This window comes from Musa acuminata, chromosome BXJ3-8 (genome assembly GCF_036884655.1).
Source record: "Musa acuminata AAA Group cultivar baxijiao chromosome BXJ3-8, Cavendish_Baxijiao_AAA, whole genome shotgun sequence".
Taxonomy (NCBI): domain Eukaryota; kingdom Viridiplantae; phylum Streptophyta; class Magnoliopsida; order Zingiberales; family Musaceae; genus Musa; species Musa acuminata.
The window spans coordinates 7,783,946-7,896,540 of record NC_088356.1 but is presented as its reverse complement, the minus strand read 5'-3'; the positions used below and the strand labels follow the sequence as shown (position 1 = coordinate 7,896,540).

The window sequence follows — 112,595 nt, the reverse complement described above, 5'->3', positions numbered from 1 at the left end:
GAATTCACAGCCTCTAAAGTTATGATTTGATAGATGAACAATTAACTGAGGAGACAATGGGAGCTTCTCAAATAATGATTTTTAATCACAATACACTACCAAAGTTGGACACTTCTCCCCTGCAGATCATAATGATTTGATGATGCCTGTTGTTGTTGCATTGTTGTCTTACTCCTGCGTGAGTTCCTTCTCCAATCCTGCATCTGTCCTAACAAAGACCAAGCAAGATAAGAAGACAATAATGCCGATAAACTGCCACATTACAGGATAGGGATTTGGTCAAAATATCTTAATATAATCTAAGACTTGAAAAACCAATGACACCGACCAAGCAACCTTTCAGTTTAAGCATCAACACACCACAGCGTGCAATTATCTTTAAACAGTACGTATAAGGAATGCTGTTAAGTTATTGAAATCTAGAATGAAGCAGGAAAGGCCTGACTACTCCCCACAAGACAACATATCATAGAAATTTACTGCTGGGCACATTGTACACGTGGACCCGCATCTTCATCTTCATCGTAGGCTTCCTGCTGCCGCTGCTGGCGCTGTCGCCTCATCTCCTCTTCAATATTAACATCATACATGGTGGTCTCTTCACACTCATCTGGTTCCATATTTGAAATGTGGTTGCTTGGCCTCGGTGGCAGAATCTTCTCCAGCGCACGGCATTGATCAGGAGAGAACACACCTGTGTCAGGAAATTCAACATTGAACTGGACATAAAGGCGGCCCTTCATGAATGGCCTCCCATGATGAGGCATTCCTTCATCATCGATTGCTTTATATTGACCTGATCGAAGAGAATAGTGACATTTAATGCCAAAAAAACCAAGGCAATAGATTATCTCAAGTCACCAGAAGAAAGAATTGGTGATAGAAATATACTCGGGTGACATGAATATAAGATGCTTACCAGGTTTAACAACTTCGCCTGGATTTGACTTAATAAGCAACTGTCTGCCATCAAGATGTGTCAGAACAAACTGAAAACCACAAAGTGCCTCTGTCAGACAGAGAGTATGATCAATATAGAGGTCATCATCCTTCCTTCTGAACTTTGGGTGCTCCTTAAGTTGTACGACGAAAATTATATCTCCTGTCACCGTATCCGGCTGCAAAACAAGGCATTGCAAGCAGCAGGATACATATTAGGGGAGAGAAGTAACAAGAGATTCAGAGAACATCTGACCCAAAGACAACAAGCACAAATGCAAAATAAAATAGAAGAATGTATAACTAATTGAAACAGTAACAAAAATGCTGTTTATCATATAATATCAGAATATGTTGTATTCATAGTTAGCCTTGTAATTTCTAGCAAAACACATACATGCTGAAAGGTAAACACATACAAACGTAGAATCTTCTGAGGAAAAAAAAAATTTAAATTGACAAGAAGTTTAAAGCTAAACAAGATAAACTATGAGACACATGATCCTTTCTTACAGCTTCATCAGCTTCTCCTTGGAATACAATCCTCTGACCATGTTGCATTCCTTTCTCAACATGCACCTCCAAGACCTTCTTTTCCTGTACAACTTTGTTCCCCTTACATTGTGGACACTTGTCCTTGTCACTGATGACCTCACCTGCAAAACAATTTATTCAGAATAACATTCTAAAGCAAATGCTTATGTTACATGAAACAAGCAGGTGAAGAAAAAAAATTGACAGCACCTGAGCCTCTGCATTCAGGACAAACATGCTGCATCTGCTGGATCATGCCTAGTCCAATTTGTCTAGTAACAGTCCTCATTCCTGTCCCTTGACATCCATAACATCTCCCTGATGCTCCACTCTTCGAACCTTTTCTGAAATGATCAACAAACAAACAAAACACAGAAAATAGATTCCTGAATGACAGATGCGAAAACACTTCTTATTGTTGTAGGTACAAATGGCACCATAATTATCATAAAAATGGAATAAACTGAATTGATAAAATTGTGAATACTTGATTGGTACTTCTTCCTAGAAACTCTAGGACATGCCAGCGTCTATGCTAAGATGTGTAAATAATATGAGCATCAGTGCTTCCACCAAGAAGAATGAAACAAGCAAGATAAAAGAGTGGCTCACACCAAACTAAAATTGTACACACTCCACTAGTATGAAACAGATTAATACTACCTAACAGTTGACACCCATCTTTGCTCTATCCAATTGGATAATTATTAATTTCGTAAACATGATATCACAACGTTCTTGGATGAAACGTGGCTAATATCACCCCAGTACAATCTTTTTTAGCAACTCAGTCTGGGTCAAACCAGGGCCTGTCCAATGTGTACCATGTTTGCATGATGTTCAGAACATGGCATTAAATCAATATGACACTAGTGCTAGTTGACCTGTGGTTTTAAGGGATAAAGCCACAAATAATTTTATCCCAATCCAGATCAGCTTATTTGATCTGGGATGGCAAAAGCCAATATGAAATGCCTCAAAAAGATCAGGATCACTATTCTAGGCCTCCAAATTATTGGGCTTGTAGTCCATAAGGTTGCCTCTTGACAAGTGGTCTTAAAGTAGACCTTATACTAAGCTGTGTAGCAGGACCAAAATGGAAAGAGCTACACCTGGTTCAGGATGTTGGCACATTATAGTCTGAAGCCACTGGTGAGCTGCATTGTGGGCCTCAGATGCAACATACTAAGGCATGATTCAGGGCTATGCAAGGTGCCTGAGACCTTAACAAGAATAACAAGACTTTAAGTGGAGAAGATTATTACACCCTAGTATTTCCACATCAGAAGTGGGAGGATGTTGTTGTTTATGGGGTTAGATGATTCTAAAGCATTTTTAGTCCCAATGATTCTAATGGGTTGTTGGTCTATCAGGCCGATCATGACAGATAAGGCTGAAATCCAAACCTCAATGAGCTTCCGCCTAAGAAAAACTTAAGCATGCCTTTAATAGCATTAGATCCTATTAAAATTTATTAACAATTTCAGAGAATAGGTAACAATGTACAATTTAAAAGCTAGTATATAGGTAAAGTGAAAGTGAATGTACTTAAGCATGCCCAAATTAGATTGAATTAGCAAAACAACTCAAGAGTTAGTATAAAGGTAAAGTGGAAATACATCAGTCAAATCTATAGCATTTAATACCAATAACAAGCTCATGGTGAGTTAAGAAATAGCACATATTCTTCCAATTAAGCTAATGAGCATCATGGATGGAATTTCCAAACAAAACAAAACAAAAGTGTAGGATCTTAAGACGCATACCCTTTGCACTTTTGGCATAATGCACTTCTTGATAGTGAAAGTTTTTTTGATGTCCCATTATACACGTCTTCCAATGACACCTTCAGACTGTGAACTACATCTTCACCTTGTTTCTGCCTGCGGCCTCTCGAACTGCCACCTTTAGACCAAACAAATTCAATTGATAGATACTCAATAGAAATCACAAAGCAAACCAAAAGGAATAGCAAGAGAGATCTCCCTCACCACCAAAACTACCACCACCGAAGGTGCTACCACCAAAGAACTGCTCAAATATGTCAAATGGACTGTGAAACCCGCTGCCGCCACCACTGCCTCCTCCCATTCCCTCTTTAAGTGCATCTTCCCCATATTTATCATAAATTTCTCGCTTTTCAGGATCACTAAGAACTTCATATGCTTGAGCCAACTCCTTAAACTGCTCCAATGAATTAATCAACGGATACTAACCATTAACAGAACAGGAAAGGCAAACAAAAGGCAAAAGTAGATTAAAAGGTCTCACTTTCTCAGGATCTCCACCCTTATCCGGGTGATTCTTTATGGCGGCCTTCCTATAAGCCTTCTTAAGCTCATCCTGGTTCGCACTGTTGGGAACGCCAAGAACCTCGTAGTACTTGGTGTTATCGCTCTTCTTAGGTGCACGCCCAAACATGATAACCGATTTCTCAGGTCCCGAACTCCCCTACCTTTCCCTACGAAAACACGACCATAGTACGAATCAAGCAAATGATACAACAAAAAGCAACCAAGAACTGATATTTCCCCCAAGATCACCACAAAGAACCCAAAATACCGACATTAAACGAAAGAAATTAGAAGGGGAACAGGAAATCGAAGGCGAGATCACTTGTTATCGAGATAGGAACGGAACCCTAACCTGATGCAGAGGGGGGAACTGGTCGGAGGCGGTGGAGGATGAGCCGAGGCGGTGAAGCACCGAAGCGAAATCGAGGAGGAGAGGGAGACTCCGAGCTTTCCCAGCCCTTCAATGTAGTTCGCAGGGTTGGTCAGCAGTTAGGGAGATCTGTACCGCCGATGACGCTGATCCTACGGTCGATGGCTCACGTGGGAGGACTAGGGCATGACGCCGGCTCGGCGGGGGCCACGTCGCTTGTAACGAGACGCACGCCGGTTCCGCGTGAGCTTGTGTCGACGTGGCCCGACAATATATATATATATATATATGCAAATCTATCCCAAAATATATCGAATAGACGAAGATACTAATGTCAACGGTGACATGAGATTCTTGGAAACAAATGAAAATACTCTTGTACACTTTCTATTCTGAAAGAGGAATGAATAGGGTGGTCAAAAGCAAATAAGCATTGGTCGAGAACAAAACAAATAGCCACTTCCCATCAACAATATTGTGGATTTGGAGATTTAAGTGCACATAGTCAATAGAGATTCATTTGAGTTCTTGCTAACGAAGAGGTTTTAATCAGGTCTCTTAGGGGAACTCTACACATCACCGTATCACTTGTGCTGTAGTTTGTTGTTTGTTTCACTCAGATGTTAAGAATAAGTAACTCTTAAACGTTCCTTCAAGTAATCGCCGCTTCGAATGGGAGGAAACCTGCAAGAAAATCGAGTTCATGACCCAAATCAAACAGGGGTGATAAGAGAATCTAAAATACGAAACACAATAACAGTTATAAGTTGTTTTGGGAGAACATTTGCGGAATACATTTGATGCGCCTTTTAGTATATTAATAATAATGGAAATTTACAGAAATCCTATGAATACATACTAGGATTTTATAATATGGATCACCTTATATAGCTTTTAATCTGCCTTGACAAATATTAAACAGCAGCAGCTGTTGCATATGCTTGTTCCTCATCAAACAAATAAAATAATTCTACAGTTTTAAGACTATACTAGACTCTCATCAATGTGGACCGACAACTAGAATGCCATCTCAAGATGACAGCTTGTATTTACCTCCAGAAGAACCATTGAGAACAATTGGTATATAAGTATGCTCAATAGAATGTAGTTATGGAATATGCGTCCATCTATGAGAGAGAGAGTGAGAGAGAGAGAGAGTAATGAGGGTCTTAAAAACGGTACCTTGGTGGATGAGAGTCACTGCAGCAACTTTCTAAGCATTCAACCAGGCAATCAGGATTTGGATCAAGAAAGAATGCTACCTGACAAAGTCATTATGCGTTTGTCAGCATTACTTATAGCAATCTTCGGTTAAAAAACCTCAACAGAATCACTTCTGGCAATTGTATGTCTTTCACAAGACAAAAACAAAAACAGGAAACCACAGAGTAACAACTGAAACGTTAAAATCAAGTGCATCAAAATTTTGCTTTTTCAGGTCTACATAAATATATAAAAGATTAGATGAGATAATTACAGAATAGCGATCTTTTCCAATTGCCAGGACTCTATGCAATGTGGATCTGCAAATTATGGTTAAGAGATATGTACTCTTAGATTACTACATCAGAAAATACATGAAAAACAAACTAAACTAAACTTCTAATGTGTTGGAAAGTTCAATCAAATTAATTTAAACAGTATATAAGATTGAAAATTTACCGAAACAAACAGTTCGTCCACCTCTCCAATAAATCTCCAACATTAACAATGAAAGCTCTGCAAAAGTATACCCAGCTAGATTTCAGAACATAAGGCATCTTCTATCTGTGATTCAAATTTTCAAATATTCCAACGGAAAGGACATATTCATGCCAGATTATTATCTTAGACTGGTTTATAAAAAAACTGAGCAAGTCGGCCTTTTTCTCAATTGATATTCACGAGTACAGAACCTCATAAAAGAAAAAAAAAAACAATAAGTGGAAAAACAGGTATGGCTGATGATTTACACTTGCAAACTGTAGAAAAATATGCAACCGTCAGAACAATGACTGCAGATCAGTAAGTGTTAGGTTTAGAAACACAAGTCAACTGGGAAATGTACAATATAATCCCTGGTTTCAAGCTCAGAGTACAGGCATGCATTGGATAAGGAGCAACTGCCAAAGTTGAATACCATAAGCAAAATATAATAGCATGTTAAGTCAGATAAATGAGTGAATTGTGGGAAATGTGAAACATATAAGCTGAAAAAAAAATGATAAGATGGTGTTAAAAGGGAAACATAAATTCTCCATTTTAAAAGCTCTTCATGAGAGAATCATCTCACAAATCTCCTTGCAATTTACAAGGCACTTTTTCTATATAGTTTCCACAATAATATGTAACCTCCTGCACTAGAGAAATTTTAGTATGCTCGTGCAAAAGAAATTTAGCTAATTCTGCACAAACATATATAATACATATGGATCCATAATGGATACTGGTGATAATAAACGATTGTGTTCAGATTGCAACCAATCATGGATCACATAAAATATGAAATCCAATAGCAAGTCCATCCATTAGCATTTACAATTATTTACAGAAAAAGTGAGACTTCTTGTTTATACTTACCCATTAACGTGATGTACATTTTCCCATAGTTGTGGATTGGTATCTTTTTCCCTGCAAATCTAAATAGTTCCAACGTGGTATCCATAAATACCTTGGAAAGCTGGAGAAACATACATATTATTTACTCTCTGAAAAAAAAAATACATGTTCAGTAGACATGCCTGAAGACCAGGGACTCCATCAGTCACAAGAAGTGTGATAATTCCATAGTCTGAATGTGCCGATGCTCCATATTTACCATTATCACAAGCAGACAACTCACCTAAATATTGTAAAAGATTAGTTTCATAGTAAGTTTGATCTGTATTACATAATATGACCTTTTAAAGAATATTACATAATAAGACAACTCAACAAAACAAAGTAGATCTTTTAAAGAATCGACACATAATGATAATAATAATCCATAATTGTTGCTGCCCCTCTTGGAAACCAAACTATAAACTAAATCAAACAAAAAACTAATAATAATCAACGCATTGCTGCTGCCCCTCTTGTAAATCAAACTAAAAAACTAACAATAATCCACGCATTGTTGCTGTCCCTCTTGTACACCAGTGCTATTTTTGCCATGTTGCCTTGCCATGACAATTCGATGTTTGCTTGACCCACTCTGATGCTACTTTGTCACGTCCTTAGCTGGGATTGCCTAAGGCGTGTAACACCCAATCGATATTCTTATGCGAGTCAAATCTAGACCTTAACCTCGTGCAGTCCACAAAGGAACTGCACAGAGAAGAAGGCACAAAAAGGACAAGATAAATGGGATCACAAGTAACACAAAGCAATCGATTTTTAGTAGGCACAAAAAGCTCTCGAAAATGGGTTGAACGATCGTACACAAAGGAGGTTTCGAAGGCAAGTGCAAGCCCAATGTTCACTTAGCAATTTCATCGAACGGAAATCAGACACACTGAAGGCGTTGCACCACCTCTTAGACATAAAACTAAGGCCCCGTCCAACCTTGTGCCACCTAGGGAGTTTCAGGATGCTGTGACAGATGACGTTTCGCTCCACAAGACCGTTAGCCAAAAATCAGCCCATGGCACACGAGGACGGGGCTATTTTGACTATTTTCACCTCCGCACAGCTTTGCATAGCAAGAAACATTTTTGAGTTTTACAAGACAAACAAAAAACAAAAACACTGACAACAATTTAAAATGGGGTTGATGGTAGAACTTTTTGCCTCGTACATGCTGCTTACGAGAAAATTATAACACCCTCGATTAGTCTCATATCGAAAATGGACAATGAGTATACTACTATCAACTTCAGCTTAAGTATTTTGGCCAATGGCTTGGGCCAAATGAAGTTGATAGGATAATTAGCTTATCAGACCCGGGTCGTGACATTTGGTATCAGAGCTGACCTAGTATTTGGGTATGGTAAAGGGGTTCGAGTAGGAAAGGGCTACCCGTAGATGGAGTCAAAGGACTCGTCACGACGTGGAGCCACCACTAGGCTACGCCTCACATGCATCATGCTAGGGTTTGATCTAGGCTATGTTGGGCCTTGACGAGGATGTCAAGCCTGAGTGGAGGAGATTGTAACACCCCGATTAGTCCTAGGTCTGATGAGTGGACTACTATCAACTTCAGCTTAAGCATTTTGGTCAGTGGTTTGAGCCAGATGAAGTTGTTAAGCCAGTTAGCCCATCAGGCTCGGGTCGTGACATTTGGTATTAAAGTCGACCTAGTATTTGGGCATGGTGAGGGGGGTCGAGTAGGAAAGGGCTACCTGTGGATGGAGTAAGAGGTCTTGTTATGATATGGAGCCAATATTGGGCTGTAACTCACATGCACCATGCTAGGATTTGATCTGGGTTATGCTGAGCCTTGACGAGGACATCAAGCTCTTGAGCGAGGGTGATTGTAATACCCCGATTAGTCCCAAGTCTAATGAGTGTATTACTATCAACTTCAACTTAAGTATTTTGGCTAGTGGTTTGGGCCAAACGAAGTTGATAGGCCAGTTAGCCTATCAAACCCCGGTCATGACAAAAACACTAAAAAACAACGGAGAACAAGAACCGAAAAGCATCATGGACAAGCATCAAACACCTTGATTGCATTGCTGCTTCATGACACAATGAAAGCACAAAACCTCAACAACATCAAAGTCCCAACATTTATATTTATTTAAATACTTCGTTTGGGATTACAAGTTAATTACAGTTAATATTACAAACTTTCCTATAAAATGTGATAGTATAGATACAGATATGCTAGACAAGAATACCGTTAAGTGGCCTCACATAAGCATGAATGCAAGTCAAGTAATAAAGAAGCAATAATTAGGGACAGGACTAGAGAGTAGTGTTGGCATAAGATAATAAAGTAAATTTGATAATAATACCTGGATAATGCAAAAGGCGAACAGAAGCCATTGGAAAATCCCATGCCCCTATTCTCTCGAAGAAATTATCATCTAGGTTCAAAGACAAAGCTATCAAAGATGCTAACCTTTTTGCAACAGACCTGAATTTAATAAAGCTCATCAGAATCTCAGTAAATATATCATATGTTCGGCCTCAAGACTTGCAAGCCAATTAGATTTGTGCTATTTAAAGCAAATTAAATAAAAATTAAAGCAAAGAAAGTACTGAATTCCTGTTATGATCTCTTTATTTGTGCTATTTAATCATGATGTTTACTTGATTTGAACTTTACTCTCATCAAAATAGCAATTATTATCTTAATCACAGAGGAATAACCAGAACAATCATGTGGCAGAGGAAGGGGGGACTAACATGAGGTAGTTGCTCCATTTAGACTCCTGTCCCCTATTTCTGACCCTCTAATTTTACATTCTAAAAACACTCATTTGTTTTGCTCTTCCTTACATTCTATACTCTCCCTCTACCAACTCTGTCCCACCATTATTATTAGTGATTGAATGAATTCAAAGGACAAGCAAGAAGGCAACCAGGATCATGTGGTCCAGAGACAAACAAGATACTCTTTTCTTCTCATTCATGGGCTAAGACATAGTAACTGGTGGCTGTTTTGTTTGTTCTTTGTGCTTCCTTTTTGCATTTATTTTTCACTTTCCAAACTCTTCCATTTGAAATGAACTGTGAGACTTTGTTCACTTTCGACTCAAAATAATGTATTCATTGTTGTTATATTTCATTATGTAAACATGTAGAACTAAAAAATGTAGTTATAAAATAACATTTTCTTGTTATGTTATTTAAAAATGACAAGTACCTTCATCCTATTACCTCATTTTAGCAAAATCATTACTGATACGGTTTGTTACAATTAAGAGGCAATTAAGTAAAACTAGGAAGCTGCCTAGAACCCATGCAAGCCCATAGGCAATCACCTAAACCCTGCAAAGCACTGGACATCTAGGTGGTGGAGATAGCTAAATTACCTAAGTGAATTGTGTAGGCATCTAGCGACTGCCTCTGACAACACATAAGATTTCAACTAATCACAATGTAGCTAATGAAGATCTTCCTGATCTAGTACCAAATACCCAAGGTAAAATTCATGGTCTCTAAAATTTTCAATTTCAGTGCCACGTATAATAATTGATACATTTCAAGGAGATCATATGCAATTGTTCCAATTCTAAATTGTAAACATGATGTAGAACATTAATCAAGATCTTCAGCACTTTGAATATCGTACTTATTATCATTCAAATCAATAATTTAACATAACCAATAATCACACAAACACAAGTATCAATTCAACAAGGATTAAAATATTAGTCCGATACCAATTTTGGTCACTATAAGAATGGTGTGGAACCAGAATACCAGGAATTATAATTAAGATACATAGATGAAGAAATTAACAATGTAAATACAAGCAACACATAAGGGATGTGTTACAACACTTTACAATATGTAACAATGACAACATAATAAGAAGAAACTTACATCACATCTTGATGATATGATTGCATTGTATCTCTCCAAAGTGGTAAACTTTCTGACATGCACATGCCAAAGACAACGTAGGTTTTGTTTGTTAGAGTAAGTATGAAAAGTATGACAAACACACCACCAAAACATGGGCCCATATTGGAAGAAAAACATTATCATCATATGTATACACGATGAAAAAAACCACCAAACTGAAAAAAACCAGAGATAAGTAACTTGAGCTCCTGTCAATCCATAGCTGTTCGACAAAGAAGACCAATTCACCTGTAAGCTAACAGTGAAAAAAAAAGATACCTTCGGAAGGCCACTGATTCAAATCATCTTGTGAATTGCTTCCAATGTAGAAACTCTCCTTCAGGTCCCCTTTTGTCAAAAGAATAAGAAACGAATCCAAATCAATTTTTTTTCAGATAAGAGAAAATATACATGTGGTACATCAAAAAATAGTTAAATAACATGGTGTATGATGCTCAATACACAACAGTCTTAAGCATAGAGTGGATCATGAACTACCCCAAACCAGGTGGCATACAGTAAATGATCAGGATTTATTTAAACATGATAAAGATATCAAGGTTTGTGATCCACAAATCCTTGCAATGATCTCCTCATGACAAACCCTAAAGAATTGGAAGAGGAGAGGAGGGCCAAACATGAGCTTTGGGTCAAGCAGAACAAAACAAAACCAAAGTAAATAAAGCTTTGTCCACTGCCTTTGTGTGACTTCTGTCCCTGACAATATCAATGCCTGGTATAGAGATATATGACAACCAGTATGCTGTCTGGCATCAAGATTGCAATCATCTAATTCTATCTAAGACTAACAGCACATTAGCAACACCAAAACATGAAAGCAAATACTTTCATATTAAACCTCATGCACCTCTTCATCATAAAGTGTAATATCCCTCATTTTTGAAATGTTTATAAAGATTTGTTTGTAATGTAAGGATCATTTTTTAAATGTTTATAAGGATTTGCTTGTGATGTCAGAATCAAATTTGGAATGTTTATAAGAACCTATTTTGAATGGTTTATAAAGACCTATTTGTAAAAATCTGAGGATCTATTTGTAAAATCTGGAAACCTATTTGTAAACCCTGAAGACCTAATCGTAAATATGAATAATACAAGGACTAAACTGCAAAATACACAAAAAGACAAATTCCATTGCCTCTACACCTTTGCCTTCGTTCTTAAGGAACCTGAGAAGACAACATCTGTGGAAAAGAGAGGAAAAAAGGGAGAAGAAGAAGAAGAAGAAGAAGAAGAAGAAGAAGAAGAAGAAGGGGTAGGATTTGGGGCTTAGGGTTTTAGCTCAAATCCTTTCATTTGGGATCTAATCCTTCAAAGGCAAGTATTCTAACCCCATCTTACAATAATCTTGATCTCTGATTTCATCTCAATTCTGAAAAATTCGAAAGATTTTGACTTTGCACATGATATCTCCCTCGTTTAGGAATAAAACTATAAATCTGAAATTTTTCGAGATTTTGACCTTTCTGCTTTATGCTAGCCATAACTTTCGGCAACAAACTCTGATTTGGGTAAACCTAATTCATTCGAAAATAGACTTATTGATATTTCTTTTGATACCAAGATTGACAAATTTGGAGTCTAAATACCTACCTAAACTTTTATTTCAATTGACCCTATGAAATCTGTAAAACAAAGATTGTAAGTTCTGACCATTTAGTACTATTTTACTTCTAACTATCTGTTAAAGAATCCAGTTATGGCAAAACTTACTTCATGAGAAACCAGACTCATTGATATTTCTTTTTATACCTTATATGAAAGATTTGAAGTACAAATGCCTATTGAAACATCTGTTCTAAATTCTAATCAACTCTATAAATTCTGCAAAACAGAGATGACGTTCTCTAACCTTTGGTTGCTAAACTGTTTATAACTCCTTGCTGGAAACTCTAATTCATACAAAACTTAATTTATCTGAAACTAGATTAATATATCTTTCAAATGACACCGTTTGAGCAAATTGGAGCATAATTGGTTATTCAAATAATTCATGAAATGTCTCTCAAATTCTGTAAGAATCAAGCTTTTATCAATTTTGTCTATTCTTGTTTCATGATAATTGAGATCTGTAGGATCATATTTTAGCACAATCTAAATGATAAACATGATTTTGCTCGTAGAAAGAGATTCTGCATTCTACTCACATTAGGAATTGACAAGCAGACTCCAGAAACAGCATAAACAAGCTATGAAACTACCGAAGTTGTATTTATTCTGACCATCAAAGAGAGGTCTCAAGAATTGAACCATTTATGTATATGTGAATAAATAATTAACATTTCAAGCCTAAATTAGAGAAAGAATATCAGCAAATGGAACATGCAGTACTTTAGAATAAAAGACAGGAGAGTGGGTTATCCACTCTAGTGATGCCAGGTCATCTTAATTTATTATTTGTTTAAATAAATTCTAGTAGTTTAGCAGGATGTTGCAAATGTCATAAGTATACAAATGATGACGTCATCTATAATCCTAAATTAGATACCAATATTGTCTAAAGAGAAGGGGAGAAAAACAAATAAAAAATAAAAGGAGGCAAATCTTTTGTATGATTGAAAATTCTAAGGAAAGAGGAAGGGTATGAGGCTTGAATTTGATTAAAGATTTCATCTCTAAAAGGAAGTTTCGTCATTCTATAAAGATAGATGCCTATTGATATAATAAGAGAAAAGATTATTTGCCAAGAAAAATTCCGAAATTTTGTCTTCCCAAAAGAAGAGAAAGATAGGCAATTGATTTTACTTAACGTAATTTTTTTCTTATTGAATAATTTTCCTTTTTTATTCTGCTTGGAATGTCTATAAAACAGGAAAGAGATTATAACTAAGAGATGAATCAGTTGATAAATGTAGGAATAATTCTTTGCTCATATTATGTGTTAGTGATGTGAGACAAAAATATAATTTCATCGTATGCATGAAAAGTGCAGAGGTATAAGATCTTTGGTCTTGGGAGTTACTCCTTGAAACAGAGTAAGTTTGTTAGTTCCCTTTACTTAAATCCATATTAGGAAAAACTTTGTTGCCCATCATGCTTTTGTCCTACATTAGATTAGTAAGCAACTTATCCTACGTTAAGGAGAGGGTGCAAAAGATTTGAGTGTAGTGCAGAAGTGAGTTACGTCAAAGAGAATTGGAAGCCCATCTGATTTTTCATTATAATTTTATTTTCTGATTTAGAGGGTTCTCAGTTCTCATTAAGCAAGCATTGGTGTACTTGTAAATTGGGTACCAAGTACTCATTCCATTTAGAGATCAATTTGAAGTGCCTTAATTCAAGAGTTCAAACAAAAAATGGACAGCACAACACACAAATCTCCAACCAACACGGTTTGCAGACTTTGCTCTATGAGAAGAGAGGTGTTTCCATAACCCAGAATGGTCACTCAAGATGCAAATGAGCAACTTTAGTATGGTATAAAGGCTCACCCTTCAATTTTAATAAGAGTCAACTATGGAATCAAAAAGTGACAGAATGAGACTTCTAATAAAAGGGAAAATAGGCAACATCTTACCTTCGAGAGAGTCCTATTTAGGGCAAAACGCAGTCAACTATACAGTAACTCCTGAATCTTGTAGTAAAAACATGATTAGGTCAAATGTTTCTCAGTTAGAAAGCTTGTTCTGAAGGTGTTACACTGGAAGTTTGTTTTGTCGGAATATCGGATATTCATTCAGGCCTCTTTGCCTTCTTTAAGATCAATGGGAAAGAACCTAAATGATTTAAGTGATTATTGACTTTCTGAAGCATTTATAATTCTACTTCTAGTACATGACCACAAAAAGTCTTTCGATCACAGCAAGTAACACACTATAAACTATCAATAATATCTATCACTGAAAGCAAATCTACTACCTGATTTAAAAAAATCACATATATAAAAACAAGGATTGAAATTTCGTACCATACCGATGTACCAAGCTTTGCTCGGTACGGTACGGTACGACATACTAAGCGGTATGCCAAGGCAAATCGAGCAGTACGCCAAGTCGTATCGAGCGGTACACTAAGAAAAAAAATAAAAATCAATTTTAGGACCGAGCGATACTAAATATAAAAAATATATATATAATATATATATATAAAGATATAAAATATATATTTTTATATAAAAATATAAAAATCAATATATAAAGATATAAAAATATATAAAGAAGATTACCGAGTGGTAGCCTCGTCGTCATCGACTCATCCTTCTTCTCCTCGTCGCCTCATTTGTGGCCTTTGACGTCAAGGAGATGGGGAGAAGAAAGACGACATCGGCGATAGTGGACGAAGGAGACTGTTCGAAGATGAAGAAGGTCGGGGTCTTTGTCACCTTCCTCGTGGTTTCCTCTTCTGCCGCTCTCACCGCCACCTCCTCCTCCAAAGAGGTACGACTCTCCTCGCTGTTACCTCCTAGATCGGGATCGTCAAGGGAGGGCGACGTCGGATCGGGATCGAGAAAGGGCATGGAAGACAAGTTCGCGCTAAGGTTCGACGAGCTTAGGTTCATCGAGACATTGGTGACGACGCATCAGTGACTCCGCGGTCCTCTTTCTCGATGCTTCTCCCTCTTTCTCGTTGCTTGTCCCTCTTCTTCGTCGCCTCGACTTGCCGCAACTAGGCTAATACCGCCCGGTAGCGAGTGTCCTCGTGGCAGTCAGCTGGCGGACCGGTACGTATCGCCCGTACTGGGCGGTACGAAACGGTATTAAAAACCCTAGATCAAAGAACCTTTGAAACGCAAGATGTAGATCCTACCCATGCATTTGCAACGTCACATCTAGATCCTACCCAGATGTGTCTTCCTAGTCAGATTTAGTTTTACATAGAAGTCAAGAAAATTGATGCAATGTCATTTAGAAACCAAGTATTACAAATACAATTACTAGAACATCAAACATAAATTATTTCGTCATTCTAAACAAGATAAGACACCACAGTAAGCCTATAAGCAATATGATATTGCAGCGAATACCAAAGAGACAAACATATAAGCATGAAAAATTGCCTTTAAACTCAGTCGAAGTATCAAGAGTCTCAGCATATAATGGAGTATAGCCTCTATGAGCATCATTGCGCTTCAACTTCATCTTCTCTTCCAGAGGTAGTGAAAAGAACTTCTGACTCTCTTCAAATACCTTTTGGAAAATACCTTTGCCAATCCCATGATTTATTACATAAAAGAATCCATACTCAATACATGCCTGAAAAAATATTAGGCAAAAAATTGTATTTATATCAAAGAAAAAGTAAAAAAAAAATATTCCTTCGAGTTTTTATAAACTCACAATAGCGATTATAAACGATTCACGTTAAATTAACGTAAGAACGATTAAATGAGGTGTAAGGGATAACGAAAGATGGGTTCAATAGCTCACTAAAGATACATATATCAGAAAACGCCCAACGAGATTTAATTGGTCAGAATAAAACCAAAAACAGCGTTAAAGAAACAAAACATGAAGTTTAATTGCTCAACATGGATACACAAACGGGTCTCGCAAAGGATGACGAACACGAAGCGGTGTACAATAGGGGAGTCGTATTTGATAAGGTTTGAATAGTACTAGAGCGAAAGAATGCATCTGTGTCGAAAAGATACAATCTTTTAAGAGTCTTGGAACAACCGGAAGTAGGGTTTCGAAAAGGGGACCTGGCGGATTGATTCAGCGACGGCGGCGCGATCGGGGGAGGAGAGGTCGATCAGAGGAAGGCTGAGGCCGCTCGACATCTTTTAGCGTGGATCCCGATTCAGAGCCGCGCCCGTGTCGATGCCAGTCGATTTGAGGTTGAGGCAATAGAATAAGTTTAAGATCCTGGCTCTGCAAGAACTAAATGAGCACTCCGAGAGTCGCCGACACCATACTGTGAGACGACACGCGTCGTTTTCCGAAATAGTCTAATAGAATTATCAATGTTGCTTCTGTGATCAGTATTCCAGTGGAACGTGCATTATCGTTATAAAAGCGACTTAGGAAGATCGTTGACTTAACGTCACATTGACCGAACGAGAACCAGATAACACTTTTGACTTTTCTGATGATATAATTGACTGTTATGGGCATCCAATTGGGCAATTCTGGCCACCTGGGGATGGTTAAGACGCAGTATCATCCTCTGTGAAATCACGGGTATACAATCTTATCGTCTATTTCCATGACTAGAATGAATCCTAATCTTGCAGATATGTAAATGTAATAATACCTTAAAGATCCATCCTTATTGATCAAAAAGTTCAGATGGTATCCGATTGAAAGATCATGCATTCTCTTAGAAACAAAGAAACCCAATAAAATTCTACCAAATGGAGGGAGAAATTGCTGGAAGACAACAAATGAGAAGAGTGTAAATGGAAGAAAGGCAGAAGAAAATGAACAGGTTCACAAGATCATCCAAAGAATCCTAACAACACTCCTGAGCAACATAGTAAGACCAGAATGTAGTCTAAAGACTAAGCATCGCATCCTACAAGTTTAAGATCGCAGCAAAAAGGACTTGTAATACGAAAGACAACAAGAACAGAAGGCCAGAAACATGATGAGCAATCATCTATTGGAAGGAGTTGATCCTTAATTAGGAAGATGGAGGCAAGAATCCTGTTGTCAATCTACATCATTTACTTTCTACTCTCCAATGAAAAGTATTTATTTTATATGACAGTGCAAAATTCTCAACAATAACACATATATTTAACTTGCTATTAATTAAGGGAAACAATTATGTGCTACCTATAAGAAATTAAGGTTTACCTTTGAACTTGAGGCTTGGAATCATTATCCATCCTCCCTCGAAATGCTCTGGAAGTCTGCCTGTGCTTGGATCCTCTGTTACAAGCAAGAGTGAAAAATCTGTGTTCTCTACGTCTATATGTGTGTGTGCAGGTCAATGTGTGTGCGAGAGTGCACCACATTAAATGCGTCTTGGAACCACAGTAGGACACAGATCATAGCAACAATAAATGAGTGTAGTTTCAGAGGACCTCGTTATGTAGCATGCATCTGATAAAAATTGAGGGTTAATCCGATCCAGCAAAAGAGAAAGAAACAGTCATGCAGAATTTAACTTGTTAGCAACACAGAACTGGGGAACTGCTGAAGCTCTTGTGGGGCAAGTTGCAACACATCTTACCATCCAAAAGCAATAAATCTTATAAACCAGTAGTTCCATAAATCCATTGCATGAGTATCTAAATTTCTTAAGAAGTGAACCAAACAAAGCCATCATCATGTCATGTTATCACTTACCAGTCAACAGGAAATAATCTTGCTCCCATCTCAACGATGTGCAATCCATCCAAACTACAGAAAGCACTGATTACTTCAAAAGAAGAAACATAAAAATGAATTGTATAAGCAGGGATGCGACAAAACTAACTGGTGGAAAGATTTAGCATGTAATGATAATAGAGAACCAAGGTCAGACACAAACTTCTTTATGTCATCAACATAGTTACCATGTATTCAACATAACTCGAATAGGAAAATTAAAATGAAACTTTTGATATTACATGCCACAATCTAAATCAAAGACAAGTTGAAATAAAACTCGAGATATTACATACATGCAAAAAAGTCATTTCCATGCTTCTTGGAGAAAAATGACTAGATTCTGCCAATTGCAAAGAACAAACATTGAATTAAACAATTGTGACTCATTAGATAAAGATGCTCTGCCAACAGTAAGATAAAAAAAAGTTAGCAAGATAACGAGCACAAATGAAGAAAGCAATCCTCTCTGCCTCATGGAGTGAGGTCAACATCAACGGCAAGGCAGAGCAACAAGCAGGGTTCTTTCTCAAAAGCAAAATGAAGAAACCAGCAACAAAAGGTGGCATAAATGATAACATGAAGGGACAATTTGACAACTTAAAAAAAGCTTACAATTACATAAACTAATGTGGAAAACCAGTAGTTCCAGAGATCTACAGGTTCAAAACCTTTCACCATACCAAGAAGCATACAACCTCAGTTTGTACTCTTACTACGCTAAAACAACAAATTCACGAAACATAACACTAAAAGATGCATGGACTAAAGAATCTAGTTCAATCCAACTTACTGTAGAACAACCCTAAAAGAATGTGTTTATTTCTCATATATACTCTTTTGCTGACAGCTAGATGGATTCAGTGCTGATGTTAGATCAATCAGGCGAGCTCAACGAACAACACCAATTAACAAGAAAAATATGATACCGTTTATCCAACAAAAGCAGTAACTTTCAGATGGACGCATGTCACCAAACAACACTAAGAAGCTCAAAATCTCAGAAGACAATAATTCATCAGAGGGAACACAGTACAAGGTTCCCGAGTAGTAAACGGCATAGCACCAGAGAAAGACAGTCTCTTCCCATCACCAAATGCAAGCTCTTTAAGCAGATCAAGCTAGCTGGAGGTAATGATAAAGTAGCTACAAGCAGAGGATTAATTCCTGAGGAGGTGCTCAAATTGGACAAGTAGAACAAAAGTATGATCTTGTATGCCAGCAAATTTGGATAAAATAAGCCAACCACAGACATGTTGGTAATAGAAAATGAAGTGTTTCTTTAGATAACCGACGGGAATATTTGGGAAGTCTTAACAAATTAACAATAAAGAAAGCATAGTTTCAGTTGCCAGCATCAATTAAAATACAAAAGTATAAGATTCATGAAATCTTGGACATTTTACTCCAGGTGGACCACAAAGGCACAAAATCGGAGCAAAGTGATATGTGAGCACCACTTTCAGTTCAGTGTATCACGCTAAGAAGAATTTGTCAAATCTATACAAACAATCAGTTAAAAGGAGAGACCAGCAACCAACAAAACAATTTTCCCTCTTTTAGTAAATCCTATACAGGGACAATATGTCAATTACAAATTTTGGTGAATAAAAGTTGATATGAAGCATTAAAGACCAAGGTTCCCTGATTCATGTGCAAATCTTTCCATCTTAACTAGAATTACAACAGCCAAGACTAGGTCTCGAGATGCTAGTGCTGAAGAATCACTCTGCATCAGTTGGCAGGGTTACAACCTGAAACTTGCGTCCCAAGATACTTTTAACAGTTGAATACAGCAATCTACATCTACAACTGGAAAGAGATGCAAAAAATCAAATTCAGAGGTTTGGAATCACCTTAATGCTTATGAATAAAATTGTACCATTGAGGTGAGATCTTGAACAGTGCTAGCTGGAGAAGCATTCCAACCATTGCTTAGGAGCTGCTGGATGGACACTATAGAGGTTAATCATGAAGCTCTTCTCAGATCTAGCAAGGACAGTAATGGGGGAAAAAAGCTTCTTGAGCAAGCCATGTTCTTTAAGCCATTTTAGCATCTTATATCTTGGCTTGATCCTATTCTCCAGATCAAAAAAAAGAAAAGCCGGATAACTATCAAGGCAGTCCAAGGAACAACCCACGTCATTGCAAAGGAAATTCACCTTCTCATAAAGCATCTCTTTGCTTTGGTTAAGTAATTTAGGAACCATGCTTATCCTCTTACATATCGTGGAGTACTCAAAGCACTCCTGCAATTGGCCACTTGTGCTGTACATCAGTAAAAGGCATCTAACAGTGGCATTATTCTGCCTAAGTCCAATACCTAGCAAGAATTTGAGCTTGTTATCCACAGACTACTCCTTCCTCCCACATTTTACCCTCTCCAAACCTTGTAGAAATTTGCTCTCCAATTCTGTATCAGGTGATGCAGCAGAAACCAAAGAAGATGAAAGGTAATGGTGATTCCCATCCAAAATCCTGCTTAAGAACCACTTGTGCAGGTTCATGGCACGCATGTTTCCTGGCAAATTCCCCAATTTATTTTTGCCCAAGACATATGGATACCTCTGAGACAGCAGAATCACTTCATTTTAGGTAATCCAACACGTTTCAGATACTCTGGCATTGCGATGATAGGGTTTTCCAAATCAAAATCCAAAATATCTGGGCATCCCAGAATAAAGGGCCCAACTTTCTCTGCCTCCATACCTAGCTTGATGAAGAACTTCAACTTCTGTGCGATGGCTTCCTCATCCAGTTCCAAGAAAATCCTTCGGTTCATGCCCATCAGCTCGCCCATTGTCCCCCTGCTGGAACCAAGATCGTAGAACACTCGAATCTTCCTGCAAATCTGAAGGAACACATCAACATTGTCCTCGGGCACGCTTTCGGCCAGACTGAAGTCCACAAAGACCGTTCTCAGATCCTGGAGCAAGCGATCAATTTCCCCGCCGGGCTCAACATCAACAGTCATCGAGGTAGGGAACGCGAGGCAGATGCCGATGACGCAGACCCGGTGGAAGCCGCGGGCCTCAAGGTCGCGCAGCCGGGCGACGAGGCAGCTGGGGACGGATGAGAAGATGGAGGACTTCTCGCGGTAAAGGAGGCCGAGCTTGGTCCAGGGGAAGCCGAAGTGGATGAGGGCGGAAACGGCGGCGAGGAGAGGGGCGTCGTCTGAAAGGAAGATGCTGCGGGAGGAGGAGGAGGCGGCGGCGCAGGAGGAGGCCGGGAGGCCGATGCTCTCGAAGAAGAACTCGAACTCGTTGACGGGGTGGTAGGGGAGGAAACGGGTGAGGGCGCATCTGAGGTCGTCAACGGCGGCGTCCGGGGGTAAGGGGACCTGGGCCACGAACGCGGAGAGGGCGAAGGGGGAGTGGGAGGCGATGTAGTCGAAGTGGAAGAATGGGAGGGCGCGCGTGCCGTGGAGGTAGTCGGTGAGCACGCGCTGCGCCTCCACCAGGGCACGCGCACGGTGGCGGTAGCACACGTTCTTCAGCTTCGGCGGCAGTGTGCACAGGAGCCTCGAGAACAACAGCTGCCAGGGGGAGCCCAGGCGCATCGCTAAGGAAGGAAGGATTAGGATTCAAGGCGAACGGCTTCGGCTTGGCAGAACCATCAGAACGTGTGTGCGCCTGTGAGTGTTCGCGCGTGCGTGGGCACGTGCGTGTAACAACTTGGTTATGAATCAACTAAAATAGCATGAAGATATGATGAAGCCAACACATGGAGCTCTGTCGGAAACGAACTCAATACAGCACTTTGCTAATGTCACGCATTTGTGGTAAGTGAAGAAGTGTCACAAGAACAAGGTTGCTGCTTTTGTGTGAAGCTTACACAGTATTAATGGTGTCAGCTAAGGAGCGAAGAATACAACCCAACCCTGCTTTCTCTGTCAGCTTCTCATGGATCTTGAGGCACTGGTCACAAGTAGGTCGATCTCCAGTTGCTAAGCCTCTATATAAATACCTGCATGTTTTAGTATGTCTGTGAGCAGCCAACAAATTACAAGAGATGGCATCAGAATTTGGTATCAGAAGATGAGCTGCTCTATGTGGAAGATGATAGGACTAGTCGAGTACTATTTGGAAGAACACCAATGTATTGGAGACTCATTGTGAACATCCTCCATGCAGTTTAGATAATGACAATAAGAGCATTTTGGATCATATGCTTAAAAGACTCGTTATGTCTAAGCTACTACCTATCAGATTAAGTTGAGAAAAATAGTAGAATAACCCAATGAATCAGGCTCCCATTAACACAACTGGAGAGGAGGAGACTCTCCATGACTTCAATCTTAGTCACTGTGTCACTGGGACACAAACCATTGAAATGGTCAAAACAAATTACTTCCAAAACTACAGAGGATTGTCACAACCCTTGAATAACACTCATCATGCATGTTTTCTGTGAAGAAACATTTAACTAAGAATATAAATTCATTTGTTGAGAAATATCCGAACATACATTCCTACAAATCAATGTAGAAATAATAAGATCTTAAACTTACTTAAAGCTCATGCTTAACATCATATTAACCAAGCATAAAAATTATATTTATATATAGATCACAACTATCTTGGAATTAAGTAGCATTTTGTCTCTAGAAAAGACTATATGAACCAATTCATCCTTGAAACCAAGATAAAACTCTTAACCAACTTTCTTCCCTTTGTATTAGAGACCTTTGCATAGTTGGGAACATTTTATCACAAATTTGCACCCAAAATCTATTTAACTACTCCAAGACTCCATATTGGGTATTCACTACCTACTCCATGTGTATATCCATACTTTTGCAGCTCTGTTGTAAATTATGACCACGCTAGGTCTCTGGATCATAATATAAGAAAACATGTTTGTGGGGATAGAGCAAAATCTAAAACAACTAGTTTGAGTCTACTTGACCCATAGCTCAATAGTATTCTCATACAGTTACAAATTTTACAGATATTGCAATCCTCACCACAGTTCAAATTGGGCACCCCGACATACTTGATAGCAAGAACACAACATGAGAAATATTCTTACAGGGACTACATTCCGACATAAAACATTTATTAGTCTCTTATATGAGTCAACCTTCATGTGTAGCATCGACATAAAGATAAGCACTGCTCGTGATTATGCTCCAAATCTCTTACGCCAGCATAATATGCATCTTTAACCCACCAAACATCAAGAACCATTTCAAAATGAGCTACAAGCAACCACTATTTGTAATTGGCATTTCATTCAGTGAATATTCAGCCAAAATGTGCCCAGTAGTTCACTTTCACAGAACTCATTGCACCCAGGAGTTTGTCTTTATAACTATATCACAGTAGATTATAAGTCCCTCAATGCAATGTACCCTTAACCATAACACTCGCTAGGATCTAGTCTAGTGGCCAGGATACAGCACTTTTATTAAGAATCACAACCAAAATAATTTAATGCTTCGGTCCTCTATGATGTAAACAAAAGTGTGCATCATAAAGCATCCAGTCACATGTTTATTAAGAAACCATCAGGCTGTAATTAATGTCAAAATTCATCTACAACTTGACCATTTCTTAAATTATGGACATGTTATGAACAAAAGTGTCATTTTCAGAAATTTATGTTGAGAAACAAAAGCTAGAAATTAGTTTTGGCAATCAACCTTCAACATCAAAAGAAACAAATAATGCCAAAATATTTTAAATAAAGGAATTTGCCAATTCATTATAATCAAGGTCCATTAGTCATGCAAAAAATCTTAGAGTAACTATCCCAATCCATTTAAAGGCTAGCATGGATAGGTTTAAGGATATCCTCTTGTCGCATAAAGCCATTGCCTTCCCCATTATCCCGATATCAACTGCTTCAGAAAGTATATTTTCATCCAGTCTAAACTTGGTATAAGCTAACTCTGCAATTAGATCAAGTCAACATTGCGCATCTTTCTATATTCTTGATTTCCAAGTTTCCCACTAGTCATGGTACCTTTAACATTCCAAAGGAAGACAAAGCGAACGCAAAAAAATTGCGGAAATATCAAGCTATATCCGAATAGTTTGAAAAAGATGCTGCTAAAACATCAAATCCATGTGATAATGATAACGAACAACATCGCAGAACAAATCATAAATACAACAGAAACTGGGAAAGAAAAGATTGATTTGTCTTACTTCATGAGAATGTCGTAATACTCGGGATCCAAGGAAGAGAACATCGCATCCACATCCTTGATAGCCATGATCGCCCGATGCACCACTATCCAATTCGCCGACTACAGCCCCAAAAGAGCTATAATTCTTCACCTAAAAATCAAAATTTAAACACTCGAAGCGGCGAGGAATTCGATCCCAACTAACCTTGCACCTCTCATCTTTGGTTTTCAAGAGTGAACCCTCCAACGCCGTCTTCAGAGCCTCCACCGGCTTAGATCTGTCATTAGGGGTTCAGCATTAGGGCCTCCGAGGAAAGACTGGATCTTTGTAGATTCAGCTGGAATCGGGGTTAGGATTCGATTCGAACTCACTGCTTAAGCAAGCTTTCGATCTTGCGGGACTTGTGCTCGATCCGGGTGATGATCGCCTCGAGGTTCTCGTCCTCCAGAAAGCCCACCGTCGCCATTGGTCACCGCCACCGTCCGTCGCCGTCTCCGCCTCGGCCTCCACCGCTAGCTTTATAGCCGACAGAAGGGGGATCAGTTGTCAGGATCGGACCGGTCCGGTATTGGACCGGGCTACCGGTCATCTTGGTATCTCGACCCAGGTCAAGTGGTATAGAATCCTTTCAGTATCGGGTCGGATCCGAATCCGGGTTGGGGTTGAAGTTGGATAGTGGGTTATCATGTCTGATATATGTCCAAATTGAGAAGCCAGATAAAATCATTACTATTAATTAGACAAAATGCAAATGAAAAATGATATTGAATTTAATAATTTTGTAAATAACTTAAATAAAAATAAAAAAAATATTATAAAAATTGTAAAAGTAACTGTAATAATATAATTATATTACAAAATACCAATAAGAAACCAGAAATATAAAAGCAACCATTCTCTGATAATTTTTCACATGTAAAAAAATTATATATAGATATAAAAAAATATTTTGAAGTATGCACTATTTATAAAAAAATTAGTAACATATATAGGTTGAGCAGATTGGATCTTTTGGCTATTGATTGCTTAGATCACTGCAGTCATCTGATTGTTTTACCTTTGCATGCAATTGATCTCAGTACTGGACCAAACCATACACACATTTCCAGAACCAGAACATTCAGTTGACATCAAGGACACCATATAAGTCTATCAAAGAACATGCCAATGAAGTGAAGAAACACATAAAACCAAACATTCAACTGAGATTTAACAACAACAAAAAAGGCGTGTAGATCTCAGTTTTTTCAACAAGTTGAAAGGGCTGTCCACTATTACAAATCATTCCATTTGCAGAAAACTCAACAATACAGAAATGTGTTGTTCCTTGTTGAGTTGGGATGCATCCATCAATAGACTAAAAAATGAGTTTTCATTTGACAAAAACAGTGTAGAGCCATAAACATTCTTAATTCATCATATTTGCATGATTAACTTCTTTAATCCAGAAGATTTCATTTGTCGCCTTACTGTGGAACATTAGGCTCAATTTGTTATCTTCCCAGGGTTAGGCTTGTTCTCCAATGAGGTAAACATGAAGTTGCCAGAGAATATAGCCTCCTTGTCTGAACATCAGAGTTAATTTGCAGGGAGATTAGAAAATAATCATTATCAACAAATATTTGTGATAAAGGCTAAGCTTAAGCAAAGTTATGATGATATGTAGCAGAAGTAATTTAACCTGTCAATAAAAGACAGGTAGATTCCCTGCGAGTATATCGAGCCATGGCCTGAAATCACAAAAATATGGCAAAATTCATTCCAGTGGGAAGTTACTAACATAAATTTATCATAGTTCAGGATGGGAAGCTTTTCCATGTTGCACATGTCATGTTATAGTCAGTTAAAAGTAATAAATAGAGAATATGCCTGGACAGCAGCAGTAGCAGCAGCATCATTTGATAACCCAGAACCATCTTCGGAGAAAATATTCCTGAAACAGTAGTTGCACCAGCTTCATTACCAAATTGCTGGACAAGAAATTGTCAGAGTACTGCATGTATTGAAACTAGCACTGAAAGACCAAACAAGTCTAACAAATTGTGCAGATAAAAAACAATTTACAGTTTCCAAGTGAAATAGTATTATGTGGATCCTTTCGGGTCATTGAGCTCTGTTGAGAACAAGGTTGATAGATAATCCAAGTGACATCACATCCTTTACAGTTTCCAACCAAGTCTTGTTAGTTCTTGCTCTTATCTACAGTATCCATAGTTTGAATCAAGGATTGCGGTTCCACCCGAAATGGTACAAAACAGGCGGTATGTACCGGTTCGGGCATGGGCCGTTATGCAGATCATCCCCGTTTCTAGTGGCCATGTCCAGTTCAATTAAAATAATTAAAAAAATCAAAAATAGCAATGGGCCCCATCCAACTTGGCATTAAAAAAATCCTAAAATAGAAATTAGGGCTCGCGAACACGAGCCCTCTTCTCGTGCATTCAACGCTGCTGTCATCACTATCGCTTCGCCGCCGCATTCCTTCTTCCAAGGTACGCGCTCACCTTTTCACCTCCTCTTCTTCTTTCTTCTTCCTTCTCTACTTCCGCTTCTTCCTCCTTTGCTGCTTGCTCTTCTTCCTTCTTCCTTCTCTCTTCCTTTTCATTTCTCTTCTCCTTTTTCTTCCCCTTCGAAACACTGGTACATATCGGTGTACTGTTACATGGTACATTAGTACTGGCCAGTATATACTAGTCCGATAGATCTCTGAAATGGGTCCGGAATCCAAAATGGTGATCATTGGTTTGAACTCATCTCATTGCACTTCGAACATATTCTAGTTTAAGTACAAGGAATAATAAAATATTTAGGACATTGATTGATGATGTTCCACAATTTTCATTACATGAAATTGTGGAAAGCTCTAATCCAATACCTGTTACTCGTTTTTGCATTGGTTTAATAGTATTCCAACCTCTCAAGATAAATTCTGGAACTAATAGTCATACACATCTCAATCATGACAACCAGCATGTACCATGATAACAGAACATCAGCAGCCATATCCCTATATCAACTTATCTTGTTGATAGTCCTGATGAGTAATTAATTCTCTTTAGATGTGGGCACATACCAACCAACCAACATGTGGGCATGCCAATGCAAGTAAATTCCCTCATGACAAGAAGATTTAGAAATGGGTCAGAGGAACATGTTACCTCCATATTACATTTGCAAGGTCATCATGTTTAGCTTCTGGGGTCATGGCAGTGTCATATGCAACAATATTGCCATAGAATATCTTCTCTAGATCCTTCATCCATTTTGTCAATAACAAGTTAACCTGCAATCCAGCCGCAAGACAAAACAATCCACTGTAAATTGTAATATCAGATGGTTCTTGGAGATACTCAGAAGCATGATCACAGTGACAATCAGAGTCATGTATTTAATTAATATATTTTTCTGTAAAATATAATTTTGTAAAAAAAGTAGATTGTGCTTTTCAGAAATAAGGCAGACAAAAAAAATCATTTAGTTTAGTGAATGGAGATCACACTTGTCTTAGTTATTGCTAACGAAAGTGAGAACTAAAATTTCAGTGGTTACATTCAGTGTTGCAGGAGTTCCAAAGATCAAGGGACAGTACCTCTCTTACAAACTGCCAGCCTTTTCCTTATTAGCAATTACTAGTTTACTACAATGGTTTGGAGCATAGATAACAATTTTGAAGCTAATGAACAACCACAGTAAAAAATATGTTGATGTTTCTTTTATTGATTCAAATTTAACTGGTTTAAGCTTCTTTTCCAAGTCCACACAAATGTAGGTTCTTGTTGAGTTTTACTGAAGCAGTTTGACAATGTTAAGACACTGCATACCTTGGTGCTGACAGAATAATCTAGACATACAAGTTTACATTAAATCAAAATATGCATTTGACAATTCGATACACAACAAAATTATGTCAAAAAGATGTAATGCAATTGATTGAGATACAGAAAATCATAAAGGAAACTACTAACCCCAGCCTTGGACACTCTCAACTCCAAATCATGATTATAAATCTCATACAAGTATTGCCCAAATTCAACTCCTTCCTTTCCATCTTCCTTCAAGCGGCGTAAGAAGAGCCACATATGAAGTACAAGCAACGAAAATGTAGTTTTAAATGTTTTCTCCAACTGAAATACTGCATAAATGGATACAAAATGTTTAATTAGGCCATCAAGTGTTGGTCCAAGAAAAACTACATGAATTTCAAGTAGTGAAAATATAGTTTTAGATGTGTTCTCAAGGCCAAGGACTGATTTTTGTGATACATGAGCCCATTACATAATGTTACCTAAGAAAGACTACCTAGCCAAGTTTTCAGCCAACACATGAAGATGGAAAAGTCATTAAAAAAAAAGCTAGTTCAGAAGTGATAGAAACAAAGGTTAAGCATTAGACAACAATAGGAACTAAATACCATGACATGCCTCTATGACAACATTGCACATAACTCGTAAGATTCGGGAATCACTATTTTGTGAAGTAGAAAATTTGACTGTCCCAAGATTCCAAAAGGAAAAATCAAGTTAGCGAGAGCTAAAGAAAACACTTCTCTTTCTAGTTGTATGTAAAATCATGGCTAGTGTAGCTGATGTTTCAAATCATCAAAGGAAACAAAATGTCAAAAGCTGCACTCGCTTGAAAAAAGTGAAAAAAGTATTTGATCAAACTAACATCAATAGTAGCTCTGCTACACAAGAGATTACATGATATTTTTGCTTGTTTTGTGTAAAGTTCAAATTCTAATTTTTAAATTGAACTTTCAAGTACTTCATTTGAATCGTTAAACTTTATGATCAGTATGAGACCCCACCAGAATCAGATTGATTTTCTCCCACGTACTAACTCTTGTAATATGTATTCGATGTTTGACCCATCTTTACAATGACACGACAAATTGAGTACCCATGTCACCGTAGCACAGCAATGTGAATTAATGTCATCTTGGCCAATAAGAGATGGAGTATGGATATAAGGAAATATGAACAACAGAATCTCTTCTGAAATAACTCTCATGTTAAAGATATATGCATGGGTCAACTCTATATATTAGTACAATATAATAGTACAATACAAATAATTAAAACAAGGAACCAAGTAGCAATAATACAATATGACTAGCAATAATACAATATGACTTGCACAATAACACATAATATAGCACAAATAATGGTATTGAGAATAAAACTAATCTTGCAATCTAGTTTTACTCTAGCAAGCAAGGATTTATTTATTTAAGCTTCTCTAACAATACTGTGCTCAAGCTTTATGCAACTCATAGCAATATGTACAATATATAGAATAACATATTACGTTCTGTATCAATCCTTAGCAATATGTACAATATGTAAAATAACATACTATGTTATGTAATCCAAACATGAAATAATGAAATGTAAAATGATTGCATGTAATAGGAAGAAAAGCATATTAGGCACAGAATGTGTGTGCTCAAAATTTTCAATTTCAAAAATAATAATAATAAAAGGCGTATGTATTTGACCATGTCAGAGTAGTAAAAGCAAAATCAATATGCAAAGAAAGAAAATGAAGAAGGCACACCATCATAAATAGCAGGCTTGTCGACCTGGGAAATGATGCGCCGATAAACTACATTTGCTCCTCTAATGGATTTGCTTTGTTTGCTATAGAACAACAATAACTTCAGGATTAGACGCTTGATGCCCTCATAGTGAGGTTCTTCTATTCTCAGAGGAGAGTTGGGTGGCAAAGCCAATGAGCATGCCTTGGACCAAAACATAACATTTAGTCTAACCTGTCCAAAAATGTTAGCTTTCAGTACCAAAACAAGAAAACTCAGAGGATATTGTTCTTTTGAAATGGAAAAAATAACTCCAAAGTTTATAGCCAAAGAACTAGCGTAATAACAGGAGAAAATCAACTTATGTAACTTTGAAACCTATTTTATGGTACAGTCATACAGGGTCACAAAGAGAAAAGCACATTTGGTGTGAAAATTCATGATTTCAAAATAGATCTTGACACTTAGCAGCAGGATAAGGTTTCAACCTTTATTTTAACATTGAGCTAGGAAAAATTAGTATCAGGATGAGTGTGGTGCTAGCACAACTGCATAACACTACAATTTAGTTTAGCAGCCACAGGTAGTTCTGCAAAGACGTGAAATTTTCGGTAGACATACATGAAATCATGTGACTTGTTATGATATGCAATTCGTGGATCCTGTCATGCAACAACAAAGAGCCAAGAGTCATTATGTTGATTTGCAACTAAATTTGTTCAAACTTTTGGAATAAAAGATGTAGCAGGAGTACAAAGACAGAAACAATGTCTCTCATGACATCACAAGGAAGATATAATACTATAGTTTTCAGTTAAGTGACTTGTTGTGAGACGATGGGCAACTAATCATTTAAGCAATTCTATTCATACAGAACCCATTTAAGAAAAAGTCAGTCCTCTTTATATAATAAATCATCTCATGAGCTTGTCACATGCAAGGACTGTCATGGACACAAATTTTGCATAACTATCCCAACCATAATCTTGGCTGTTCTAAGTGTTCATTATGTCAAACTCAAAACATGATTGTTTAGACATCACCGCTAGCAAGTCAAAATGGTACAATGTTGAGGTGAAATATGACAACTGAGAATGTCTCATATCACTCTTCATTTGTTAATTGCCAAAAAATAGAAAAGAAAATGGAAACTAGATCACATTGAAATAGTACAGTCTTGATACTAACTTCACCAGTATATTCTATCAATTTAGTCTACATTAAAATTGTTTATGAAAACAACACAACTGGAACCACCTATTATCCATATTATTTGGTACAGGTAGGTGTAAGGGTTCACACAATTTGTATCAGCATCATCACTAGAAAGAGGAGATATGTTTCCAATGGTTTAATAATTTCATTAGAAGCACAATTCTTCGAACCACCCTACCAACTAATACTAGATTTGAATGACACATGAAACACGAGATGGTGGATGACTTCCATTTTTCCGCTCAATATATATTTGCAAGAACTCCAATTTATGATAACATTCCGCATAACCATGCCACAGTAACAATTCTTTTATGCTCACTAAGATATGTTGTGAAGCTGCAACAAGACAACATAGGATGGGGACGTTGAGAAACTTAGGATTCATTTGTTTTCTAAGACCTATAGCTTCATTTTCAGGACTAAACAACACTCATGATGATATCTTGTACTCGTCTCCTTGAAAATTGGTGTCTTTCCAGTACCGAAGTCTTCCTACACGAGTACAACATCGAAGAAAACAATCAATATTAGGCGATGGGCTTCATGATTCCATTCGATTACCTCTGGTTTGTTCAGGGGGAGCTTCGAGGGCGAAGACACGGCCGGATTCGAGGGAGCGGTCACGGTGGCGGCGGCAGCGGCGGCGGCGTCTGTACCGACCTTGGAGTAGCTCCGATCGGAGAGGTAAGCGGCACGCGGAGCGGCCACCCTACGCGTTAATTCAGCAGCGGCAGCGAGTTGGGAAGCGGCCCTTCCCCATCTCGCCAACATCGTCGCGAAGATCTAAAACACAGTCACGGAAATGAATGGAAGAAAGGGCACAAAATAAAAAGAAAAGGTTCCAAGGGAGCGGAAACGAATCACACCATCACACATCATGATGAAGGGTGGCGATGCGGTGCACGCGGCGATCGGACGATCCACAATTATTTGAGGGTTCGGAGTTAATGAACATGACGCTCATAAAATCCACAATACTTTTTATCTTTAAAAAACTATCATCAACATGGCTACTATAAACTCATATAATATTTAGGAAATGGGATTCAAATATCATTTAATCATGAGAAAAATAGTTAATCGAGTTGGATTCGAGTACTTAAAATTCAGATACTCAAATAACCAAGCAAATTTAGTTGAATTCTCTACCAACAAAGTCGATGCTTCGAAGACATTACAACCTGCATCAGTATATTCTGAGAATTTGGTAATGCAACTAATAAGTATTATCAGCTTTTTTATTCAGTTCGATATAACACATGAAAATAAATAATATAAAAAAATCTATTTTTTTTTAATGAGAATGTCAAATGGCCATTTAGACAGTAGCTGTTGTCACTAAAACATAGATAATGTAGGAAGATTCAATCAATAAATTTGCATCTGTTTGCCCTTTAAGTAGGGGACAAAAGAATAAGACTTGGATCAGACTGATGAGAACTATTCTTTCATAGGAAGTTTTTGCAAGAACTTCTCTGGGTTCTCCTCCAGGTATGGCACAATATGTTTTCTCATATCACTTTGAGAGATTTTGATATGGTTTCCTTTGACGCTGATATATTTGACTCGTCCCGCATCGTCCAATGTTTTCAGACCGATCCAGTCTTCAGTGTAGAGAGTGGTCTGCAATGTCAATTCTTCATAATAAGCAATGAAATCATCAAAGAAGGAAAAGAATGTAGCTAAATAAAGTTTGGTTTGTTCAAATAGAATTTTGTTATCGGTGACGGTATGTCTAATGATGTACTAATTTTCTGGATCATCTGGTTTTACAGAAAATTGCAGTGTAACTGGCTTTACAAATCTGGATCATCATGATGCACCAAAAATTCAACTCATCAATTTCTAAAAAGTCATCAATTTGCATGGTTAGCTTGAAAACCCAACCGTGCCATACTTTTTATTGACCATGATACTTCATTTTAATGATATGTCTACCCAATGCTTCTGCAGATTACATTTAGATGAACTGTAAAACCTGCTTGATACTATATGATGACTGCAATCCTCTAAATAGAGATTGCAAAAAGATAGAAACTTATGAACTGTGTTCCAAGCATGTGACAGTAGTATTCCACATATTAACCGCCTTCTGCAGAGAAAGCATCAAGAGTTGAATCATCCACAAGTCTGTAGCAGTACTTACACTCTATGCAACAAAAAATAAAGTTAACATGTAAGGAATGTTGACAAGTGCATAGACAATAATTGGGAGTGAATGAAGTCAAAACATGTAGTGTATCATAGAAGATTCGCTTAAATATGGATAGTTTTTATTTCAAACAAAATTAGATGTAGAAACATGATTGATCAAGTGATATTAAAGACATTCAATAGTGATAAAATCTTCACCTGATTTGGAGGCAAAATTGGGTTAAAGTTGTCATCTGGATAGTATCCAAACCAAGATGTCTCCCGAGGAACCAAAACTGTGTCGTGCTCAAACTGTCCAGCGGGTAGGAATCATAAATATAAGAAACTTCTACCCACATTACAGAATGTGATGTTGATACAGGAGATTATAATGTCAAAAGAAATAAGTATTTCATCTGTTATATCCTAAAATGTACTGGTAATTACGATTCTTTATTTACCAATCAAACAAGAAAAAAAAAAAAAGCTTTCCGAACTAACCATGATAAGCACCAAATTCTGTAAGCTACTTAATCTTTCTTTGTAAGTAGCATTTCTTTTGCTAGGATCTTCATTGTTAAGCTTTGGTAAGAACATGCATCCTTCCATATAGCCAGGGATGTCCTAAAAGAATTGAGAGCGAGCATTAGAAGTGAAAAGCATAATCAAGTAAATTGCAACATTTAATATAGAAAATAAAAACAGCAGGATAGAAAATGAACTTGTCACTGCAAACACTAAAAAATATCTGATTGATGTCGTATGTAAATCATCTTTGACTATATCATGTGCATGGTAACAGTATGGTGATACACAATACACAATCAGTCCATAAGAATGATCCTTTCCTAAACTCCATGCTATAGATATCTAGAAATTCATGCCTACTGTGTTCATGTGATAATTTTACAAACTGAAGTTTAATTTTGCAATCTTATTTAATAGTATTAATTTATTAAATGAAAAGAACTTCATGCACAGGGAACAAAAGTTATGCTGGTCTTGTAGAATAGACAATTGAGATGAAACCCAGATCCACCAATAACACAGAGCGTATAACATAGCGATAAGTATATTATTTTCGAAGTTCTTAACTAAAGGGGGAGAAATGTATATTATAAAGTTATTTTTAGGATTTATTTAATAAGTGCATTACTTCTACCGTAGATAGCAACCAGCCAGAACAGTATTCTATTGAGCTATTATTCTATATGCTTATTACCAGATGATGATTTTATCAACGAGTTCAATTATAGAATTGAGATCAGATTGAACAATTATGATTTTATAGTGTTTGCCAAAAGAAGATCACATTTCAATTCACATTCTAGCTAAGAAAATTCTGCCTTTTCAGAGGCTTTGAAATGCTAACTTGCGGGTGGGATTTTGATTATGATTCCCAAGAATTTGAGAAAATACAGTATCTGCAGCACTGTTCACCAGCAGAACATTCTGGATACTGCATATACCACTTTATGATGGAATGTTTCCTTTTACATATCCTTTTAAAAGTGTTTTCCCCAGCCTCAGGCTCCTATCCAAATAGAAAACAATAGTAATCTTACCAAAGGCCTTAAGGTGAGGAGACATTTCCTATGCCCAAACTCCATTAAAGGTTTTAAAGGATTGTCTAGGTAAATCCAAGTCCTAAAGTAGGTGAACAACAAAACATGCTGGACCATATCAGTTGGCAAGCCGCCTTCATTGACTGGACACAAGAGAACCCTTCACATAATACGACATGTCAGCAGGAAAACTCTGATGTTTCAGCAATATAGCGAAGAAGTGATATCATGGTATATACGATGATTACTGATCTTGCTGATCACAGACAACCAGCCTCTTGCAATACAAAATACATTGGTACAGTAGATTAAGTAACAATTATTCTAGAAGCTCTAGGACAAAGAAAAAGCATAGCTACGATGTTTTAAGATTGACTTCCTAAAATAACTAAGCAGTGGGATGTAATTTTCACTAGACGAGCATAGGTGCATTAGTTGGCTAATAAGCCTTTCCTAATAAAATAAGATGTGTGAAATAAAGTAAGGGAATTAGTCAGTTAATGAGTTTGAGTGACAATTGTCTGCTTGCTGCACATTAACTCTCGGAAGTTCCAAGTGATTAGGAGCAATATAACTACATATCAAAAACAACAATAAAAATAGTTTAGATGAGAAGACAAAGTTGACCATTCAAATTCAACTGCAATACTCACATTTGGGATCTTGAGGTAACCGCTAGGAGCCAAGTGGGCCTGTGATGGAACAATCTTAAGTCAGAAGTGCCAAATAGTAGTCATGGTTGGTTTAACACAAACATTTCATTTCAAAGTGCTTAAATAGAAGAATTCCAAAGAAGTTAGATATTTGTTTCATGCTACAGCATACTAATATGTAGTGCAAACAAACCTGCACATAATCTGAATAGATTTGTAATTTGATGAGGTTATCCACAAGTTTGCATAGGATCCCTGACTGCAAGAAAGAAACAACATTGGAAGAATATAGTCATAATTACAAAATGTAACAATTTCTGTGAAACATTTAGTGTTTGGAGATAAACCATTGAGAATCTAACATTCAAGCAGTACACATGAAGAAACCATGATCATACTCTTCTAACTATTCTAAAGTCAGCCAATCATATGAAAATTTTAAATGGATATTCATATACAAGGAACCAAAAGTACAAGTCTAAATCAGGAAAAGTTTATTACAAAACTCATGTAACCACATCATAATAACAGTCTAATATTATTTGACTACATACAGAAAGAAGAAACAATTCAACAGAAAGATGAAAGCCATAATCTATATTACAAAAAGTAATGGCTGACTCCAATGAGATCATAGGCAAAGTTGCCTCTTATTTAATGTGAAAAGCCCCTAAGTGGACATCTTACATAAATAGCCTTAATCGTAGACAAAAAGTAAAGTACGTGGGACAAATATGGAAGAATAAACAAGATAGAGCCACTTCCAGAGCACTTACACCACATAATGGAACAGAGGCGATACCAGCATGAGGGCCCCCTAGTGAGATGAAATTCTTAACCTGTTACAAGAGCCTTAATAGATATAGTCACATAAAGCAAGTGTGATGTGTTCTTAATAACAAATGGCATGGAAAGCATAATAAAATTGTGTAATGAAAATCAATAAAAGCATATAAGTTTAAAAAATCAGTTCTTGCTAGGGATGCTTATGTTCACAATATTAAGTATGTTGAATAAAGATAAAATCAATCAAGAAAATGCTTAAATTAATTGAAGTTATAAGCCCTAGCATGTCTGCAAAGTATATATCACACTAATGCAGTACATTAAAGAACAATGGTCAACCTGCCCTTCTTCAAGAAGTGATACTCCTTACATTCTGTTCTCTATGAGATATTAACCCTGGTGGAAACCATTAACATTGTCATAAGCTCAGTATAAAGTTGCTCATCAGGATTGACTTAAATAACTTCATAGAACATATTTTTAACCTAGAAAGATGTATCATAACAACCAATTTATCAAGTATCTGACTGACCTTTACTTTTAAATGTTTCTAAAGAAAGGCTGTTATATGTAGTTATGTACTATGTAGTGATATGGACAAAAATGGCAATGTGACACGCCATCCCCCTGAGCAACACATTGCCCGAGGCTCGCCATACCCTGCAGCAGCTCGACCTCCCACGCAACCAAAGGTACAGTCCTGCCCTGCAGACAGCTACATCAGGTAACATCAAACCTCCTCTATAAATACCCCCGAGCCCTTGGCAAAGGGGGGATCACACACTCAACAGACGGAGGTTTCTCCTCCTCCTAAACCCCCTCCACATCTTTCTCTAACTTGATCGTCGGAGGGGTCGGGTCGAGCACCCCGGCCCGACCTGTGTGCAGGTGCGAGACGGTGTCGCCTCTTCCTGGCGCTGTGGCGGAGCTTCTTCCCGACCCGACCTCCCGACCCGAACCACCGGGAAGACCCGACCTACCGACCCCCACCGAGCTCGGCTGTCGGGAGACCCCGAGGAGCGCCCCCAGAAAGATCCCCGTCATCCGGACCCGAACAAGCCGCGTCGGCCCCGAGGCCACGGCTAAAAAAGTTACTTACCGTAACATAATGGCGCTAGAAGGAGGGCCCGAAATGACGGTACGTTAGCTTTCTCCTTGGTTGCTCCACTGCAGCCGACCTGCACCAGCAGCAGCAGCGACTTCTGGGGTCGGTCTCGGCTTCTCGGCCCCGCGCGTCTCGGCCACTCGGCCCCACGCGCACGGCCAGCCCGCGCGCCTCGCCCCCTCGGTCCCACGCGCGCGGCCAAACCGCCTCCCATGCGCGCGGCCAGCCCGACCGCGCCGAGCGTCTCGGCCACTCGGCCCCACGCGCGCGGCCAACCCACGCCTCACGCGCGGCCAACCCGCGCGCCTCACGCGCGGCCAAACCGCCCGCGTCCCACGCGCGCGGCCAAACCGCCCGCGCCCCATGCGCGCGGCCAGCCCGACCGCGCCGAGCGTCTCGGCCACTCGGCCCCACGTGCGCGGCCAACCCGCGCGCCTGGGCCCATCGGTCCCACGCGCGCGGCTAACCCGCGCGCCTCACGCGCGGCCAAACCGCCCGCGTCCCACGCGCGCGGCCAAACCGCCTCCCATGCGCGCGGCCAGCCCGACAGCGCCGAGCGTCTCGGCCACTCGGCCCCACGCGCGCCGCCATCCCGCGCGCCTCGGCCCCTCGGTCCCTCGCGCGCGACCAGCCCGCGCGTCTCGGCTCCTCGGCCATGCGCGTGGCTCGGCCACAAGCGCCTCGACCCCTCGGTCCCACGCGCGCGACCAGCCTGCCCGCGCCGAACACCTCGGCCACAGCCTACCCGAGACCACACCTGCGCGGTCACCCCGCCTGCGTTGTGCTCCTCGGCCCTTGGCTTTACGCCACTCGAGACCACGCCTGCGCGGCCTGCCCGCCTGCGTCGTGCTCCTCGGCTCTTCGGCTTTACGCCACCCAGCTCGCCTGCGCAGTGCTCCTCGACCCTCATCGGCTTCATTTCTCCCGAGTACAACTCTGCTGGGCTTCTTGACTGAATTGCGCACCTCGGCCTCGTGCTGCTCGAGACGCGTTCGCGCGACCGACCCGTCTGCGTCATGCCCCTCGGATCCGCAGGAACAACCGACTTGAAGTAAGAAGCCATGCATCGGACTCCCTGCATGCAAAAACCGACGCATAGCTCCTTTCGGGGGGGGGGGGCATATGATATGGACAAAAATGGCAATGTGACACGCCATCCCCCTGAGCAACACATTGCCCGAGGCTCGCCATACCCTGCAGTAGCTCGACCTCCCACGCAACCAAAGGTACAGTCCTGCCCTGCAGACAGCTACATCAGGTAACATCAAACCTCCTCTATAAATACCCCCGAGCCCTTGGCAAAGGGGGGATCACACACTCAACAGACGGAGGTTTCTCCTCCTCCTAAACCCCCTCCACATCTTTCTCTAACTTGATCGTCGGAGGGGTCGGGTCGAGCACCCCGGCCTGACCTGTGTGCAGGTGCGAGACGGTGTCGCCTCTTCCTGGCGCTGTGGCGGAGCTTCTTCCCGACCCGACCTACCGACCCGACCTCCCGACCCGAACCACCGGGAAGACCCGACCTACCGACCCGAACCACCGAGCTCGGCTGCCGGGAGACCCCGAGGAGCGCCCCCAGAAAGATCCCCGTCATCCGGACCCGAACAAGCCGCGTTGGCCCCGAGGCCACGGCTAAAAAAGTTACTTACCGTAGCGCACGGGGCCGAGGGGCCGAGGCAGCGCGCTGCTTGCTGCACATGAGGCCGAGTGGCCGAGGCAGCGAGGCTGCTTGCTGGCTGCGTGTGAGGCCGAGGAGCCGAGGCAGCGAGGCAGCAAGGCAGCGTGCTACTTGCTGCGCATGAGGCTGAGGAGCCGAGGCAGCGTAGTGCTTGCTGCGCAAGGGGCCGAGCGGCCGAGGCAGCGAGGCTGCATGCTGGCTGCGCATGAGGCCGAGTGGCCGAGGCAGCGTGCAGCTTGCCGGCTGCGTATGAGGCCGAGTGGCCGAGGCAGCGAGGCAGCGTGTTGGCTGCGCATGAGGCCGAGTGGCCGAGGCAGCGAGGCTGCTTGCTGGCTGCGTGTGAGGCCGAGGAGCCGAGGCGCTCGGCGCGGTCGGGCTGGCCGCGCGCATGGGAGGCGGTTTGGCCGCGCGCGTGGGACGCGGGCGGTTTGGCCGCGCGCGTGGGACCGAGGGGCCCAGGCGCGCGGGTTGGCCGCGCGCGTGGGACCGAGGGGCCCAGGCGCGCGGGTTGGCCGCGCGCGTGGGACCGAGGGGGCGAGGCGCGCGGGCTGGCCGTGCGCGTGGGGCCGAGTGGCCGAGACGCGCGGGGCCGAGAAGCCGAGACCGACCCCAGAAGTCGCTGCTGCTGCTGGTGCAGGTCGGCTGCAGTGGAGCAACCAAGGAGAAAGCTAACGTACCGTCATTTCGGGCCCTCCTTCTAGCGCCATTATGTTACGGTAAGTAACTTTTTTAGCCGTGGCCTCGGGGCCGACGCGGCTTGTTCGGGTCCGGATGACGGGGATCTTTCTGGGGGCGCTCCTCGGGGTCTCCCGGCAGCCGAGCTCGAGAGGTCGGGTCGATAGGTCGGGTCGGGAAGAAGCTCCGCCACAGCGCCAGGAAGAGGCGACACCGTCTCGCACCTGCACACAGGTCGGGCCGGGGTGCTTGACCCGACCCCTCCGACGATCAAGTTAGAGAAAGATGTGGAGGGGGTTTAGGAGGAGGAGAAACCTCCGTCTGTTGAGTGTGTGATCCCCCCTTTGCCAAGGGCTCGGGGGTATTTATAGAGGAGGTTTGATGTTACCTGATGTAGCTGTCTGCAGGGCAGGACTGTACCTTTGGTTGCGTGGGAGGTCGAGCTGCTGCAGGGTATGGCGAGCCTCGGGCAATGTGTTGCTTAGGGGGATGGCGTGTCACATTGCCATTTTTGTCCATATCATGTAGTATGTACATATGCCACATTAGAAAATGCATCATGACAATTCTTGTATCATGGACCCTCTATAATTCGACTACAATCCATGTCAATGACACTGCAACAGTTATAAGCCTCTATAACTATGTTCGACCATACAGGAAGCTTGAAATTGTCATACAACCTGGAGCATTATAAAATAAAAGTATACATTTCTAAAATACAGAAATATCAACTTCATCTCTGAAACACTGTTTCAAATCCTAAAGACTGTCAAATATGTGAGACCAAATAATGCAGCTTCATGCATCGATGCTTTCATATTAGTGAAGATAAAAATGTTCAGGAAATAGAGAACAAATCCTGGAAGTGGGGAACATATAGAAGTATGATATCTTACCGGAGGTCCACCTTCACAAAACTCCACTACTGCTCGACCAATTAAGTTTCCCTAAAAGAACAGTTCAATAAACTTCTTGATTAGTATTTTAAACAAAAACACATCTTAATTGCCTAACAGAAACAATCTGGATAAAAATGAACAAATATGCAAGAGAAGTTAAAGATTTCAATAAAGTTAACGTCATTGCAGCAACAAAATCTTAGCAGAGAAGTGATTTAACCAAACCCTAATTCCTCTCTAAGTAGAATAAATTGGAATTGTTCACCTATGATTTTCTTCTTGTATTGGCCCACATTAGCATTTCATGCAGGATTTTCTGAACTAGACATTATAAATTTATAATATCAAAAAGAAAAAATGACCCATAAATTTTAAATTTTCAAGATTAAACACAGGTTAAAATTTTTCACTAAATACTAGGTGGCCACAACCACAGTATCTTTAATCTTTAACCATGATTCCAACTTCTAATCTGAATATTGAATCAGTACATTTGTTGCTTCAGAAAGTAAACTTGCACAAAAATTAAAAAAATAGTCCATCAATGGAAATATCAAACAGAGGCCAACAGGCAAATATAGGGGTTCTAATGCTAAGGCATAAAAAACCAACCATACTGATCTCAATGGTCCAAGCCATAATTGGTATGTGGGATGGGCAACATACCAATTATGGTCATAAGAAGTGTAATTGATTGCTTTAGCTACAACATAGGCAACAAATAGGGTCAAAAGAAGTGTAACTAGCTTCATTTAGAAATGGTATGACACCATATATTTACCAATAAATAGGCCTAAATTAACTAAAATATGCAACTATAAGCTATACAACTTGTTTAATAATACAATTCATAATTTTGAACATACAGGTATCTAGAAAATGACTACTAGAACCAAAAAGAACAACAAAAACTTATCATCACCTGAGAAAGACCAACTATGTTGTAACCTGATCTAAGTTCCCCCATCTCTTTGACCTGAAAAAAAAGCATGCAATTTAAAGAGCCCAACGACAAGCACCTTGGCTTTTATGACGAACCAACTTTAGTGAACTTCAACCGAACAAATTAATCACCTTCTCACATACAACATCTGCCTGTAAATTGCAAAAATGTGTTAACTAGAGCTAGAATGTATAATAAGGATCATATTTACGAAGAAAAGAATCGACCTGTTGCTGAAGTGGCATAATCCAAGAGTCCCAGACACCATTTCCAATTTCTCTAAGGAGAACAATGGTAAAACGTCAGACAAAAGAAAAAACGGAATTATTAAACAAAGGAAGGTCTTTATCCAGTTAATTGGAGAATCCTTATCTGTTAAAAATAAGAATTAAAGCTCACCTGTAGCTTGAAACATTTGTCCAAAGGACTCCATTTTTGTATTATATAGATCAAGTGCTACCTTAGAAAACCATTATCTTTAACAAGTAAAAAATGGCAGGATCAGCCTAGGATAGCATTAAGGTGCAGAACAAATAATATCTTCCAATTCTAATCCATTTCCAACAGTAGTCTATTTAAGAACTCATTACACTACCTTTTACAGGTCTAATTTCGTCACATCTGTCTTGATGATGAACAAGACTTCTGCTTCTAGTCCTAATTCTCTTTTTTTTAGTCATCTACTAAAAGTTTGCTGGATGAGATTTCGAACCCTCAACCTATATCTGACATCAAGACTTCTCCCATATTTATCTGCTCAGCTATAAAGTGCAAATGAAAATTTTACATCCAATAACCATATCATAATCAGCCCTGAACCTCCTACAATGTGTTAAATTTCAAGATAAGACTCGAAAACAAAAAAACTTGACATTAAAAGACATGTTTCCGCAAGAAAGTTAAAATTCACAGTTACAACTAAATTTTAGACTGTTAAATTGAGTTTTTGCTATTTGATCCTTTCCCACTGCCGATATGAAAGAAAATTTAAAGCAAATCAATGAATCAGCACGTGGGGAGTAGCAATAGGAAGGAAAACGAAGCTGCTTAAAGCGTAAATTATGGTCATTGCAACCATGCACTCAATGAAGCTCCTGCTGAACTTAAATGAGTGACCAACTTGCACAAGATCCATCAATCCCCATTATCTCAATTCGACCAATTGATGGTAAAGAGAGAGCAATTTGACTCAAATAAGCAAATAGTAAGAGAGGCTTACGTACATGCAGTATCCCTCGGAGCGAGACCAATTGCCCAGAAGTTGCGTAAACTGCGAGACCCCCTTACTGGCACACTCATCCCCAATTCCTAACAAGCACCGAAGCCGATCCACCGATGATGAGATTCAACAAGAAAGAACGGGACGCTCCGGGGTTCAGATGATACGTACCGTGCAAGACGACGAAGGGGATCGAGGACGAAGTAGGAGCGGAGGCGGCGAGGAGGACGACGACAGCGCCCCAGTATAGCAGCACGGAGGCCATCCCTGAGACACTTTCTCTTCGGAAATGAGGGTTGCTTGTTCTCCGTTCCCCCCGAGAAAAGGGGTTTCGGATGGCAAGGAAACGGGCGGTGTCGTCTGACGTCTGAGACTTCGATGGCTTCTTGGTTTCAAAAGGCTCTTTGGTGGTTGGCGTGGACGCCATCCTTCGATTTTGGCCGTTGGATTGGGCGCCGAAGAAGCTGTCGCGGGGAAGCAAACGGCCGCCTCGCGCGAATCTATTTGGTTCACAGGATTTAAAGATGGCAACGTGTTACGACTGTATTAATTCTTACTAACGGGCCTTAAGACTTTAAATGTTGCAAAAAGAGTTTTCTTTTTAATTGACAAAAGATAAAATAAATAAATGTTGTAAATTAATGGGTCCTTTAAGTTTTGGTGATTGATGTTTGATTGTTAATTTGATTGTGTAATAAATAATTGACACAACTCTGATATAAATGTTGTAGATTCTGATTTTCCAATAATAAATGATAAGATACATCACTTGATTGTCAAGATTCTTTGCTGATTACTATAATTGACGCCTACCTTACTCGACATCTTCAAAAGCAGACCGATGTTGTTTTAGGTATGATTACGATTTATTTTTTTGAATCATATGGTTGAATTCATCGAAACATCTTTGTACATTGAAGTTTATATCGGACGATCAAATCGTATCCTCGCTCGGTATGAAATCGCAAACTAATAAATCAAAGTGGATAGTTGATTGGAGAAATTATCGTCGACGTTTAAGTCAATCCGATGTGATCCAACCCCAAAAGCATAGGAGTGTTCAAAGTGGCTTCGAGTTGGTTTTAAAGTGGCTCCGGGATGGCTCTAAAGTGGCCCCGAGGTGGCTCCAAGATGAGTGCGTCGAGCTCATAAAGCGTTGCTTGCATTAAGATTGATGTCGAGAGAAGTTTCTCAATCCAATCACTATGACGTTCAAATATCATCGAGGACTTAGTGATTATTGGGTTTTTCGGGAAGAACCCCCTCGACATAGTGTCGAGAGTCAGCTTTTATACATGGTCCATTGAGAGGATGGCTTTTAAGTGTCTCAATGTCCACCTTTGACGTTTTGTCCATGTGGACGACAATGGAAGACAAGCTCGAACGGTTTCCCTTGGACTATTGTCCATGGGAGCAGACAAGTGAAGGATGACTATGACCTTTCCTTCTATGTCAATCTACAATCATGTGAGTGATGACATATGTGACTTGACACGTAGTCTTTTTGCTTATTATTATTATAATATTCTCTCACTTTATATATATATATATATATATATATATATATATATATATATATATATATATATATATATATATATATATATATATATATATTGTATGTGTGTTCATGGATCTGTGCAATGAGAATCAAATCGTGATGAGATCACGATAATGAGACCGATTCACTCTTAAACATAGACCCTAAATAATCCTGATCATATGTTACTCGAGAGAGATATTGAGATAACCGAACAAACTTGCGTACTGTATACTCGTTCATACGATAGAGATGGCTAGTCTTATAGCTGCTCGTATTGGGATACTAGGAATACAATGCAAGTGCTCATTGAAGAATGAGTTCACTTATTGATCCGCTTGCGGAATGTTGGATGGTTGATTATACCTCATTGTCAAACAACGATTATGTCATCCTAGTAGTGTATTTGGTCCTTAGACTTGAGATACCAAGGATATCATGTATGAGTACTCCACTCTTTGATACCAGACTTATAGGTTTAGAAATTCCAGATCTAATACAATTGATCTCTGGGAATGACAACAAACCTTACGAAGGTTATTGAGTGTCAATAGAGGATCATCCACTCTCGGTATCATGAGAGAAATATTCTGTGTTCTTGCCTAGATAAATCCTTAGCCAAGGTCATTAAGATTAAGAGAGAAAGAGTTCTCCAGGAGAATCCGATTAGAATGAGACTCAAAGAGAAATCATATAGGCTTGACAGTACCATGCCCGATATACGGTCTCTGGGATATTATATGAATGAGAGACTATAATACATGGTAATTAAGAACAAATAGGTTCAAATAATTAGATTCCTCTGTATTATTTGGGGACTACGACGTAGTGGCCTAGTACGTTCGTAATCGATGAGTCAAGTGAATTATTATAGAGATAATAATTCATTAAGCAAGAAGGAGTTTTGACAAGTATAACTCATAGCTAGCTCGATATCGGGCCTAGAGGGTCACACACATGTAGTAGGCATTGCGACGAGTAGAGGCTCAGATATGAGATATCCACCGGAGCCCCTATCTTATTGGATATCCAATAAGCCTCTGAATTATTGGATCCCATAGGTGAGATCCAATAAAAGCTAATAAGAGATTATTAGGTAGAGACTCACTAATCTAATAGGTTTGGATAATTGGATAGAGATCTAGTATCAAATAGGGCAAGATCCAAGTAGAGTTAAGTTAATTGGGGGCCTCTATAAATACGAGGAAACCAAAGACCCATAGGCTGAGGCTTCCTAATTGCCACCTTCTATTCTCCTCTTCCCTTTTCCTCCTCAGATAGTAAATGTAGAGATTTAGGCAATGATTGGAGGAGCATCGTCACAGTCATATTGTGTGGATCACCGCTAGAGATGATGACACTTGAACTCCTTCATTCAATCCTACAGATCTGTAGGAATTTAAGAATATATGATATTCCTAGGTAAAAGCAATATCTCACACGTGGATTTAAGTTTTGCAGGTTTTTACGCACCAATCTCGTACGACGATAAATACCTTTTTGAAAAATTTAAAATTTTTGTTTTATGTTCTTCCGCTGCATATACGATGTCGTCGTTAGATTTCCCAACATCCACGTGACGACAGATGTCGAACGGTGATTGGTTGTCAATATGTTTCTTATCATTTATCCCTCCACCTCTAAAGTGTGCTTCGGGACTCCTATTAGAGGGGTCCGAAGTGCGGTGTTCAATTCACCCAACATCCCTATCGCCAACTTGCTCCTTTGTAGCGTGAAGGAGACACTCGTAGACGCGAGTTAGTTTTTCTTAACCCACATGTCTCAGGCATATGTTGTCTTTCGCCTATGTCGTAGTGAATTTATCTTAGCGTGGGTCGAGTTTTCCGACTCACATACCTCGAGCTTATATAGCCTTGTGCTTCTGCTATAATGGATTTATCTTAATGTGAGTCGAGTTTGTGACTCAGATGTCTCAAAAACATTTTATCCTACGTTACAATCAAAACTTTAATGAGTCAATCAAATAAAACATAAAACTAAGATAGCTCATTTTTTTGTTAGAGGCGAGAAACATATAGATTCTTCGTATTCTCCTAACTAATTCATTCTATTTTTAAAAAATAAAATTATTCTCAAAACTAATTAATAATATCAAAATTTATAAATAATAACAATCAGCACAAACGAGGATATTACTATTAAATATTAATATTATTTTATCTGATTGAATCGAATCAAATAGCTCATAATTGGCTTGCAATCAACACAAAGCACAACATTTGAATCAGATGGGTCGAACATTTTAAGCCAACGTCTAGACCCGCATATTAATATGATAAAAAGGGGATGAGTCCAAGACAAAATAAAAAGTAATCTACCCGTCAATGTTCCATATCCACATAATAATAAAAGATAATCCTCGTTTATTCCCCTCATCCTTGTCCCATTAGAGACGAGGCCACACGAGTATTCATACCCTTACACTTACACCTCCTATCATCACATTCCAAATAGAATAACCATTATTATTAAATTTATTTGCCCATATTTTAAGAAAAATAATCTCCTCTCAAATTGTTGTCCAATTTTTATGAATCACAAAAGAAAACAATCAAAAAATTAACATTGGAACCATCGTTACAGATGCAAAAGATGCAATTTGAATAAAAATCTGATGACTACATGAGATTACTCCCGTCAGTCACGATGCTCGGCAAAGCCTACAAACTACGGCAACAAACTAATAATACAAGGAAGGATAAATCAGTCCCATGCTAAACTATGGATTGTATGTTTGCCTATCCAAAGTGCTGACATGATAATTATATGAAGAGGTTGCAATACATCACTTTGAACCGCAGCAGTAGCCAAAATTGAACATCAGCTTGTAGAAGGCTTCTCGCTTCCGCATCCTTTCCGATTGCAGACATTGCGGAAGGGGTAGTTGAGGTTGTTGCACTTGGGGCAGGTCCAGCTGCCTTCTGGAGCGTCTGGCACATCCTTGTCGACACGATTGGAAGCCTAACAGGACAAAGGATAAAGATATCAAATCAAGTTATTATATTCATGGAGAATAATGAAATATAAATATTTTCAGTTAACAAATGTATTGACTGAGACGGTCTGCAGATCATCAGATTCCTCTCTACCCCACCTACAAACTCTTCATCTGACAAAATCAGGTAAGATAAGAGTTACTCAGAATGTTTATCTTCAAATCCAGGATTGACACTGGTGTCGACTGGCTTAGTTGTCAACTCATCCAGTCTGACTACTAGCCTTCTAGTAAATGACAACTCATGATCCTTCAAGGAATTCAAAATGGTTTAATTTTATGGAGTAATTAAAGGGTATGTGGTGTGACCTTAAGAATTAGGATCAAACTATCTTGTAAAACAAAGAGCCTACCAATCATAATGTATGCAATAGAGACACAAATAGTAGGCAATAGATTTTGAACAATAAAATATGGCAACCTGTAAGATGTATCCACTCATAAATGTACCAATTAAACTAGATTCAAAAAGCATCAATGCCTTATATATATATATATATATATATATATATATATATATATATATATATATATATATATATATATATATATATATATATACACGCGTGTGAATACTTTGTGGTATATGTAAAGTATCACTGTTTAATATAGTATTTAAGTTTTGTGGCATGTATAACCCTCAAGGTACTCGGCCTATGAAAATAACTTCCGAGGTACTCACCAATTTTTTAGCAGTTCAGTGAAAAAACTTAGGAGAGCCTAAATTCGAGATTTTACATTTCATGGCGAAGGAGCTTTGGTGGTCCACCTGTATTGTGTCAGCAGGGATTGACATGTGCCTCAAATAGATGATATGTGATGCTCTGGAGGACAAAGAATTGAGCAACGAGAGCTGAATAATAATTTCAGCAAGCAAACATATAAAGCCTTTTTTTTTCGTAAGGATAAAGAGGACACATATAAAACTAAAGGTGTCATGTTATGTACAACCCCATCCTAACTAGAGTTTGTGTGTTAAAAAAAGAGAAGGGCCTCCAAAATAAAATAACCAAATGCTGGGAATTGCAATGATATCAAAGACAATGAAAAGGATAGTTCAACCATACCTTTGTGACTCACAGACTCCTTTATTTATGGGCTACTGGCAACAAAAAACCTATTACAATAGACAAATATTTTTCTATGACTTTAAAGACCTTCAAATCGGTTGCTATTTTCCTCTACTTGGGTTTGAGCAAATTTACATGGTTTCTGCAATTTCTAATGGTCAGAACCTCACCAGCTCCTTTTGGTGTCATATACAAAGTCAGTTTAGGACTCACAATCATTATAGCATATTTATTATCTTCTACCAATCTTTTTCATCGTTTGAAGACGTATTGACATCTTTAAATGTTTTGTTGCAAAGTCAGTTTAGGACTCACAATCTTTAAATTCTTTTTCATTACAAATGTTTTGTTGCATACCACTTTGGACAAGGGTTTTGTTGGATTGAGTCAGTTGGTTTTCAGGATACAATTGAGGATTTCCAAAATCTCAATATGTAAACATGTTTTCACCTAACATTAAGATCTATGATTTATTTTGTTAATAAATGCATGCATGTGCACGTATCAAATTTTCACAATTCACCAAAAATATATTTTTGGTTTTTGCTCTTCATGAGCTCATCTTCTATATGTTGCATGATTTAAATAATATGACTGAATCTGATGTTTTATGCATACTTTGTCCTAAATATGTATGGAAAAGATTCCTCATGCCAATTCTTTGAGAAAAGACCAATTACTCATGAACAATGAATCACAAAAGTTATGCAAATAATTATTTTCTTATCAGATGGGAGATGGAACTCATGAAATAAGTTTTCAAGGGAAATAACCAGTGTTCATGTCAATCATGAGCAAGTATGCAATGCATGCAGTAGTTCACCAAAGTATTGTGCAAAAATCTAAGAGACACTTGTACATAACCAGATTTTCTGAATCACCAATAAATCTGGTCACCAATAAATCTGGGTTAATGTATGAGTACCATATGGCATTGTGCAAACATCTATGAGGCACTTGTACATAACCAGATTTACTGAATCACCAATAAATCTGCGTTATTGTATGAGTACCATATGGCATACCTGTAGATGAATAGCCTTTTTACCCGTTACATCAGATTTGCAAATGAAGATAAATAAAATAGCTAGTTAGATAACTTACAGAAGCAGGCCTGGGAGCTCCACATTTCTTCATATTGCAAGTTGTTCTAAAGGCAAAATTAATATTGCCACATTTAGGGCATTTCCAATCACCCTCAAATGACCCATCAGGACCTGAAAAAGTTGTAGTTAGATGAATTACAATTGTTTTACAAGATTAAAGAATTCATTATTAGCATGATGAAGACCATAAAAGACTATTAATGCAAATAATTAACATAGGATATAAAATGGAATGATAGCCATAAACTGCATGTATATAATGACAAAATCATAGAAATTTAGCAAGATGAACTAAAACAGAAACACATGACAAGTATGTATTTGGCAATTTATGTGTATATAAACCATCATAAAAGATTTTCCTTTAGACTAAACTGCCCTTTTAAGCAAAGATGATGCTATACTTGGGCAAGATGCCAGTCACATCCGTTCTCATGTTGCATGTGTTTCTGCTATTCATGTTCAATGCTAAACACGATATAGTTTCACAATGCTAGAGAAGATTTCCACTATCAGCAAATCAATAAGAAACTAAGAAACTTACCACCACGACGTTTACGTGAAGCACTATTATCAGGAAGTTCTTCCCCAGACCATGGACCCAGAACCTTAGAATCCAAGCATATAATAAGACAAAAATAAAACATCAGATGAAGTATCCATAACATGAAATAAAGTTTATATAACAAATTGCATACCGGCATTGGAGATCCTCGATAACCATAGCCATACCTGTCCATGGTAGGACCAGGACCATAACCATAGCCTGCAACAACCACAAAAGTTAATAGGAAAAAACATGGGCACAAAACAAAAGTTTCAGCCAAAACATGGGAACATTAACCACACATCAAGTTCAGAAAGATTCAGAGTCATGGTGACCAGAACATGACCCAATAGTTTAACCAGTTATTCAGAATGGACACGCAAACACTGCAAGCATACAGGCATGCATGCACATAATGAACCGTAGCCACATATGAAAATATATGTGACAGCATATTTTAGATATGCTAATACAAACATACGCTCATTAATACATGTTCACATTAATACACAATGTATATACAAAAAGAGAGAGAGAGAGAGAGAGAGAGAGAGAGAACCTCCTATTGGTCCTGGTGGACCATATGCAGATAAGGGACCATATCCTGGACTGCTAAGTGGACCATAGTCATAGCGCATCCCAGATAGTGGAAGTGGAGCACCGTAGCCACCAGATAATCCAAGGGGCATATGTGGTGGAACACCAACTCCACCATAGTAACCAGGTAAAGGACGATCAAAAGCACCAGGGACAGGTGTCAGCCCTATTCTCTGGTAAAGCAATAAAAGGAAAATTTTGGAATGGCCGAATGGGTATAACAACATTCACATGAAAAGAGAAATGGCAGATATGTATAGTTGAAATTGGGGAACGATTCCTACCAAACTTATTTCCCATGAAATTATTCTATACTGATCAACTGAAAGTTGGTGTCATTAAATAGGATAAAGAACAAGACCTTATAACCTTATCACACATCCAAGTGCACAATCCAGTTATTTGGAAGCTTTTACCTTTCAAATATTTGCAGCAAATATAGCAACAAATTGATGATTTTTATTTATCATTTTTAATTTACAAAATACAATTGCTTTCACCTTGTTACTTAATTGTTGGTAATATTGGTAATAACCATAAATTTAGCGGTGCATAAATTTGGCTGGCTCCTCTTATCTCTTTTGTAGAGTAATGACAAAAAACATTGTTACCACAAAGACACCCTTAAATGGTAATCAACTTCTGATCACATAATTATATATAGATGAATTTGGTAATGAGCCAAAGAACAATGTGTAACATGCCCAAAAAATCAGCAGCAATTTTACAGGATCGAAGCCTATCTTCTAACGTGTACATGCTTAAGTTACTTAACATATCTGACCATAATTTGAGGTCATGATCCATAATAACCAAACCTATGTTGATCCGTTCCAGTGTCTACGTGCCAGCATACTACCAACACACCCCCTGACAATTAAACGCTTACAACTACAAGAAAATAAGGTGGTTTGATGATACATATGGAAAGAATAGTGCTAAGAGAAACTAACAGAATTTGGGCTGGCTGATGGTCGAGGAGCACCACATCTTCCACGATTGCACACTGTTCTAAAACTGAAGTTCACATTACCACATTGCGGACAGGTCCAATCTCCATCACTCCGAGAACCTGAAAACCAGCATAACAGTATCGACTTAGTTGTGTTGTTTGGAACACTAGCTATATACAGAAACAAAAAACTAAAACATTCATACAATGGCCAATCCCTCTGTGATCTTCTCCTTCTAAGAAGAAAACACACACACTCTCACTCTCTAAAAGGATATGATGATAAAAAGGCTGTTGGAAGAGAACTAATTTGCTCACAAAATAATTTGCTCAGGAAATAGCTGATGATAGGCCATTGGAGGTGTCCAGCTTAGATAAGGTAAGAATAAGACCTTTTACAAATGAGAAATTAATGTAAGAGAATAGATGAGTGCTAGGGAGAAAAAGTTTATTTAATCCATCAAGAAGACCTCTCTCAAATCACACATGGCGTAACGTAAGCCCATAGTCATGGAGCATTCATGATGAATTGCATACTGCAAGCACTAACCCAACATGGGTCATGGTATATAATTACTATTTTACTATTGAACAAGACCAATAATTCACAATATAAAACGTCCAACACCACCTGTTGCAATGCATTTCCACTGGTGATCTGCAGAACGTGAATACTATTTTGGTCCGCTGAATGCATAGATGTTACACTCTTGTTCGATGTCAGCAAAGTGTGTCCCCTGGTGTGTGATGTGAGAAAATTAACTTGACTACTGAATATTCAAACAATTTGGTACCTTTTAAAGTTTCCATACAAGGTGTTGTGCAAAGTGTTCTTCTTCCGTTGAGTAGTTTAAACTATTTGTCTCATGCACCTTGGTGTATTCAGTATATAACTGACATGTTTTCTTAACTTGCCATGTTGAGATCTGTCAACGATTTTCTTGTTCTTACATATAGTATTAATGAATATTTGGAAGTGCTGCTATAGGTAGGTTTAATTTTGGTGTCTAGGTTGAATCAAGAATTTGATGTCAGTCGATTTGATTACCCTTTTCATCATGGCACCATTTGGTTGACCTCTGCAGAGAGGTCAAAAAGAACTTAGGTTGGTCATGAATGATAAAACAAAAACATATATCATGTGCCAAGTCTTATGAGGTTCCAGTCAGTATCTTATCTGAGAACAGGCATTTGTCTTGGAAAGTTGAGGGCACCGTTCTAAATAGCACAGACACAGGCACCATGTAATGCATGGGCCAATTTTATATGGTTATAAGGGATGAGGGTGCAAGACACTCTTGCAGGCAGCTAACATACTGTCACAGACAAAATTATAAACGGGATGTTCGACGTAATATTTATGTATGTCCGTGTCTTTTGGTTTGTTCATGCTTTGCACAACATGTAAAGGACTGGCAGTAGACTTAGCAACCCCATTTTCTTTGGGTTTGGTGGTCGTTCTAGACTTGTAAATAAAGATTGTGTCATGTGGATACTTGTGGGAGATATCTATCTGTAGTGGACCATTCAGAGCTTGTAAAGTCTGTTGATAATTTGTATTGGCTATGAAGTATTTACTGAAAAGATTGCTTGTGGATCCCGAGTAAAACGCTTTCTCTAATCTGTTTTCTCTTTTGTAGGTCCTAAGGTACCATAGGAGGTTTCGGAAAGACTGACCTTTACGGACGAACACGCAAGTGTGCCGTACGACTTAGGCAAAACCAGCTAAGTGCGTGACAATAAGGCCAAAGCTAATGCAATAACCAAAAAATGTATACAATAGATTAAGGAAAATCAGGTCCCACAATTGATTTGTTTTGCCCAAATCATAACTTGGCCAAGCAAGTTTGACAGATCCTAATATGCTTTTACCATGCTTTTTCCACCTTTTGTTCTTTTTTACTGCATCCTAAAGGAAACAAAGGAGAAAGGCCGTCAAAGGTTCAATAGCAAAGTCAAATATGTCACTGGTATGGTTTCTTTTTTCACGCAGCTTTCATAGGAAATGTCATGTCCTTTCCAATTTGCCTTTGTTTCCCTCTTACAACAAGACTTGAACTGACCTAACTATTGAGAGGCTCTCCATTTCAAAATATTGTGGCTTCACAAAACAGAATTTTTACCTAGCTAAGTACAATTACAAGCATGATAATAGATGGTTATGATGATTCATCCAGCACGACCAATTCATTTAAAAGAACAATGCATTAAGTGAACCAAAATCCTTCACTTCAGTTCGGCATCTAAATCCAAGCCAAATCAAAAGTTTAGCCAATAAACTGTGAGATACGGAAAATCATGGCAAAAAAAATAAGAAACGATCAAATAACCTATCGGAGTCATCTGCACAGATTAAGATCATACCTTCACTGCGTGACCTTTTGGATCCGAATGAGCCACGATCATCCACCTTAGAATATTAAAAACAAAAAAATGTTAAATATCTCACTGAAAACGAGGTAAGTTCCAAGAACCAGAAATTGGAAGCGACCGGAGGAGGAAACCGAAGCCCTAATTTGCGGGGTGAGGGATTCGAGGGGAAACAAGCGACTGACAGATAGCGAGAAGAAGTGACGCAAAGAGGGAGGAGAAAGAGAGGCTCACCTTGGCGGAAGCCATGAGGCGGACGGGGTACCGATGGGAAGGATAGCTCGGCGCTTTAGGGAGGGGCGGCGACTCGGTGACGGCGGAACTCGTATCGGACCTAAACGCTCCTCCTGTTGGGTGTGCATCGTTCCAGTGTTGGATTTATAGGGACCCTTTTACATATATATCCTTGTAGAGCTTCGAAATAGCGTATTTACTCCTATATTATTATTTTCCTCTACCGCGCCTTTACGATTTTGTTAATGCAAACTCATCCTTCTAAATATTAATTTTGCAATGCATATCCTCCGTGTTAGCATCAATTACAAACTTAAATGTAATTGTTCTCATATTTATCCCTCTAAATTTGAGTTGATTACAAATGATATTACTATCATTCAAGATATTATTTGCTTATTAGTAATTTTATACCTGCATCCTTAAATTAATTTTTTTTTCAATTGTTGTATTAAAAATATTTTTGGTATTTGAAATTTTATTTTCTTATTTTTCACAAAAAATAAAAATTATTTTTATTTCATTCAACAGCTGATACTGAGACCTATCATTTATTTAGCAACACACTAAATAACCCAGATATCTCAACATAGATAATTTTTTAATTAAACTTAATGTGATTTTTTTTGGAGTAAATGATAATTAAAAATCATACATGAAAATATTTAAACAATTAATGGGATCTATAAAGTTCTAAAAATTTTAAATGAATAGATAAGTAAAGAACCCCTTAGAAACACTCCAGTTAGCCCCTACTAACAATGGTTGGAATAATTAAATTTAAATTTATAATATTTAAAAATAATTATTTCCATAGTAGGGTGTGAGGGAGGGATATACCTATATCAATTTAATATATTTAAATTAAATTTTATGTCACTTTCACTATGCTCCATATTTATGTGTATATGATATCGGTTAGATATCATTCGTGTAAATATAGATATATGTATTTCTTTCATTAATATCGTGTGATAAGAAAAAAACATATGTATTTCTTTCATTAGTATCATGTGATAAGAAAAAAACATAACATACATAGATTTGTACAATCGTTGATATTCTTGTATTTACTATTTTAAGAGATACTCGTGTGACTTTTTTTCGATATACTCCGATATGAAATATATTCAGGTAAGAAAATTGGTATACGAGTCAAATTAGAGCTCGTATTTTAGTAAGCTATTGAGTATCTTATTTGTGACCATTCATATTTGGGGGATTTGGTCTAAGGTATGTTTGAACGGGAGGGGTGATGACAGTCGACTTTGATGGGGATTTTAAAAGTCAAATCAAAGTGAGAACTGCAACACAATTAATTGGGTCAATTCTACCTCAACCAATTCCTCACCAACTATGCACCCTTTATTGATTAAGGCACTTGAGACACCCTTCTACATCTTACAGTATTCTCTTTTATTTTATATTGTTTTAATTAATGTGTAATAAGATGTGGAATCGTCTTGCCGACTCGAGCATCGCACTATTGTCAATGTTTCACCCACATTGGACTATTCACGACCCCATCGAGACCCAATCTAAGGTCAGTCAACCAAGTTTTCTATACATAAACAAGTGCACAGGGTTGACTAATATACCAATGTCAAAAGAATTAGTGGACTTATTTCTCTTATGAAGAACAACATTTTTTTGCTTTGTTATACTGGTTTTATACCATCTCAATCTCCATAGAAAAACTTGAAGCTAAAGATTGCGAGTTAGAGGTGCAAATATAGTCTCAATTCTCAACTTTCAAAGAAGCAATTACTTGAGGGAAAAAAGAAAAAAAAAATCAACCATCAATTTTTTTTTCATTTTTTTAATGAAACAACTTATTAAAAAAAATAAAGAAAAGAACACCAAATATTCCAACTATTTAAAAGTTTGATTAAACTTTACCTTACAACCATGTTGATATTTCCATCAAATATTCTCACAAAGACAAAAGGAAAAGAAATCAAACACAGCTATATAGAGTATTAGTTGAGATATAACAGAGGAATGTCCTACAATACCCATAATGCCCTTGTTCCCACTCAACCCGTCAACAAGTAACAAAGTCTTCTACATGAAGTCTATAGTGACAGTCTAGCTTCTTGTAGCGTGCAGTTACGGCCTACGGATGACGACCTGCGCCATCTCCTCCTCCTCCGCCGCCGCCGCCGCGGCTGATGGCATCGTCCGCCACCAGCGGGAAACGGTGCTGGGATCTCCCGACGTCATTGGGGAAGTTGAGGATCGCCCTGCGACCGCGCATCCGGAAGGCGGCTTGATCGTACGCCCTCGCCGCCTCGACGGCGGAGTCGAACGTCCCGAGCCAGATCCGGGCCCCCCGGCGGCAGGGGTCCCGGATCTCCGCTGTGAACTTCCCCCAGCGCCGCTGCCGGACGCCACGGTACCGCCTGCCGACGGACAGATCATCCGAGGACGGCAGCGGTTGCCTCCCGCCCTCGGGTGGCTGTCCGATGTCCGGACCCGACGGCGGGGCGGCGTCGGTCGTGGTCGGGTATAGGGGGGCGTCGTGGTAAGGAGGAGGGATGGGCGGTGGGGACCGGTCGATGAGGAGGAGGAGGGGGTCAAAGTCGCCGACGAGGAGGTGGTGATGGATGAAGTCGTCGACGGCGAGATGGTGCTCCATGACTTGGAAATAGGTAGGGCGACACAGGCTTTATACTAGCGGAAGCGATACACGGCAATGCCCTTTTCCTCGCCACCATGCCAACTTGAGCTAGTCGTCCTATGTTGACACCGGCATCCCATTAGAGAGGCAGCTGTGCTGGTCACCCATTTATTATTGCCACCCATTTCTATGCATCCGAGCTCGTGCCACGACTCGACTGCTCCGTGGGTGATGGTCATCATTCGTTGTGACCCAAGTCGTCGTCAATGGCCGTGGGCGTTACGTAGGTCGTAGCTTCACATCTAGAAGCGCACTGTCGGGACTCCACAGCCGACTTGCCACTCGACGAGAATGATGTGGATTTATAATGACATAAACCGTAAATTGGCTCGGTGAGTGAACATGGAGAACGGTAGGGAAGTGATGAGGCCGGTGACGGTGCATGCACTCATCCCATCGAAGTGATCACAATTGCCTGCGGGCTTAGTGTGCGGCTGACGATGATCCACAGGCTTCACAATCTTATCAGCTAATCTTAAACTATTACATGTTAAGTTCTCAAATGAACCCAAGCTAAAAAGTGAAAAGGAACATTGCATAAATATTGATTAAACATAGAATAAAGTAAGGAACATAAAATTTGCTTTGATACTACTATAAATATTTTAAATTGAGTGATTTCGTAATTCTAAAAGTTTTAACTTTTAAGCTACTAGAAAATGGTCCAATCTATATGAAAATCTAACATTGAGTAGGGTCTGTTTTCTTTTTATATTCGAGAAGCAAATAAAATGTTTATTGAACAGCAGATTTGCAATGAGATTTCAGATAAAAATACACAAATCACACACTGTTACCAGATGCATACATCAATATAAATCTCAAGTGACCAAATGAAATTTGTTATGCGATGTCACTGCAGATACCGATGTGCTGTATCAATTAAAACCACATCCGGCACACAAGAAAAATAAAAGAGAAAGTTGCATCATAACAGTGACATTTTCTTGATTTATGATGTTATCTCAAGCTTCTTTGACTTTACTAACTAGCATTTAGATTTCCAACTACCAAAACCGAATCGACAGCAGAGATATCAAATTTTTCTCGGCTCATTGATTCACACACCATTATCACATACCTTTACAAACACATCAAACACCTCAGATTAAGAGCTAGGAAGCATCATCTTGGAAGGAAGATGACTGTTGATTCAGCGTGATCTGAGAACCAGGAGAAGGATACTCGGTCCATGGTATTTGAGGCAAGGTAAAGTGTGGCCTGCATCGGTAGAATATGTCAGTAGAATGCATCTCAAAACTTGTATGGTTCGAAAATGAAACTCAAGTCAGACAAGAATCCTCTTATTTCAATGGTTGGGCTTGTATTTAGGCATATGTTTATTGCATGTCACCTATATCTTGAAATTTTACATGTTTTATTAGAAACATTAACAGTGACTATCTCAAATTGCAACTTCTCCTTTTGCTAGAATTGTTTTCAGCTACCACTATCACAATTCTGGTCAGACATTGGCTAGACAAAACTTTCAGTAGCTAGCATCAGACAAAAGAATTGAAAGTATAGATAATGGTCAGGTGGACTATGAGCAAACTCAAATAATAAGCACTAAATATGCTGACTATGTAATCATCAGTAATAACTTTGTGTTCCATATACCACTATGCTGACATCAAGAATCCCATACCTTTATTTTCAAGGAAAGACCATTGTATACGGCACGAAACATATGTTAAATAAGAGTTACCAAGCATCCTTCACTAGTTCATGTTTCTAAATCTTCATCATAAAATCCTTTCTCATGCAGCAGCTCTAAGTGGATCTAATGCTCCAAATGATTCAATCTGAAGGTCCACCCTGGTATGTTAGACTCCTATGTCTTGTCACAATCCGACTCTGATGCGTTAACTAATCAATAACTCTCGTTTGATCCAATCACTAACCAAAATACTTCAATTAAAATTATTATAATACACTCATGAGACACTTATAAGTTCTTTCCAACTCGAGCTCCCTCACCATGCCTAAATACTAAGTCGGTTCTGATACCAAATGTCACGATCCGAGTCTGATTCATTAAGTGACTAATAAATCTAGTTTGATCCAACCACTAAGATTGACTAGTTTTCAAAATGAGCCTCTAAACCAATAAATACCTATAATAATAACTGAATTTTCATATGTAAAATATTAAATGATAATTTCTAAGATCCGATCAATTAACAAAAAGATAATAAAGTGTTGGCTGTCCTGTGTAAAGCACTTGTAATCTAGAGGGCAGAAATAAAAAAATTGAGATCCATCGTGGCAAATGGAGAGTCTAGACCTGTCTTCAAGATTACACTAACGCAATAACCCATCAGTTCTAACTATCATTTAATATTTTACATATGAAAATTAGGTATAGAATTTAATGAAGATTAGGTATGGAATGCAACGATCGCACCAGGACAAAAATATAAGAGAACGATTGCATCAAACCTGGGTGAGAAAATAGGAAGGCCGACGAGACTACGCTTTCTTCAAAACTCGACGCCATCCGACCGAATAACCAAAAGATAATGAAGTCGACCTAATAAAATAACCTAGGTTGCAATTTGCCTAGATCATGCACCCATATGAGCTTCAATTTCAATAGGCCAAAATTTTTCCTGCATGTCCTGCTGAAAATAAGGGTTTTTTTTTTTTGTTCGTTATCAGATCAGCATTCTTCATCAAACTGACATTGAAAACAATTGTAGAATTAGATCTATTATCATTAATATGACGATGCAAGCACCAAACCAGAAAATGAGTAACAAGATTGACCTAATATTTGAATGTCACGCAAAATTGATATTTTTTGGGTTGATAAACAAGCTGCATTAGTAGGGGTATAGATGAAGACGGAAATCTCCAAGAACTAAAACAACAAGATATCCCGATAACCATGTTAGTCAACCCAATCGCTACCTCTTCGACAAGAAACGACTCCTCAAAAGCAATTTAATGAAGATTAGGTATGTAATGCAACGATCGCATCAGGACAAGAATATAAGAGAATGATTGCGTCGAACCTGGGTGAGAAAATAGGAAGGTCGGCGAGGCTACACTTTCTCCGAAACTCGACGCCATCCGGCAGGGGTTGCAAGGTCCGCTGCATAGGACCTCTCGCTCCTCTTCGTTGCTCTCTGGACATCGGAGAGCGATAGGGCTTTTATAGTGTGAGCCGACCTTAACGGGTTTGAGCCAAACGTGAGTCCAACTCAAACTCGCTCGTTGAGCCTATTCATTGGCGATCGTTAAAGGACGAATCATATTAATCCCATTCCAAGCATATCTCTGAATTGCCCATAACAATTTTCCTGCATGAACACAATATAAATCCATAGGATATTAAAAACATCAAATTAAATATCTAAACCATAAATATTTACGTGGATCTCTGCAACACATTCGTATTATTCTGTATTGGAATACTCTGATTTCGTCACACATCATAATTATAAGATAATTTAAATATTTTTTTTTCATATTTATAATACATTTAACTGGAAAGTAAGATGTATTTAAAATATATTATCATAACCCGAGCCTGATAGGCTAACTAGCTTATCAACTTTGTTTGGTCTAAATCATTGATTAAAATGCTTAAGCTGAAGTTGATAATAATACACTCATCGGACCAAGTCAATCTTAATATTGTCCACTTTCGATATAGGACTAATCAGGGGTGTTACACATATCTTGATTGCATATTAATTCCTCATGTTTTATAATTTATGAAAGAAATACTAAAAATCCTAAAACAAAAAATTATTGTGTTACGACAATTAGGTTCAATTTATCGATTTACATAAAGATCAAGATCGGATATATTTTCGATGTAATGTTTAAGTCAATTATCATGATTTTATGATTGATCTAATTTGAAAGATAATATGAAGATGAATGAAGTATTCTTGGAAGATAAATACTTTCCTCTCAACTTAAGATGAACATACGCTATGAAAAGGGAGAAGTTTGTATAGCGTCTCCAATTCCCGTTGTTGCCATTCACTTCTCCTTCTTAAAAACACTGAAAGTGTTTCAGACAGTCATCCGCGATCCCTCACTTTCTCATAGTTATTTGAAGTTGGAAGTATTCACAAATGCTAAGATCACATCCCCAAAACCCTGGAGATTGATTAACAATTGCTGAATGGAAGGGATATCGAAACTGTTCTGCATGTGAGGAGCTATAGGAGTGTTAGTAATTTAGATCCCAACCTGGAGTTGGAACAGTGATCGAGGACGCTTTTTGGAGTGTAATGGCAATGAAGAATTATCATCAGCAAGCAAGAGAGCAAAAGGAAGCATTTGGCTTCAGCTTGAAACCAGCAAACATAGTGGTCCTTCGTTTCATGATAAATCTATGTATATATATATTGGTGTCAGGGGGATGAACACACAATGGACAGCAGTGCTTCAATAAATATACATATCTAACGATGTGTGGGAAGGAGAACCCTATTCCCCACTAGCACAGCAGCTTTATTCTTCGACGTTTGCAAGTGCTCCCACCGGAGTGGACATGAGTCATAAAGGTCAACAGTTTCCATAGGATCCACCATGCAGATGAGGGAGGAGGAAAGAGAGGAAAAAGGAGAGGAAGGGAAGAAGAGGCCAAGAGAAGGGAAGACGAGAAGGTGGAAAAGAAGGCACCGTGCACATGGGTGGTTGGTCCAAGCTAAAGGAGGATCGGCAACTTTGTCCCTCCTCTCCTTTCCACGCCCCCCTTCTACTTTCTTGGTGCCTTCTGATCTCCTCCCTCCATATCACGTCTCCAAAGCGCAGCCCCCCTCCCCCCATAAAGCAGATGCATTACATGCTTTCTCTCCTGTAACACTTTCACTTGAACCTTTCAGGAGGCAGAAACACCTTCACCTTGCAATTTGAGTGTTATTTAGCAGCCGATGACAGTGAAACCAATCCACATTGTAGTTGGATGAGATCCTTTCTCTACATTGAGGTTAAGAACCAAGTGGAGGATGACTGGGTTAATCTCATCATGGAGCTCCTTTTCCATTGGTGTTGAATAGCAGTCTGCTGTTTGACACGGCGACGGAGATGAGGCTCGTTGTCTCTTCTTCCTGCTTTTCCATCACCGGCAGACGAGGCCATGTAAGGTGTGGCTTCTGTGTCTCGCTCGAGACAGCAGGGACACAGAGTCTCGTTCCGATTGGGCGATACTGCGGGCCCCTCACCCGTGGACCCCACAGCCCAGGTTACCTTATTTCCTTCGTCGAGCATCGATAGCGAATCGCGACCGTCCATTGAACCGAAATTGGCAAATCGAACGGCTTATCCTCTTCACTCGTTGTGCCCAGTTATAGAGGACCTAAAACGTTAAAAAGGTTGTAAGTAGTGGCATATCTGTGGTTTTTGGCTATTTATCGTGCTCTCTCTCTCTCTCTCTACGTGCCGCCACTGTGAGGGAGCAAATGGGGTGCACGGCGTCGAGGCTGGAGAACGAGGACTGCGTGCGCCGCTGCAAGGAGCGGCGCCGCCTCATGAAGGAGGCTGTTCACTCCCGCCACCACCTCGCCTCCGCCCACTCCGATTACCTCTGCTCCCTCCGCCTCACCGGCTCCGCCCTCACCCGCTTCGCCCTCGGCGAGCCCCTCGCCGTCTCCGAGCAAACCCCTCCCATCCTCCTCCGCTCCTCTTTCTCTGCCTCCGCCGCCTCCTCCTTCCCCCCGTCCAAGCCCCAGCCCCAGCCCCCTCCCGCTCCATCTCCCCCGGCACCGCGTCCACGACGCCGCCCCCGCCGCCACCACGACTTCTCCCCTTCCCCTTCTCCATCCGTCGTGTCCTCCTCCACCTCCTTCCGCAAGCCCTCTACCTCCGCCGCGTCCGACGCCGGCCACCCTGGGTTCCCTCCACGGAACTCGACGTACGCCACCACCCCTTCCCAGTCCTCCTCCGCCTGGGACTGGACGAAATGCTGCCCGCCTTCGCCACCCAATTCCGAGTTTTTCGAACGCAGGAAAACCGAGCTCGAGGAGAAGAATCGTCTCCGGCACCATCTCCCCCCGGAAGAAGAAGTGGACGAGTCGGAAGAGGAGCATGTAGCGCCAGCGGAAGAAGGACGAGGAGGAAGAGAAGAGGTCTATTGCCGCGAATGGGGCGAGCACTGTACCAGCCCCACCAGCTCTTCCACCCGATCCGATGGCGAGCCGCAGCGGGAGGAGGGACGAGAAGACGAAAGGGACACAGTATCGACATCAGAGAGCACGGCCACCAGATCAGAATACGCCCCAAGTCAGGCAGCGCCGTCCGAGATCGCATCGTCTGCGGCGGCGGAGCTGAAGACGCGGCTGCGGCCGAGGTCGGAGGCGGGATCATCGTCCGCCAGGTGGAAAGCCGGCGTCCAGGAGACTACCTCGTCTTTCGCCGCCGCTGCCGAGCTGCCGATGGTGGTGCGCCACCACAACCTGGCGGAGATTGCGGCCGCGATCGAGGAGTACTTCATCAAGGCCGCCGATGCCGGCAGCGCCGTCTCGGATCTCCTCGAGATTGGCCGGGCCCAGTTTGACGGTAGCTTCCGGCAGCTCAAGAGTAAGTGGAGGAACGCCCATGTTTCGTTAGGGCTTATGGCAGCCATTACGATTCGTCCTGCGTTGCAGTCAGGTTAAGGCTTCAAACTAATTATTAGCTTTGTTGTATTCAAATTTCAGAGACGGTGTACCACTCGAACAGTGTGCTGAGCGCTCTGTCCTCGAGCTGGACGTCGAAGCCGCCATTGGCAATTCGGTACCGCTTGGATACAGCAGCTTTAGAGGAGTCAGGCGGAGGGAAGAGCCATTTATCCACTTTGGAGCGGCTCTTGGCTTGGGAGAAGAAGCTCTACGAGGAGGTGAAGGTATATTTAGGGGGAAACCTTTTTAGCTTGCTTTTGCTGTTATTTGTTGTCACCGTTATGTCTTATGGAATCATCGAAGAAATTTATATACACATCTGAATTTCCACTAGAAATTTACATAGAGATGGATGCATACTGGAATGAGTTTGGATGAAAATTTTCGTTTTGGTGTTATTTGTTGTCACCGTAATGTCTTATGGAATCATCGTAGAAATTTATATATACATCTGAATTGCCACTAGAAATTTACGTAGAAATGGATGGATGCATACTGGAATGAGTTTGGATGAAAATTTTCGTTTTGGATTGAGATATTAATATCGAGTGCTTAAAAGGAAAATTTTGGAGCCCTTGCTACATGAAACAATTTGTAGTCACTTTACTCTTGATCTTTGTCTGATTCTTAAATGTGGGGGCTTTCATCTTTTTCCCTATGGGGTATACTGACTTGGTGACGATGAACTCTCTACAGAGTGACAGTAAACTCTTTATCCTTGTCTGTTTTCAAGTTGTAGTAAAGCAAATTTGTTCCTTGAGATCATTAATCAGATATGTGTAAATTTTAGCACTTTGGTTCGATTGTTTCCCATGTATTTTATTTCATTTTGTTTAAAGATACCACTGACAAGTGTTGTATTTTTCTCTGACTTCCTTAAAAGATGGTTACTATCTCGATGATAGTTATACCTGGAGCAGGCTCATAGCAAGCCGGTCAACTACTGATACATGAGCAACTATGGTGCTGTTTAGAAACTCCTATAGGCTATTGCCACCATTTGGTCGAATGAAACATAGTTGAACAATTAGCACGGTTCAGATTGTAGAAACTCATAGGCCACGGGCACCATTTGGTTGAGGCCTTGGAAGTAACCCTCTGAAGCATTTGAGCTGACAGGTTACCAATTTATTGTCTGACGTTGGTCAGTCAGTAGGAAGATTGAGTACTACTACAAGTAGATTCTTAAAGATGCTGATAGAGGTGGGAAGAAAGAGAGAAGTGCTTGTCCCATGGTAGTTAACAGGGGACTGTCACTTGCAAAGAACCAAGGTCATGTTAATTGTATCTTATTGTTTATTTCTAGATGGTGTTGGCTTGATTCAAGCTAATGGGATCACTAGATTGGACTTTAGGGAAACTCATGTTTATTTCTCGATCATAGTACCAAGCTCATAATGAACGTGATATCGTACGTGGAGACAGTTGTGCAATTTGTGGTCCTTCAGCATTTTCTTTTGATCATCTAGTACCATGTAACGTGACAAACAACCGTGTGTTACTGTTCAGTTCTTCAGTTATTCAACACAGTGGTCGGTCAGAAGGAATCTTTCAGATGAATCAATGTACCTTCAGTATTGGTAGCAAACTAGGTCCAAACAGATTCAATTTCCTCCATTTGACCGATCAATCTTTTATCCTTATTGCGCAAGTGATTTAATTAGATATATTTGAGGTAGAAATAAGAAATTGTAAGCAAGTCTGGAAAAAAAAATCCTAATGGTGAACACCTAGGGATCGCAAACACATTGCCTTTATTGATCTCTGCAAGTGAACAGAGCATCTGCTTACGGCAAGGGTCCACGTAATGTGGCAAGTGTATGACTTAGATTAAGCCATTCAAAGGTCTCTGAATTAGAAGTACCTTGAGCGTGTGCTATCTATATAATTTTTGTCATCAAGATGGTTACTTTTATTATCATCAATGGTTATCTCTGTTGTTTCACTGTACAGGCTAGAGAGGGCGTAAAGATTGAGCATGAGAAGAAACTGTCGACACTGCAGAGCCAGGAATATAGTGGAAAGGAGGATGCAAAACTCGACAAGACCAAGGCTTCCATTAAGAAATTGCAATCGCTGATCATAGTGACATCTCAAGCTGTCACAACCACATCTTCTGCCATAACCAAAGTCCGTGATGATGAACTTGCACCACAACTTGTTCAGATTTGCTATGCGTGAGTGTTTCTCCTCTGATCAAAATCTTAGTTTTTTGACTTTCAGAGCATCCATGATTTTGTTGAAGGCACTGCTAAGACTTGCTTCTAGCTTCAATTATAACCTAAACTAAAGCATCTATTTAACTGTCTAAACCATAGTGTAATGTTCAAACATCTTATAGGCTTTTGAACATGTGGAGCCAAATGAATTGGTTTCATGATGTCCAAAACCATGTTGTGCAACAAGTCCGGGGCCTTGTGAATCGTGCCTCTTCTGGCGAATCAACCTCTGACTTGCATCGGCTGGCAACCCGTGATCTTGAAGCTGCTGTCTCAGCATGGCATTCAAGCTTCAATCGCCTCATCAAATACTATCGTGACTATGTCCGTTCCCTATACGGCTGGCTTAATCTTACGCTCCTCCAAATCAGCAGCGACGCCCCCCAGAAAGACCATTCTTCACACATTGTGATTGAACTCACAGCCTTCTGTGATGAGTGGAAGCAAGCTCTAGATCGACTGCCAAACACTGTGGCATCCGAGGCTGTCAAAAGTTTCATGAATGTCATCCATGTCATCTACACAAAGCAGGCAGAGGAACTGAAGATCAAGAAACGGGCTGAGGATTACTCAAAAGAGCTTGAGAAGAAGTCTAGAGCACTAAGAAGAATTGAGAAAAGATACTACCAGTCCTCGATGGTCGGCATGGTGCTTCCAGGAGGTGGACGTGACAATGATGGACAAGTATTCGACACACGTGACCCACTGGCAGAGAAGAAATCAGAGATCACAGCTTGTCGGATAAAGGTAGAAGATGAGATGATGAGGCATGCTAAGGCAGTTGAGGTCACCCGATCGATGACCCTTAACAACATACAGACAGGCCTGCCTGGTGTGTTTCAGGCATTGACCGGCTTTTCAGCCATGTTTGTGGAAGCTATGGAAGGTGTTTGCCGTCGAGGTGTGTCTGTTTAATAGAATACCTTTCATACTTTTCGGCTATTTTCTTATTGATATGATCAAGCCATAAGGGGAAATATATAGTTATAAGCACGAAGATATACTCTCCCATCCTTTTAGGTGTGTCAGGTTGGATAAGTTGATGTAAATATATCATTTTTGAAACATATCCTTTTCCCTTTCTGGAATGTGGGAGGGGGTGTCTTTGTACGGCAAAATTTGGTTGGTTGGTTGGTCTGTGCTTTAATAAAGATCAATTCATCTTCTCTGTTGTGTTTTATCTATGGTTTCTCTAATTGCCTACTGAACTGGTTTGAAACAGGAGTATCTGTGTTGATCTTTTTGGCAGAGAAGTGTTATGCTCCATGGAACCATGTGGATTGGCTGTAAACAAGCTTCAATTGCACGATTATTCTGTCTAATTTCTTCCGACAAAATGAGTTGTGGTATTGTGATAATTTGTTCCATGAATCTAAAGATTTCCCACTTCAACCAGCAACATCAATGAGCTTGTATGATACACAAGGTTGATGGTGTTCTACCAGATGATTGTTGGGCAGAAGGCTGCTACCAAACGATGCAATGATGGCGACTCGAATCGATTAGGTGTTGCAGAAAACATCAAAAAGCTACGTATCATCGAGAGGGATTCTTAATGGGCAGAGGTGTCGTGAGTTCATGCGGCAGTGTGTGGGGGTGTGACCACCCTCATCACTGCCGCTGCCGTATGAACAATGATGCCTTGTGTTGGTGAGCTTTTTCTTGGGTCCCTTGCTCGACACGTCCAAATCTTTCATGTTGCCTGAGAGAATCTGGAGAAGAAGATGGTCAACTACTAGTCGTCGCTTTTGTCGAGTGGATGGAGGCACCATATCGATTGCTTCCATTGCTCTCTGTTGAGACGTCTGCTCCGTATAAAATAATTCCTTTTCTATTCCGGATAAGAAATGAAAGAGAAAAGGAATCGAACTTAATGGCGGAAGATGAGATATTATACTGCGATACGTCTTCTCCTTTATAACCTAAGCGATGAGAGTTCAAGTGGGTCCCACAGGTGGGCCACGTTTGCTTTCCCGAGCGCATTGGGTGGGCCCCAGGAGACCTGGAGAAACTTCCGCATGGTAGTGAAGTGGGTCTCGGAATGGCGGTCGGCAAATCATGTGTGCGCAGATGAGGTCCACCGCATATGAGGAAAACGGGTCGGATATTATCAACGAATTGGAATCCGGATTCGTATCAGGATCCGGGTCCGGATCCGATCGATTCGTGTGTGAGTCGGGCAAGCAATAAACGGGTACGAAAATTATTCTTGTGGATATCATTACGCCTCTTGGCGAGCGAGCGAGCGAGCGTACACGGCTCGCGTTGGTCGCAATCGGCCGGCGTAATCTGGAGGGAGTGAGGGAGGATGGGGCGGCTGCGGTGGGCGGAGGAGGGATGCGGGCGGTGGGAGTTGGACATGGAGGCGCCGGTGACCATGGAGGGCACCGCCCGCGCGGTACCCGGCGACCCCCTCCCTCTCGGTCTCTCCCGCGGCCGGCGCATCACCCGCCCCAAGCAGCTTGACTTCATGCACCGGTTTATGTCCTCCCCGCTCGTCCCCTCCTTCGCCGGCGATCCCGCCAACGGCGGGCAGGGCCTCCTCCTCCACCACGCCCACACCGTTCATCTCACCGAAAATTGGTATCATTTTTCCTTCCCCTTGTTTCTTCTTCTCCTTTCTCTTCTCCCAATACATGCCGCCTTTAACCCAATCAAGAATTAATCTTTATGGATTATTCGTGTCTTGTTTGTGGTGAAAACTTACCAATTTCCGTCAATTGAGCTGTCCACTATACAAGATTAAGGCAATGTGCATCTGGTTTTTGTGTAATCTGTTCAATCTTTTGATGACCGACACACCCTGAATGGTTGCTATTTGGATGAGTAGCAGCAGTACGCCTCTCTGATTATTTTGAAGGGGTTTGGTTTTGTAGCTCTTAATCTATGCAAAACAAGGGATTTTGCAGGTTAGAGTTTGTGTTATTTAATTCATCTTAGTATACTGAGGCATAGGTGGAATAGCTGAACTCATAAATCTAGATAATATGCTTCCCAAGGATAAGAGACTGTTGCAAATCTTCACTATTAGGAGTATGTGCAGGCTGTGAGGCCGATCTTTTAGATTTATAATCTAATCTATGTGGTGGCTTTTGGAAGAGTGTCACTGACATTGAATTTTGAAGTTGGATGTTTCTTTTAATTATCTATTGTAACAACCTGTCATATGTTCTGTATGCCTTTTCCAGAAATCCAATTACGAGTATAATGCAAGTATGTTGGACTTCCTAGTTTTTCATTTCTGTATTTTGTGGTAATAAATATATTTTTTTTATTATGCTGTTTTGTGAAACCTTTAAGGTTTGAAGTTTTGCTTCTTGTTATAGGCTTTAGCTGCTTTCATAACTTTAGGAAAAGAGAGAAATACTTGTAGCACATGAAAGCACACATCATAAAGAAAAGAATATATTTCAATATTAGTTACTTGTCTATCTAAAGAAAAATATCTTTATGCATTGCTTTATAAAACATGCATGCACAAGCTTTTTGAATGAAATTAAGTATGCTAGCATTTGTTTGTATCTTTCAGGATCCATTGGTCTGGACTTGTAGAACTTTTTATAATGTTATCTTGGTTGTAGTAAGATTTTGTCGCAGTCTTCTATAATCTTTTTTTTAACATTTTAAGACAAGTTTTTGATTGGTTGAGAATTTTGATATGTGTTTGTATGATAAATCTAGTTGCAGATTCGTCAACATATTTATGGTGATTTTCTTCTAATCAGGGAGTATAGCTTTTCAGGTCTACTACCATCATGGATCAGTTAGATGTGCAGAAAATTTCACTCCTCTTTAAAGAATTTGCATCAAATCATGGCAAGGAGATCTCATGGCCAAAGATCATCTTCAAGCATTTACTTGACATATTCTCATGGGGCCTTGGTACTGAATTCCTGTTCACACAGAATTCTTCTTTTCTTGTTGAAATGTACAATGTCAAGAAAGGAAATCGAGGGAAAGCAATTTTTCAGCAAAAGGCAAGTCATATGTATTTGCTCATACTTTTAAACTTTGGTTTATCTTTTGCACTTGCAGTTCATTTACTATATTTTTTATTGTTTAATATCGCATGTAATAACCTATCCTATTAATCTTGTTACTTCAAGATGCATACTTAGTAGGATATAACTTATCATCTACATGTCTCTTATGGATGCAGCTTCCACATCACAACCTAACACTTGAGACAGCTTGGCCTGGACTTTTTGTTGATAATAATGGAACATACTGGGATGTACCATTATCATTAGCAGTTGACCTTGCTTCCATTTCCTCAAGTTCTGGTTTGAGCTATCATTTATGTTTACAGCATAATAGCGGGAAACCAAAACACTTTGGTGGTGATCAAACTACTCAAGTACCTCCTTCTCTGTTGCCTGGTTTATGTGCAAGAGCTGCTGCTTCAATCAAAGAGAATTGGAGCATTTGGAGAAAAAAAGAAGGCAAGTTAAGGATGGTTCAGCCTTATGATGTGTTCCTTTCAGATCCCCATATAACTGCATCAGGGGTTCTTGGTAAGCTTACAATGTTATCAATGCATCTTCTTATTTAAGAAAAGTGGAAGTGCTCGAGCATTTTCAATTAACTTTCTAATATAACTGTCATATTTACCAGTTTGGCTCAAGTACCCACACTAGTTTGGCTCTCATCTGACCAAACCACGAGGGTTTTTTTTTTGTGTAGTTTTAGTCACTTCATCATGGAAAAACTAGCCATCGTATCAGTCTAGCACTATAGCAATTTACAAGCTAAAATAATACATTTCTGTTGGAATTTTTACAGTCAGGTAATTTAGATCTCTATTATAATATTAACCTTTTTGGGTTGCCAGCTATGCTGCATGAATTGAAACTGGATTTTGTTTTCTATTTGCATGAAATTGGGAGGGAAGAGGGCAGACTTTGGTACAATGGTAAGATTGTGTTTTTGTGACCTGAGAGATCAGGGTTATGGTTCAGATCATGTAAGGTTGTGTGCATTGCAAGGTATATAGTTTCGAATGATATCACCCGGTATGGGCGGTATGTACCGGTCCGACAGTAAACCGGTACGCAGACTGCTTGCTACCGAACGGTATTTTTTTATTTATAAATAAATAAATAAATAAATATATATATATATATATATATATATATATATATATATATATATATATATATATATATATATAAAGGCAATGCCGCTGAGGCGACGTCGCATATTTTTTTAATTTTTATATATAAATAATAGATATATAAATATATATATATATATATATATATATATACCGAACGGTATACCACTCGGTATACAATACCGTACTGTACCGAGAGAAGGTCGAAACTCCGGTACGATACGATATTTCAATCCTTGGTACATTGACCCTCCCCAAACCCATAATGGGGAGAGCATCATGCATTGGTATATCATTTTTTATGAAATTGAGAGAGAGCACTAATGACAATAGGGTAGTGTCCATTTATCACTCTTGAGAAATAGTTATGACAATATGTGGCAAGTTTCTATAATGGAAATAGGTTATAGCTTCTATTAGGAAACACGCATTGGTCAATTTTTAAAGATTTTTCATATGGCTATACAAGTTCCTGTTTTCAGATTGATTTCCCTATTCTCTTGAAGAGAAAATGTTACAAAGCAGAAGTGATGTGCTTGTCTAATAGCATGGCTACACATTTTTGAAACACATGTGGGATTGTTATAGTGAAAGAAAAAATTTGAGAGACATTGAGGAAGCTCTTCCAATGATTTGTGTTTTTGTGCAAAGGCTGCTAACCTGTACTTAAGTCAGCAAGAAGTGATGGTTCATTTGAGGTTACCGCAGGTCAAGAAAGCTCTTTCTTGTATGTTGGAGTTGTGCCATTGGCATATAAGTTCTTATTTCCTATTTATGCTTTTACATATGCAGCTTTCCACTCCAGCTTAAGATAATAAGAACTACTTCATATGCTTGTCCTCTAACTAGGCAAGACAACCTATACGTCCTGTGCAGCATCTAGATGCACACTGGTTCCATTAGGGTAGGTTCTCTCCTATTTGAAGTTCCATTATTGTTGGGTTTTGTGCACATGTCTCTCAGGAAATGGCATAGGGTATGATGTGCCCCCGAATGTGGCAAATGGAGCAGCATTAGAGAATGGCTTATGGCCATCATGCTGCAGATATTAGCATTCTTTGATAAACAAAAAAATGCATCTACACAGAGGTATACAGTTTTATGATTTGTTTGTACCGATCATTTTATGGCACATAACGCATGACTTGCAGCTGTACTGATGATGCATAATTTATGGTTTAGTGTATGTTGGCAAGTTAGTTAATCTAGTAAGACATAAGTTGTCTGTGAAGATTGGCAGCTCATTAGCTAAGAGAAATTTAAACAATTGTCACTTGGAATGTAGATAATCACTCTAACTTTTGAGTATTTTTGCATTATTGAATTTTCATGGTTTATATATGTTAATTTTATATCAATAAGTTATGGGCTAATGTTTGCCTTAAACTGTGCATATTACTGCATTAAGTTGATTGGTACTACTTGGAACTGGTAGTGTATAGGTATTAGTCTGATCATGATTTGATTAGGCCTTCCTTTACTGTTCATTTTGAAAAACCTAGTATGATTTCACCTTGGAAGGATCAGGAAGCATTGAGGCTGTTTTGGGGAACAGAACATATCTGCTTTTCTCAGTTTGTTCTCTCAACTGCCAACCAGATAATCTGCTAAATGCAATATCTTAAGTCAACTGCATGTTTTACATTTTGTTATGGCAGGGGCAGTGGCCAGTGCATCATTGGGAGATTGCTCGGCACGGCTCCCTATTGAAGATGGGTTGGAGAGATGCAAGGCCTTCAGGCTGTACGCCCGAAAAAACAATTTGGCAGTCTTCGCAGATCTCTTTGCATCTGTATCTTGGACGGCCCAGCATGGAAATTTTCAAAGGCTTTTTCTTGATCTCACGAGGTTCAATGCCCGACTAGATTTCCCCTCAGGTTCTGCATTTCTAACCGGGGTTGCGCATTTATCACAAGATTTATATAATTCTCGACAACTGAATTTAGAGGCAATCCGTGCTGTTTGTCCAGAGCTGACAGTATCTCTGCAACAACAGGTAACTATTTTTTCTTTAAGTTATATAGAGTTATCTCATGCGTATCCATTGTAGATGCGGTCACAGAAACATGCATGTTACATTAACCTTCTGATATTTTGGCCAACCTATGAAGTCACTTGAAAAGTGCATTTCGTGGTACCACTTTAAAATCTTCTTTGCAGATCACCCTAAATGTTCATTTGGATTGACTTCTAGACTTCTACCGAATAAAACTGTGTGAGATTATAAATAAAATGTGATAAGTATTTAATAGGGGGATTGAAACGTGGAAAAATCCAAAACCAGTGTTGTTGCTTTCATTTTCTACTATTTTTAACAAGTGTTATAAATAAATGGTTGTTATTGGTCGTATCTCACTAACTCAGCATTGCTTGCAGATAACAGATACAGTGAGGTGAAGCATTTATCTATTGGAGGCTTTAGAATGTATATACATAAAATAACAAATTGATTTCTACCTTATTATGCTTGGTTGGGAAAGTGGGTGGGCAAGGTGTCCAGTCCTTATGACTAATAAGAAAATGCTGATGATCAGAGATGATTTGAAGTCGTCATTGCTGAGAACTGAAGGAAAGATGAGTAGTATAACTGAATAAAGCTTAGGAGATGTTGCAAAGTGAGAAGTGTATTCTTATAGTTGAATACTGCAAATAATATGGGACTCTGAATTAGCAAAGCAAAGGCATTCATTTGTGGAAATCAGTTGTGAATCTTGTTTGACTTTTCTGCATTCCTAGTGTTCTAGCTCTCTCATTTCAGACTAAGGTTTCAAATAGCAGCCAAACTAATACATACTGATCAGTATGTATTGAGCCAACTGAATAGCATTTCCGGACTATATGGGATCTGTTGATACTCTTTTTTTCTTTCTTATTAATGCCAGATGGTACCTGTTATTATACTAGTATTTTGCTGGTTCAACAAGATATTGAAACCAGTAATGGACAAGGATTTTAAGCCTTGATTCACACTATAATATCTTTCTTTCTTCTAATGCCATTATTAATTAAATTTTCAGGAAAAGACTTTGTCTTTTTCTAATCCAGCATCCATTCCCACATTCTGGTTGGTGTATGATACATTGGCCTAGCAGATTGGCAGAATATAAACTCTAGTGCTCTTTTTAAGGCATGGTCAACTATCACTCGGAGATGACAAAACTTTTGATTTCTTGGAACAGTTGGCTATCTTAAACATTTTCAAAAGCTTTTCTCTGTGGTGAACTTTTAATCCAACATTTGGTTTTGACTCCTTTGCAGATTGCTGGGCCCTTCAGCTTTCGAGTTGATTCCAGAATTTTGTTTGACCCAAAAGACAGATACCACATTGCTCGCCTAGATGAGTCCATATTTGCAATTGACTGGGCTTTGAAGGTTCTTGGTTCGGCCAAGGCAACGGCTTGGTACTCCCCAAAACATCGAGAGGCCATGGTGGAGCTTCGGTTCTTCGAGAGCTAAGGAAAATGCATAGTTCTTCCTCGGTGTTTACCTAATCTGTTCCAGAATAGTAATCTCACTGAAATTACAGACCTCAACATTTTAGCACTTGTCCTCCTTGTTTTCCTTTTCTCCCTGATCTAGCAGTTCCGTTGCTCACTCTTATGTTTACAATCCTTTGTGTATCAATGTATGACCAGTTAAAGAGACTGCAATTTAATCTGAGTGTCAAATTGTTTACCACACTGAATTTAGACTTTTGGCTATTTTGTGGACTATTTTATCTCCTTTTTTTGCTTCATGATTTATATCAAGTAGAAGATTGCTTCTTTTGGCTGCCTGAGTTTAGACTCTGCAGCTCTCTTGTTTCATGGTTCTCTTGATGTACATCAAGAGGAAGATTACTTCTTTTAGCTGACTGTTGACTATTATTTTCTCATTTCTTCTTCAAAATGTGAAGATTCATAGAGGGGTTAACAGAAGCTCTCTGTTCTTGTACATCTGAAGCAGAGCCTTTTGAGATCCTTCCATCGAGTTTGGTATGGATTCCTCTGGCTAGTAAAATTTTAACTATCAAGTCGACTTCTTGATATAGAAGTAAGATCATGGTCTGCAGTACCGAACTGTACCATCTAATATGGGCGGTACGTACTGATCCGACAGGTTGTCGGTACATGGACCGTCGGTTACCGGTCCGAGTGCACTGTAACAGAGTTACAGTATTTGATACATCAGGGTGTGCCGCTCGGTATATCGTACCGTACCGGTACCGAGCCCAGGTCGAAACACCGGTACGATACGGTATTACGAACCTTGAGTAAGATTGTGTATATTAATCAGAAGTTTTAATGCATTGGATTTATTATCATGACCATTTTTACAAGAATCAAAAAAATACAGTGTCACATCATGTTAATACAAGTATTGCAATTTGTTCTTATCCAAGCTTATCATATTGGCTTTGATTTATTATTTTGTGTATCACATGCACTCCATAGTAGAGTTTATTAGGTTCGGATATAGATAGATGTCATGCAGCTGCACCAATTCCAGTGAGCGTGATCGCAATTAATATGGCTGGCTTTGTCAACCCAAAACCATGCACGATCGTAAAGCTACAGTGCTGAAGGCCCCCTGAAAACCGAGTCCCGAGCTTACACTTTCATCATCTTCTTTCAGATCAAACAGCAGTGAGAACAGTTCCCATCGCCACACCAACACAGTCAAATCAATACGTAAGAGCTTCAACTGCCCATCTCTTTGAAGTCTCTCTTGCACTTGGTAATGATTCACCATGGGTTCCTTTCCATGTTTTCCATCACCCGACATATCGCGTCCGTTCAAAGAAGAAGATGACAGCTCGGGAAAGCCATATGCGTACAGCGACAGAATCCATGACGATGGCCCCTGCGAGGGAGACTTGAGGAGGGATTAGGTTTTCGCTGTTGCCATCTCTATGGATCGAGGCCATTTGAATCGTCTCCGGTTTGTCTCCTGTGACAAATCGGAGTGTCATTTTCGCTGTTGCCATCTCTATGGAGTGTCATTATTGATAAATCGGTGCAATAATCTTGTTATAATAATAATAATATATAGATGTTTTTAGAGTATGTGATCCTATTTAATTGGGTAGGATATATTATAGACTGATCTTATCTAATTGCATAGGATATAATAAAATTATCAATCAATAAAAAAGAAATCTAATTATAATAAATTTTCTTATGAGATAATTTTGATGAGAGAAACTCTTCTAATTATTTATCTTAGATCATCTACTTTCGTATATAATTAGATAAGAGATTATTCTTTTATCTCTTCTAAGTCACGTGAGTTAGTATTTAAAATATTATAAACCTTTTCTCATCCCCTTTATTCTTAATCCATCGCTTATAGCGATTTTACGAAGGAGGAAAAGAGAGAAGCACAATGACCTTCTAAATCAAATAAAGATTTTCTATATGGTATCGAAAGGTATACTTTGATCTATTATTATTTGATTTTAGTTCTTTAATATTAATTTTTTTTTATATAATAATGATATATTATGATTTTTATGCTTACAATGTCTACTAGTAGGAAGATTTTATTATTCTTTTAGACCTAAATATTAGTTTCACTAGTGCCATATTATAAGATATATGCTAAGCAAATTTATATATAAAATCTTTACTATGACATAATAAAATCTTTATCGATTAAGCTATATAACATCTTCGAAAAAATTTTATAGCACAAAGTTTCAAACTATGATATCTCGAACCCATAACTGAGTTAGATCAACAATCTAACCAAGTAACTGAGGTTGCTCATTTCAAGATTAAGTCTCCCAATATTTCTAGGTTTTAGCTAATGATTTATATGAACTATAAAAATCAATTCAAGAGAAATATAAAAGAGAACTTTTGTTTGTATGCATAAATTACTGCCAGAAAAAAAAAAACCAAATTGATTAAGTGCCAATTGTTCTCTTTGTTGTAGAAGATTCTATATAAATTGACTTAAGTATCTATCATTATAACACTTTATCTATCTGCATAAAGACTAACAAACATGGAAAAAAAAATCATAATGAAATCATCCATGATGTTTTTAAGGATTATCAAACTAAATGGTAATTCTGATTGTAAATTCTACATCAAGTTTTGAAGATTAACATTGATGATTGATTTAACATATTAATGAAGCACATCTGAAGGTTGGTAAGAGGGATCTGTCATCAGACTCTCTTCTCTATTAGTCACCCTCATCTTACTAATAAAAGATTATTTAGTTTGTATTATAAGGACATATATTGTTTGAGTCATGTGGTATGCGCTGTAATCCAACCATGCACATTATGCATGCAATCTCGGAACCTTACACTTGACATGACTACTAATTCCCTATTGGTAGCTAAGATTCGATGGACAATATCTTCAACAAACATTTTAAATATTTCTTGCATCCATGGTTTGTTTTTTATTTGTCTTTCCTTTCACATTTGTGCATCTAACTAAATATATCACAAAGAAGAGGACAGGGTGTGACCATGTGATGCCTTGAATTATTTGATGATGGTAGGTAGGGATGAAGTAAAATAGATTAATCTCATATTATTAATATCGAGGACTTTGATCATTTGACTTAAGATTCATATGGTATTAAAACTGATGTATAATGTTTGTGGTTATCAACCAGCACAGAAGAACTCAGAATCTAATTAATTTGATCATTTTGATCCGATAGTACGTTTGTTATCGAGGAGTCGAGTTATTTAGCATATGATTTATAAAAATAATATCAAGAAGGTACAAAATAAAGGGTATTTGGATGCTTGAGTTCTAACTCTCATGATATCCATATCAAATGGATTCACTAAATCGAAACGATCAAACTATAGATTGAATCTTCCTATGCACTCAAATTCATCAAGATAAAATAAGAATTCCAAGAACGGCCGGTGTCGCGAGTTGGCTTCTTCACATGGATTTGGACGCAGGGCGTAGTTTAGGTGCGCGTTGACTGCGAAGAAGAGGAGGTGAAACACGTGGAACACGTGGGCACCAGAACCAACCAAATCATTGATGTCTCTCGTCTTTACTTGCTTTGACAGCCTTATAAGATTTACGAGTCCAATGTGTTGTACTTTCGAACCCATTAGGTGAGGATCATAAAGCGCGATTTGAAGCACTCTGCAATCGAGGCATCCACGCGTCCCATTTGGGCCCCACGAACCCATTGTACAACTACGTATCTCTATTATTGGCTCCAAAAGTGGAAACCCAATCTGCATGTGATTTAGGAACATCTAATGCATGTAATTTAGGAACATCTCATCTAAATCTCTCGTATCATTAGCATTATTCTCGTTACTTAAGGGTATTTTATCTTTTAAAAATATTTATTATTAGGTTTACCAGAGATATCTATATTTAAATTTTATACCGAGTACTCTTTTTTATTGAAAATATCTCTTTATTGCTAGCCTAGCCTAAGACCATCGGTACAATCACTAACATGGTCATCGCTTCCTATAAGACCTCTCACTTCTCCACGACTTTCAACATTATCATCACTACCGTACCTTTCACCTTGTATAAGAGGCCTTGACACCTTTGTGCAACACTCTTTACTTATTGTCTTCGTTCTTTGCTTCCATCATAAGGTGGCACTGTCTCTATGTAACATCATTCGTCCACTGTCTCTTCCACCCATTACGAGGTCTCGTGCCTCTAAGAAGGTAGATAACGAAGAATATAAACAAAGAAGAAAAGAGACGAAAACGAAAGATGAAAAAGGAGAAGACCGAGAGGGGAAGCGAGTGATGAGAATAGATGGACGGCATAGTCTCTGGGATGAAATCAACCTCGATGTACTAATAACGAAGGATGATACATGAGAGATGAAAATTTATTTTCATCACTTTTGATATAAAAAAATCCCGATATAAAAATCAATCAGGGAGGCATCATCAGCTTAAAACCTAATAGAAAGAATTTTTTTAAATATACAGTAGGTATTTTTTTTTATCAATTTATATATCTATATCAATGCGTTATCTCTCCTTTTCGTATATAAATCAATATTTAACTCAAAAATTTATACTACAATACCTCAATTTTGGATTATCCATAACCATAATTAATAATAACGCCAACCATTCGAACATCTTCCAGTAACTGCTTGACACGTGGGGCATTCGATCCCACGTGATTCACATTCCACTTCCATCCAAACCTTCCCCTTTCCGTAACCCATATATATATATATATATATATATATATATATATATGTCAGTCGCTTGCCTTCTTGCCTTCTCCGTCCTCCTCGTCGCACCGCCCGCATCCCGGACCCGATCCCGACCGCTGCCGCTTCCCCGAAGACGGCGTCGCCCCTTGCGGTTCCTCGCCGTCGCTTCGAAAGGTGTGTGTGAATCTGAGCCGAACGTTTCACATGGAAACCCTTTTTTGTTCTTTAATGGCGCGCCTCATATATTTTTCCGTTTCTTTTCTGCTTATTTTTCTTCTTTTTCCGTTGATCGGAGGATGATGCAGTACTTGGTCTTATTGCCTGTTTCTGCCACCTCAGCTCGGCTCGTATGCGTCGCCCGTGACTTTGGCACGTGCACGTAGCATTTTCGATTAAAATTTCAATCTAAATTATATAAAATTTTACACATAAATAAAAATAAATACTCCATTTAATCCTTTCATAACTCGAATTGATTCGAGTCAAGTCAAATTAATTCGGTCAATTTCATCCCAAATCAGACATCGGCGCAGATTGTGCCGCGTAGGGGCGACAACAGGGCGGTGTGGGAATCTTAAAGCTACCTCCAAATTAAGTGTGATTCTTGATTTCCATGTAGTGCACTGCACTATCTTCAATGGAGATGTATCAAAATCGATCAGAAATGTGAATTATTAATAGAACCTACCGAGTTATATTTCTTGACCATTTTGTTTGAATTTTCCTGATATTGAAAACAAAAAAATAAAAGCTTGAAGTGGGCAGTCTTTTGCCCTTTTCCTATAAGCAATCAACATAAGATAGATTTGATCATTTGAAACATATATTGGGTCTTTTTCTCACCATTTGACCTCTTTGAGAATTGTGGTTACCTAATCATATCTTTAAGATAGTATCAGACAGAGCATGTTATGAGTTGGATTGCTGCTACGACTCTTGTAGCTATCCTTTTCATGTCCGGCACAATAGAAGATGATAAAATTGGATCTATATGGCACATACATTTAGGAATACCTTAGAATTGGATCTTTTTATCACATACATTTAGGTCAGGTTAGGAATAGCTTAATGAGAATTAGGAGAGATATAGAATTGAAAACAGGTATCTAAATGGAGTTTAATAAGTTGGTTAGTCAAATTTGGTAGGCTCTGTTCATTTGTCATTCCTATCCACATGTGGAATTGAACACCAGATTGAAGGGATTAATCCAAACGCACTAAATTCCAAAGAGAAGACAAGTTTTGCAGGAATTGAAGCCTTGAGTTGATATAATTCAGGTCTGGTACATTATAACTACAACTAGAAGCATAGTACTTCTGTCATATGTGAATAATAATAATAATGCAATCCATTTGTTTATCCTCAACTTGCACTCACAAAGTGGCTCATCTAGTTGGCTGATTCCCTTGTGATCCTTTGACTTAATTAGTCATCATTACAGAAAACCCCATTATGGATGATGGATAAATGACAAGAATAGTATTCTTTATTAAGAAAAGAGATCATTATTTTTCTTTTGATAGAATAGAAGAGGTGGCCATCATCTAACCAATGGCTTCCATTGATGAGTGAAAGGTTGACTTCAGAGAGGTGGGGAGGGAGATCCATCGATTGGACTTCCTGTGCTTTCATTGCCAAGTTGTGTGTGCTTGAGATGATGGCATGTTGGTATGATATATTATTATTGATTTCAGTCATAATTCTTCATTTTTTTATTTATTTTATTTATATATAATTCTTCATGTTGAGCATGATCCCATGTGTTAAAGTTTAGGATACCATATAACAATAAATATAATGAGGTTTCACATATGTCCCCTTTCAAAGTTTTAAAATAGCATATATATATATTCAAGTTTTTTCAAATTAAATATGTATCCCTTCAAATATTTAAGCCACTTACATATGTTACCTTCATTATCATTCATCCAATAAACCATTACTAACCATGTTTACTAAAGGGTCTAAAAAAAATTAATATTTTAAAAATCTAAAATGTTTGTGATCTCTTTTATTCAATTTGTGATTTCTTATTTTCTAAACTTAAATGATAGGAAAAAAATCGATGACATTCAAATGAGCTCGAACTTGAATCGATATGACACGGTTAGAGTCCACGTGCACAAGAACGATGAGGTGACCGACGAGAAAGTTGGAATGCAACTCAAACACACACTTAGTAGTTAACCTATATGGAAATCGAGGTTGGATGAGTTTTCAAATTTAGTCTCTTTGATGAGATAAATTAGACTCGATAAGAATAGAGTAAATTTAGTAAAAAATAATTAATCTTGCTTAACATACTTAATAGCTTTTTATAATGAGTTAGTTAATAGGGGAAATAATTATGCAAAATGTTCCTAAACAAAGCATTCCTTTTGGATTGATGCCTGTGCCACCTGATTATTGATCAAGCTTTATCTCTTACCATCAATTGACAAAGAAGATTTCTCCTATCACTAAATATAAAAGAATATATGTATATAATTTCTAAATAAATATTAATATCTACGGGAGTTTGAACTTTATTAAGTTAATGGTCAACCAACGATATTTGACTATAATTATATATCCTTTAAATTTTTATCAATGTAACATTATATATGCAAAATTAAGATTTATATAGGTTTCCCTAATCATACTAATTTCATTATTTAGTTTACTCTAACACAATACTTGCTTTATGTCTTACTGTTATCGTAATTAATCCTACACGTTTTTCTCAACATACTTCCTCAACTTACCAAATATTATAGAATTAAAATTTCGAATCCACTTACCAAATATTAAAGAATTCAAATCTCATCTGAAAATCCTTATCTATAATTTGTTTTTAAAAAATATTAGCTAATTTAGCTTGAAAAGAAAAAAAATATATTACTTAATGTTATTTGCAAATGTCACGTGCTTATCATTGCCCCCTCCCAATAATTGAGAACAGTTACGGCTGCTCCCACCATAGTCGTGGATGGGCCCACCTCACCCCTCTCCTCTTATCTCAGTTACGGACAGCCTTGACTCCCTGCCCGATTCGTGTATCCTAATCCTTTTACCGGATGTACTAATTACGAGGGGAGATGATAGGAAGCATGACAGCAACACAGGTCGACATTGCTCTTCTTGTCCTTGATACCTTCCGTGAGACAGGAGACTGGTGCAACCTGGAGAATCCAACTCCACTCTTGTGTCGGATCGACAGGGCAAGGAAGAGCCTCTTCTACGTCCCCTGTTAATTCCATCCTCCGGAGGACGCAGCGTCCATGGTGAAGGAAGGACGAGAAGGGGCAGCGCCAGTGCTGGGGAAGTACGAGCTTGGGAGGACGCTGGGAGAGGGCAACTTCGGCAAGGTGAAGCACGCCAGGCACGTGGAGACCGGGGAAACCTTCGCCGTCAAGATCCTCGACCGCAAGCGCATCCTTTCCCTGAAGGTCGACGACCAGGTCAGATGACCTTCTTCTTCTTCTTCTTCTTCTTCCTTCCTTCCTTCCGTGAAGTCTTCCTATCTGGTTAGTAACCATGCAAGAGATGCCACAGATCAAGCGGGAGATTGCCACCTTGAAGCTGCTGAAGCATCCCAACGTCGTCCGCTTACATGAGGTCTCTCTCTCTCTCTCTCTCTTTCTCTCTTTTCTGCTTCGATGTTTTATTGATGAGCGAGAAAGAAAAATTAATTCAGAGAAAGTGTCAATAGTTGTCTTTGGGATTGGTGTAAAAAAGAAAGTAATCATCGTCCTCGGCCTCGATTGGGGCGCGACCTCATAATGGACTCTTCCGCCAGCCGCCTCATCCACCGGGAGCCGAACGGCGCTGCTGCACCACGGCCGAGTGGGCCCCGCGTCAATAGTTGTCGGGGCCGTGCATCGAACTGACGGCTTTGAGACGTGGTCCTCATCATGATGGCTACGGCGCACCGACCCATCAGGGCCGTCCAACGAACGAACCCCTTACCCGAAATGTTCTGGTGGGGCCCCGACCCCTGCGTGAGTCGATTCGTGGCCCCCTCCGCCACGAGCCCTGTCGCGTCCCAGACTCGCTCGTGAAGCCGTTGAGCGGTGTGTTGTTGGATCGAATGGTTTCAGTAGCTGTGTTGAGCACCATCTGTGGTGTCTCTGATACCACTCGTGGTGTTCCCTGAGCCACAACACCTACCCGTCAATCTAATAATCGTAATCTCATGCGGTGTCGAAGCACACAGGATTGGTTTTTCTTAGTTGTCTGTAGCCTGATAGGTTGCTGAGTGAAGGATTGGTTGTTCATAGTTGGGTCCTCGGTTTGCTACAGTTTACTCTGCTTGACATGCATCTTGAAAGGGTGATTTCATGGTTTAACTTGTGACGATTGTGTGGTGTGACAGGTATCAGCAAGCAAAACCAAGATTTACATGGTCCTGGAGTTCGTTAATGGTGGCGAGTTGTTCGACAAAATTGTAAGGGACATGGACTGCTACAATGTGTTTGATGAATTGCTTCTGTGTCGATTCTTAGTTGTCTAGCTTGTCATAGCATATGGCTTCTGGAATTTTATTCTTTCTTCCTTTGTCATCTGTGTTGAAGTTGAAGGGAAAGCTTTCAGAGGAAGAAGGAAGGAGGCTTTTCCAGCAGTTGATTGATGCTGTCAGCTACTGCCATGATAAGGGTGTTTACCACAGGGATTTGAAGGTAATTAGTCCAACCACACCAGATAGTTCAAAGAAAATACTTGGCCTATGTGGTCACCTCGGTGTGATTTCCATTACAGCCAGAAAATGTGCTTGTAGATGCAAAAGGAGACATAAAGATTTCAGATTTTGGCCTCAGTGCTTTACCTCAGCATCTTGGGGTAAGTCATTCGTGTTCTTCACTGAAACATTCCCAGTAATCATGTTGCTTGGCTAACTTCTGCACTGTATTATAACCAGAATGATGGTTTGTTGCACACAACATGTGGAAGCCCAAACTACATTGCTCCTGAGGTCTATTGTGTCACTCTTTCTACAGGTTTACTAAATAATGCATCTTCCTGGTAATGCTCGGCTTGATAAGTTCTTTTGACAATGCTGCCAGGTCCTCTCCAATCGAGGTTACGATGGCTCGAGGTCAGATATCTGGTCTTGTGGTGTCATCCTCTATGTCATCCTCACTGGCTTTCTCCCTTTCGATGACCGGAATCTCGCTGTTCTTTATCAGAAGGTATGTGAAAATTCAGAAGGATGAGATGATGTTTTTTCTCAGCTACTGGCCAGTGGTTTATTTTGATCTTTTCCCTTGCTTGGTTTAGATCTCGAAGGGAGAAACCGAGATCCCCAAGTGGCTCTCTCCTGGCGCTCAAAACATTTTGAAAAGAATTCTTGATCCAAATCCTATAATGCGAATAAATATGGCGGGAATCAAAGCAGATGACTGGTTCAAGCAAGATTATGCACCTATTGTTCCAAATGATGATGACGACGACAAAGATGTAGATAGTCTTTATGCTTCTCTTTGCATTAAAGAGGTGACCTTGAACTTCTAATGGCACATGCTTTTTGTGCCAATTAGTACAGTTTTCGTATGATCTTGATAAAGTTTTGATTACTTGACTTTGATGGCATTGGTTGCTGAAGGGAAACAGAACCTTATTTTTTCTGCAGCATAATGTGCCAGATGAAGATAGAACTTCATCTAGTCATATCAATGCATTTCAGCTGATTGGAATGTCTTCATCACTTGACCTTTCTGGATTCTTTGAGAACGAGGTAAAAGATGTCAAACTGCTTCCTCAATCAGTTTTTCATGTCTTCTCCTTGATCTCCAAATTGCTCTCTCTACATGTTTGCAGACAGGCTAATTAGCTGTTATGAAGTATATTAAGTTTCATGTTGAAGCATTGCCGGTGCATGATAACCAAGACAAGACTTGTCATGTGCAGGATGTATCCGAAAGGAAAATTAGGTTCACATCGAACCATGCGCCAAAACATCTGTTCAACAAGATTGAGGACATTGCTACAGAAATGGGGCTTCAGGCTCACAGGGGACCTGGCAAAGTCGGTACACTAACATCTTCGAAAGACCGTTTGATGACCAAATGATACTTTGGAAATCACAACTCTTCTTTTTATTATTGTTTGGCAGTTGAAAGTTACCCAGAAGCACGACCCAAAGAGCCCCGGGAGCACTGGCTCACTCTCTGTTGCTGCAGAGGTACTCTTCCTTTCACTGAATGAGGGGATTAGTAGTCTAATGCATGAGATTAAGGTGTCATGGTGTATGAGGTGTGCAGGTGTTTGAGCTGAGTCCATCTTTGTATGTTGTGGAACTGAGGAAGTCACAAGGTGATTCTTCATTGTACAGAAAGGTAGTACAAGTGGTTTCCTCTCCCTCCTCATTCTTCATTGTACAGAAAGCTTTTGGTTTCCAACTGCTAGAAGTTTATGGACCTATGTATTGCAGATGTGTGCAAAGCTATCAGAGAATTTGGGTGACTGTTAGGGACAACAGCAGCTTTAGGAGGCCAAGATGTCAGCAGCCATGAAGAGGAGGTGCCTCCTGCTGTGTTGTAACCCAATGAGGCTTTGTAGCATTAGGTGCAGGAATGTATGCTTGGAATAACTGAAAAAGTGTAGATAAGAAAGCATCCTTGGAGGATGTTGTGATGGGCTTGTGTTGGATACGGTGAGTATGATTTTCTTTTTTCCCTCTCTCTTCTTTTTAGCATTAATTGTTATCCTCCGCAAAGAGGGGAAGAGTTCGCATAAAAAATTGTTTGTATTATGCTCCTCGATAGCGAGGAGATTCATTCATATATGTGACGACCAAAGCAACAGTTAAGTGTGCTAAGTGATTGATATCTCTCTTATATGAGCTAATTACATATAATCTTCAAAACATCCGGATCTCTAGATTTAAAAAATTTATATTATAATTTTTATAGTTATAAAAATGAAACATGTAGGTCTATTTACTCTGACATCGTTGGTTTTACCGACGGAAACACGAAAACGATGAACAAAGGGATAATTTTAACGTCGTTGGGGGCCGCAAATGATTGTTGTAGATGAGGAGGAGCTTGGTGAAGACAAGTGAGATAAAAAGAGAGGAGGAAGAGGGTGATGCAAATATCGATGCTTTTCATCTTCATCGATGCCGAGGTAAATGCAAAGCGACGAAAGGACAATGGTCTACTGCGAGCTAAACACAACCTTCCTTTGTTTGGCCTGTGATACGTCCGTCCACAACGCCAACTTCATCATGGCTCGCCACATCCGCTAGGTCACCTATGCCCCTTGCCACTCCCTCGACACTTGCTACCGCATCTCTTGTGCAAGTTCGTAGCAGGTTCACCCCCTTTGTGCTTCTTATGACCCCGATCTTGTTGCCTCTCCTTTGCACTCTATTGTCTCATCGTCCTTTAGCTCTTGCCTCTCCACTTCTGAGTCCACTACATCAACTCGGGTAAAGAAGCTCGTAGATCCTTGGTGGACAACCATAAAATGATGGCGTGGGATGGTTGAGTAGAGGGTGGAGGCTAGAACCGAATGATGGGTTTGCAGAGTAAAGTTGATGCAATTATCAAGTGACACTGATGCAAATGCAAAGCGACACCGCTCTTCATCGCCTTCTTCCCCCTTTTCTTTTGTCTCAACTCTTATCGTCGCTCTCCCTCCTCATTCACAACAGCCACCCATGGCCTCTAACGATGCTGTTGTTCGTCACCACCAAAAACGTAATTAAAATATTGAAATGATCTTTTTAGGATAAATTGATCTTTATGTTTCATTTTCGTAACCATACATATTCTAATATAAATATTTTAGGTCTATAGATCAAGATACTAAACTAGTCCACTAGAAGAGATAATATGCAATTAGCCACTCTTATATTAGCATGAAAATTGATTATCGATTTGGACTCCATTGGACTTTATTCACTTCAAAAAGGTTGTTGGAGTAAGATCTTGGAGGAGATTGATGTTTCTTTGGGACAACTGCCTCGCTTCATAATCTAGCTTGACGTGATCGCGTAACACTCAAATCAGTTGAAGGTAAAGACGATCGATTGGGTTCCCTATCGAGTTTTCATCAGCCTTTGCCACATCACCTTATTAGAGAATAGAGATGATATTAACGACCGAGGGATATTTTTGTTGCCGTCGAGTAGAATTGATGACTTACAGAGCATCCGATCTAATGCCCACATTTTGCCATAGCTCTCACTCAGCTTACTTGGCATTGCAAACTCGGAAGGGATGGCATCCAACAGCTTTTAACACAAAACCACAAGGAAAGAACATATATAATTAAAAATGATCATCTGGAATTCATATTTAATAATGTAACGTCTGTGAAGTCGAAAAAATAGAACAACGAAAAAAATCTTTGCAAATGAAAAGCTCATGTTTAAATAGGCCAGTAACTATTATGGCACCTTCCATTAACAGAATAACAGTGACACATACTCAATACAAGGAACAACAATACACAGATACCATATGACCACTGAGCTTGACAACCGAAGTAGATTAACAAAAAGCAAGGTAGAGAAAGTAGTTACCTGAATAAACATGCTCCAATACAATTATAGGGCAGAATGAAATCTGCACTTTATAACATACAGCAAAAAGATGTAGTCTGCACGTTCGGCTGGTATCCAAGACAGCATCATCCTATATGGAACATATTGCAAACTCTAGTTTACTTGGCAAGCTGCCACTTTTTTTCGTCAACAAGGGAAATCAGAAATCAGATCCGAGATGCAAGGAAGATGACATTTCCATATTGCAAACTCTAGTTTACTTGGCAAGCTGCCACTTTTTTTTCTCAACAAGGGAAATCAGAAATCAGATCCGAGATGCAAGGAAGATGACATTATATCGATGTGCATCTAAGTGCACTGTTTAAAGCACCCATGCACATTGATGTAGACTGCAGCTGCATCACCATGAGCAACTTATCCACACCATCCTCCTGTATCTTTATCATCCCATCAAATAACTAATTCCCAAGCAAACCACATAACTGCTTATTACTATCTGCCAATTTACATGATCAAGCAGAGCAGCAGGTACTTCGGTAATATCATCCTTAATGGTAAACATGTAATACTGGTCGGAGGCATCCCTCGTACTTCAAAGTCTTTGACCGTTACTAAATGATCTATGCTCATCGGGATAAACATTCCCTTGACCTTAATTCACAGAATGTAACCTGTAAGGAACAAAGGAATCCCTAATTCTCCGAGGGCACTACAACTGTTTTAGCAGAGACATCTATACCATTATATTTGTCTGCTATGGGAACACATCAAGATTTAGTACCGGCACCGGTGCCTGTATTCTTATCTGCATCTGGCAGATGGAAAGATAATGGCTTCCAACCTGATGAGTGAGGCGTAATCCACTTCTTCACATTAATTATCACATGCAATATCTGAAGAATTTCACCCAAAACAAGATGATTCAAACATGAATTTCTCAAAAATATTGCTGCTTGATACCTGTAAAGAAGTGACAAATAAATATCATAGATGACAAGACCAGAAAAACAAATCAGAATCTTCAAATGGTTACCTGGACTGAGATCTCATGATTAAAGTGCGCCCAGCAGTTGAGGAGAGAAACTTTAAGGCTGCATCCCATGTTGTTTTTGGATGCCTAGCATTGATATCCATAGGATTGACACATCTCCACAACCCATGATGTTTTTCTACATACAATGGCAAGTTACCTCCTAGCTTGTGCATCACAACAAGTTGATGCTCAAGGGCATAGTTCAAGGCCATCTTAATGTCAAAATTCTGAATATTCATCTCGCCATAGCGAATGCAGTCAGCTATATTTGTTTCATTTGGAACCATTTTGTCAGCTTTTAAGATGTGCAATGCACGTAAAATATTCTTGACTGCAATGTGTGGCACCAGGCTTCCTGGATTACCCTGCAGTCCATCTTTAGACATATTGCTGTCCATGGCATTTGTAACTATAGGCCCATGCATACGTTCCTGATACATTGTTTGTGACTTCTGCAGGCCATTATGCTCAGGAACAGAAATATTTGGCATAGAGTTTTTCTTAGAATATGAACCGTTATTTTGACCACCACTAGGATCATCTGAAATACTAACCTTACTGATTTCAGGTAGACTTACCGGAGGAACTGATGGGAAGGTTGGCCCAGTAGTCCAGGTTTGTGGTGAAGTAAACGGTGGACCACTAGGTCCATTTGGAATTGCATAAAAATCATGGTTCTGAGAATTTGATGAAGACAAATTCCCAGGTTGAAAATTAGGGTGTGGAGGCAGTAGATCACTCGGCCTTAATGGCAGAGGCCTGTGTGGTTTGTGATTGTTATAAAAGTCTTTTCCATCTTTCATGGGGGGATCTGAATGAGGTGGTGCATAATCTACCATAGTCCCATTTGGAGACTGCGACTGATTCCCTTGCAAGAACTCATGGGAAGATTCATTAAAAACCATTGTTTCAGATTGGCGAAAATAGGTAGCTTCACAAGGTGGTTTTTGAGGCGATGACTGAGGAAAAAAATTTGAAGTATGGTTCAAGTGGGAGTTGTCATGGGCTTTCATACTTGGTATCATTGACGTAGACATTTGATCAGGATTTTTCATACAGTTGTTAAACTGCAGAACATTAGTATCAGTTAGAAAACCATGACTTACAGGAGGAGGCTGCTTGAATTCACTGCTTGATATCGTAGTAGCTGTAGCATTGTTTGTTTGACTTGGATTTGGACATCTCTTGTGCTTCCCTTTGTACCGGTTATCGTATTTTCCATTACTACAAGTCTTTTGATTACCCAAATGCGCAGATGCAGAAGAACCAGTGGATTGAGTCAACTGCACATTATCTGTAGTACTGCCATTAAATGTCTCTTTACTTGGTGAAGTGCCACCTGCTGATTTGTTGACGTAAGGTGACTCATGCATCGGCTTTCCTCCAGCCACAAGGTCCTTCCAGTTCCAGACACTCTTAGCAGCAGCAACAAGGGCTTGTGATACATTAGGAGGCTGTGCAAGAAGAATGTTGTATCTCCTTAATCTAAGTTGATGAAGGGCATTTGAGAAGTCACGATCACCAGATATTAATAAGCAGTTGGCAGGTGCAGGATTATCAACTGCCCAAAATAGCATATCGACCAAAATCTTCTTATCACTAGCATCTTTAATACCTGCATAACATTTACCTAAACAAATTATAAACAAATCTACATAAAATTAGATAGAAGATGGTAAGACATTCAAAAATTAAAAGAAACCATCTCTAAGCAAACAACTACACAGTATACTAATAATTTAAAACATCAACTACTTAGCACTTTATATTCTACGTGTTCTTGAACCAAAATGGCAGGCTTTCACTTAATTTTGGCTTAAATAATTGAACCTCAGTACCCACATTTGATTTGCACAATTCATCATGACAGACCAAACAAAACAGTAGCATAATTGCAACTATATGAGACCATCAAACCTCAAAAATTAGCTTCAAATAGAATTAGAGGCACCAAAAAAAGTCTATCTTAGAACAAACCCTTCAGAGACCCACTATGGTTAGCAATCAACCTTATGCAATTACAATTTGAACTGCAAGCTTATTCAAATTATCATAGACCAAGACATGCAGCCGATATCGGACGGCATAAGAATTTCCAATAACCATTATTGTCAACATAATGACTAGTTATGGCAAAGAAATTTAAAAACAAAAGAAATTACTTCTAAATGATCGTTTATCACTCTTCACCCCTCCTGACACATACGGAATGGTTGCTGAGTATCATACTCTACCCAAATTCCTGAACTCTTTTACCATAAATGTGCACAAATTCCATATACTAACGCAGCATGATTTCCTTTTACTAAATTCTAGAAATTATGGATACAGAGGAGCTCAACTGTAATTTTTTAACCTTGGGTAAGCATATAGGCTGGAGGGACATATCTCTTTTTATTTTTCTCATCAAGCATATCTCGATAGGGCCACATGTAAGCACGAGTAAATCTTTACAATCATGAATGGAGTAGAGATCATTACTGGCAAAAATAAGATGTTTTGGAAATCCACACACACATGTTGTATATAAACTCAGAAAGAAGATGCTAGATATTGTATGACAATCATGAAGATGCTAGATATTGTATGACAAACACAAACAGCTTAAGTAAACATATGGTCTGGGATGATTATCAGTCAAAAAATACTTGTTTGCAATAAAACAAGGACCATAAAAATAACTTCCTTGAGCCATAATTTAAAACAAAATTTCCATCTAAACATGGGTTTGTTTCATAGACCCGATCTTTGCCAAAAAAAAGCTAAGCTGCCGATTATATCCACAAGAAAAAGAATTTAAACAATTTATCAGCTACTCTAAATGTTGCACAAGCTAAATAGAGCACTTCATGTACTTGGAAGAAGCAAAAGGTCGGATCCAAGATATTTTTAAGTCTCCTAAGTATATCCTGCAAGATTCAAGCACCTCTACACACAAAAGCATACCGGAAAATGCGCGCCAACAGAACAAGCACGAAGAAAATGCCCGACAAGCCGACGCCATTCGGAGAACAAGCATATATGCAAAGCAATGACGGACACACCGATCACTAAAATTATTCGAACGAGAAATGGATGCCCTAACCAAATTGCGCCCGAGAAACAGAGAATCTGACGAGAAAAGGAAGCAAGAAACAAGAATCATCCACAATCGGAGAACGGCGGTATCGGGATTCGCGATCGGATCTTTTACCGGAGGGAACGTGATTTAGGGCGATGCCAGTGCTGGAGAGCGCCTGCAGCACGGTCGGCGTTATATTGTTCGCGTCGCCGAAGGCGGAGATGGACACGGGGCCACGGTAACCCACTGCTGCCAGGGCAGAGCTTATGTTCTGGGCGATCAAGTGCGGATCACAAGCCCTGGGAACCTGGCAGTTCTCGATGTCCCACCACACCGACGTCTTCGCCGCCGCGTACTCCCCGTCCGCCATCCCCGCCCCCTACCGCCTATCTCGCCTTCTTTATCGCCCGATCACCGGCGCGGCGTTGGAACTAGGAGCCCAAGGGCGGCGGGGGTCAGCGGATTCCCATTGCGAAGGCATGGAAGAAGAGGATCGCTCTCTCACTCTCTCGATCTCCAAACCAGAGACATATATTTAACTTGGCCGGTCTTTCCTCTCTGGTCAAAAGTCGATCGAAAAGGTGTTAATTTATATATCGTATTGACTCATCGTCAACTCTAAACAATTTAACTCTGATTAGCTGTTTCTTTAATGTATAAAACAGCTTTTCGCCCAATATTATCGTATATTCAACGGGTCCCACAACAATCGACTCGTATCTGCGTCACGTTGTCGTCGGTTTGCTGCCGGCTGGATTTGAAGATGGAGCGATCCGTGCATGTGCAAGAAGGAAGAGTATTATTCCACGGGAGAAAAAGGAGTGGGGACGAATAAAACAGGAAACTATGTCCTACACGCACGAAGAGCAACCCGTGTCGTACCCCTGCTCAGCATAAAATGCGGAGACCATCATCTTTGTTCCTCCGTACACTGTGGAATTAATACGGACGGTTCAGATCATCTGATGCGTTCTGTGGGTCAATCTTCGGGTGCAGAAAAGGGTGCCGGTACACGGAAATGGAGATATGAATAATTCTCTTAATGTTTTTACATATCTGACCCTTTCAAGGTTTGGAAATAATATATTTACCCTTGTGAGTATATATGTGTGTGTGTGTCCAAATATTAACATCCATTAGAAAAATATAATCTAAAGCTAAAAAAAATATAAAATAAGTAAAATATAGCAAAATTCACAAAGGAGAAATATATGGTAGTTTTTCCAAATATAAAAAAATTTCCCAAAGGAAAAAGATACAAAATTCAGAATATGTTCCACCCACCTACACCTAAATCATAAACTCTAAAACAACTTAAATTTTCATACTTTTTAACCTTCAAATTCTGAATCTCATTTTTAATTTTTTTTTTCATATATATTTTTAATTTTTTGTCTTGTTTACATCATTATCATCTCCAAAACTAGTGATTGTCAATGCATCATCAATCTCTATAAATTGAATATGTCAATTAATTTAGTCAAAGATATTAAATTTCATCATTGTCATTTATATTCATAAATGTTTGGAAAAAAAATATATTATCGACAAGACATGCTCAATTGGCATCCTTACACGTATTTTGACTTTTCTACCCTCGGAAACCTTTTGAAGTGAAAATAAATAAATAAATATCATCTATCCATATTCCCTATTAGTATTATTATTATTATTATTATTTATAGATTTTTGATTTGTTTATGTGTAAAATAGTTTGGAACCCACAGCTTTTTTCTTCTTTTCATTCTTCGTTCTCTGCCTCTCCATCAGCTTCTCTCTCATCAACGTCACTGAGTCCATGTCGTGACGTGATGCCGACACTCTCCTCGTCCGTCCCTATGCAGAAACCTTTTTCTCGAGAAAAGAAATAAAACATCATATCACTACCAATAAATATGTCCTCCTCCTCCTTATCATTATTGTTATTATTTCCCCTTTGTCCTCCGTTAGCACTTACTGCTCGTCTGCAAGTGTAGTAGTACAAAGTTGGGCGTTGATGACGGAGGTAAAGTTTGGAGGAGTCGTGCAATCTTGACGTGGAAACCACCAATTGAGGTCACATCCTTTTTTTTTTCCCCTCTTTAATCATTCCTCGTTACAGCTTTCAGCACCGACGGCTTCGAGAGCTGTGCTTTTGTTGACATTTCCTCCCCCCACACTTTGGTTAGTGGCGGCAATTGAGGGGAGCTATTTCTCCATTGTAATTTTTCATGGGATTTATCAACCCAAGTCATACAAAATACATGATGTCCAAGAAAAGAACAAGTAATATTTTTTTCTACAGACAATATATCATACATGGATTCATCGAACAAGTTGTGTTGGTGGTGGAAGTCTGATGATGCATTGGATCGTACTTTTCATACTTTGCTAAAAAGCATAAAAGAGAACACGGACTCACTTTAATCGTCGGCCACATCCAAAAAGATTCCCAACACCCCTGATGAACACATATTTGGCTGCATCAAGCACGGTTCCTTAACGAGGATGGCAAGACATTACAAAGCGTCTCTGAGAGGCCTCACTCGGATCTACCCATCATCCAAGATGCTTCCATCTTTCCATGTCAAAGATTTGTGCTGTCACGAATGAGCTGAAAGATACATGCAATATGAACTTGACCATAATTTTCTGATTTCCACGTTTGAGTCTATCTTGAAATCATGTCCAGACCTTTCATGTTGGCACTCGCTTGAAGAAAAGAGAAGAAGAAAGCATGAAACACCCAATCCTAAGAACTCACAACATACATGAAGCATGGATGAGGTTTTATCCACAAACTGTTCTCTTTCCTTCCCCATCCAGCCCATCATCTGTAAAGTAGCACAATAATTGAAGAGTTAGCAATAAGATGTTGATGATGCAATGTAAGATGAGTCTTGACAAGTGTAGCAAGAGACACACTAATTTAATTAAAATTATTCACTATTTGTTCAACACATTCGATGGCTGCAGCCTCTTAAATAAGCATGAAAAGGTTAAAGGAGGGCTCCTTCACCTTAGGGGAGGGGTTCTTGTGAGTCTCCGAGTCGAGACAGATGAAGGTAAGCATCGGTTCCTGCAAAAAAGGTTGCGAAATGAAAACCCCGTCAGTGAAAGCATGCCATATACTGTATTAGAAGCAGTTAATCTTTAGGATGTATCATTTCCTTTCTCCCAAAAGACCACTGTCAAATGCTAAGAAACTCACAGTGATTATTAACAAGGAATTTGTAAAATCTGTAGCAGCCTTCTTTTCTGTGTAGGTACCTCAGTGTAACTCAAAACACAACTTATCTCTTGACCCAGGCCAAACACAGATCCTACATCCAAAGGTGTTGAACCTAGAAAAGGAGCCACGGAAACTAAACTTGTGACATCATTTAACTTCTAATTCACAAAAAAAATAAATTGCTACAAGAAGTCAAATGTCGATAAGGTGCTGGTACAACTGGTCATCCGAGGTCCATTAATCAAAAGCTTATTAAGACAGACAAGCTAATTCAGACCTGCTTAGTTGACTAGGCCAGTATGAATTTGACACAAAATTATGCTCATACGTGGATTTTTCAATCTCTATGACCAGAAGAAGTAAAGTGATACGAACAAAGAAGAACTGCAGTGATGCCACTGAATACTCAAATTAAGCAACTGATCAAACACTAGATAGCTGTTAATCACACAACGAAAAGCAGTCCTACGTGGTAAATGTGCCAGTGTTGAAGTAGCACAGGAACCTGTAAATATGCCAGAGTCCTACCAGATACAAGGTTGGGGTATCTAGCACATTATTGTCATAAATTGTTTTCTATATAACACTAGATCTGATCTGACATATATTTCTGTCACAGAGTTTGATGGTTTTGCATGAACTGTCATGTACTTTTGGAGCATATATTCCCATGCCCCCCAAAAAAATCTGAATAGGAACATGGGTATACGCATGTCGGAGTCCAAACAGCTCAAAATGAACTTGATATCAAGTGTCAAGCTAAACAAAGACTTGGACTTACCATATCCTTCCATAGAGATTATTTGCAAATCACCACCAAAATATCGAGCATAGAGACGACTAATTGGAAGCCCATAACCGTAACCAGCCATAGTTACTCCATTCGAGACTCCACAATAGTCTTCATCTAGTGGATTTTTTGCGGTACTATAGACATAAGTGAAAATCTTTGCAAGGCCACTTCTTGGTATACCACCCCCTTCATCCGATATCTGCAAAAATCAATGACAGATCAATATCCATATTATCGCAGTGGTCAAGAAACCCATTAATTTTGGCTGGGAAAACCCAACAGCTACTTTGGTTAATGGTTTGTGAAAACTGGAATATGTAGCCATAGAAAATTATACATACAGAAGAGAATCAAAAGTGCAACAACAATGAGGAAGGTGTAAACAAGAAATCGAACAAGAGGGGAGACATGCAAACTGATAATAAAAAGTATTAAATTTCATAATAGAGATTTATTTCCAAGATTTTGGAAAGAGACTTTGCACAAATAAGGCACATGGTTATATTTCATTTGAAAATGAGATTCAGTTTGGAGGTTCACCACAGGTCATCACAACAGTTTTACATGTTTTTTAATCATTATATAGTCAAATAAACACCAGAACATAGTAAAAGTTTCTTGCATTATTCCTCATTGCTCTTTGAAATTCTCTGGTGGGAGAGCAACTTGGTACCTCCGGAAGCAGTGAGCTAGAATTTATGAAGATGTATTTTCTGGAGGAACACTGCCTGTTTTCATTTTCTGATGGTTTACAACAGTTGGCAAAAAGGAACGTAACTAATCATGCAATATAACTTGGCTTGATTTTACTTCATACCTTCTTTTGTTATGTCAGTAACGATCAATGTTTTTAAAAGCGTTAGGCACCAAGGTCCCAAAATGTTGGAGGCACTAGGCACCTACTTGAGTAAAGCGAAGTGCTCCAGAATATTAAAATATAAAAAAATATATGGAGGAAGGCGAGGGAAGGAGAGGGCAGTGAACGAAGCGGCGGACAAAGGTGGCGTCAGTGGAGGAAGCTGCAGACAAAGGCAACGGCAGAGGAGGAGGCTGCAGACGAAGGCGGCGACAACAAAGGAGGAAGCTATGGACGAAGGTGTCGTCCATAGCTACGAATGAAGGGAGCGACGGTAGACATAGGGTTCAAAGATAAACCGTGTTGGGGGGTTGTGTTAGGGCAAATTAGTTGATTTGATTGAACCAACTTGCTTGTTCAATTGAACCAGGCATGAACCTAGACCCATCTTCACTTGGGCACTCGCCCGAAACAATCGGACGATGCTTCATCGAAACACCTCGCCTGAAGGTTTTACGAGACGCTCGGGCCTCACCTCGCCTTGCCCAGTGCCTAGGCGAGCGCTTGAGCACATTTTGAAAACACTGGTCAGGACATTAGATCATGAGGTTTTACGACATTTTTTAACACATTTGAAAGGACAAAAAAGTATACCCAAGAAGACTTGACTAAGCCATCAATAATAATGATAAACATTTTGTGAGAAAATAAATATGTAGTTGTAGCAGTTTGAGGTAAATTTGGATCTCAATTTCTATGTTTTAAAATAACTAAGCATAAGCAAATCTTCTGCATTATATTCAAATACTGCAGCTTTCAGAGACTATGGATGAACTTAAATGATACAGGAGTATAGAGGAAGTTAACATGGAGTAACTAAGTCATAAATAATTGATAAATTTGTTCTACTAGTCTCTTTCTCAAGCCACCAGTTGCTTGATTACGAGGTATGAATAGGTAACTAACAGAAACTGCAAACAAAAGTGACCATTGGAGGCATACCTTTATTGTAACATCCTCTATCCCGTCAGCAACAATAATTCTAACAGGAGGGGCATCCTTGTCAGAATCCATGAAACGCTCTTGTACTGCACGCAGAGAGTTCTTCACCAACTCAAAGAGCATAAGATGCAAATGTGATGGAACGTACCTGGTTTAGAAAAAGTAGTAAAAAAGAATCAGATAAATTCATGGTGTGATGGAAAGTTAGCACACAAAATGTGAAAAGTACATGAATAAAATTTCAAATTCATAAGGTAGAACAACATTTAGAATTCGTTATTGTGAAAATTAGAATAACTCATGTAGCAACTTCTGCAGCTTTTGCTTGTATGGCAGATATAGCAGGACAAATTCCAAAACCTATTCAAGTTTAGCCTGTAGGGAATATATAGCAGGAAGGTACAGCAGTTTATCAAAAGATACAGCTTAATTATGAGTTTGCTAACTTACATACTACAGTTATATAAAAGCAAGAACACAGAAATGAAACATTGACTATAATGCTTACAAAATCAATGGCTACAAGTCATGGCAATCAATGACCATAATGAATGTACAAGTAACACTTACGGAAAGGTGAAATTTGGATCGCCATATATGTCAACCTCAGGAGCACTCCCGTACTCCCGGAAACATATACTGCGGGCATCGTCGCTAGCAGTTCGGGCCACTTGCATTGGAGAAAGTTTAGTGTTTATTTGACCAACACATCCTGGTTCTGGATCAGGATCGTGCAAAGCTACATGCTGCCCTGAATTTTACACAAATCAAAGATTTCCTTATGGTTGGATAAAGAATACAGGAAAATCATGCATGGATCTGTTTCCATGTAAACTATACAGCAAAATGGAATAAAAAGCACGTGTGGCATTAAGCAATTGGCAACAGGATTGATGCTGACCTATAAGCATACGAATCCCAATTCTTGACATGTAAAAACGGTCGAGAAATTGATGAATCTCTTCAAGTTCTTTTGGCACGAGCTTGCGATTCATGTCTCTCTTTAGCTGCTGTACACCTAAAGCCATTGCTGGTACCACGTTGTTATGCCTCAACTTGATCATCTTGATCAACTGAGTGAAAGATAATTCATCATGTGGGTCTTTGATTTTTGGAAAGGATCGAAGATCACGAAAAGAATCTAGATACCAATCTCTGACCTTAAAAGGACAATGGAGATATCAGCCTCAACAAAGATCTTAGATTTTCATGTTAATATGACAAGCATACACTGCTGGTAATGGGATTTGCAATTTATGTAAAGAAAGAAAAGGAAGCCGAGAAAGAAAGCAAAGAAAGTATCAACAATTCATTAGCAACCGCAAGCATTTTATAAAAATACGGCGCTAGAGACCCAAAACTACTTAAGAGAAAGCAGTAAATTGCTCATCAGACCACAGGAAATATCTGCTATCACCCATTTTTAGCCGTGTCTAACTTGGCGTACGAAAAACAATTGTGCCGTCATGTCCCTGACCTTCCACTGAGAACTTTGTCCAAAATAATGCAGAAGTCTCATTATACAAAAAAGCAAAGAATACTGCTTTTAGTAATGCACCACATAACCATGTCTGATGCGTCAAGAACCAAAACCTTCATCTTTAAATACCACTAAGTGTGGGAGAAGAAGAAATGGAACACACACCCCGCATCTAACTCATATTTAACTACCAAAAGCATATGAAAGAAAGCAAATCCAAGCAAGTGATTACAAAGAGAAAAACGAACTTCACAACCAGATACTGTGAAGAATCAAAAGGAGAATCTTTTCAACCAATAGTCTTAATGCCACATTAATCTCAACTCTCAACCAACTTCAAAGTTGTCCTAAATCGATCTACAGAGTTCGCTTAAATCGCTGCAGAAGCCGAGCCAAATCGATGCAACGATTTCTTCCGATATGCAAATCTGGAACTTCTTTTACAGAGAGAACGAAGATGCCATCCTTGGATATTTCATGCCCAATAATCAAGTTATGACTACGCAAACGGCATAATCCAGAGGTACCCTGCGTTTATTATTTCTCAAGATATCAAACCCCAAGAAATCCCAAACACCTGTGATCAGAATACCAAAACAAACCTCAGATTGGAAGATCACGTGTGACTAAAAATCGATTTAGTGCAATCTTGCAATTCAAAATGCCATTTTCCCTTTTATCCTGGACAAAAGAAAAGGGTAGATTCCTGACACCTAATAGCCTCAAAATTTCATCAAAGATCCTAACTGCACCAGCCAAAGGTAAGACAATATTCAAAATCAAGAACCGTAAACGCATCTATCACTAAAATTCGCATGGAAAACCAAACGGCGCACAAGAAAAGCAAGGATCCAAATCCACAAACCCGTCCAAGTGAATAATGAGCACCTTCAAGACGGCCGGTTTGCCGGACAAGCCAAGGGGCAGGGACTCCAGCTCAATGGCCCTCCTGGCGATGCGTGCGGAGAGCTCCTTGTGGAGGAACTGGGCGGAGAGGAGGAGGTTCGTCGGGGTGGGGCGGGCGCCGAACTCCATCATGTAGCGGAGGCTCACCCCGTTGCGCTTCATGGCTCCCCAGCGCCGCACCTCCTCGGCCAGCCCCTTGGGGACGGACTCCGCCGCCTTCTTCGCCGCCATACGGCCGAGACGCTCAGGATCGAGGCAACAACGAGGAGGCGGGAGGCGGAGGAGGTCCCCAAAACGCAGGCATCGGGGAGGGAGGAGGGGGGAAGAACAACGAAGAAGGTAACGAGGGTCGCGTCCTTTTAAGTAATTTTGACCAGCTTTTAATTTTGACCCTTTGGTCTTTTCGATATTGGCATTATACTGACGTGGATTGCCGTAAGGATAGCGTCGGAAGGGTTTCGACGCAGGCGCCGTCTACATGCGTCAAGATTGGTGGGAATCGTGATCCTTTCTTTTCCTGATGCTGAGTCACCAATATCGTCGTGGATTTCTAATATATTCTTTTTACGTTTTTTTGTGTGTGTATATATATATATATATATGTATATATATAATTTTCACGAATCTTTATTGCTCGTGCTTTTTTTTTTCTCATCTATATGATATAATATTCATACATAATTCATTTTAAGTGTCACTTAAATGCATCAATCCTAAATAAATAGCCTATCATACATGACTAAAATATAAGGGATGTATATGGCACATTGAAATTCTCGTTATAGAGGCATTTTAATTAAGTTCATATTACTCGGTCAAAAGGTTTATAGTAAGTGGCTGTCGATTGTCAAGCCAACATGAACATATCCAGAAAATTGGATTGGAATGGATCCAAGTTGGTCCAAATCTGATGTAAAAAATATAAAAAAAGGAAATTATATATCTCCCTACAAAGCCACTACTTTTTGAATTCATCCACTGACTATGATAAGTTAATTATTAGTTAAAATGAATGAATTTTTAAACTCTAATTCTAACATATGTATGAGAGTTATCACAACACTAAAATTAATACATAGTATTATTATTATTATTATTGTATATGTATATATAATGCTTTCATTTGTGGATAAAAGTTAGTGATTTAAGGTATTTAATTCAACAATTGATACATATTATTAGCCTTGAATAACCAAATAAGGAATAATTTTAATTATTATTATTTAAAAATAAAACCAATATGAAATTAATTTTTTATATATTATTAAAAATTCTCTCTCATATCCTTAGAGAGAATTGTTTAAGTTTAGAGGATTGTATAAGTTTGGCTTGCATGTGGGAACAATCAAACATTTGTTTTGGCTGTCTTAGGTGACTCTTTTAATTTTAATTTTTTATTTTAAAATATATAATATTATATATATATATATATATATTATTTATATCACTCATGCTATATTAAAAATTGAAATTCTATTGATCTAATTTGAAGTCGTTAAGAAATGTTTGCAAGATAAATATCATGATAACTTTATCTTCAACATTTTAATATCGGGTTAATTATATATTACACTTGTACTTATTTGTCTTTACTATATCGGTCTTTATATTTTTAAAATTTATAATGAGATCTTTATTCTTATGAAAATAAAATATTTAATCTCATTTCTTCTCGTGTCATCAATTCTATATATGAAAAAGACCATAGAGTTGATCACTAAATATGTGCTGACTCATCTCACTTTTATTTATTATTAAGTATATAGAGTGTTTTTCGTTAATAAAATCGATAACATAGGAGAAATGAGGTTAAATATTTTACTTTCATAAGTATAAGTATAAGGATTTCATTATAATTTTTTAAAACGTAAGAATGAAAATATTAGTCATTGAAGAGATATCTTCTTAGGGAAAACGTTTGAGTTTTCCTATCTTTTGGTGTGTTCTTAGATCCTAACATTTGAATTCTCATTTCGTAGTAGACATATACTAATCAAAATCCCAACCCTATAATTTGACCCAATTGAGGGCAATGAAGTCTTTTCGTACCGCCCAAACAAAGGAGTAATAGACAATACGGCACCTCGTGAACCGCCACGTGTCGGTCATCCTTCCGGCTACTAGAGGCCCAAATTTGGATTTGCCGCGCGGTTTTGGTTCGGCCGGGCCAAGGAGGCTCCGAACCCGAACCATAGCTCCGGAAGGTGACCTATTTATATGCGTCCGAACCAGGGGATGCTCACTTCAACCACTTCCCCTGTCTGCGAGTAGGAATCGATGATCCCGAGCTCGTGCTTTTGAAGAGGAAAAGAGAGATTTTGATCGCTCCGCTTGAAAGATCGAGTTTGAATCCTTGTTACTGCTAAAAGATCTCATCGTCTTTCGCGGTCTGTTATTCGATGTAGCTTCCGGGACCGGAGGAGACGCTTCTGGTGCCGAGGCGCTGATGTGTGGGTTTCTTCCTGGGTCCCCTGACAAGGACGTGGATGAGATGGGTAAGAAGGGGAAGTGGTACTCAAAGGTCGAGCTTTTCTAAGGATTTACTCTCGATATTTCGGAAGAAGCACTAAGTTCGTAGATCGACTTGAGGCTTTGGAGGTGAGGTTTCGATCGGAAGGAGTGAAATAGTCTGCAAAGTTTTAGTTTTACGCGGGTTTTGGGAGAGAAAAGTGCGGCTTTGGAGGTGCAGTTTCGGCGAGTTGCGGTTTGGGTTGATGCCATTGAGGTAAGGAAACGCTCTCCTTGTAATTTTTGTGTTAGAGATATGGCGGACATAACGTTGCAGCTTGTAAGGACTCGCTATCGATTGATCTCGGTTCCCCTTTTGTTGAGATGCTACTGGCCATGATTCTAGCAAAGTCCAGAAAAAAAAAGTTTAATATTTGTTTCATTGTGAGTGTACGGAATTGTTCTTTTGCGTCATTTCGGATGTAGATGCAGACCACCGTTTTCGCTTTGAACTCCGCCAGGGGCCCAAAGCCGGACGTTGGCGTTTTGAATTCGAAGCAGGTTAGGGTAAACTGTAGCCATTTGTTGCCTAAATCATAGTGCGACCCCTATGGTTTACAGAGGGAGATCGAGATTCTGCCCAAACGTGACTTCTTTCGGACCCAGTCCTTCGCAAGTTAGGTCGGGAATGTGCTGATGTCTACCACGGACACGGTAGAGGCTTCGGCATCGTCTTCATCAGCTGTAGAGTTCGACCCGCTTCTCAAGGACCTGGAAGAGAAAAGGTTGAGCTTCAAGAGGAACGTAGTTTCGTTGGCAACGGAGCTGAAAGATGTCCGGCGTCGGTTGGTCTTGCAGGAGCAGTTGTTCGCGAGAGAGACCCTCACGAGAAAGGTAGGTTTTTTATCTTCTTGATGCTATGAGTGGAATCGTACGACGCTGTGGTTTTCTTGCAATCCGAAAGAAAATGTTTTGTTGTCCCTGACAGGCAACAGAGAAGAAGGCGAAGAGCATGGAGGAAGACATAGGCCGGTTACAGATATGCCTACGAGAGAAGGATGAAAAGCTGAAGGCATCTACTTCTGCTAGTGTGGAGGTGCAATGCTTGGGAATTTCCTTGATGTTTTGCTTTTAATTCTAGTCTCGAAATGGTATTAGGGCTTGTTAAGTTTCGTTCCTGCTTTCCTTTGGTTATTGGATGCTGATATTTTTCTGATTAGTTGGATCTATTTCTGTAAGGAAGGACCATATGTGATGTCGGGTATTAGAGTCAAAAGGATTGTTAATTATTTGCTGGTTGCTTAGAAATTTTCTCCTATTTGAACAAAAGAAATATTATTTCTTAGGGCTGACGAATTGAGATAAGTCTTTGTGTATTTCTTGCCAAATAACTTAGATTTCGGTACACACTGTCGATTTATCATTTCAGTTAGGTACACAATTTGTGAAGACAATTTGCTTATGTAAGTATAAATTTCCTGAGCTTTCTGATAATAAATATGTATAATGCCTTTCTTCTTTGCTAAATATTTGCATATATAGGGCTTTGGGCTTCGAGTTTAGAATTTGTTTGATTAAGGCTGTGAGAGCTTGTGAGTTTGGAAACCAAATTCTAGCAACTGATAATAAATTTACAGTTGGAGGTGATACCACTTATGTCATGCAATTGAATACACATGTTTGGATTAAACAATTTAGCCTTGGTGTTATTTAGTGCATGGACTCTGATTTGGTATTAAAGTTTGAACCTAAGGTACTACAACTTAGACAATTAAGGGTATCTTTGGCTGTGTTCTCGAATACATGTTGTCTTTTTGAAAATGAAAAAAAATTATACTTGTTTGGATAACAATTTTCTGTTCTGTCTGAAAACCATTCTTAAAATATTCTTAAAACACCATGCTACAGGTTTTATTGGGTAGACGAACCTAGGAATTTGTGAATTTGATAAGCTAACCAATCCAAAATGAGTTTTCATACCCAACATTTTGGACATTTTTTGATTGGTGATCAGGGTTGTACATGTTGATTGGTATAACAATATGGAATTAAGACACATGCATGATTTTAATGGATCTAAAGTGAGGATTGATCACTAAAACTTTAAGTCGGGTCTGGATCAGGATTTTGGTTATTGAGCTTGTAAAAATGCTTATTCTCACCAATTCAATATTGTTATTATAATGTGGTTATCATGATATGCACATGTATGATGTATGTAATACATGATATTGATATAGTTGATACACTATATGAAGTTCTTATGGTGCGTAAGGCTACAAATAAATCCTACCATGCATGTAAATATGTGGATGAGTCTAAGATGGTTGGGAAGTGTATAGCATTCTATTAATTGTGTCAGCCCATCCCAGCAAACAAATGCAACTCCTTGGTAATGGAAAAGAGAGGATGAGTTCTTTTGTGGTTTGAAGAAGTACAAGGGGCTTATCTGCTCAGTTTGAATTAATTACCATTCTCAGTTGGACATCAGAAATGATTATCTTTGCTCTCCCATGTACTCTGTCTTCTCCATTCTCTCCTCAATATCTCCATCGCTGTATCTAGCCGTTTTTGGCTTTTTGCTGCCATGATCAGAGCCAGGTGTATTCTCTATCATAATATCTTCTCTGTGCACTTGGTCTTTGTGTTCATCTCCTTATTTACTTGATCCTTCAGATCAATATTTGTTTGTTATCTCTTTTTCTTTGACATTTGTGCCTTTCATCCTTACAGCTCTCCTCATTAAGCATCAATGATGAACACTGCTTCTGTATGGGAGAGATCAGTTGTGGTGGTGGGAGAGCATACCCTCAAATGCTTAGCAGTATTTTATAATTCTGGTGATCAATCTCTTTCTTATTTTTGAGCAAGCCCATTTTTCCTCTTCCAATTTTCACTTCTTGCTAAGATATTACATTTTCTTTTGTTGGTCCAAGCACTTTGTTAAATCAAATCTGGTTTTTGTTTGAGGAGAGTCTTGAAATCCATTATTGGCACACAATGCTACATCAAAATTTGTACTATTCAATTTTGGCCTTCAGTGAATCTGACATCTATAATAACCATGATTTCTAAAGTTGGCTTGGACATTTCTATAACTATGATTTCTGTCAACTTCATGAGTTGGCATTTAATGGGGGTCACCATTGTGTAAGATGATCTGCAATTTGAACCTTATCTTTGAATTGGTGTCTTCCCTTTGTGCCTTCTACAGCATGGAGGCTATGCAGCTTCACTTTGCAAGTTTGAAGCTTGGGGAATGAAGGGTAGTTCATTCATGCACATTAGAAAGTTTTTGCCTGGCATTGATCCTTCATCACTATGTCTGTGGAGAACTTAGCATTATTGCATGAAGAATTAACCAGGTTTAGGTTGGTGCTTTACGACCTTCACCATCTTACTCAAGTTTAAGACATTGCTTGTCTCATGCATTAGCCTGCTCTGTGCAATTTTTTTTTATTTTTTTTGTGAAATCATCTAATATTGTTTCTTTGCATGCAGTACATGAAAGATCTGGATGACTTGAGATCTGAACTATCAATTACTCAAGCCACCGCAGAGGCCAGTGCTGCATCAGCTCAATCAGCTCAATCCCAGTTTTTGGACTTGTTGAGAGAACTAGATGAGAAAGATAGTTTATTAGCTGAGCATGAAACCAGAGTAAATAAACTAGGGGAACAAATAGACCTTCTGCAGAATGATCTTCAAGCAAGAGAGCTCTCTCAAAGGCGGCTTAAGGATGAAGTACTGCGAATGGAGCAAGAGATAATGCATGCAGTTAATGTAGCTGGATCTAAAAAGGATTGTGAGCTCAGGAAGATTTTGGCAGAAGTTTCCCCAAAGAACTTTGAGAACATCAATAAGCATCTGAGTGCAAAGGATGAAGAGATCGCCAAGTTGAGGGATGAGAACAGGATCTTGTCAGCACACTGGAAACAACAAACCAAGGAACTGGAAGCCCAGGTTAGTCTTAGTGAGTTGACTGCAAATTCTTGTTTGCTATAGGTTTTTTAGGACAGAATTCGATATGTTTGCTTATTTGGTATTTTTCATGGGTGCAGCTAGAGAAACATCGTATGACTAATGAGGAGCTGAATGATAGGATAATCAAACTTGAACTCTGTCTACAAGAAGCACAGAACCAAATGCAGACACTTCAGAAGGTTTTTTTTTTTCCCCCCAATGTTGAAAATTCTCCATCATTTTGTTTGTTTCCTCTTTTATGTACTTGATATATATCTAATTGGAGTTTAAGCATACTACTATTCAGCTATCAGATTAACTTGCCTCAATTCATTGGCTGATTACAAATGTTTTTTTCCCACTGTTTTCTCTTGCAGCAGAGTGTTATTGATCATAGTGGATGTTACTTAATGCCTTTATATTTTACATTCACACATGTGCAGTTTGAGATTGAATGGCTGATATGTAATCCTCTTAGCTAACTGCAAAAGAAATGGAAAGATCAACACTGGTTGCCACATCTAAATATATATCCTTATGCATAATAAACAAAAATTCTATTCATTGGAATTCTTGCTTATCTGTGCTTCAATGATTTGTTGTTTCTTATGGTAAAATGCTCTTTTCAATCAACTTAACCTTGTACATGTAAAACCCACAATTGTAGTTCCCCATGCCATTATTTGATTTCTTCTCAATTATAATTTAGCTGTCTACTACTCACGAGTGAAAGTCACAGCATTTCAAATGTCTCATTTATATGAATTGGGATTCATAAAAGCCAAAGATATATATTTATTTTGTATGTTGCAAATTTATTATGCTATAATTAGCTATAATATGCTGAACCTGCCACATAGAGAAATTTGAAGAATGAACAATCAATATGAGCTTTTAAAGCTAGCCCATAATAACTAATTGTTTGAATTGTGAAATCTCCAATTACTGGCATTGGTAACCCACCCAAAGCTAAGCAGTGTTGGTTGAGATCCTCCAGAGAGAGAGAGAGATATATATCTCCTATGTTACCTGTACCATGTGGAGGTATCGAAGTAGTTTCATACGAAAAACCAAACTCTGTCTTACGTAAGGTTGCCAAGGCTCAATTCGCAACTCTGATCATCATACATTCTAACCTTCAGACTATTAAACAGATTCTTAGCAACTTGTGGATTTGATTTTCCATTTATATTTTTCCTTTTCCCGTTAGATTATATAGCCTTTTCAACTCTTGTTCCATTTTATTTGTATTGTAACATAGGGCTTTCTCTCATTTAACAGATGGGAAAGAAAAGAGACAAGGCAATAAGAGAATTAAGAGATGAATTGGTTATGAAGCAACCAAACTCTGCATGTTGCGGCATTGAACTGAGCTTTTGGGAGAATCCAGGATTCAGGATTGTTGCTTCCATGGGCATGTTGATCCTGGTCGCTTTTGCAAGCCGATAGATCATATCAAACTTTTTTTTGCTCCTTGTAGATAGTGTTGGAAATTTGTTTTGGGAAGAGATCTTTTGTGTAGGGTATATTACAAGAAACAATCTCATGGACTTAATGCTCACCATTTTGATATCAAAATTTTTCTTCTTTTTGTAGCTGACCATATGATTCAGATGGTTAGAACAATATCTTTTCTGACTCCATGTAAAGGGTGTTTGAAACTTTGTTTTGAGAAGAGATCTTTTCTGCTGGGTATAGTTACAAGGAATGGTAAATACTATTGGACTTGGTGAGCTCCATTTGATGTCAAAGTCTCTCTACTTTTTGTAGCTCAGAGGACTACCCTTGTCACACTATCATCCAAAGATGCACTCTACATTTTGTAGCTCAGAGGACTACCCTTGTCACACTATCATCCAAAGATGCATTCGACCATGATTCAGATGGTTAGAACTAGAACTTTTTGGCTCCATTTTAAGAGTGTTGGGATTTTGTTCTGAGAAGAGATCTTTTGTGTAGGGTATATTGCAATGAATGATAAATACTCAATGACTCGATGATCATCATTTTGTTATCAAAGTTTCTATTCTATTTTTAGCTCAGAGGAATATCCTTAGTTAAAACTATGATTCATAAGTGTATCTAACTTAATTCTTATCCTTTCAGCATATACAATATGACTTAATTGCAAGAATTGAAATATCGTATCATATCGGTATTTCGAGCTTGGCTCGATATGATGGTCTCGTGTATCGAGCGGTACGCCAGGGCGTACTGAGCGGTATATCTAATTTAGGTGAAAATCCTCCGAAAATACCTGAAAATAAAAAAAATAAGATAAATTTTTTAAATTAGAAATAAATATAGTAATAGTATAAACTTAGTAAAATCAATGTAAATTAGGTAAGAATAGTATCATATATCGTTTTTAGGCTCTGAGAAATAGTGTTGTGTAAGGTTCTTATTTTAGTTCGTTATGGATTATCTTTTTGTAAATATTGAAATATCTACAGAAAAATCATTTGAATTTTAGACTATTTTGCTACAATATAAATTTTAAAATTCAAATGAATTAAATAATTACATATGTAGATATATATGATTGTTGATTCTACTATCAAAACGAACAACGAGCCTCCACTGGTGGTAGATCGGGGTCCTCGATCATATACATATGCATATCAATACGACATGTTTGTTGGACCCAATTATGAAATTGATCCCATGACATAGTATATTGATACACCGTATGCCATTGATGCATCAATGTAATGATGATCATAAGTTGATCGTTATGAATCACATTTGTTCGAGGTAGCTCCTAAGGTATATATTGGTGAATGTCAGAGCTTCAACTTTCGCTACTGATCTACTACTCTGTATCATACTATTGCTCAGAGAAGGATGACCAACTATCACCATACTATTGTTGCCCGTATAATTCTCTATAATACGATGACTGTGAATACGATGAGCTTCTTTCTGTGTCTATATCATGCATGCTATGTCGCATCTGCTCAAATTCATCCACTACCTTCCCCTTCCACTTTTCCTTCCGCCCATAAACTTGACCAGTACCTTGTTGAGTTCTATGATCTGAATCTTGGGTGACATATGTAAAATATTGCTCCTCGGTCTATGCACCACCCTCAAGTTATGTAGACAAGACCAACGATTAGCCGGCACCATTGCCATCACCCGTCGAGGCATTGCTATCTGTGTTGCTATCATGTCTCTGGACCAAGCGAGTTACTGATTGTGATTGTGAAGGTGTCTCGTCGCTCGACTCGATTCTTTCTAATAATGCGACTGATGCTATTGCCTTCCTCTTTGTCTTTGCACGTTGGGTGGACGACTGTGACCGTTGGGTGTCTGTAGTTCCTCTAGCAGCTTGACTCGATGTTGTTTGACTCCTACCACGTTGTGATCGAGGGAGATTTTCCACCTGTTGGGGTTGTGCTTCTTCTTCTTTTATTTCCTTGGTGATAAAACGTGAAAGATGCTGAGGGTCTCCTGCCTCATCAAGTAGAGGATCCTTTTGGTTTTCTGCTGCTTCAACCCAATCTAACATCACTTTGAATTTTCATTGTAGAATTGGAGGTCGATGGGATCAATATATGGTTCCTCTAGCTCCTTATTTAGCTCAGCACATCACAATCTTAGTCGCATATTATAATGGACATATACCAGTGTCTCTGACCGTTTATAGGAGAGTTTGTTGCGGACTTTTGTGTGAATCAATGCAAACGTTGATCAATTATGTTCGTAACCACTAGATGTTGTCGTATGTGAAAGTACACAAACGACCACCTTCCTTAAATATGGTGTATCCCCTCCAAATTGTAACCACCACTCAACTACAAAAAGATATAAATAAGATTTTATTAGCATAATAAATAATTAATATTAAATATAATTGTTAATTAATATTTGTAACTTTTACTCACCAGGATCCATAATGTAACAACACGATATAGCTACAATATCAGAAAATGAACCAACTGTTTCTCGAAATAATCGACCCTCTATAAGAGCATCGGTTGCATTAGTAATCTTTCGCAAGAGTCGATATATAACATTTCGTAGTGCCGTTAGTAAATCATTTTACGTTCCGAGAGCATACCGATATTGAATTGTCGGGTTTAGATAATATGTTACAAGACAGTTTTGTTAGTATGATTTTTTATTATCTAAAAAATAATAAATTAAATTATTCTAAATATGAATTTACTTGCATTATGGATATCTTGATCTATATGAACTTCGGTCCGACGATCAATGATCCGTACATATTAGTCGACCTTAAAATCATCTTTGAATGTTTTCCTGACCTTTTCTCTTATTGAAATCAACATATATTTAAGATACAACATCTGTGGATACTTATTCATATCAACCTTACGGAGAACAATATAAAGTAGTTCCACACTTTGTATGATTTCTAATCTCCCAAAATCTAGAAGAAAGAATGAACTTTTCTATCTTCTTTCCATCACTCAATCTCGAATATCTAGAATCATACCACTCTTGTGAGGTGACCATTTCCTTCAAACTATGCCTTTTTTTTTTTTTTTTTTTTTTTTTTTACTGTAGCGACTTTAATGTAATAAAATTGGTAGCAAATCGAGTGATTCCAAGTCGAAGGATCACACTATTTATATACTTTTGCATTAAAGCATGGACCCAATGATGATTATATATAAACTTTGTAATTGATTGTGCTCGAGCTACACAATTCTTTATCGCGTCTAGCGCACCAATATCATTAAAGCATTAGATCTATGCAATGAGCTACATATGAAGTCTAAAACAAAGTTTTTCTTTTTTTCCGTCAATTGCAAACCAGCCTTCTTGAAATTCGCTCCATTGTCAGTTATTATTTGGACAATATACTATGGTCTGATCTCCTCTATTACAATATCCATCAAGCTCTCAATATAGTTTGCATCTTGAATCTTTTTAGAAGCATTAACTAATTTATGAAACACCACTCTTATGTTACAATAAATAAGAAAGTTGATGATACTAATTCTTGTTGGTCCTGTCCAACTGTCACACATCAGTGTCACCCCATATTCATCTCATTGCTTTTTAAAAAATTTGATCTAATCCTTTAGTTCTACCACCTTCTCATCTAAGTACATGTCGTAAATCTCTTTCGGTGTTGGAGGTTGGATCCCCGTGCCAAACTTTTGAATAGAAGAGATAATGCTGTGATAATATGAACCTTGGGTTGTGTTGGCTGGAATCCTATGGAAGTTAAACTATTTTGAAGTTGTCTTCCCAATGTCCCGCTTTTTTTTTTTTGTGTATGTATCATCAATTAGTGTTTGTTTCGTTGTTTGTGGGGGATAAGCTTATGGATCAATATCAACAATATCTAGTATGGACCTTTTACCAAGACCTCTCATAAAACCACAGAGTCCACCATATCTCATGCTAATACTTCAGCCTAACCGAGGAGGAGTAGTTGGCTGTCTCATGCTGGCCGACCTCTGGATTTCACTACCACTGTCATGCTCCAACTATGAGTCAGGTCGTCGATGCCTCATTGCTTCATTTACTGTATACTGATGCTCCAATGATGCACGAATCCCAACTATGAGATCCGGGTCGACTTGATCGCCACAACCGTCATACTGATCATAAACTGGTTCATGCGTAGCCCTATAATATTCTTCCTCAACTCTTGCCTTCTTTTTTAATGTATCTTACTTTGCTTGTTGTAGCTTGCTTTGAAATAATTTACGGATCTCCGTCGGAACCTTCTTGCATTTTATAACATCAGGATACCCACCAACTAAATGCATCTTCACTTGAGTTATTCCTCCACCCTTACCAATGTAGTCATAATAAATACATTGCCAATGATGATGGTTCTCATCTATCTTTCGAGCATGAACTCATGCATCATCATGTGATTGTTCCTTTGGTGCCATGATCCTACCAAATTTAAATCAAATAAACTATAAAGTATAAACACATTGAATTGACCAAATATCGATAAAATATCATTAATCGTAACATTAAATAATTTTATTAAAATATAACTAATCCTATTTTATCATCATAAATATGTTACATACATAAAAGAAATATTAAATATATAATTTTGATCCAATATGAATTAAATTATGATAAAAATCATCATTAGATACAATAATCACTTGATTAACATAGTTAATTATCCACTAATTACTTCTCTTTCAATACTATAAACATGTCAAATACCCTAATAGGTATTAAAGATATTAAATTGATCTAAAATTGATCGGATTTTGATTAAATCATGATTAATTATAATATTAAATAACTTTAATAAAATCTAATTAAACCTATTTTATCATTGTAAATATGTCAAACACATAAAAGAAATATTAATTATGTAATTTTGATCCAATATAGTTCAGATTATGATGAAATCATCATTAGATACACTAATTACATAATTAACATAGTTAATTACCTACTAATTACTTCTTTTTCAATACTATAAATATGATAAACACCTTAATAGGTATTAAACACATTAAATTAATATAAAATCGATTAATTTTTTATTAAATCATCATTAAAATGACTAATTATAACATTCAATAACTTTAATAAAACTTAATTAAACTTATTTTACTATTATAAAATAATAATAAAATCACAGTCTAATTTTGAATTAATCAATATTAAATATACTAATCATAACATTAAAGATTTTAATTACTCTCTAATTAAAGAAAGAGAATATATATTTTTGATTAGAAAGTTCTTCTCTTAATCTTTCTAAATTAGCTTCGATTCAATTCACAAATAG

The 112,595-nt window shown here is 38.9% G+C and overlaps 13 protein-coding genes, 1 long non-coding RNA gene and 1 pseudogene across 25 annotated transcripts; 4 read left to right on the top strand and 11 right to left on the bottom strand.

Annotated features, from left to right (window-relative positions):
- Positions 1–274: 274 nt before the first annotated feature.
- Positions 275–4,275, bottom strand: LOC103993294 (chaperone protein dnaJ A6). The gene is made up of 8 exons (XM_009413305.3): positions 4,120–4,275; positions 3,745–3,934; positions 3,465–3,657; positions 3,240–3,378; positions 1,684–1,817; positions 1,453–1,595; positions 920–1,118; positions 275–796 (listed from the first exon to the last, which is right to left on the bottom strand). Exons 2-8 carry the CDS (start codon positions 3,892–3,894, stop codon positions 477–479), a joined length of 1,278 nt encoding a protein of 425 aa, XP_009411580.2. The 5' UTR covers positions 3,895–3,934; positions 4,120–4,275; the 3' UTR covers positions 275–476.
- A 191-nt stretch (positions 4,276–4,466) lies between these two features.
- Positions 4,467–16,546, bottom strand: LOC103993295 (2-oxoglutarate-Fe(II) type oxidoreductase hxnY). The gene is made up of 11 exons (XM_009413306.3): positions 16,274–16,546; positions 15,629–15,824; positions 10,891–10,959; positions 10,591–10,642; positions 9,054–9,175; positions 6,858–6,958; positions 6,697–6,755; positions 5,800–5,856; positions 5,615–5,660; positions 5,320–5,399; positions 4,467–4,821 (listed from the first exon to the last, which is right to left on the bottom strand). The coding sequence occupies exons 1-11, from the start codon at positions 16,349–16,351 to the stop codon at positions 4,761–4,763; spliced, it is 921 nt and encodes a 306-aa protein (XP_009411581.2). The 5' UTR covers positions 16,352–16,546; the 3' UTR covers positions 4,467–4,760.
- A 2,700-nt stretch (positions 16,547–19,246) lies between these two features.
- Positions 19,247–21,470, bottom strand: LOC103994251 (transcription termination factor MTEF18, mitochondrial-like; annotated as a pseudogene).
- Positions 21,471–21,617: 147 nt separating this feature from the next.
- On the bottom strand, positions 21,618–24,606 carry LOC135582973 (actin-related protein 2/3 complex subunit 5A-like). The gene is made up of 4 exons (XM_065162098.1): positions 24,391–24,606; positions 24,224–24,296; positions 24,038–24,138; positions 21,618–21,851 (listed from the first exon to the last, which is right to left on the bottom strand). The coding sequence occupies exons 1-4, from the start codon at positions 24,483–24,485 to the stop codon at positions 21,716–21,718; spliced, it is 405 nt and encodes a 134-aa protein (XP_065018170.1). The 5' UTR covers positions 24,486–24,606; the 3' UTR covers positions 21,618–21,715.
- Positions 24,607–25,163: 557 nt separating this feature from the next.
- LOC135644440 (uncharacterized) lies at positions 25,164–31,580 on the bottom strand. Its single transcript, XM_065161994.1, has 7 exons — positions 31,335–31,580; positions 29,576–29,789; positions 27,985–28,151; positions 27,178–27,302; positions 25,889–25,952; positions 25,701–25,749; positions 25,164–25,584 (listed from the first exon to the last, which is right to left on the bottom strand). The coding sequence occupies exons 1-7, from the start codon at positions 31,542–31,544 to the stop codon at positions 25,505–25,507; spliced, it is 909 nt and encodes a 302-aa protein (XP_065018066.1). The 5' UTR covers positions 31,545–31,580; the 3' UTR covers positions 25,164–25,504.
- Positions 31,581–32,041: 461 nt separating this feature from the next.
- LOC135644439 (uncharacterized) lies at positions 32,042–42,874 on the bottom strand. The gene is made up of 12 exons (XM_065161993.1): positions 42,604–42,874; positions 42,437–42,521; positions 41,441–41,492; positions 41,345–41,365; positions 41,193–41,246; positions 40,268–40,318; positions 35,901–35,963; positions 35,318–35,383; positions 35,125–35,163; positions 33,408–33,530; positions 33,126–33,218; positions 32,042–32,396 (listed from the first exon to the last, which is right to left on the bottom strand). The coding sequence occupies exons 1-12, from the start codon at positions 42,857–42,859 to the stop codon at positions 32,214–32,216; spliced, it is 1,086 nt and encodes a 361-aa protein (XP_065018065.1). The 5' UTR covers positions 42,860–42,874; the 3' UTR covers positions 32,042–32,213.
- A 3,696-nt stretch (positions 42,875–46,570) lies between these two features.
- On the bottom strand, positions 46,571–53,986 carry LOC135644356 (ranBP2-type zinc finger protein At1g67325-like). Of its 2 annotated transcripts, XM_065161857.1 has the most exons (8): positions 53,865–53,986; positions 53,625–53,670; positions 51,262–51,380; positions 50,271–50,481; positions 49,863–49,930; positions 49,709–49,772; positions 49,163–49,275; positions 46,571–46,954 (listed from the first exon to the last, which is right to left on the bottom strand). In XM_065161857.1, exons 1-8 carry the CDS (start codon positions 53,877–53,879, stop codon positions 46,814–46,816), a joined length of 777 nt encoding a protein of 258 aa, XP_065017929.1. In that variant the 5' UTR covers positions 53,880–53,986; the 3' UTR covers positions 46,571–46,813. The 2 variants fall into 2 exon arrangements, with proteins under 2 accessions (XP_065017929.1, XP_065017928.1); XM_065161856.1 differs by having other exon boundaries at positions 49,709–49,930; positions 53,865–53,985.
- A 1,994-nt stretch (positions 53,987–55,980) lies between these two features.
- Positions 55,981–56,502, bottom strand: LOC135645732 (ethylene-responsive transcription factor ERF095-like). Its single transcript, XM_065164385.1, has one exon. The coding sequence runs from the start codon at positions 56,500–56,502 to the stop codon at positions 55,981–55,983; it is 522 nt and encodes a 173-aa protein (XP_065020457.1).
- Positions 56,503–57,609: 1,107 nt separating this feature from the next.
- LOC108953530 (uncharacterized) lies at positions 57,610–59,747 on the bottom strand. The gene is made up of 2 exons (XR_001979304.2): positions 59,562–59,747; positions 57,610–57,765 (listed from the first exon to the last, which is right to left on the bottom strand). It is a non-coding gene; the product is annotated as an uncharacterized LOC108953530 (long non-coding RNA).
- Positions 59,748–61,879: 2,132 nt separating this feature from the next.
- On the top strand, positions 61,880–66,549 carry LOC135644735 (protein ROLLING AND ERECT LEAF 2-like). Its single transcript, XM_065162602.1, has 4 exons — positions 61,880–63,084; positions 63,204–63,388; positions 65,118–65,341; positions 65,506–66,549. Exons 1-4 carry the CDS (start codon positions 61,968–61,970, stop codon positions 66,296–66,298), a joined length of 2,319 nt encoding a protein of 772 aa, XP_065018674.1. The 5' UTR covers positions 61,880–61,967; the 3' UTR covers positions 66,299–66,549.
- Positions 66,550–67,608: 1,059 nt separating this feature from the next.
- On the top strand, positions 67,609–74,181 carry LOC103993302 (protein TRIGALACTOSYLDIACYLGLYCEROL 4, chloroplastic). 2 transcript variants are annotated; one of them, XM_065165603.1, is made up of 5 exons: positions 67,609–67,966; positions 69,126–69,360; positions 69,693–69,897; positions 72,155–72,492; positions 73,755–74,181. In XM_065165603.1, exons 1-5 carry the CDS (start codon positions 67,692–67,694, stop codon positions 73,950–73,952), a joined length of 1,251 nt encoding a protein of 416 aa, XP_065021675.1. In that variant the 5' UTR covers positions 67,609–67,691; the 3' UTR covers positions 73,953–74,181. The 2 variants fall into 2 exon arrangements, with proteins under 2 accessions (XP_065021675.1, XP_009411588.2); XM_009413313.3 differs by having other exon boundaries at positions 69,543–69,897.
- A 4,534-nt stretch (positions 74,182–78,715) lies between these two features.
- On the top strand, positions 78,716–85,459 carry LOC135582963 (CBL-interacting protein kinase 1-like). Of its 6 annotated transcripts, none has more exons than XM_065165398.1 (15): positions 78,722–78,836; positions 81,666–81,767; positions 81,863–82,103; positions 82,198–82,260; positions 83,018–83,089; positions 83,217–83,321; positions 83,401–83,481; positions 83,561–83,614; positions 83,706–83,831; positions 83,920–84,135; positions 84,272–84,376; positions 84,550–84,666; positions 84,755–84,823; positions 84,903–84,977; positions 85,073–85,459. In XM_065165398.1, the coding sequence occupies exons 3-15, from the start codon at positions 81,924–81,926 to the stop codon at positions 85,109–85,111; spliced, it is 1,302 nt and encodes a 433-aa protein (XP_065021470.1). In that variant the 5' UTR covers positions 78,722–78,836; positions 81,666–81,767; positions 81,863–81,923; the 3' UTR covers positions 85,112–85,459. The 6 variants fall into 6 exon arrangements, with proteins under 6 accessions (XP_065021468.1, XP_065021467.1, XP_065021470.1 ...); XM_065165397.1 differs by lacking the exon at positions 78,722–78,836 and adding an exon at positions 79,187–80,331; XM_065165396.1 differs by lacking the exon at positions 81,666–81,767 and having other exon boundaries at positions 78,716–78,836.
- A 1,556-nt stretch (positions 85,460–87,015) lies between these two features.
- LOC135646166 (uncharacterized) lies at positions 87,016–91,806 on the bottom strand. 2 transcript variants are annotated; one of them, XM_065165391.1, is made up of 3 exons: positions 91,381–91,806; positions 88,188–89,817; positions 87,016–88,114 (listed from the first exon to the last, which is right to left on the bottom strand). In XM_065165391.1, exons 1-3 carry the CDS (start codon positions 91,616–91,618, stop codon positions 87,922–87,924), a joined length of 2,061 nt encoding a protein of 686 aa, XP_065021463.1. In that variant the 5' UTR covers positions 91,619–91,806; the 3' UTR covers positions 87,016–87,921. The 2 variants fall into 2 exon arrangements, with proteins under 2 accessions (XP_065021463.1, XP_065021464.1); XM_065165392.1 differs by having other exon boundaries at positions 88,188–89,802; positions 91,381–91,805.
- Positions 91,807–93,492: 1,686 nt separating this feature from the next.
- On the bottom strand, positions 93,493–99,776 carry LOC135582955 (pyruvate dehydrogenase (acetyl-transferring) kinase, mitochondrial-like). Of its 4 annotated transcripts, none has more exons than XM_065162529.1 (8): positions 99,419–99,776; positions 97,952–98,123; positions 97,621–97,801; positions 97,051–97,198; positions 95,241–95,451; positions 94,498–94,571; positions 94,247–94,306; positions 93,493–94,061 (listed from the first exon to the last, which is right to left on the bottom strand). In XM_065162529.1, the coding sequence occupies exons 1-8, from the start codon at positions 99,665–99,667 to the stop codon at positions 93,831–93,833; spliced, it is 1,326 nt and encodes a 441-aa protein (XP_065018601.1). In that variant the 5' UTR covers positions 99,668–99,776; the 3' UTR covers positions 93,493–93,830. The 4 variants fall into 4 exon arrangements, 3 of the variants coding, with proteins under 3 accessions (XP_065018601.1, XP_065018600.1, XP_009411596.2); XM_065162528.1 differs by having other exon boundaries at positions 97,952–98,210; positions 99,419–99,775; XR_010498566.1 differs by having other exon boundaries at positions 93,982–94,061; positions 94,439–94,571; positions 97,952–98,210; positions 99,419–99,775.
- A 1,934-nt stretch (positions 99,777–101,710) lies between these two features.
- On the top strand, positions 101,711–107,583 carry LOC135645384 (nuclear envelope-associated protein 2-like). Its single transcript, XM_065163706.1, has 6 exons — positions 101,711–102,161; positions 102,506–102,778; positions 102,873–102,980; positions 105,386–105,847; positions 105,946–106,047; positions 107,129–107,583. The coding sequence occupies exons 2-6, from the start codon at positions 102,581–102,583 to the stop codon at positions 107,294–107,296; spliced, it is 1,038 nt and encodes a 345-aa protein (XP_065019778.1). The 5' UTR covers positions 101,711–102,161; positions 102,506–102,580; the 3' UTR covers positions 107,297–107,583.
- The last annotated feature ends 5,012 nt before the right edge of the window (positions 107,584–112,595 follow it).

Coding starts and splice junctions, on each gene's coding strand:
- LOC103993294 (XM_009413305.3), bottom strand. CDS start 3,894: ATGTTTGGGCGTGCACCTAAGAAGAGCGATAACACCAAGTACTACGAG. Junction 1,818..3,239: donor TTATGCCAAAAGTGCAAAGG/GTATGCGTCTTA, acceptor TGATCATTTCAG/AAAAGGTTCGAAGAGTGGAG. Junction 797..919: donor AGGCGAAGTTGTTAAACCTG/GTAAGCATCTTA, acceptor CTCTTCGATCAG/GTCAATATAAAGCAATCGAT.
- LOC103993295 (XM_009413306.3), bottom strand. CDS start 16,351: ATGTCGAGCGGCCTCAGCCTTCCTCTGATCGACCTCTCCTCCCCCGAT. Junction 5,857..6,696: donor AATGTACATCACGTTAATGG/GTAAGTATAAAC, acceptor ATACTTTTGCAG/AGCTTTCATTGTTAATGTTG. Junction 5,400..5,614: donor TTGGAAAAGATCGCTATTCT/GTAATTATCTCA, acceptor TGACTTTGTCAG/GTAGCATTCTTTCTTGATCC.
- LOC135582973 (XM_065162098.1), bottom strand. CDS start 24,485: ATGGCGACGGTGGGCTTTCTGGAGGACGAGAACCTCGAGGCGATCATC. Junction 24,297..24,390: donor ATCGAAAGCTTGCTTAAGCA/GTGAGTTCGAAT, acceptor CCCTAATGACAG/ATCTAAGCCGGTGGAGGCTC. Junction 24,139..24,223: donor CCAAAGATGAGAGGTGCAAG/GTTAGTTGGGAT, acceptor TTGGGGCTGTAG/TCGGCGAATTGGATAGTGGT.
- LOC135644440 (XM_065161994.1), bottom strand. CDS start 31,544: ATGTTGGCGAGATGGGGAAGGGCCGCTTCCCAACTCGCTGCCGCTGCT. Junction 28,152..29,575: donor CAAGCCTGCTATTTATGATG/GTGTGCCTTCTT, acceptor CCATTTATGCAG/TATTTCAGTTGGAGAAAACA. Junction 25,750..25,888: donor CTGCTACTGCTGCTGTCCAG/GCATATTCTCTA, acceptor TTGTGATTTCAG/GCCATGGCTCGATATACTCG.
- LOC135644439 (XM_065161993.1), bottom strand. CDS start 42,859: ATGGCGTCCACGCCAACCACCAAAGAGCCTTTTGAAACCAAGAAGCCA. Junction 41,247..41,344: donor CAGATGTTGTATGTGAGAAG/GTGATTAATTTG, acceptor CTTTTTTTTCAG/GTCAAAGAGATGGGGGAACT. Junction 32,397..33,125: donor CAATTTTGCCTCCAAATCAG/GTGAAGATTTTA, acceptor TTGACATTGCAG/ACCACTCTCTACACTGAAGA.
- LOC135644356 (XM_065161856.1), bottom strand. Junction 51,381..53,624: donor CAAAAGGTCACGCAGTGAAG/GTATGATCTTAA, acceptor GCTGGTTTTCAG/GTTCTCGGAGTGATGGAGAT. Junction 49,276..49,708: donor TTCACGTAAACGTCGTGGTG/GTAAGTTTCTTA, acceptor CAACTTTTTCAG/GTCCTGATGGGTCATTTGAG.
- LOC135645732 (XM_065164385.1), bottom strand. CDS start 56,502: ATGGAGCACCATCTCGCCGTCGACGACTTCATCCATCACCACCTCCTC.
- LOC135644735 (XM_065162602.1), top strand. CDS start 61,968: ATGGGGTGCACGGCGTCGAGGCTGGAGAACGAGGACTGCGTGCGCCGC. Junction 63,389..65,117: donor AGCTCTACGAGGAGGTGAAG/GTATATTTAGGG, acceptor TTCACTGTACAG/GCTAGAGAGGGCGTAAAGAT. Junction 65,342..65,505: donor CTTGTTCAGATTTGCTATGC/GTGAGTGTTTCT, acceptor AACATCTTATAG/GCTTTTGAACATGTGGAGCC.
- LOC103993302 (XM_009413313.3), top strand. CDS start 67,692: ATGGGGCGGCTGCGGTGGGCGGAGGAGGGATGCGGGCGGTGGGAGTTG. Junction 67,967..69,125: donor GTTCATCTCACCGAAAATTG/GTATCATTTTTC, acceptor ATAGCTTTTCAG/GTCTACTACCATCATGGATC. Junction 72,493..73,754: donor CAGTATCTCTGCAACAACAG/GTAACTATTTTT, acceptor ACTCCTTTGCAG/ATTGCTGGGCCCTTCAGCTT.
- LOC135582963 (XM_065165396.1), top strand. CDS start 81,924: ATGGTGAAGGAAGGACGAGAAGGGGCAGCGCCAGTGCTGGGGAAGTAC. Junction 83,090..83,216: donor GCGAGTTGTTCGACAAAATT/GTAAGGGACATG, acceptor TCTGTGTTGAAG/TTGAAGGGAAAGCTTTCAGA. Junction 83,322..83,400: donor TTTACCACAGGGATTTGAAG/GTAATTAGTCCA, acceptor TTTCCATTACAG/CCAGAAAATGTGCTTGTAGA.
- LOC135646166 (XM_065165391.1), bottom strand. CDS start 91,618: ATGGCGGACGGGGAGTACGCGGCGGCGAAGACGTCGGTGTGGTGGGAC. Junction 89,818..91,380: donor CCTAAATCACGTTCCCTCCG/GTAAAAGATCCG, acceptor TAATTTGTTTAG/GTAAATGTTATGCAGGTATT. Junction 88,115..88,187: donor ATCATGAGATCTCAGTCCAG/GTAACCATTTGA, acceptor ACTTCTTTACAG/GTATCAAGCAGCAATATTTT.
- LOC135582955 (XM_065162528.1), bottom strand. CDS start 99,667: ATGGCGGCGAAGAAGGCGGCGGAGTCCGTCCCCAAGGGGCTGGCCGAG. Junction 98,211..99,418: donor GCAAACCGGCCGTCTTGAAG/GTGCTCATTATT, acceptor TGTCCTTTTAAG/GTCAGAGATTGGTATCTAGA. Junction 94,062..94,246: donor ACAAGAACCCCTCCCCTAAG/GTGAAGGAGCCC, acceptor GCTACTTTACAG/ATGATGGGCTGGATGGGGAA.
- LOC135645384 (XM_065163706.1), top strand. CDS start 102,581: ATGTCTACCACGGACACGGTAGAGGCTTCGGCATCGTCTTCATCAGCT. Junction 102,779..102,872: donor GAGAGACCCTCACGAGAAAG/GTAGGTTTTTTA, acceptor TGTCCCTGACAG/GCAACAGAGAAGAAGGCGAA. Junction 102,981..105,385: donor CTACTTCTGCTAGTGTGGAG/GTGCAATGCTTG, acceptor CTTTGCATGCAG/TACATGAAAGATCTGGATGA.